The sequence below is a fragment of the Hakea prostrata genome, chromosome 3 (genome assembly GCF_041222555.1).
Source record: "Hakea prostrata isolate BN-2017 chromosome 3, UWA_Hpros_2, whole genome shotgun sequence".
Classification (NCBI taxonomy): domain Eukaryota; kingdom Viridiplantae; phylum Streptophyta; class Magnoliopsida; order Proteales; family Proteaceae; genus Hakea; species Hakea prostrata.
In genome coordinates, this window is record NC_142602.1 from 39,874,701 (window position 1) to 40,018,879 (window position 144,179).

At 39.5% G+C, this 144,179-nt stretch overlaps 1 protein-coding gene across 3 annotated transcripts; it reads right to left on the bottom strand.

The window, feature by feature from the left end:
• Window positions 1-32,491: 32,491 nt before the first annotated feature.
• On the bottom strand, window positions 32,492-105,979 carry LOC149022216 (vacuolar sorting protein 39-like). 3 transcript variants are annotated; one of them, XM_089150389.1, is made up of 15 exons: window positions 105,762-105,979; window positions 105,514-105,553; window positions 104,944-105,399; window positions 103,709-103,920; window positions 97,777-97,908; window positions 97,546-97,689; window positions 96,417-96,529; window positions 70,522-70,942; window positions 69,117-69,446; window positions 63,764-63,985; window positions 63,328-63,570; window positions 62,358-62,798; window positions 45,264-45,362; window positions 36,248-36,464; window positions 32,492-32,707 (listed from the first exon to the last, which is right to left on the bottom strand). In XM_089150389.1, exons 3-14 carry the CDS (start codon window positions 105,386-105,388, stop codon window positions 36,264-36,266), a joined length of 3,003 nt encoding a protein of 1,000 aa, XP_089006515.1. In that variant the 5' UTR covers window positions 105,389-105,399; window positions 105,514-105,553; window positions 105,762-105,979; the 3' UTR covers window positions 32,492-32,707; window positions 36,248-36,263. The 3 variants fall into 3 exon arrangements, with proteins under 3 accessions (XP_089006515.1, XP_089006516.1, XP_089006517.1); XM_089150390.1 differs by having other exon boundaries at window positions 105,739-105,979; XM_089150391.1 differs by lacking the exon at window positions 32,492-32,707 and adding an exon at window positions 32,737-35,788.
• Between the last annotated feature and the right edge of the window lie 38,200 nt (window positions 105,980-144,179).

Sequence of the window (144,179 nt, forward strand, 5' to 3'; positions counted from 1 at the left end):
CATTTAAAAATCTAGAGAAAAGTGTCTGCCATTTTTTAAGGCACTTAAAGATTTGAAGGGAAGCAAGGAAGTGAATTGGACTGAAGACTGCCAGAGAGCTTTCGAGGAATTAAAAGAAACATTGGGAAGGCTACCGCTTTTATCCCGACCCGAAAGGGGAGAAGTTTTACAGCTATACTTAGCAGCATTCCTTTCAGTGGTCAGTGCGGTACTCGTTCGGGAGAAAGATAAGAAGCAGTGGCCAATTTATTATGTCAGCCATGTTTTACTTGATGCGGAGACGCGGTATTCTCGGATCGAGAAGTAGGCTCTAGCTCTCATGACAGCAGCTAGGAAGCTACGGCCATATTTTCAGGCTCACTCAATAGAGGTATTTACAACTTTCCCTCTAAGTAAAGTTCTTCATAAACCTAATTTGTCTAGAAGGATGGTGGCCTGGTCGGTTGAACTCAGTGAGTTCCAAGTAAGCTTTAAGCCTAGAACGGCAATTAAAGCTCAGGCACTAGCCGATTTTGTAGTAGAAACTACTGCACCAATGGAGAACATTGTTGAAGAGCCCACTATACCAACCATTTGGGAAGTATATGTGGACGGTTCGAGTAATAAAGACGGAGCAGGAGCTGGAATTCTTTTGAAGAGTCCAGCAGGATTTGTCATTCGATATGCATTGAGATTTGCATTCAAAGCTAGCAATAATGAAGCCGAATATGAAGCGCTGATAGCTGGACTCAGATTGTCAAAAGCATTGACAAGAGTAGATGTAACTATTTATAGTGACTCTTAGCTTATTGTCAATCAAGTTCAGGGTGAGTATGGTATTAAAGAACCACGCTTGCAGAAATATCAAGAGATTGTGCAAGCATTGCAAACAGAATTCAGGAATTTGAAGGTATGTCAGATTCCAAGGACAGAAAACACAGTGGCAGATGAGCTATCCCGATTAGCCAATGCCAAAGAGAAAAATTTAGATCCTTCGGTCTACATTGAAGAGATAACATTTCCGAGTTATCACGAGAAAGAAATTTCTTACATTGAAGCAGTGTTGCTTTGGATGGATCCAATATTGGAATACTTGAGAGATGATAAACTACCAGAGGATCCAAAAGAGGCGAGATTAGTCAAAGTACGATCAACAAGGTTCATTATGCAAAATGGAAGGTTGTACAGGAGATCTTATTCTGGACCCCTTCTGAGATGTCTAGGACCCGAAGGAGCAGAGTCGGCTTTGGCTAAAGTACATGAAGGGATTTGTGGCGCTCACATGGGTGGACGAGCCTTGGCCCACAAAATCTTAAGACTTGGGTTATATTGGCCCAAGATCCAACAAGCTGCTATGGAATATGTTCGCTGGTGTAGCATTTGTCAAGTCCATGCTACAGTATCCAAATGCCCAGCAGAAACCATGACGTCAATTCTAGGTCCCATCCCTTTTGCAATGTGGGGAATCGATATCATGGGTAAATTCACCAAGGCTTCAGGCGGAAGAGAATATCTGATAGTATCAATTGACTATTTCACTTAATGGGTTGAGGCCAACGCCTTGGCAACAATCACTGAAAGAAAGGTGGAGAAGTTTATACTTGAGTCAATCATATATCGCTTTGGGATGCCGAAGATAATCGTTACTGATCATGGTACCAAATTTGACTGTCCACAATTCAAGCAATTATGTGGAACATACATGATCGAGCATCGTATGTCATCAGTGGCATACCCCCAGAGTAATGGACAAGTAGAGGTTCCTAACCGAACGCTACTTAAGGGAATAAAGAGAAGACTTGAGGCCGATAAAGCCTTATGGGTCGAAGAACTGCATAATGTCCTGTGGGCCTACCGAACTACGGTTCGAACACCCACAGGAGAAACTCCATTCAGGTTGGCTTATGGATCCGAAGCATTGGCACCTGTGGAAGTAATGGTGGGAACATTGCGGGACAGAGAGTTCGAAGAAAAAGCGAACGAGCAAGGACTGCTTGATAGTCTTGATTTGTTGGATGAAGTTCGGGCAAAGGCAATAGCATGAACTCAACATTATCAATGGAGGATAGCATCACATTATAAAACCCGAGTAAAGAATCGTCGGTACTTAGCAGGGGATTTGGTATTGAGAAATACGTTAGCTTTAGATCCACGCCATCAAAGAAAATTGGGCCCTTCTTAGGAAGGACCATATATGGTTATAAAACCAATTGGTTCGGGAGCTTACAAGCTGAAGAACATGACAACCCAGAAAGAGTTGGATCGTTCGTGGAATGCCAGGCATTTGAAAAATTTTTATCCCTGAAGATTATCAATTTTGTTCGTGATGTAAGAAATTTGTTCGTGATGTAAACAATTTCAACTCAATCAATGCAATTTTTGGTTCTCAACAACTATCTTTTGATTGGGGGGCATCATACACCACACTCAAGAATAGATCCTGACACAAGGCATTGGTTTAAAACCCGAGTGAGTTCCTTCTACAAGGCATCGGATGAAAATCCGAGTGAGTCCCTTCACGTACTTATGGTATTTTTTTCAGAATTTCTTAAGTCAAGGCATTGGATGAAAATCCGAGTGAGTTCCTTCCACAAGGCGTCGGTTTAAAACCCAAGTAAGTTCCTTATTAGACTTATTGAATCCGGAAATATCTCTTAAGTAAAGCCATCGGTTTAAAACCCGAGTGAGTTCCTTCTCAGACTTATTGAATTTCTTCGGAAATCTCTAAGTAAATGCATCGGTTTAAAACCCGAGTGAGTTCCTTCTCAGACTTATTGAATTTCTCCGGAAATCTCTAAGTAAAGGCATCGGTTTAAAACCCGAGTGAGTTCCTTCTCAGACTTATTGAATTTCTACGGAAATCTTTAAGTAAAGGCATTATAAGACCTACTGCAACAATGACTCAAGTAACTAGCAAAGATGAAGTCCAATTCTTTATTTCTTTAAACGACCAGAAGAGGCCAACCTTTACAACCAACATATATAAACAAGTGTTGGGGTACAATCTTCACTCGGTCAAAATGAGAAAGACTTCAACAAGAAGTTACAAGATTGAAAGAGCTTTGCCATAAGAAATACAGAGTCAGGAAGCAACACAAAATTCAAGAAGAAGGAGAACAGAGTTGGGAAAAAGCACGTTATCAAAATCCTCTGCAATTCCATACTCTTTATCCAACTTGGCCGGAAGAAGTCCGATCTTTGATGAAACCTGTACTCAGGCCAAGTTCTTCGTAACTGAATCCTTGGAGAGGAACATAAGGAGGGGAATCATCGAGATAATCCATGATATCCGGATCTGGGGGTGGAGAATCAATCTTATCCTTGGTCCAGTCAGACGCAGGAAGACCCAGCTGGGCAAACACTTTAGGATGACAATCAGCGTTGTATGGAGGCGTGTCGAAATGAGGATCTTTCCTTGATATCAATTCCCATACTTTTTTTTCGCCATCCCGGTATGCCTGCAAGTTATAAGCATTCAGCATATCAACAAAGGGCTTACTGTGCAAATACTTGAAGATGCAAGCTCTGCGAACATCAGTTGGAAGGGATTCGGGCAAAGGAATGTTAGCTTGCCTTTGGGGTAATGCTTTAGATCCTTTTGCCCCTGATTTTCCTGCTTCTCGTTCCAGTCGCCGGATCTTCTCCCTGGCACCATCCAAATCTGAACGGAGATGCTCAATCACGGAGTTCTTCTCTCCTGCAACCTCCCAAGCTAATTTCCTAAGGTGAGCAATTTCATGATCCTTGGCTTTGGAGTCTTCCCGAAGCTTGGAAACTTCATTACTCAGTTTAATGAGTCTAGAGGCTGCTTCCACTTGGTTGTGGAAGTTGCTAGTGAGACTCCTGCGAACAACTTCAAGTTAGTCAGGAGCAAAAGAATAATCTTCAACATCAAAAGATAATGAAGAAACACTTACATCACCAATGACTTCATAAAGCCATCGTCTGGAAGTTTGGAAAGAACTCTGCTCTAGCTAGGCATTTGAGCAGCAGTGCTCCACTCCATCGCTTTGTCAAACTCGTTTGACACTAATTCAAACTCCCTCAGGGGAGGAGAAGGATGAGCTACATCAAGAGAAGGATGAGCTACATCATCCGCCAACCGACGGCGCTTCCTGGTGGCAAAATCCTCCGACTCCAAAGAAAGAGAGGAAGAGGATGCCAAACAAGCACTAGAGGTGGAAATAGAAGTAGCACCTGCTGGGACCGCGCATTCCTCAGATGCCAACATAGTTGCCTCGAAACTGTGGTCTACCGAATCTAATTTGAAGATTCACAAGATCAAGATCTTCCCGGGATCCCTCTTCACGGGCTGGAGAAATCGATTCTATTGAAGATTCACAAATAGCAGTCTCCTTACACTCAGAAGATTCACCAGATGCAATCACCTCACTGGCGGCAACTTGCGTCGGCATTGAGACAATCTTCTTGCAGGACTTTGACCTAATAAAGCTCAGATCGATTATGGGAGGCACTGCAAGTACAGAAAAGGCAGTATTAGTACGAATATCCAACAACATTCAGAAAAAGGGAAAACCCTAATCCTCAAATACCCATTAAGTGAACCCCAAGTATTACTACTGTGAAGTTCACTCAGGGAGAAGGAGAAGAGGTTTGTGTCATGGGCAAAGTAAAAGCTTACTTGTTCAGATGCTGATCGAATATATTGCTGGAATACGAAAAGTACGAACACGGCAAAGAAAGACGGAATGTCGTTTTGTTTTGCAAATCTAACTTGCAGATAGTAGGATAAACAAGGAGTACCCTAGAGGGACTTAAATAGCCTCAGAGAATAAGGCGAAGGTTAAGAGCCAAAGACAACCGAAGGACCGGATCGAAGAAACGCTTTGAGTTCTTCCAAAAGAAAGATCGACGGTCAGAGGAAGGCCACGTGGGAATATGCACCTGGTACGAGAATACCTCCAACCGTCACGCCACCATTTAAAAGATATTTATATTTCCAACTCGTTGGGAGAAGTAAGTGGTGCACAAAGGCAGAGAAACATTTGGACTTCGTAATAAATGAAGGAGTAGTTGAGAATATGTAAAAGCTGGAAGTTGAAACATCTCTCCCGAATGCCTCTTCATGATATCCCAAAGGTCATCCCTCGTCAAGATACAAGGAGTTAAGTGATAAGTGATAAGTTATATCATTTATATTTTATTTCCAAGACAAGTTTTTGGAGATAGGAGGAGGAAATATTCAGGCAATCATTGGAAATGTTCTATTTTCATTGAGGGGTCAAGCTTTAAAAAAAAAAAAAAAAGGAACCCTGACTCTCTAAGACTTTTCTTCATTATCGACTGAGGCAGCTTTCTCAAGATCGTCTTCATTAGTCTCCTTTTCAGCAGCTGGATGTGAAGTTTCTTCTGGAAGGGGCGGGGAATCAGCAAGATATTCCTCATATTTCGGGTCAGCTGGAAAAGGATCATCCTCTCCCAAAGCCCAGTCTGGGAGGGCCAACTTAAGCTTCCCAAAGACTTCTCTGTGACACCCCTCACGAAATGGAGTTGTGTCAAAGGAAGGATCATATCCGAGGATCTTTTCCCAAACATCATTCTTCCCCACGCGGTAAGCTTGAAGGTTGAAGGCACCCAACAGTTTAGAGAAAGGAACGCTGTTCAGATACTTCCAAACACAATCCCTTCTAAGCTCTAGTTTGATGTGTTCGGGTTTACTAGGAACGGCCATCTTCAGTATACGTTCGTTCTCTATGGCCTTAAACTCAAGATTGTCACCGAACAACATGGTAGCTTTCTTCTATTTCTTAGCCTCGTGCTCGGCAGCAACAACGCGGGCCTTTGAAGAATCGAGGGCCTTTTTTAAGGAATTCATCTCCTCATCATGCTTCACATGCAGCTCTTTGGCTGCTGCCGTCAACCAGTCTATTTCAAAATTGGCCTTCACCAAATTCTCTTCACAGGTTTGCAGCAAGTAGCCATTACGACCAACTCGGCTCAATGCCTCCATGTGTTGGTAAAAGCTCAACACAACATTCCTGGGGACGAGGAGATTATCAGAAGAACTCATAAGAAATTATGAAAAGAAACTAATGAAAGATCATGAGGGACGGTACCTTGTGGACTGACTAACAAGGGCATCATCGTCCAGGGCTTCAAAGGCCTGACGATCAGCAGGCAGTGTTTTGATGTATAAATCGGACTAACTTAGAGATCTCCAATGCATAATCCCACCGTTGGATTTGAAGAACAAGACGTCGTGAAGCTCTCCTCCAAAAATCAGCTCGATCGGACACCATATGACCATCCGATGAATGTCTTGATCAAAACTGGACAGAGACACTCAAAATCGGGATTCTTCTATCCTTCTTATTTGAATTGGATTCTTCTTCCTCTTTTCCCTTCTTTGATCAAATCCTAAATAGGAAATAAAACGTAGAAGCATGCAAGGACTCATTCTCTTTATGTTTTTGACTTGAAGTAGGACTCTTGCAATAATACCCAAATTTGATTGATAATTTCCTACACGTAAAAGTAATAAATCTTGATTAGAATTTGTTAGAAAATATATAAAATCACCAAAATTATAGAAATTAAAGGAAAGAGTGCTACATATTCATTTTCATATTATATTAGGGTAAATTGATATAAACAATCGTAAATACATGGAAATATAATTAATTAATCATATAAAATAATATGTATGAAATCAACTTATCAATCAGCAGGCAGAAGACCGAGAGAACTCCATTCTGCAGCTTTCTTAGGGTCTTGTGTTGCCCTATCAGTCTGCTTCAGTGTCCACTGAGGCATGAAGATCTCATCACAATCTTCATTCTTTTTGGATTTTTTCTGGGAGGAAGCATCAACCGAATCATGCTTCCTTTTAGTTTGAGCGGTGGAGATACCAGACTCTTCCACCATTGGTTTTTTAGATTTTTTGGCCTAAGGAAGATGTGAGATGAAGGAGATGGAAGCTCTAGGAAATTCGGAGGTGCCTAGGGAATCGGTCTTCCTGCGTTTGAAGCCTCCAAAGGTGCTTACCAATGGGGACAAATCTTATGCGGGAGTAGTGGGGAGTTCGTTGTTGCCTGAGATCGATTCCCTCCCTTCTCCTATACAAGTGGTTAAGTTTCGCAGGATTGTAATCCCTCAACAGGAGTACGAGATGCAACGAAATCAATTCCGTTTTTCGTTGATTGGGCGAGCTAATTTTCGCATCACAACCATGGATGAATTGCGAGAGCTAGCTAGGGGTGCTTGGAAATTGTCTCAAGGGGTGATCTTACATTCATTGGGGAAAGGGTTTATCATCTTTCAATTTCATAGTGAGGCAGATATGTCTGAGGTGTGGCGCAAAGTTTTTTGGAATGTTGGAAAGCAATACATCCGTTTTCAGCGATGGAGGCCGGATTTTAATATCCACTCTCCTCAACCAGCGGGTAAGTTGGTGTGGGTTCATTTCCCTGATTTACCTCTTGAGTATTGGCATGAGAAAGTGCTTCTTTCTATAGCAAAATCTGTCGGGAGACCTGTTTCTCTTGATAGACGAACTCGTCTTGGTTCTATTGGTCATTATGCTCGAATTTTGGTTGAATTGGAGGTCGATGTTGTTCGAGTGAATGAGGTTCAGACTGAGCACCTTGAACCAGGAACTCTTCAAGTGTTTAGTTTTCTTCAGAAGGTAATTTTTGAGGATGATATTCTGCGGTGCTCACGGTGTAATCGAGAAGGCCACTTGGGTCTTCATTATAGGTTTGCTTCAAACGATTTTGTGGATGGTTTGCAAGTTCAGCCCTCTATGGTTCCTACAAAAAAACCTCCCACCGATAATCCTATTGTAGATGGGATTCCTACTGACGGTGTGAGAGTGCAGACTCCAAGTTCACTCCAACAACAGATTCGTGTGGCTCTAGAGGTGGCGGGTTTGGAGGACTCTATTTCATCCAATGAGGGTGCAGCAAATTCAATTTCGAATTTCAATTCAAATTTCAATTCAACAAGGTTGGTTCCCTCTGATGTGGTGGTGATCGCGTCTAGCGAGAACTCTTCTCTTGATCTTTCTCTCTCTGTAGAAAGTGATCCTTTTCAACTTCAAAAGATATTAGATAAGGGCAAGAGTTCGATGTTGGTTGGTAATCTTTCAAAGAACGTGGTTACCTCTGTTGGTCCCACGACTAACCAACTTCCACCTATTTCGGCCACTAAGGATATTGGCTCTTTTGAAAGGTTTGAAAAGCTTAATGAGAGGCCCTGTGGGGCCCTGCTGAATTCGGTTAGAGTGGAAGACTCTTCTACGGAACAGAATTTGGTTTATGTGGAAGACTTTTCTACACAACAAAATTCAGTTAGATTGGAAGAAGCTGCATTGGAAACTCTAGTTTGGAGCTTCAAGTGGGGTCATGCGGGGCCAACATAATTTGAATAATTTTGAAGCAGCTTCTTTGGCCGTGGACTCTAATTTTCAAATTCAAAATTCCTTAGATGCGGCAAAGTGTTTTAATTCAATTGGTAAACTTCCTTTGGAGAGTTCACTAGTGGGACCTACAGATAAGCTCAAAAGTGGTTCGGCCAGTTCATTTGAATTTCAAAAAGTGCTTGTTGCAGGTAAGAGTTCTAAGCAAATTGGAAACCCTTCTTTGGGGTGTTCCTTGGTGGGACCTGAAGTTGCAAATATTATTAGAAGTTTGGTCATTGAAGGAACTAGGGAGGATGATTTGGACTGTTGTGGGGCCCATCAAAATTCGGCCAGGCTGGAGAGTTCGGACAATGATGAAACTTTGCAATTGAAAGTAGTTCTTCCACCTTCGTCTATATCAGTGTGGAATAAAGGTTCTCCTCGTCGGAAACCTGGTCGTCCGAAAAAGGCTCACGCAGTGAAGTAGTAACAAGTAAAAAGAGTTCTATGGTAGAGAAATTCAAGAAGGTAGATGCAGCTTTAGAGAAAGTATCTACTGTGCATCAGAACCTCCCATTGGGAGAAGATAGTGCTGCTATGTAACTATTGCTATGAAGCTTTTCTTAAAGATCTTGATTTGGATGCATCTAGACGTCCTACATATCGTTTAGTCTATCAATAATAATAAATACAAATACCTGTAATCAAGAGCAAGAATAGTGCAATAATTAATAAAAAGGTTACAGGAGTCCAAATACTCCAATAAATATCCAAGAAATAATCAAACGAAAGAATCAAGAATTAAATGTAATATCGAGTTCAGCGAAGCAAAAGAATAACTAAATAATCTTCATCTTCATGAGGCTTCATGCTCTGCAAGTCCATGTACCCTGTCTGTCTCACATCGGCTTAAACGAGAAGGCTCTTTCATACGAATCATCTCCAACTTCCGACATTGTGCAACCATCTCGTACAGTTTATATAATACATACAATGAAAGGAATGAGTTCCAACGAACTCGGTAAGGAACAAGCAATTCTCATATATATGTCAATACAATCCACGAATGCCAGATGAAATGATATGGATGGTATGCGAAATATGAATGCTACTAAGATCTAACTATGCAAGTCTCTAATGGCTGACATGCTTTAAGATATACACCAGCCCTCCTTTGGGTAAGTCTCATCACTCCGATCCGGCAAGGACTGGTTACCTCTCGTAGGGATCCTGGGCAAAGGGGTAAGTCCACACCTGGCTCTCAAAACCGTGGCTGGGGGTTAAGTCAACACTCTCTCACCACGACCATTGGCAATGAGTACTGGCGCATGTCGGGGTTTCTAATCCAATGCAAGGTCATAATGGTAACATACTATATGAAGTCCAGATACTTCCCCTATGGCACCAACCAACTCGGTTCAGTATCCTTCGCAACCTAGGAGTGAGAATCCTCACGGACTGGCTACCTCTGTTGGACTCCACTCCTTAACCCTATGGTCATCCACATATTATTGGGGCGGATGCTCTCATGACTCCTCGCGACACCCGGTCCGCTCCTTGGACATCCATGAGCCCAACCCTAACATATGCAACCCTACCATTACATGACCAATAGTGGACCACTGAGTCTCCGCACGGACTGGTTACCGCTGTTGGATGAAACATAGTCACGTCACCATTGTCACGGGTCACCCGGCTTCAATTCCCCTGCCGAAAGGGTAATAGCATGTGGGGTACCTAGCCATGCAATTCAAGACTCCCTAAGTATGTCATCAAGTAATCATGATAGTGCTGGAGACATCAGCAGGCATGTGTCCCATTCCACAGCCTTCTGATATCCCAAGCCAAGATATCCCAAAGGAATACCCCTTCCATCACAACTACACTACAATCACTCTTTATCATACCATGAACAGTTGTGCAATATCATAAAAGATGAAGTACATCAAAGAACACCACTAACAGCAAGTATACAATAAGATTCACATGCTTTATACAATTACAGCAGTTACATGATCAAAGAATAGTAAATAGAACAACTGAATCATCATGTATATGTAATTGCATATAAATAAGAATGCATGTCCTTACCTGTAATTTAGTAGAAGTCCTCTAACTTGCAATCCAAAAACTATTATAAGACTTTTATTTGAAACAGAGAACACCTAGGCATAGGGTTACAAGAATGTATAAGAGTCAAGAGTCAAAACAATTCAAAAATCAAACCTACACGATTCTGGAACCCCGGTTGCTTGTGGCGGTTGCTTGTTAGCGACCTCCACAAGCGACCGCCCCTGCTTGCAGTTTCCAACTCCAAAATCAGACTTTTATCATCCGATTTCAATCCGTTTTGATGATCTTAGTCCAAATTCAAGCTTAATAAGTCTAGAACAAGGGGGGTAACAAGAAACCCTAGAATTAACAAAGATTTATTACCCAAATCATTCCCTTGATGGGATCCATCCATTAAACAAATGCGGGATTCGTTTCACGGATCTCATCAAGAACATTGAAAAGGGAGATACAACAAATCAATTGGGTAACCACTAACAAAATGGGGATGGGTTCATATCAATCGGTTAAAAGAGATAAGATGGAGTTCATTACCTTAATAAGAATCACCAAGAATAGAAGAGAAAAGGTTTCATATCATTAACGACTTCGCTAATCCCCCGTTTCCACCCGCCTAATCGCCCAAAATAGCAATCCCAACAAATAATGCTAATAGGCGGATGCTATTTTACCGCATAGGGCTTTTCCCCAGCCCCTCCTCTCCTTTTATCAACCCCACTAGTCCCCCCCAGTATATTGCTATACAGGTGCTTGCTCATGGTTGAAGACCAAGTACAACCAAACCCAATGAGCATGGGGAGATCATGTCCAAAAATCAATCATAATGGTTTGTAACAAAGTTGGGTTTCATCATAACTATGGCTCATGAAAAGGTTATGATCCGAAAGAGGGGAATGTTTTATCAGAAAATAACAGAAATCATAGAATCTAGTTTATGTTACAACATTACCCATGGGTTTCCCCATGGAAGGTTACAGGGTTTCTAAAGATCATTCGTTGGTTGTTTCAGAATCTATTACTTTGTCTGTGATATCTAGATCTCAGATGATAATCATAGATTTGCGCTCATCTTCTTCCGATCTCAAAAGAACAGACGAGAAGAATAATTAGAAATCCTAATTAGGTTAAACATGGATCATGAGAAATATAGTGATCAAGTTTAGGTTAACACAAATATCACCCAAGGAAAGAGAACAAAGTGCACAATCTAAAAAGTGTTAAGTTTCCAACAATAAGAACAATAGTTTCATATATGTTACCTCTCATGGGTTGGTTACCTCCCATGAGGTTACCCATAATTAATTCTCATAAAACAACCCAAGATAGATAAAGGAAAATCTCATTAGTATTTCAAAATAAAGTGGAATTAGAAAGGTCTACTATGAGAGAAATAAGTTCTCAATTAAAGTGAAGGAAACAAATTCAAATCATACAATTAGGTTTACTAACAAGAATCCTGTATCCCACGAAAAGCTAAGGGAATAAAGATTCACCCTTAGGCAGTTTACAATCAAGAAAGGTTTTGGGAGGGTCCAATGAATTAATAGAAAATAAAAGGGTTGCCAATTGTTCCAAAGAAAAACAAGGATCAACTCCTCAATCATGAGGACACAAGGGAAGGTCTGATATAATATGAGACCTTCCCCACAATAATAAAGATAGGTAGGAAATTGGGAAAGTATCATTAAGAGCTTTGGTGGATCAAAATCAAGGATCACGCCATTGCTTCAAGATCATGGTGTTGGGGTTCACTCTAGGGTTAAAAGAATTAAAGAAGAGGTCATTACAGTAGTGTAACACCCTTCTCATGATCAGAAAATCAGAGTAGAGAAGAAAGAATGAATTAAAGAAGAAGCGAATTGAATACCAACATTTTAGAAGAGACCGTGAGAAATCAAGAGATGCTTGAGGATCTTTCTTGCCAGGAGAGGATCTAGATCTTCCCACGTTCTCCAAAGACTTAGAAACAGATTGAGGTGAAACACATGGAGTTCCCCCTTTTAAATAGCACAAAGAGTTCAGGTTCTGGTTTCCCCGCCAACCCTCCCGTTTTGATTGTCCAAGTCAAAGGTCGACCCACACTATCTAGAGGTTTGAAACTGGTGTGTTTACCATGAAATTAAAAGAAATAAAGCTTTGAAAACCTTCAAAATAGATATTTACCAAAATGCCACTGCCTGACAACTGTTCAAAATAGGGATTTAATGGGCCTAACTTCAATATTTTTGGATGGGCTTCTTTCAACACATCATACTACTTACCTAGTATGGAGGGAAGTCTTCAAACTAGGTCCGCTAAGCTTTAGGTCCACCAATAAGTTCTTCTTAACAAATAAATAGTTCAACACCAAATCAAATAAGGTTTCCATAAGGAAACACCATCATCAATATCCATGGGTTTTGGGTCAAACACCATATCTTCTACTGAGATGGCCCACAAAGACATCTTCCTAAGATTTTCAAAGATAGTAAAACGAAATCACGGCAAACTTCAAAGTCGACATTAAACAAACCCGCTCACGCAAACGTTGGGTCTCCGCTGATTTGGCTGGGTGTCACATTGTCAATGATGAGTAGGAACTAGTGATGAAGGGTGTATTAGGGGCAACTGTTGTTGCAGGTGAGCAAGGTAGGTACTAATTGTTGTATTTCTTTTCTTTTTCTTCTTTTCGTTATAAAATGACCCTTTTAGCGGAAAAAAAAAAACTACGGGCTTCAAGTTCCTAATACCCTTGTAGGAAGGGTCGGGAGAGGGAACAGAAACCACTTGTTCAGCAGTCAAGGCTCAAGGCGACCGTTGCTCAGCTGTCACAACGGCTCTGGCAGCCTTTGCCCGAAGATTTTCGGGGTTCATTCTTGGTGGCACTGCAAAGAAGGACAAAAATCAGGATTACAAAAAGACATATCATTCTTAAAAATTTGAAGAATGATGGTTAAGAAGCTCACGATGAGACAGTCCCCAGTACTGGAGGATGGAGTTGTATTCCATCTCATATCCATGTATCTCTTGATACCATGGAATTGATATGATCTTCCTGACGGCCGTTTTGTCTTCTTCGGATAGGGGAAGGACCCGGTTACCCTCAGAGTATAAAGTATACTATTTCCAGATGGTCGGGAAGTTGAGATCTGATTGAGGCACTCGACAGAAAAAATATCGCCCGTGCCATCCTTTGTGATTGGAAGGGCAAGTCCCTTTGGCAAGAATGCTGCCTCTCCAGTTTAGCTCAGTCTTATTGCGCTTGGAAAACACAACCCAACCGGGAGGATGGGAGATAGAAAGAAGATGAAAATGCACAAAAAGAGCAAGAGAAGGCGTAATGCCAAGTTCAAAACATAAACCTAAGAAGCCGACGATGAGACGCCAGCTATTGGGAAGGAGCATTCCAGGGCAACTATCCCAGTGATTCAGGATGGCTGCAAATAAAGGATTAAAGAAAGGAAAGCGAACCCCGCTTTCCAGTGCATCTATATATAGGGAAAATTTGCCTGGAAGGGTCGAATCAACCCTCTCATCAGGGTTTGGAGCCCTAAGTTGATAAGAGGAAGGAAAATCAAAACCCTGAATGGCCGAAAGAAGAGTTTCCTCCTTATACAAGGAGGCAACAGAATCGGGTCTACCACTAGTTTTGGAAGTTTGTTTTGATTGCCCAGAAGACTCTGCTATCACCCTAGGAGTCATGGATGGTTCAGACTCAGGAAGGGTGGAGAAGTTTCAACTTTTCCTTCTAATCTCTTCTGGTTAACTTTTGCGAAGTCATGCCAGAGAGCAGTTAGGGTTTTATTATCACTATCCGACCTGCTCGAGGGAAGGGAAACAAAGGCCTCGTTACCATTATCACTGTTACTGGTGCTGAGCACCAGGGAAGCTTCAGAAGAAACCCTATTGTCCTCCATTACTAAAGCTTCAGTACGGTATAAAAAGAAAAAGAAAAACCTGGAGACAAGAAGTTAACTTTGCAAAGGGATCAGTAAACTTACTGATTCAGTGAGGCAAAAAGCTTGAGAACGAGAAGGCGCGAAGGAGACGACAAGGTTTCAAAATTCCAAGACAAGAAGAATGAAACCTACAAACACAACGAACCGCTTTTAAGCACCCGCACGAGTGCTCGAGGATGTGAACGATCGAGATTGATTCAGCATCGACGATCGAGATTTAAAGACGGTTTGAAAGTTTAAACTCACAAATCCAAAATAGGCGTTCGAAAACCGTCGTTTGGGTTACGTGAGCCATGATCATTCGACTGCAAAAAGACACGTGGCATTGCCCTCACAACTCTCAAGGAAAAAGTGACCACCGCATTAAATGTGATATGACATTTAGTGGGATATGCAAAGACAATTGCTTGATGAGGAACCCAGTTAAAAACCAAGCCCTTGGGATTGACCGAACGCTTGGTCTGGGGGGCTCGTGATGTGGAGAAAATATGATCAAACCTAGTTCATACTTGGTTTGATCTTTGACTCCGGTCGAGACGAAAGGAATCGACTCACTTCCGAGCGAGCCGGGTCCAGGAGGTAGCTTGCTGAAGAAGAAAGCTAAATCAGCAACAAGCACGCCCTAATCCAACTTATGGATTAGGTTAATGATGGCAGACACAACTTGGCGGCTGTCACTTATCGCTGTTGAAGGGATAATCATCAAATAACCGTGAGGTTATCTCAGGAGTCCTCTACTAGTTCAAACTAGTAGAAGTCTATCACTCAACGGATCTTACTGTTAGAATCCAACAACTATCCGAAGAAGGCTCAATTACATCCAACGAAGAAGATTCGAAGGTACACTCTATATAAACACCACTTACCTACAAGGTAAAGGGGAGGAGAGATCCAAATCCATACACCCACATTTGGACGTAAACACTCAGATTCTTATGATCTAAATCGTTTTCCAGTTATTCATTCCTTAGTTCTGTGCTTCTAGCAGAGCCGTTTGTGATTAAGTTCATCAACTGACTTAGCCTTCGGAGGTGGACTCCCGACCCCAGCGATCGAGCCACATCTGACGCTTTTGTTTTGCAGGTCATTCTAAGGAGATCTAAGGGCTGAGCAGATTTTGGACGCATCATTAGTTAACAAAAATTGAATCATTCCACTCTCGCATTACTATTAAGAAGTTGAATTCTAAGTGGTATATCTCCTTGAGATCAACCCGTTAGCTACACAATACCGTGCGCTTGCGGTTACTTTTAAAATTTTTAAATAGACATCCCATGACATTTTATGCCTATGGTTGTCCAGTTAATCGACAACTGTAACTTATGAGTCTGGTCATCAATATGCTTAAGATAAGTAGATGATCAACCTGAGGGAATACACACTTTGGATAGGGAAGTCCTGATGGATGGGGGTATTTGGGGAAACATGAAATAAACAAAAAAAATTGAAAATTTGGGAAAGCTACAAAAGTTAGAGGAAAAAATCCCAAGTTTCCACGAAAATTTCCAAGTTTCCCAAGAAATTTGGGAATTTTTTTCCCTCGTGAACTAGCTGGTCCAACTGGGTTGAACCAAGTTTCTAGGTTTCGACAAGTTTTGATCAAAACTGAGGACTTTTTTTCGGTCCTCATGAGTTTAGTTTCATATTTTCCAAAATGAGAAATTTCGGTAGAAATTTCACAAGTTTCAATGGAATTTTGTTCTATGCATGACAGAATAGTCTGATCCATTGGTATAATTAGTTGACGATAACTTTTTGTTTGCTGTCACATGGAGTAAATAAATGAATTTTTTTCTTTTTTCTAAAAGAAACAATTTATTCTGTCAATGAAACAATGATCAAGATTTCAAGATATTACTAGCGATTATCCATGAAACCTAACCTAAATATGATGTTTTACATAAAGTAATTCAGAGATCTAGGAATCTAGTTTTTCAACTCCTCTTCACTTTGCTCAATTGTCTCATATCATGGATTTTTATTTGCTGCAAGGCTATAGAGCTTGCAGCCAACGCGATAATTTTTGCTTTTTATATTTAAAGGTTTCAAGTGTATAAATTTACAAAAAAAAAGAAGTCCCAGGCTCATACCTGACTCTAAAACTGGTTCCCATGCCAATGTTGCAGATTTGGGCATTCTTAGTTGTAGTTTGATAATTTTTTCAACGCTGCAATCCATTAGAAAGTCGAATCTTGGAATGAAAAACACAGCTATAATGAGCGGTTTGAGTGCAACAAACGTGGACTCCTCACGCACGTATGCAGTGCTTTTATTTTCCATTTGCACCATTTCTTTAAAGGCAAATGCGTAGGGTTTTTTTTTTGGGCAAAGCAAATGCGTTAGGATTAACTGATAAAGGAAAAATTAAGGCTGCATTTTGTTTGCAAAGGTGGGAAAAAAAAATATGTGGGTCCCATGTGTAGTGGAGTGAAAAAGAAAGAAAAAAGTTTTATGGAAAAGTGACAGTGGTGGATCTTACTTTTTATTTTTTTCCAACTTTCCCACAAAGTCCCACTTTCCTACTCTAAGCAACCAAACAATCTACCATTTTGGAATTTAAGGAAAAAGTAAAAAATTTACATTTTTTTAAAGAATTTTCCCACCCCACCTTTATTCCAGCAAACAAACGCAGCTTAAAGAAATACCGCTCACAGTGACACAGGAAGATCTTTTATTTCATTACATTTGCCAATGTAGTGGATTCTTGTTTTTGTTGCTTCTCATTATCTTCTTGGTCCTCCCTCCTTTTTCTTTTCTTTTCTTTCCTTGTAGGGTTCGAATTTTGGAATTTTCTGACCTACTTGCGTGTGCTTATATGGTTTGACCATTCACTTAAAATTTTCTCTAAGGAGAATTGTTGTAATTTTCATAGTTTTATTTGAAAATTCAAACAATTTATTTTCCTAAAGATTGAGTCTTTTCCTAAAAGACACCTAAATGGCCAATAGGTGTCTTTACTAACAAACATGCCTTAAAGGTAGATGTTTGTTCTTTGGGAGACAACCTTTAGTGGTGTCTCTTAGTCTTTTATATAAAGGTGGGAGATGTTTTGTTTATGATCGCGCAAAAACGTTTTTGAGAAGCTTTGATTTTGTTTAAGTTGTGTCAAGGAAAGTGAATTGGTGAATATAGCTTTATGGATCTCTTAGTCCATCAACTACGGGGTGCACCGTCTATGATGGAGGGATTAACTGATCTTAGGGGTGAAAACGCACTTAGACCCGTGTGCACTATTCAGGGCGTTAATTACCTTAAAGAAAGTGCCGTTACCGGCACGTTTCAACTCCATCAATTTTCGTTTATCAAGATGGATGTACGTAACAAAGCTTTCGAAAAGGGTTTTGTTCATGTCTTTTGAATCAAGATAAGTTTTCTAATTCTGCTTTATTTGTCTTATATGTTTGCCTATGGTAATATATTAACAACAAGAATTGCTAAGAAAGATAAATTTCTTAAAGGTCAGAAAATTTTAAGCATCCATCTAAAATTTGTGTAAAGAACTGTGATTTAAATGGTTTCAGGCTTTTAGCTGGTGAGTCTTGGGTTTCTAATAAGATCTCACACGCAACACAATAGGATTCCCAATTGCAAAAAAGGATCTGCTACCTGTTACCTTGCTGAAACTGTGTTCTTCCTTGGTTTCAAATCAGAAAAACTAAGAAAAAGAGGGAGTAACTGGTGAACTGGGAATTTGGGCTTCAAATTTTAGATTTTTGCAAGTTCTATGCTCATATTTCTATTTTTCATTTTTTTTTCTCTATGAAGTTACAACTTACAATCAAACTTGGGTCAGGGGTTCTTTTCTGTAAGTTAAAAAAATTTAAATTCCTTAAATATATATATAAAAAAATTATATTTACTCACAAATCCCTAAACCTTTTATTTAAATCATTGTATGCAAATTGGTACATGTGGCAAGATTTCGACCGTTGGCTGCAGACTGCAACTGATGCAACAAATGAAAATCAATCATATCACTCCAGCAAAGGCTCTTGCTTTACAGCACTTTAGTAATGCATAATAGCATACTTAAAAAGATGATTTCTAGGCAACATGCCAACATCAAACAGAAGAATTAACATTTGCATGAATTGGGAAGAAAATGTCTAAACTATTTGAATAAGAAAAAAAATTTTGAGGGATTTGAATGGGGTTTAAATTGTTCATATAATGTTACCAAAATCTCAGGAATCTAGATCTTTCCTATCTAATTTTCTAATGAAACTCACAAGCCCCAACAAGAAGATGCAAATAGGTTTGGATGTTATAATTAGGTAAAAGCTGAATAATCAAGAGATGGAAAATTACCAAGTTTCATAAATGGAATGAATCATATGAAAGGTTTTCTAAGGGAAAAAAATAATTATGAACAAATTGCTCCAGCATTGCAAAATGGAGGCCTTGAAACATGGACGCGTTACTTTATCTTTCACAAATGCACATGTCAAAGATATCAATCAGCTACATCCTGATCCACTTGAAAGGGAAGACTGGAACTTGGTAAAAGCCTGCTTGAGAACGACTATTGCTACAGTAACACAATTTTAGACAATCCCTTGCTGTGATATGGGAGCTACTCTATGTAAAACCTAAAGAGGGAAATGCAGGAGAGAGGAGAGAGGGAGGAACCCTATGTCCTCTTCTTGGACTATGAAATATGCTAGACTGTATATTTGCATGGTGAAACTATTGAGTGAGAGTTGAAGGAACAAAAATTAACCAGTAAAAACAAATTATACAACTCGGATGAAAAACCTTTAGGGAGTGCTACAATGGTAAATTCGTCATTTTAATTTTTAGTATGAAAATATTAATAAAGATATATTTATCCTTTTCTCTTATTTAATTTAATTTAATTTATTATTCTAATGGAAAAGGGGGCGATTCTCAGTTTAAGAGACATTTTGTGGTGTCTCTACCAACTTAATATATTTTGGGATGTCTATGGTTCTTTTTATTTTTTATTTATTTATTTTATTATAAAAACAGAAATTGCATTACTAGTAAGTTGTCAAAAGGTTACAGTTACGCTCTGGTAGGAATTGTCTTAAACTGTTATAACAGTTAGACTCTAAGGCTTTAGTAGCCTTAGTATTAAAAGTTTGCATTAGGGTAGGGGATTTAAAGTTATAAAACATTGGATGATCTATCTGTAGTAGAATTTTCGCCAAAAGAGGAGTGTATTTTATCGGCCAAGCATGTTGTTTTGGTTTAGATAGTAATTGGATTACCCTTGGTTGATTGCACCAGATTTCTTTGGTACGAAGATGTGACTGTTTAGTGTTTTGTTATCCCTTCCAAATTGATAGTAATGTAGCCTATACTTCATCTCCCTCCTTTAGTGCTCCATCTGCAATTATTCTAACTTTATCATTCATGCCAATCCCCACCATCCATCCTATGCTTTCTAGTTGTTGAGCCCAAGCCCTTGCACATAATAAGATTGGTAAGTGAAATGAATAATGGTCAATGAGATTAGTACTTGTGCTGTATGGATGATTAATGAATTATCTAGTTCCACCTGTGTAGAATCTGGTTTCAGGTTAAGTCTACAATCCACATATTAATGTGGCTGAGTAAAGAGTAGGGGTTTGGCTTTTGGTTTGTGAAACAACATTTGTTTCTTTCTTCCCAAATAAAATAACAAGTTATAATAAAAATGGGGAAGAATCACCGCATTGTTTTGTTTCCCAGGTGTGCATAGTTAAGGAAACTATTGCACCAATGTAGTATTGATGAATGGATAATATTTTTCCTTTTCAAGCCCAACTGTCCTACGGCCCATATCCTTTTAGTCCAATCACACAAGATGAAAACATGCCATATCGTTTCTGTTTCCCTTCCACATAGAGCACATTTGTTTTCTATTCCCATCCATTTTCCTATTAATGATTTAACCGGTAATTATGCATTCATTAGATGCCAAAAGAATGATTTAAATTTCGGGTGGATTGGTAATTTCCAAAAGAAATTCCACCATCTTGAAATTCTAATTGATAATTGTGGTCCTCTTGTTTTTTGAGTGCTTTTCCGGCCAGTTTTGCTAAGAATTCACCAGATGTAGATATCGTGGAGACCCACCTATCATCATTAGAAGAGAAAGTGAGATTACTGAAAATGGCAGTATAATTGTTAAGTGAGTGTAGATACTCCTATTTAGCTATACTATTTGTGCCATTTCACCAATAGTGACATCAGTGTTCCAAATTACTTCATACGTGTTTTGTTCCACAATTGTTGGTGCCTTATGTGGCCAAGGGTCAAACCAAAATGAAGAGCTTCTTCCATTCCCGATTTCGCGTCTCACCATTTGTTGTAGAGGTGGGAGAATACTACATAGGCTTCTCCATGGCCAAGATCCTCCCTTCTTCATAACCTTCGGATGAAAAATACTTGTTGTGGGAAAATTATCTCGCTTTTAGAGTTGTTGCCCATAGAGAATGAGGTTCCAAAAGCACTCTCCACCCTTGCTTAAGCAGAAATGCACGGTTGACATCTTCCATTTTTTTTAAAACCAAGCCCTCCTTGTGCCTTTGGCTACAACATTTGTTCCATGCCACAAGTGTCATTTATTTACTTTTGTTGGGATTGCCCAGCCAGAATTTTTGACAGAGTGAATTAATTTGTTGGCATATGCTTTTGGGAAACCTGAAACACTGCATGTGGTATATAGATAGAGGTTGTAGGACATATTCTATAAGTACCTCTCGACCTCAAAACGACAGAGTGCATGCTTTCCAAGATGCAAATCTTTTCCTAACTTTTTGTAAGATGAAGCTCAAATTCTTAGTCTTTGCTTTTTCCTGCAAAAGATTAGTACCTAGGTATAGTGAATCTTTTTTAACTCACTAGTTCCTAGAGTAGTCAGCAATTTTGCTTGATCCTCCTGTCTCACATTCCTACTAAAGAAAGCACCACTTTTTTCAAAGTTGATCTTTTGTCCCGTGACATTGGAAAACAGTTCAAGCGGCGCTTTAATTGTTAAGATGTTCTCAATTTCTGCTTTGCAAAACAGAAAAGTGTCATCCGCAAAAATGAGGTGGGAGATTTATGGAGCATGCCTTGCCACTTTGATACCCCTAAAGAGGTCCAGATCTGTGTATTCCTTTAGAAGTTGGGATAGGATTTCCATAATTAATAGAAACAGTTAAGGGCTAAGCAGGCATCCTTGCTTGAGACCTCTTGCTCTAGAGAACCATAGATGGGGGCAACCATTGAGTTTGATGGAGAAAGAGGTTGTAGTTATCAGTTTAGTTACCAAGCGACACCAGTGTTGATCGAAGCCTAGAAAGGTAAACAAGTTATCATTAACCTGCCATTTGACATGGTCTTAGGCTTTGGACATGTCCAATTTTAACGCAATGTAACCCCTTTTACCTTTTGTATAAGATATTAAATGAAAATTTTCTTGTGCCAGAAAGATATTATCAAAAATCTACCTTCTTAGGACAAAAGCCCCTTGTAGTGGAGAGATGATGATTGGGAGCAAGGGTTTCAACTTTAATGCCAGAAGTTTGGCAAGGATTTTTGTAACTGACATTACAAAGACTAATTGGTCTAAAATCTAAAACTTCCTTAGCATTCTCTTTTTTAGGGATAAAACAGAGCAAAGTATGATTGATACCCTAAGGCATCAAAAGTTGGGTGAAGAAGGAATGTACTAAGTGAACCACATCATCTAAAATCAGCTCCCAGTGTCTTTGATAAAAACAAGCATTAAACCGGTCAATCCCAGGAGCTTTGAAGGGTCCAAGAGAAAACACTACCTACTTAATTTCCTCCCTAGAGGGTGCGTTCGCAATATGGGAAATCCCAGAGCCATCCTCTAAGGGTGGAAAGAGGCTTTCAACAAAATTGGATTCAAGTGGATTGGAGGATGTGTACAGTTCCTTCATAAAATCAGCGAATACCTTGGGTGATCTCTGTTGGTTTGGAGAAGGTGAGGCCATTCGAGTCAATTTGGTTTAATCGACTCTTAAACGTATGGATTTTGGTAGTCATGTTGTCACACCCCACCCGTTGGTCTCAGTTACCCGCCCGACAACCCGTGGGTGCGATCCGTCACAGGATCCACGATCTTACCATCAATAATAATAAATGTAAGTAATAGATAATCATGAGCAAGAATAAGTGCAATAATTAATAGAAAAATTACAGGAGTCCAAATACTCCAATAAAATGATAAGGAAAGAATCAATGATAAAAACAAATAATGAGTACAGCGGAAGCAATCAAAATAACTAAATAAGTTTCTTTCCAGTTTCTTTCTCTAAAGCTAAAAACTATAGGTCATGTTTAGCAAGGAAGGGGGTTCTCCAGTTCTTCTCTAGACGGTCAGCAAAATGTCTAGCAACCTGTCTCCTTCATCCATCAATGGGTGCTATAAGTGCACTCCATGCATCCGCAGGAGCTCCCGCACAAGCTATCTTCATCTCCCATTGACGGTGCCACATCTTCTTCATACGAGAGGGGTCTTTCATACAAATCCATTCCAACTTCCGATGTTGGGCCACCATCTGTGTAGTTTATATAATACATACAAGAAAAGGAATGAGTTTTAACGAACTCAATAAGGATAATATAATTCTCATCCATATGTCAACTCAATCAGCAATGCATATATGATATGTATGATATGCAAAAGTATGAATGCTACTAAGATCTAACTATGCAAGTCTCTAACAGTTGACATGCTTTAAGATATACACCAGCCCTCCTCTGGGTAGGTCTAGTATGTCACACCCCACTCGCCTATCTCGGTTACCCACCCGACAACCCGTGGGAGTGATCCGTCACAGGATCCACGATTTTAGTCTATCAATAATAATAAATGCAAATAAAGACAATCATGAGCAATAATAAGTTCAATAATCAAATAAAAAGGATTACAAGAGTCCAAATACTCCAATAAAATAATCAAGGAAAGAATAAATAATGAAAATGAGTTCAGCAGAAGCAAATCAAAAGAGTTATATGATTTTCTTTCCAATTTCTTTCTCTAAAGCTAGATAATATTTTTCATGAATTTCTAGAAATGGGGTCCTCCAGTTCTTCTCCATTTGGTGAGCAAACTGCCTGGCAACCTGTCTCCTCCACCCATCAATGGGTGCTATAAGCGCATTCCATGCACTCGCAGGAGCTCCCGCATAGGCTATCTCCATTTCCCATTGCCGGTGCCACATCTTCATACGGGAAGGTTCCTTTATGGGAAACCAATCCATCTTCCGGCGTATATCCTCCATTTGTACAAGCTAATAAAACATAGACAAATAAAGGAATGAGTTCTGCAAAACTTAGTAAGAACAAACAATGATTCCCATCCATATGTGAAACCAATCAGAAATGCATATATGATATGTATGAATGCAAAGTATGAATACCGCTAAGATCTAACCATGCAAGTCTCTAACAATTGACATGCTTTAAAATATACACCAGCCCTCCTCTGGGTAGGTCTAGTCACTCTAATCCGGCAAGGACTGGTTACCTCTATAGGGATCTTAGGTAAAATGGAAAGTCCACGCCTGACTCTCAAACCATGGCTGAGGTTAAGTCAACACTCTCTCACCACCACCATTGGCATGAGTATTGGCGCATGTCGGAGTTTCTAATCCAATGCAAGTCATAATGGTAACATACTACATGAAGTCCAGATACATCCCTTATGGCACCAACCAAATGGTTCAGTATCCTTCGCAACCTAGGAATGAGAACCCTCACGGACTAGCTACCGCTATTGGACTCCATTCCATAACCCTATGGTCATCCACATATTGTTGGGGGCGGAATGCTCTAATGACTCCTCACGACACCCGGTCCGTTCCTTGGACGTCCATGAGTCCAACCCTAACATATGCAACCCTACCATTTATATGACCAATAGTGGACCATCGTCACATCATTGTCTTCATGGGTCATCCGGCTTCAATTCCCCTACCGAAAGGGTAGTTGCATGTGGGGTACCTAGCCATGCAACTCTAGACTCTACCTAGGTATGTCATCCAGTAGTTATGATAGTGCTAGGGACATCAGCAGGCATGTGTCCCATACCACAGCCCTCTGATATCCCAAGCTAGGATATCCCAATGGAATACCCCTTCCATCAGAACCACAAACCAACCAACATCAGCATATCACATTCATGATTGACAAAGTATAAGTAAAGACAGTACAAACAACAAGCATATCATAAGATCAACATGCTAAACAAGGTTACAGCAGCATATGAAATGAAAGAAAAGTAATAACAGACACTTGACTAGCATGTTTAAGTCATTTCATAAAGATAGGATTGTATGTCCTTACCTGTAAGGGTTTATGGCCATGCAAAATGCAAACCGTGCTGCCTCAACAAACCTGAATGGAGCTGGCACCTCTGTTGTTGGAGCTAATGTGGGTGGTTATGCAGTTGGACCACATGCAAAGATGATGGAACACTTTCTGAAACTTCAAGTGTCGAATTTCATCGGTGTGACCAAGGATTCCCTTTTTCCTAACAAGTGGATCCGAGAAATGGAGAAAGCGTTCAGATAAATACTCTAAATAGATTTTGCCTATTTTGGGGAGTTTTAGGTTTTGAAGTCCTATATATATGTAACTTCAGGCTAAATCACACCACTTTGCCTCTTAGCCTCTGGAGAACATGAGAAGAACTCTAGAGCTTCCTCCTCAAGCCCAAGGTTGATTCCAAGCATTCAAGAATCCAAGCAAAGTTCCTCCATTGATCTTCTTCTATAAGGTTAGTATTTAATTCTATACTTCATTGATCTATTCTCTCTATTGTTTCTTGTTTTGATTGTGAGGAAGGTCTTACACTATTGTAATGACCTAATCTCAGATCCTCATAGTCTTAGAATGAATTCCCATTCACTCTACTCTTTCCGTAGACAATACGGTGTGATTTCAATGTTTTGATTTAGTATAAGACCATGATCCATTCTTATTGTAGTATTTGATTCTAATCTATGTTAGATCTACTCCTATGTTGATTTCTATGCATGATCTATTATTTTCTCTTATCTTTAGAATGAATCCCCATTCATTCTAGTCTTTCTGTGAAAATCCGCGGATCAAGCCTATTAGGTGATTTATTAGATTTCTATTCCAATGACCTTGTTTGATGTTTAGATCATCATAGATAGTCTTTATATGTTATTTTAAAAATTTCCTATTAAATTTGGAGTGTTCCAATGTCATTCGAAGAGTTTCCAACCAAATTGGAAGTTACTATCCGTAAACAGTAGCTTTGGTCAATTGACCAAAGGAGTTAGTGACAACAACTTTCTCCGTTTTAGCTCCATTTTGTCTCCGATCATTAGGGTTTGTTCCTTATACTATTTACATGTTTGTTTAGGGTTGTTTTGGTGATTTTGGACTTGCTCTTTGATCTCTTACTTGGAGATTTCGAAGTTGATTATAAGGTGAGTACGTTCACTCACAATTTGCACAAATACATGCTTTGATATGTTAGGACCTATATCCATGTGTTAGTTACTGTAGTTATACTTTTTCTATATTGTTATACTTCTGTAATTACAATAGGCTATTTATTATATGATTTGCATACTATTATTGAATATGAATGATGTGTTTGTGAGTTGAATTCTATTGTGATATTTATGGAATCATGATTTGTTGTGATTGCCTAAGTGTGGTTGTGGATTGAGGAATGCCCTTTTGGCGTTTCTGTCATTGGACATCAGTGGAGGTGGTATGGGACGCTCTCCTATGGTGCCCTTGGCGCTTTCTCCAACTACTGGATGACATACTTAGGATTGGTCTAGAAGAGTTTTGCTAGGGAAAACCCTATCATATCTGACCCTATCGAAAGGGGTATTGAAACCGAGTGACTAATGGCAGCAATGGTGATTTCTCAAAAGACATGCATCAAAGCCATGAGAGGATGTACATCATATTGTGGGGGCCATTCATTGGTAGGGTTGCACATAATAAACCTAGGCTCATGGGCGCTCAAGACTGGTAAGCAACCCGTGAGAGGACATGAGAGCTTCCTGTTTATTATATGTGGATGACCAATAGGGTTGAGAGTCTACATATTTGAGAGGGAGACGGTGACTTTAGGGAGGGAGATACTAGAATGGACTGCCTAGGCACGAAAGGGAGGCTATCATACCGGAACCGACTGTATAGGGCACGGAAGGGAGGTATCCCACTCCGAGTAGATGTGACTTAGTAGATGACTTGCATTGGGCTAGGTATAAACTTGACATGCGCCAGTACTTAAACCAATGGTGGTGAGTGATAGTGTTGATCTAAACCCTAGCCATGGAATGTCCGAGAAGGATGCAGAACCCAACTACCACCGGAGAACCCAAAAGACGTGCATTAGAGCTGCAGAGGGAGAGTGATTTGATACCTACCCAAAGGAGTATAATGTTTTATCTTAATGCATGTCTGCCACAAGAGACCAACATACTTAGAGTTAGAAGCATACTTGCATTGATTGTCTCATATCATTGCATCATGTTTGCTTTGAACTGCTTGTAGTTGTTTATTATGATTGAACTACTTGTTGAGTTCTATTGAGCTCACCCTTCAGGGGATATTTTTTTAGATTCTGTTTCAAGTACCAATGACTTCGAGAACCAAGACTATGAAGCCATGGCAAGGTGTTGGCTATTACAAAGATATTGGTGAATATTCCTTGTGTGATTATGAAGCATACCAGGAGTAGTCCTATCTTGGAGTGGGAGCGTCCGTTTTTGATTACGAGAGTCTACGAATATGATCATACTTTATATGAGTTGAAAGAATTGTATGATTAGACGTAGATTGGATTTGACTCCTTAGTTTTATTCTTTGTTCTTCAATACTTTTATTTTGGTTGTAATAACTTTAGAGCTATTTTAGAGTTTTGATCTACTCTTCCGCATTTGATTTATAGAGTTATTTTTCCGTTATACTCTATAGTTACATTCTTTGATTGGTATCATTTTATTCTGCACTCTGATTATACTTAAAAATTATTTATTTGATTTGTTTCTTAATAAAGTTGAACATTGATTATTTCTTGCTCATGATTGTTGTTGTGAAATGTTGGTATATGGTTTCCCTAAACTTGACCATGGGACTTGTGGATCACACCTCCAAGCATCGCAATTAGGGTACTGGCTGGGGGGATGTGACAACCCCCACTTTGCTCATTCAGTGGATGAAGGAATTCTTCAGTTCAATCATCATCTTCTTCTTTAGTTCTTCTGATCTTTTTTTTATTGGATTTAAAACCATTTTGCCAATTGAAAAGTACGAAATTGTAGAACTAAGAAGAAAGACTTACATTTACCAATGACCAAGACAAATTGTATCAATTGAAGTAGATTTTATAGAATAGACTACAGAGCAAGAGAGAGAAAGAGAGAGTGTGAAATCTAGCCCTAACCCTAACCCAGAAACCCTTTTGTTTGTAGGTCCGAAGACCCAAAGTGAAGGTAGAAGACAATTATGGGCCATCTTAATGGAAGACATGGTGTTTGACCTAGAACCCATGGAGATTGATGATGGAGTTCCATACTTGGAAACCTTGTCAGAGTTGGAGAAGAAACTGCACCTTGAAGAAGAAGAAGAGCTTGGTTGATGGACTTGAAGCCTAATTGGACATTGTTTGAAGGCATCTCTCAATGCTAGGTAAGTTGCATGTTGAGTTGGGAGAAGCCCCATTGAAAATTTTGAGGTTTGGAGCTTCAATTCCCTGATCTGGGCTTGCTATCAGCTTGGGTCGACTACTTGGGTCGACTGGGCCGATCAACCCACAGTGATAGGGGCTTAATTGTGAACTTCTGATTTTTAGGGTTTTGATGCTCTATTTAATGGGATTATGTGGTTTTCAGCCACACTTGTTTCTAAAGCCTCTGGAGAATGTGGGTAGCTTCTCTTAAGCCTATTCCTTCGAGTTGTAGAAGATCCTTTGTGAATTCTCAAGTCTTTCGGCGATCATTCTTCATTAAGGTTAGTAATCACTCATACTATTCATTGATCTACCCTCATATTGATTTCTTCTCATCTATGTGATTATGAATATGGTTTTGTAACCTTGCAAACACCTCTTCTTCAATCTCTGTAGTTGTGAGTGAATCTCCATTCACTCCAATTCTTTTATGATCTACACAACATGATTTTAAGAAGAGATCTTGAGAAATCTTCATGGATGTGTGATCATTTCATTGTTTTGATTTCTAAAGCATGTTAGATTCATTCTTATGTTAGTTTCTAACTATGATCTATTGTTGCTATTCTTCTAGAGTGAATTCTCATTCTCTCTAGCCTCCCATAGAATTCACGGACGGTTTCTCTCTGAAAACCTAGTTTTTGATTAATTTAGAATTCCATTCTTTTGATCAATGTTGATGTCTAATCTATGCTAGTTAGTCTTAGACTACTGTTCTTAAGTTTCCCTTAAATTTTCGGAGTGTTTTGAATCCCGGAAGTTGAGTTTCGGATCAAAATTCAGATTTCTGTTCCGTACTGTTCATTGGGTCGACTGGACCAATCGACCCAGCCAATCAGCCCAAGCTGACAGTAGTTGTTTTCTTGGTCTGTCTTGATCCGTTTGACTTCCGATCTTCGAGGGTTTGTTCCTAATGATTGAACTAATGCTTGTTTAGGGTTTATTTGCTAACCTTGGACCTATAATTCTTTATTTGCTAACTTTGTTCCTCCGGAATTCTTTGAAGCTATTTAAGGTAAGGATGATTGGTTCTCTAATAACCTAAAATGCGTGATCTATTGTTTATGATTTGGATTTGCATGATCTTACTACTGTTCTTATAATTCTTTATAATTTTATTACTACTGTAAGTACTATAATTACAGTAGGTCTTGTTCACGTAATTCTTTTATCAAATTGATCATGTATGAATGATTATTTCCCTATGTATTGTGTTATCAGTTGTGTATGTGAATAACTGATTTGGGAATGTGATTGTTTAAGTATAATTTTGGAATGGGGAATGTCCCATATATGGTGCCCCTTGACTCTTTCCCGGATTATTGGTTGACATACCTAGGTCTTGTCTAGCAATGTTTGGCAAGGATGTCTCTGTTATATCAGATATGATTCGGAAGGGTATTGAGACCGAGTAAAATTTGGCAGCAATGGGGTTTGTGGGAGTTCAAGACCGGTAACCAACCCGTGAGATGACATGAGAGTTTCCCATTTACTATTTTTGGATGACCAATACGGTTGATGAGTACATAGTCCGAGTTGGTTGTAGCCATAGGATACGTTGACTCTAGTGAGAAGGATACCGGAAAGGATCGTGAGAGGCGAGGAATGGAAGTATCTAACTTTGAGTTGATATAACTAAGTAGAAGACTTGCATTGGGCTAGGTTTAACCTTGACATGCGCCAATACTCAAATCAATGGTGATGTGAGAGAGCGGTGACCTAAACCCCAGCCATGGAATTGTCCGAGAGGGATGCAGGACCCAATTACCACCGGAGAACCCAAGATACCGAGATGGTTGAAGGAGAGTGATTTGAGACCTACCCAGAGGAGTATGGTGCTATGACTTAAAGCATGTCTGCTAATAGAGACCAGCATACATAGAGTTAGAATCATACATGCATGTCTATTTCATATCATGTTGCATCCTTTATGATTTGCTATCATGCTTTACGGTGTTATTATGGAATAAACTACCTTGTTGAGTTCTTTTGAACTCACTCCTTTTTGCAAATATCTTTGTTAGATCTATCTGTAGGTGTTGACGACTATAATGGAGTAGTATATGAGTTCGCCCCGGATGACTCATACTACACCCAGGGTGCTGGCTACGGTGACTACGACGATGAAGAATATCATGGTGACGGAGTATCGTATCAGGATTAGTAGTACTAATGTGCTAGTACAACATTATCTGGATATAGAGACCTTTACTTTTAGAAGTGTTCTCTACAGACTTGAAGAAACATTAGTTTAGTTCTTATTACTTCTTTTCTATTCCTTTTATTTTGGGAGTTGGTTGTAATCTTTCTTTTTAGTTTCGATCTAAATTTCCGTTGTTTCTATGGAGTGATTTTCCACTACACTCTACTTTTGACTATTCTATGGGTATCATTTTTCCGCACTCTGATTATATTGTATATATTTTTGAATCTTATCTTGATCTTTAGTTAATATAGTTAAACATTGATTATAGTCTTATTCTTGATTATATTATTGTAAATGTGGGAGGTTGATTTCCTCAATACTGATCTTTGGGGTTGTGGATCACACACTTAGGTATGCCAAATAGGGTGGATGTGACAAAGAGAGAGAGAGAGAGAGAGAGAGAGAGAGAGAGAGAGAGAGAGAGAGGGGGATTGGGGGTGGGGCGGGTTTTAGCCATGGGTTCTCACTAGAGATGGGACTCCTCAAGGCAATCCACTATCAAAGCCACCGGAGGATCCTCAACCATAAAACCACTTCTTTTAACCTTGATCTTAATCCTAAATCAAACCCTAGTCTTAATCTTGTTATTCGACTTGTTCGATCTTGCTATTTGAACATAGATCCTTCCAATACCGTAGTTTGTAGAATTTATAACTGCCTTACAAAGAGGATGATTTGTAGGGTTCCTTCTATGGTAAATAGGATTTTTATCAACATGTACTTTACAGAAGAACAAATATCAGTAGCCCCCATGGTGTACCTGTTGATTTGTTTGGTTGTTTGATTATTGTATGAACAAAAGCATATGGACATTCTAACATGATACAAGTTCACATTACACAAATTTTCATCTGTATACATGAAACTTATTTGTAGATTTGGAAGATGGGAAGAACCAAAGAAGAAGATGAGGATTGAACTGAAGATGATTGGTACCTACCGAATGAGTTAAATGAGAATAAGGACATTTAGGTCATTTAGGGAGTCAAAATTGGGGGCAATAATGCTATTTTACTACCCATTTGGATAATTTATTTGCATTTCAAATTTCGGAATGGTTAAAGAACGGTAAATGCATTTAAGGCATTTTACCATTAATTAATAGAAATTCTTCTTCTGTTCTTTAAGAACATAATAGTCGAAAAGTGTTTCTAAACCCGTAACACTTTCGCACCAACATAAAAAAGATGTTTTCACCTGAAAGAACATAAAACCTCCGACGCAGCCGTGATAAAATTGGGGGGGTTGCCAGAATTGAAGCTTTAAAATCTTGGGCAGAGATTTTATCAAACACCAACCTTTACGCCCTTTTTCAACCGCAAAATGTAAGTTGTTGCTAAAAAAATTAAGAAAAAAATATTGTTATTACACAAGCTTATTCCATTATTAGTGTTTTGAAAGTCGACTTCTCAGGACCCCCAACTTGGAGTTCTATGAAGCATTTAGCTTGAGAATAGAAACTGTACAATACAAAGCATAACATTTCACCACTCTTTTTTGGCCAAAAACATTTCACATTTAAACACAAGGCAGGGCATTTTTCTTTTCAGCCAGGGAAGAGGAAACATATTGGTTAGGTAGTTGAACAAGGGAGGGTTATGCACAACATTGCACGGTGGGTCAATGACTCACATTTGGATCCCATGATGCACGTGGGAGAGGGTGGGTCTTAATACTCACTTCACTAATGAAAATATGCAAAGTAGAAATTTTGTAAGTCATCGCGTATTTAACATTTATGCAACAATTCACTTAAACTACTATGTTGCATCAAGGATACATCATGAACTATTAAAGACTGCAGGGTGGGTAAGTGTGGATAATTTGGGAAGGGCATCCTTGTTACTTGGATAGTTGACGGATTTTTAATGGTGGTGGTATAGAAGCATTTCTTATGGCGATCTAGAAAGGACAGGAATATGCTGGAGAGACATCAAATTACTATGCAAGAAATTTGGTTAACCAAGAGGAAGTGCTACATCATCTGACAATACCAAATTCTGCTTGGCTGTTACATCTAACGCCCCTTTTGTTAATGTTTTGACGAACTCCCTTAGAACATCATTTTGTAAATTTAAATCCGCACCATTACAAGAACATTTCACTAAACTAGCTAATTTGGCTGCCACAAACAGTACTACTTAGTAACCGTAATGGTTTTCCATCTTAATGTTAAGCTTTTTACTTTTTATTTAAAAAAAAAATAATAATAATAAATAAAAATAAAATAAAGAAAGAAAGATAAGAAGATAGTTGCACAAAGTGGTAAACAATTTTCACACCACAATGACAAAGTAGAGGCTAAGGTGGTTCATCTTCATACAAACCTTCACAAAATAGAAGCTTCTACCAAGGTTCTATTTCCTTTCATCCCTTGTGTGTATGATCAAGGAGACAATTTCCAGGAGTAAATCCATGTACTGCTCTACTGAATATGGCCTTCACCCCCATTCAATTAGTTCAGCAACCTAGATACACATGCCACACAAGGAAAATCAGGATGTTGGCTGATAGAACAATGTGAACTTTCCTATCAAAACACCAAAACTGAAAAATCAATGATGAATTGATAACTAAAGAATGACCCGCTTCAACTACATTGTTTTAGAACTACCAAAAACGAGTGCTTTTGATGTGTGTATGATGAATGTGGCAGCAGTATCTAGAAAATCAAATCAGTTGATCAAGCAAAGCCATACATTTTTGTATTATGATAGTATGACATCCCAGCAACTCGATCCATACACAAGGAAGCAACAAAAAACTGAAAAGAAACTAAGTATAGCAAATACTTGGGATACCACATTCAACCAAATGATTGGATCATTTGATTTAAGCACAAAACAAAAGTTCCAAGTACATCCTCCATCCAAGTAAAATCTGTTTTTTACTGTTCACGTGAACAGTAACTTTGTTTGTACTGTTTACGTGAACAGTATATGCTAGTGATGCTACTCTACTCTCTATTTCTAATGTTAGAGTCTTGCTACATAAGTTTTGGGAATTTTTAGAAAGCATAGTTTCTATTTTCAGAATTTTCTATTTTAGGAGCTAGGAAGTTACTAAAGTTGTAATTTTTTGTTTCCTTTTTCTAGAGAACAATTACTTGTCTCTCAAGTTGTATTAGATTCATTAGAAGCTATAAATAAAAGGGCTCTGTGATTCTAGACTCTTAAGCAAGAATCACAGGCCTTTTCTACTGGTTCTTCATCTCTCTTCTCTTCTTCTTCTTCTTCTTCTCTCTTTTCTCTGTTCAAATTCAACTGTTGTTTTGATTATTTAAAGCTTGTTTTCTAACACTAATAATGAAGAATTTATGACACAAAGAAGGTGACATTGGAGATGGGCTTTAAGTGGAGGGGCATTTATGGTAACATAGCAAAATGGAAACCAAAAGCAAATAAAGAAGCAAGTATCAATGACAGTAACACAATCAGTGCAACAGCATGATTGTTTTCAACCCTTGACAATGTAATCAGGAAAACAACCAAACTTGCATAGGGGAAAGGAAAAAAGGAGAAAAACCGAGCAGAAAATTGTGGAGGAGATGGGATGCTTCTTCCTTCACAAGCTAGCAGAAGAAACTAGGCCAGTAGCAATCAGAAACAGTTGCAGGTTGAGAAACACCTCCAGAACATAGAAAATCTGCAGGAAGGAAAAAGACAGTAGGATAGAGGGGTCGAATAAGGTGATCGAACTGAGTCCTGTAGGGGGAAGGACACCCAAAATTGCAGGCTCGGAAAATATCAGATTAATAAATCAGGCAATCAATGCACAAATGGGAGCAAGATTTGAATTTAGTCTTTATAAAGGCCGGTACAAACATCCCTCAGAAAATAAGAAACATCAACTGCAGCAGTAGAAGAAAGCTAGATCCTCAAAATTCTGCAAAAATTCCCCAGGAAACAAAACCGCAGGCATTTTCTGTAGGAAGATAGACTTTCTGATATTTAATCATCCATAGCTTGAAAAGTAGAAGACCTCACTCAAAAGAGTTGCACATTCAATCAAAGTACCACCACTAGATAGGCAGCACAAACTGCAGCAAGCAATACAGGTTCCTCCTTGTGAAGGCCATCACAACAGCATAAACAGTAGAATTCCTCTCTGGTTTTCAGTGCTATGATACTGTGTGACAAAATAGCAACTAATAAACCATAGATAGAACTATTTGCAAAAATGCCTTTGGCGAATTTCAAAAATTAAAATTTGGTAAAAAATGCCAATAAAGCAGACAATCAAATTTGGATTCTGGTTCAAATTCGAGAATCACTTGATTATAAAAATCAGTGCAAAAATTTGGATGTTATTTTAACACTACTAGGAAATGTCTTAAAAATAATTAGTGCATACAACCAAAGTTTAAAGTGACATAAAAATTAAAATACCACTTGGCTATAAAATTATCCATTCCAATGACTGACGAATTGGATTAGACCCAGTTACCTCAATCTGTTGAACTAAATAGGGAACCATAATCACTTAGAATCCATAAAAAACGTTTTAAAAAAATATCAAGTATGTTTTTGTAGAATAGCTGTTTTAAATTAATACTTAGAGAATAAAGTTCATTTCTCTACAAGATGAAAACGGAAACAAAAATAATGATAATTGCTTCTCTACAATTCAAAAGCATGTGAGAAAATGATAGAATATTACTTTTTCAAAGATGCAACTGCTACCCAATAAAGCTTTTGTAGGTCTTGTGACATAAAGTTGTAATTGGAAGCTTGACAGATGGGACCATGATTTTGGAACTTGGGACTAAGAAGTGAAATTTTAGAGGATGAAGAAGACAAGGGAAGAACAGAATTACTACCATAAATCCACTAAAACGTGAAACTATAAAAAAGACTAAAGAGTATTTACCTTAATACCCTTCAATTACAAAAGAGCCAACTTATTTACTTAACATCCTTTAATTATATAAGACCGAACTACTCGGTTTACTTCAGGTTAAGCCGAATTTAACAGGAATTTGAAAATTGGTTTGATTAAGTTGTGCACTACTTCAAACTTTTGAATCCAACTCAGATTTGGAAGAATAATTCACAAAATTCTGTTTTGCCAAATAATTGAAGAATTCTTTCTGAGATACTGATTAGTGCAGCAGCACAGTGAGGGCCAAACTCTATCACGGTTTCAATATATTATATGGTGAGCACATTATACTATAAAGGAAGTATCCTAATCAAATTACATATGAAAAAGGAAATCAAATAAGAGCAGTATTAGAAACAATCAAACAACCTATGGTAAAATACTCCAAGAGCAAGGAAGTAAATACCCACAGTAGATATAATGTGCACATGATACATATGTACCCCCACAGTACATACGGATTATGTACCTCAAAAAACTTAAAAGTGGCAGACAATTTTTGCACTCAAAAAGAAAAGAAAAGAAAAAAATAAAATAAAAATTGGAAACATTTTAATAGGAACCACACACGGCCATAGTTGTTGGCAAAACTTGGGCACCTTTATTCAACCAATAAAGAAGGCTTCATAGCAAGGCTATCCAGAAAACAATTGTTCATTCAATATATCCTACAACCAATTAAAAATATCTGTTAAGACTTGAGACCTGCTGCATTTTAGAGTCATATTTCAAATAAATTCAACAGGAAGATTCAAAAGAACGTCAACTGTCCAGCATCCATGATTGATAAATGCCCTATATGATGCTTTGCTAATTGCATCAAACATAATACAATATGAAAATTTGGCTTGCTAATTTTCACATCTCCACATGTGAAATGACTAGGGGCTAAAGTAACAAAATATGACACAATCGTGTGCCACATGCAGATGAAATAGTATTTTTACGTTAGAATCTCACTGCGTCAGGCTAACAAGGGTTCTAGTTCTAAATCATTGTCTTTTAAATTGTAATGTTTTGACTGGCCACCTTTGGTGAATTTTACTTCAGAATCTCTTTTGCTTTGGACTGAATTTAAGTTTGAGTCAAACAAACTACAATGCAAACAGGATATGGGCTTAACTTACAGGCACACGAAAACAACTAGCCACGCTTCTGTAATGGTGATCGCTTCACTGCCTTTATGCTTTGTGAGTCTCTGAAGCAAACAAAGTGCACCAGTGTTTTCCCATTGGGATAAACTGCAAAAACACTTGTCCCTATTCGTTTATTGCAGAGGGAGCACATACTGTCACTAGTGATTTTCACCACATCTTTACGTTGCTTATAAAGCTCTTCTTTAACCTGTTTCATAAAGCATGAATTATACAGAAGAACAAACTATTACACAAATCACATTAAGTGCTCTGAAACATAAGAGATTGTAAGTTTGAAAACTTATGAAATCTATAAATAACTCAAATGCTTGCTCACAAAATAACTTTTCCTGGCAGAGCAGGAAAATTCCTAGTCAGAACTCAGAGACTTAGCAGCAGAGTTAATTAGGTCAATCAAAATATGAAAAATTCAAAGCATACCCAATGAACAATTTTACAACAGCAGTTTGGACTGTCAATTGGACCAATTATGCTTGTGGAACCTTATCTGTCGTGGAATGTTGCTTTAAGGAAATGATACAAGTGATGCTCCATCTATGGAGTGGATATCTCTGCAACCTTATGAACACGAACTTGGTTGCATGAGTGAAGATTGTGCTTGGTAAGCACATCGACTCTATTTAGCTGCCTTCTTTATCTAAACTAAGATTTTGAATTAAATACTAGTTGATGCCATTTAATGCGAGGATTGTAATAGTACTCTGACATGTTTTTCTTTTGTTGACTCAACGGAAGATCCACTTTTCTTCATTCCACTAGCACAGAGAAACACCAGAAATAAGAAAGAATAAATGTTACCAAACAAGAGCTTAACCACGAGGGGTCTAATTCAATCCATGCTTCATTCCTCCTGCCTCTATTGGTGTGGCATTTTCTCTATCCCAAAAGCACAATTAGAGCCATGAAATCCCTCATCTGTACTTTCCTCCACCCCATCAGTTGGGCCTCTGTTTTGCCTTTCCAAATTTGAAGGTGGCCTTGAGTTTTGCAGGATACATGATTAACTGATTACAACATCACTAGCCTTTTGAAACTCATTTAGAAAGTTTCCACCAACCATAACTATATCTAGGTCAAAAGTGGGTTCACTCCTACCTTCTGAGAAACCGATTTCATTTGAACTGTGTCTCCTCCTAACTCTTCCTGGGTTAGGAGGAAACTTTTCCTTCTAAGACTGCTTGCCACCTCTGCCATTACCGCTTAGGTTGTGGATGACACCTGCACCTTCTTTTGGCTTGAACCATGGCACCCTTCCAGCATATTCTTTAATCTCCTTGGTCCGCACCAAGTTTATGTGACCTACATCCCAAAATCCACTAGGCTCTCTGATTTCATCTCCAAGAATTCTTAGGCTTTCCTAATTTAAACCAATTCTAGGGGCAGCACAGGGCCTAGGGTTGTTCCCTGCAAACCCTATGGCCCCTAATTCCACCAAGGTTATTATTGTTTTTGTTGCAAATTTTCATGGAGTCCAAGTTAGGGTGTCATTGGGTCCATCAAATTAGTGGGACCTTAGATCTACTTCTATTTCTGCATTTGACTCCTTATTTTGCAAGTTATTGAAGAGTCCTGATTAGGGTGGGATTCCTAGTTTGTAGAGTCCATTAGGGCCATCCAACTCCTTGCAAGGAATCTTCATCTACTTTCATAACTCAAATTGGAACTCTCTAGAGTAAGTTATTAAGGTTCCTTGAGTGAGTTTAAAGTATTAGGAGTTTTAATTAAGAATTGAATAGCAAGTTAGGGTCCTAGGCTTTGTCTTATTTTTAAAGTTAAGTTATTGTGAATTCCTTCATGTAGGCTATAAATAAGCCTCTCTAGGTTGTAACGAATGATCTCATGATTGATAACATACAGCTGAGTATGAAGGAGAAAAAGAGACAAGTCCTGGTTCCCATGGAGGGGACGTGCAGTAGCCTTGAGTCAGAGTTTTCTGAAATTTCCTTAAATCCCAGCAAGTTTCTTCAAGTTCAGCATCCCTACTTCATCTTCAAATAAGTACAACTCATCACAACCCCATCCCCGCCCTTCCCTTCTTCTTCTCTACCAACTGCAACACTCCCCCATCCCTCTAAATCCTAGGTTTTTAAATCCCAGCCCTCCCATCCATCGTAGGTTAATTCCAGTCCCTCAAAAACCCTGCGGCAGCCTTAGGAAGCCTTCCCCTTCACTGTTAGTTAACCCCCAACCCTCCCCTAAACCCTAAACTGTAATTTAAGCCCTTCCCCCTTAAGTTTTCTTCTTGTTTTCCTTTCTACGAACGTGCAGAATTTAAAACCTAAATGCAGCAGCTTTGTGTTGCAATTAGAATTCTATCCCCAGGTTTAAACCCTTCCCTTTTTAGAATCAAGCTCTAAACCCTCCCGTGTACCTTCGATTAAAAACTCAACCCCCTTCCCACACCTGAAACCCTAGAAAATCCTGCAAATTTCATCTTCTTCCTTACAAACCGTCACCCAAGAATTTTCAAATTCCTAAATCTCTTCAACCAAACCTTAAACCCTCTCAGAATTAGATTCATTCAATCCCAAGTAACAATCAAACTTAACCCCAGCTTGATCCAAGCCCTACAAACCCTAGATTTCAAAACCCTAAACTATAAAATTCAGATCTCAAACTGCAATTACAGCAAGGTCTCAAGCCCTTAAACATAGAACCCTAGCAGCCTAAGCCTGGACAAACATATCCTAACCCTAGCCTAACCCTTACATACCTAGAATCTATTCAAAACCCATCCACTGAAGGCGTTTACAGCCTAGAAGACTGCTGATTCTCTGAAGAGGATCCTGGAGTGAGCTAGGATCTAGGGCATGATTTCCAATCAACAAAACCTAGATCCTGGTTTACATAATTTTCCCCCTCCCTTCCCTTCAGTCTCACTCAAGTATGGTCCAACCTCCCCCTTTCACCCCACTCTCATCAATGTTCAAAATCTCATCTTGTCTTGGAGTCTTAAGAAGGTTGAGACAACCGAGATACGAGTTGTTTTGGTCGGTTTTAGGTGGTTTTGTTGTCTAATTCTTTGTATAAAGCCTAATTTGAAGCCAATAAATACCACTCCAATGGTATTTTCGACTAAAACCTAACAAACTAGTCTTCTTGATTCACACATGCCCGGATGTATGTGGACGTAATTGGATGAAGTATTTTAACAAATCTAAAAATGGATATACAAGAAGACATTGAAACTTCCATTAAAATGCAAGAACAAATACTGAGAAGTAGTCAAATCTCAACCATAATTTAAGAAATATAAATTACAATTTATATTATACAACCTATGAAAATTTCAAAATTTGAAAGAAATTTCCAAAAATTTTGGTGACATAACAAAATTTCAATGAGATCTCAATAAAATCTCATTTTGGACCATGTTTTGTCTCACCAAGGTCAAGAACTCGAGATGACCGAGATTCCATGAGATTTTGAACCATGTTTCTCATGATAGAATTATTTGGCTCCCCACCCATTCTAGCTCCTTCTCCACATCCTCTGCTTGAAACGTTGCCCATTCTCTTGGACATCAAGTCCCTCCGGTATGGTTTAAGGGTCACATTCCCTGCCACTTCTTCATTGTTTGAAGAAACTTCAACCATTGCTTCTCAACCCAGCCTTTTCTTATCCACTGATACCTTCTAGACATCCCAACTTCATCCTTTATTGGAATGGCCTTGAAAAAGTCAACCATCTCTTCTTTTCTTGTCCCTTCTCCCGCACGATTTGGGAGAAAGAGTGCCTTTATCTGGCCCTACTCTAGAAGTTCCAACACAAGGACTGATCTTGGCTTCAAAGATCCTTTTCTAGCACATCTATTCGTGACTTGGTTGGCAAGATGGTGCTTGGCGCTACTATTTCTCTCTTATGGTGGGAATAGATACTTAAGAGATGGATGTCAAACTCCAAACTCTAGATTCCATTTGGAAAGCCATCTACTTTGAATCTTTGATGTTTCTGCTAGACTTCAAATGCTCCCCCAACCCCCAATAATGGATACCCTAAGGAGTAGATTGATTATTGTTACCTAGGGTCTTGGCTTAGCTTTATTGCCGGCAAGTCCGTTGTAGTTTCTCTCCCCCTCTTTTGTAGCCCAATTTTGGTTTCCCTAGGTTCTGGTTGTCTTCCTCCAAACCTAGACTCTCTTTGTACATCCTCTCTCCCCTCGGAGCTTTGTACTTATTCATCCAAAAAAAAACACCAAATGTCTTCTCCAAAATGGGAACAATAAGTCACTAGCGGCAACCAACTCTCAACTAATCTAATTGTTTCATCCTCATAGGGGCAGGCCTTGGCACAACGGTCGGTGGACCACAGTTGTAGCCCTAAAGTCAAGGCACTGAAACAACCTCTGAGAAAAAATTGCATTGCCAGGGTAAGACTATGTAGGAAAATTGCCTCCCCAACCCCTGGGACTCCATTAGTGCAGAAGCCTTTGGCTTCAAATTCACCCATTTTAGCCTAAGAATTACAAGATTCTAACTACAAACTAAGCTCAATCAATGGAGGCTTAAAACAATCCTATATTTATTGTAAAACCAATGTAATCACTAACTTGGACTTTTAAGACTCCCTAACAAACTAGGACTTTGAAACTAAGTCGAACTCAAAAAGGGGAATTGCAGTTACGCAGCCTCAAGTGAACAAGGGTCTTCCAAGATCTTTTTCAAGAGAACCCACTCATATGGGATGAAGAAAGGGTTTCTTGGAATTTCGATTATGGGATATGGGATGGATTATAGGAATGAATTCAGTTGAATTTAACTAGTAGCTATATTTCCCTAGTTGGATTAATTGGTAGGGAGAAATATCAAGGATAATGGGGTGATAGTTTTGGAGAAATTTAAAATAGTGGGATATCTAGTGGGATGGGGTAGGTTCTTAAAATATGGGATGAAAAGTCATTGGAATGGGGCAAAACTTAAAGGGAATGTAGGTAATGGTATATGGATATGATCCCCCAAGTTTGGTTGGGTTTGGATGGCAAAATTAGAAGATATAAGGGTTCTTATTTTGTGGGTTTCAAGGAGTACGAAAATTCAAGAAAAATTAATATCTTGAATAGGGTGCTCAGCATGGGGTCAAATTGGGATCTAAGGTCACAAGGGTTGGGGGGATGATGAACATAAAGGGACAGATCCAACAGTTAGATTGATGTAGATTTGACCTTGAACTTTGGGTCTCTTGACGAAAATTCAAGAAAATAAAAAGAAAGATGATATGAAAAAGAGAATGGAATTAAGTGCTGACTTGTTACTTATGTGTAATGCAAAGTTTGGTGGGCTGGGATGGAGATGAAATAGTGAAGGCGCGTTTTAAGCAATGCCGAAGGAGAATCCTTCAAATAAAAACTCCAGGTTGGTTACACGATCACATGGCGAACCCTTACCACTGATAAGAAGCTCCACTAACACCTCACCCTTGGGCAGCAGCATTAATTGTATTCTGAATTCTGTAATCTATTACATGTCGACGGCTTTATTTATAGCCTTACATAAGAAGTCCTAGTGAAATTAGGACTTAGAAACTGACTTAAACTAGGAAAGTAGAAACTAACTGATTTAGACTCTTTAAAACTAAAATAAAACATAAGAAAGAGACTATTTTGCCCTTATGTTGGGCAGAATTTACATAATTAGATCAATTATACATTTATACTTAATAAGCTAAGCTATTCGTACTTAGCCTAAATGCTAAACTTTTAGGTCCATAGAATAGGACCATGACTACAAAACACATTAAACAAAGGCCCAACCCTCACATCTATCAAGCCTAGGTTGATTTCAAAGAAAAATAGGCCAATTCGGAGCTCGACCTGCATCATTTAGTTAGAATGGAACTCTCCCTAACAAACAACTTATCATAAGAGTTGACTTCTAATTGGAAATCCAACATAGTAACCAACTAGGATTCCCAACTAATCAACTAACACACCAGCTAGGAAACCCAATTAGTATGGCAGTCTCTTAGAATACTAAGTCCACTAGAAATAGGACCATAGTTGTCTAGACACCAATTAAGCATCCAGCTTAATTTATAAGGGCCCAGGTGGCTCCTGCCTTATTGTAGAGCGCCTTGGACTAGTTTAATGGGTAACCAACCAAGTTCTAGCACTAATCCCAAATATTATATAAGTAAATATTTTTAGCAACTCCCAAACTAGGAAGGATATGATAAGGAACGATCATATTAGAGTTGGTTTGGGAGTTGCTCCCATAAGTGATAAGCTTCAAGAAAGTCATTTGAGGTGGCACGACCATGTTCAATGGAGACCGATAAATGCCCATGTACGGAGAAGTGATATAATCCAATTTGAAGGAACTAGAAGAGCTACGGGTAGACCTCAAATAACCTTAAGAGAAGTAGTGAGAAAGGATATGCATAGTTTAGGCCTTGTATCTAGCATGGCCTCAAATAGAACTGATTGGAAGGCAAGAATCCATGTAGCTAACCCCATTTAGTTGGGACAAGGCTTATTGTTGTTGTTGTTGTAAGTATTTTTATACTTGATATGTCACTTACTTAAGATATCCCCTCCTTGAATCTAATAAAAATAGTTAAAAAAATAAAATTCCAAGATAAAAGAAAAGGTTTGACTTCTATGTATGACTTATTTTTGTTATTAAAGAGCAGAGAGGGGACATACACTTAAATTGCCAATACCTATCTCAACATTGCCTCAGCTAGTGCGTTACCGCCTAAGCACTTCAACTGCCCTAAAAAGCCTTGTATTATGATAGACCCCTAATTACCAGGGTGTACAAACGAAAGAACAAGAAGATACACACAGCAGCACTACCTACAGCTGCTGCAGGGGATCCAACTGATGAGGGGACAGGTGGCAGCTTCCAAGTGGACAGCAACCACTAACCTGCTGAAAATCAGAGGAGCAGAAAGAATGTCCAGGTGGCAAAGGAAGATTGGCCGAATGTGCAAGAATTGGTTATTCGCAGAGTTTGTTAGAGGGGAATGTTTATAGAAGGAGGCAGAGGGGGAGAGAGAAAAAGGGAAGAGAAAGGAAGACACAAGCAAGAGATTGGGGAGAGGGAAACCTCTGGGGAAGATTAGCTAGACTATGGCTGTTCTAGTTCATCTGAGTTATCTTTAATTTTATTTTATAGTTTCAACTATTTTCAGTAGTATAACTTGTCTATTTTCATTAGCTGTATCCATTCAAGAATGCTTTAATGAATTCGACTACTATCTGAAGATCATTCTACTGAAGCTGTGTGTTGAGTTCATACCTACTGGTAACAAATCAATGGAGAATTATTGAGGTCTTATCATATTACCTTGGTGCGATGACAACTGAGACTAGGGCTTCTAAATTCTAACTAACATCCTAACTTAATGGGATTGATGGCTGCTAAAACACATCAATTTGAACAAATCCCAGATTAGATGGGTGCTACCACATTACAGGACCTTGGCACGGTTTGAGAACTTGAGAGATCTCAGATATCTTGGTTTTCTGAAAAGCCGATATGATCAGGTGCGAATTGAGATACTTGGTTGAGTTATCTCAGTTAAATCTCAATCCATCCCTTGTTATAAATATCCACCAATTTGATCTACAATGAAATCTTGGTCCTCTCGTTCTCTTCCTTGCTGCCTTGCTGGAAACCTGGTTTTGCCAGATTTTTTGCAGGACTACAAGCCAGAACTCCCACTAGACTTCATCAACAACACTTCCTAAACATTTATTTCAAAGATTGAAGAGATTTTCAACCAAAATTCAAAAAAAAAAAAGGAGATATTTTCTTCCTAAATTTGTCATCCCCCTCACCCCCCCCCCCCACCCAAAAAGAAGGGGAAATCTATGTTCTATGCCAGCATTTTTAGTCTTGTACTCTTGTGGTGTAACTTATGACTAAGCCAATCTTGTCATGTGAAATAGAACTTGCCAATTTAAAAATTGATGATGAAGATGAAAATGTGTGATGTACAATATAAATCATTGTTCTTTGAGACTGAACTTTTACATATTAAGTTTATCACGAATACTTTATGTTTGATAAGTATGCATCTTCGCTTTTTCAGCGCAGCGGTTTCAAACTTATGGTCACAATGGAACTTACATTTACAGTCATTTTTTTCATCAATTTGAGGCCACCAATGTGTTTAGAAGGCCTAAAATAGGCAGGACAGAAATTTCTAGCCCCAAGAGACCCATGAAACTCATTGAGATGGGCCACCAAGTTGGGTTGAGATGGGAGGAAGTTTTCCTCAAACTTGACGAGATCTCGGGTCTTTGGTCCACCGAGATTGAGCTCTCAAACCCCCTTGGACCTATTCTGACAGTCCAATGGCCTTTTGTTTCATGCCCAAACAACAGAGAAAGAATGCAGGGAAAGGTATCAATTGGCTAAATGAAAGCCATAAAGCCAATGAGTTTTGACAGAGTCACTCTTTACCCAGCTAGGAACTCTGGCCCTGCTCCTCATGCTGTCAACATCACATCCTCTGGATTCTCACCAATATTTGGCCTTTTGTTTTCCTTGCTTCTTGTTTCATGCTTCACTTTGCAACATAGCTATTCAATTCCCCGTTATTCCAAATCATAGCAGACTTCAACATAAGATAGTGTAGTGAAGTTTATAATAATTTTTTGTTGCTCTCTGCATTTTGCCTTCCTGTTAATTATGATGCTGTCATACCTCAGGTACCCCCATCAAATGCTGTTGACTGAGGTACAAGATTTTGCTAAGCAGCCTGATTCCACCAAAGTCACTGGAATGACGGGGGCAGTGAGGGACCACAGGTGGACTGTGCATAACACAAGATTCCGAGAGGTAGCAAGATGAGAGCAGGGACAGTGATTCTAGAAGAATTATCCCTCCACTCTCATTTAGGAAAAGGCTATATGGGTCATAAAAGTCTTAGTGAAGCCAACTACTTAACTGGGCAAAGTGGTTCCCCAAAGACAATGTTCTTGTTCAGGTTCCCAACCATTATCTTCAGTTTATAAACCAAGTCATACATGTTTACATACCTGCAAATTCTCACTTTCTCTCAGGCTCTTGATCACTGAGAAGTTACGGCAACCTTTGCTAGATTTCTTGAGCAGAGGTTCAAGAAAACTCTGCAAGTTCTGAGCACAAGAAAGAACAGTAAATATGACAACTTAAATTTGCAAAAATCACATGTAGAATGCAAAGCAGGATCATATGGAAGAAAATTTCCAATTCAAATAATATTTACTTCAAAGAATCTAGATTTCAACTACTTGCATATCAGCAAACCATATTTACAGCATCAGCCTTTTGTAGCACATAACAGGTTATGGCTCATGGGACTATTTGTAAGTATCAATATAGAGGTAAGGTTGTAGACACCACAGAGAAGACCATTGATGTACTCATCCATTAACCCAAACTATTAATTGATTTACAATTTACCATATCTTCAATGGGAGCACCCAAAGAAGAAAAAAAACTGGTCAACTTTTACCCAAATGCATGAACTACTTCACCATGGATCTCATGGCATGTTTTATCAAAATTTATCTCTAGAGTGAAAGCTAAGCCTTTCCAAGGTACTTCCATTTCAGGGTAAGCCCACCTTACGAATAGGGTAAGATAATGTTGCCTCCTAGTGAAGTTCAAATATTTCTTGAATGTCATTTAGATCTAGGAAAATCTGATAATAATCATGATTCATCAAATAAAAGGTTTCTTACAGGGAATTTTGCTACGATGTTTCAGGAACTGATATTGTTAAGCGCAATATACACCACTCAAAATGGTTGTAGTCTTTAAAACATAGTTTGAAAATTTATCACTGTTCTAGAAAATATCGAACAAATTGCTATATAAAGACAACAATTAAGTAATATTGGAATGAATGTAAAGAAAATTTACCACCACTTTGAGAGGGAAAAATCCCTCTCAATCTGATGCTAGCTAGTGCGCTAATGCTAGATTGAGAGGATTCCTAATTGAAGTAGGACTCCTTTTCAATTATGATTCTTTTTTAATGTTTTCTATTTTGGTATCCTATTCTGAGGTAGACTAGTTTCCTAATCAGTCCAGGATTAGTTTTACTATTCCTACCTGCTTTTCTATTTCTTTTCCTACTCAGAGCAGGACTTACTCAAAATACCCCATTGGTAAATTTTTAACTTGCAATTTAGTTTTAGTTCATTTTCACTCAATGTGTGTTTTATTTCTTTATTTATGTACTCTTTTTAGCTCAAGCACTAATGAGAGTAACTAAATTTATAGTAGTGAACCAAAATACGTTGGAAAACCTCAAAAGTCACTAGGTGTATTAGAAAGTTTTCTTACAAATAAGTTTCTAGTGACTTCTACTGTAGAAGGTTACTGTTTTATCCAAAGAGGGAAACAACTTTTAGTCAGGAATATAGTAAATCAAGGGACTACTACTTTTCCAAAACACTCCCGTATACGAGAGCAAGGAAATTATTATTGAACTGATGCAAGTTTACCTAGTTTTTTCACTTTTATACCTTTTTGCTTGGTTAACAGGTTTCAAGGCTCTTAAGCGTTATAGAATAGAAACCAAGAGAGATTCTAGGACTGCAGCAACAGAACAATTACGCAAAACTAGAGAAAACTAAATAATCAGTTGATCCGATCCGACCTGAGTCATCCGACTCCAGTTCTAATGAACGGTCTAGTCAGAAGACTCAGAACATGTACCATCTCAGGAACTTTAATCACAAAAATAGCAAGTCACCGAATAATAAGTAGACTTAACAATAGAATGAAAATAAGATGTAGGTATGAATGTTTGAAATTTTGGTACAGTTACAGGTTTCAGTTTTGTACCAACTACTAACAATATAGTACACTGGCTTTTTACAAAAGGCAGACTTTCTGTTAAGTAATAATGAAACAGACAAGATTAAAGGAAAATCAATGTGTTTGTGAAACTTGGGGAATTTTCTTGTTAGTATTAAGAGCTCCCACTCCATTCAACTATATATATTATGATTCAACTGACACAAGAAACAAATAAAATACAACCAAGAAAATACTCAGATTGCCATTTGACTAGAACCAAAACAAATAAGTGTCTCTACCCACAGTCGAAACTAGAATTCACAAACACACACACAGAAAGAAAAAAGAAAAAAAGCACTCCCTCTCATTTGATCAACCATTACCTTGGCTCCTGTACTCATCTCCATGTCTTCAAGTTCTCTTTTGGTAAGCAATGGAGAGTTATAGAACAAAATTCGGTCAAAACTTGCAAAACTTCGACCCCATTTTGGGGACCTCGAAAAACTAGGGGACCGAAAAAAATCCCAAGTTTCGATCGAAAGCGTAGGTTGTTGCCTACATAGAACAAAATTCCATCGAAACTTGCGAAATTTCCACCGAAATTTCCCATTTTAGAAAATGCGAAACGAAACTCATGAGGACCGAAAAAGTCCTCGCTCTATCGAACTGTCGAAATTTCGTCGAAACTTGTCGAAACCTCGAAACCTATCGAAACTTGTCGAAACTTGGTTCAACTCAGTTGGACCAGCTGGTTCATGAGGAAAAAAATTCCCAAATTTCGTGGGAAACTTGAGAAATTTAGGGGAAACTTGGGAAATTTCGTGGAAAACTAGGAAATTTCGTGGAAACCTGGGAAATTTCGTGGAAACTTGGAACTTTTTTCCTGTAAATTTTGTAGCTTCCCAAATTTTCAATTTTTTTGTTCATTTCATGTTTCCCAAATACCCCCTCCATCGGACTTCTCATCCAAAGTGCGTATTCCCTCGGTTGGTTATCTACTTCTTTTAAGCATATTGATGACCGGACTCATAAGTTCGGTTGTCGATTAACTTGACAACCATAGGCATAAAATGTCATGGGATGTCTATGTTCGTTGGTTGGAGGTGGGATGTTCGGGCATAGTACTACTCGGAGGTGATCCGCTCTTGGCACTCCTCTTAACACTAGTTGTATTTTCCTTTTATTGTCAACTATTTTGAAGTTAGAAATTATATATTGAATGTTATGTGCTTAAGTAGTTAAGTTTATAATGTACTTTTGGACAACTCTACATTGATGTTATGTACATTGAATGACATATCTACATTGATTTTTTTAGCAAAATACAACAAATGCATTCTTTATACTCTAATTAGCTTAAATACAGGATCCCACCCCAAAATACTCTCTAAAACCTGTCGAAACTTGATGTCGAAACTTGTACCGAAAAGTCCTCGGTTTCCTCGAAATTTCCCAAGTTTCCACCTAAGTTTCCCATTTTCACCCGATCGAAACTTGAGTTTCCCTCGAATTTTTTATCATGGTTGCCTAGTTGTCACAAAATAGTTTCATAGGTTCTTTCATTCTAAAACCAAGTTCCTACATAAGCCCCTTTAATCCAAAGTAATTCTAACACTGTATGAGCCATTGCTCTATATTCTCAACTTCTGCACTAGAAAGTGCCACTGGTTTGTTTTTGCTTTGCCAAGTAATGAGATTTCTACCAAGGAAGGTACAATAACATGTGGTAGATTTTCGATCATTTGCCGAACCTACTCAATCTGCATCTGTGTATGCTTGAACTTCAATACTTATATTTGGGTTTGTAAATTAATCCTTTTCTTGGAGCACCCTTTAAATAACTCAAGATCTTGTATACAGCCCCTCAATGTTTCTTCTTAGGTTTTTGCATATACTGACTCACCACCCCCACTGCATAAGAAATATCTAGTCGTGTACCCATTAAATAAATTAACTTTCCCACAAGCTGTTGGTATCTATGGGGATCTTCATAGTCCTTCTCATTATCATCATCAAGGTAAATTTTCCATCCATTGGGGTTTCAGCTGGTTTACATTCAAGTTTGTCTGCTTCAGCCAGTAAATCAAGAACATATTTTCTTTGGGAGAGGCTTATTCCTTTTTGGCTTCTCACCACTTCAATTCCCAAGAAATAGGATAGTTGGCCCAAATCGGTGATCTGAAATTGCTGCTATAAATAAGTTTTTACTTTATCAATGCCTTCTTTATCATTTTCGATTATATTGATGTTGTCTACATAGACAACTAAAACCACAATTTTGTCTCCTTCCTTCTTTACTATCACTGAATGATCTAAGTAGCATGTTCGGAAGCCAATTTTGAAAATCTGGAAACAAACTTATCGTACCATGCTCTTGGTGATTATTTTAATTTTTAAGCCACAGATGGAGCGATGGAGTTTACATACCTTGGTTGAATTTCCCCCTTGAGCAACATACCCAAAAGGTTGCTCCATATACACTTCTTCTATAAGATCACCGTACAGAAACATTGTTTTGACATCTAACTTCTACAGGACCCAAACCAAATTGGTAGAAAGTGAAAGAAGAATGCAAACTGAATTTAATCTTGCCACTAGTGAGAGAAGGTCTCAAAATAGTGTAGGCCATATGTCTGGGTATATCCTTTGGCCAAAAGATGTGCTCTCAAGTGCTCAACTGCCCACTAGCACAGTATTTAACTACATACACCCATCAACACTCTACAATTTCTTTTTCCAGGAGGTAGGTCCACTATTGTCTAAGTGCTACAAGAATGCATAGCATCCATCTCAATGTCCATCGCAGCCTTCCAGCTAGGATTATTTAGGGCTTCGGTCACGAAAGTGGGTATAAGGTTATCATTAAGGGATTTATCAAGGACTTGATAGGCGAAAGATAAATGAGAGGTAGCTACAAAGTTGGTTATGCGTAGGTGACATTGGCTGGATTTTTTTGAGTGCAAAATCTTTTAGGTTTCCAAAGAGAAATCGGTAGGTCTGCAGAACTATCAACAACAAGAGGTACATTCAGTGTAGGTACATGTGAGTGATCATTCTGCCCAGGACCATCTATCATTTTCTTCTTTCTTTGATAAGTCCGTATAGGAACCGAAGGTGTCTCAACCGGTGATTCATCAGGTATAGATATTATAGGAAGAGGAAGATCAAATCTTTCAAAATCAGGTTGGGAAGAATAATATGGAGTATTTTTGAAAAAGTTGACATTTGCAAAAACATATTGACGACGGGTAGTAGGGTCAACACACTTATAACCTTTTTGGGTTTTAGAGTAACCTAAAAATATACATTTGACAGCCAAAGGACTCAGATTATCTAATCAATGAAAAATATGAGCAAAACAAATGCACCAAAAAATTCAAGAGACTAAATAGGGAACGATCTGGATAAACCACTTGAAAGGGATTTTGTTTTAAACAACCGACAAGGGCATGCAATTAATCAATGTACACGCGATTGAAACAGCATCACACTAAAACCTTTTGGGAATGTTTATGTGCAGAAAAATTGACCATGTAACCTCTAGGAGGTGTCAGTTTTTCTACTCGGCAACTCCCTTTTGTTGTGGAGTGTCAAAGCAACTTGTCTGATGGATGGCCTCTTATGAAGCACAGAACACAAAAATCTCATTCTTGATTTACTCTAAAGCATTATCTGGCCGAAAATTTTTAAAAGTTTTGCCAAATTGCATTTCAATTTATGTTAAAAAAAATTGTTGAAAAATCATCATATATTCAAATGTGGATTTTAATAAATATAACCATGTCATTCGAGAATGATCATCAACAAAAGTCGCAAAATATTCCTAACTGAATCGATTTGAAATCTTACAAGGACCCCATATTTCCGAATGCACTAAATAAAAAATTGTTGTACTACTAGAAACAAACACAAGAAATGAAGTTCTACAATGTTTTCGTAACTCGCAAGCTTCACATTCAAGAGATGTAACATCTTTGCAAGAGGGAACTACAAGTATAAGTATTGATAAAAATAAGTGACCTAAATGTCTATGCAATTGCAGGGCACTCGGTTCTGACACAAAATTAGCAGCAATAGAATTTAAGGCAGATGATTCGAAGTAGTTAATCCATCTCATTCATGTCCTAAACCAATCGTTCTCCTTGTCTTGTTGTCCTAATACTCACCTAAAGCTCGATTAAAAACAATTGTGCAATTGAAGTCATGGGAAAGCTTACCAACAAATAAAAGGTTGACAGGAAAATTAGGTGTGAAAAGTACAAATTTTAGGGTGAAATTGGGATAAGGAGATACACCTACAATTCTTGTGGCAAATATGGCAGTGCCATTGGCCAATATAATGGGTGAAGAATTTTTTTAAAGTTAGAAAGTAGGGTGGAATTTCTTGTCATATGAGAGGAGTCTCCAAAGTCTATCAACCAAAGAATTAGGACTAGAAGAAAGGAAAACAAGGCTACCTAAGTGTGCCAATGTCATAGTTGAGGTAGGTTGAAGAGAGGTTTCAATCTTTTGAAGGCGTTGAAAAATCTGAGTTATCCCGTCTTTAGTAACCAAACTACCTGGTTTTGAACTTGAAGGTGCTTCAACGGTCTTTGTAGCTTCAGACCGATACTAATTGTTAGGATTGTCTGCCCAATCTGGTCTACCATGCTTTGCCCAACATGTTTCTTCAGTATGATTTTGTTTGCCACAATGAGTACATGTTCTTGATGCTTTTTCAAGGTAAGATAGATTTCTTCCCCTACCACGTCCATGGACTAAGGTTCCTCTACCTCTAGATGGGAACCCTTGCCCGCGACTAGCCACCATTGTTGAATCATCTCTAAGTGGGGCAACAATATTCCCTTATAGGAATCATGTGTTGTAATCTAAAGAAGCTTTCAGATAGAGATGGAACATTTTTGCTTGTTAGAATTTGGTCATAAAAGGGAGGATAATCTAGGTTAAGACTAGCTAAGAATTTTGCCAACTGTATTTCAACCCTTTGTTCTCGTAATTTTTCAGCATATGTAGTAAAAGGCTGTAAACAACCAATTCTTCCAGTATTCCTTTTTATGCACTGTAGTAGTCAACTAGGGATTGATCTCCTTGTGTAATACTGAACACGGGAAATACTTTTCTCATCAAAGTAGGTTTCCTTCAGATCATCCCAGATATTCTTGGCACTAGCATGAAACATGATGTTGTTAGCAATATGTGGCTTAGCACTGTTCCAGATCCAGATTTTAATGGTGGAATTGTCTTTACTCCATGTTTTGAATTCTGTCGTAGATTTCTCAATCGACTCTCCAATTTTGGAGGGTCTTGTATCAGATGTTTTTCTTTTCCTTTGGCACATGAAGGCAAACCAATTGGGACCATGGTAAATAGTTACCAACGCCATTCAATTTGTCGGTCATGATTTGAATTTGAAACGATTCAACTTTTGTAGCTTCCGCCAGGAGTAGAGATAAGTGGTAAGTTACAGAAGATTTAATGGTGCATAAAAAATACCTATCGGTATCTTGTGTATCTTAATAGCACTGAACCACCAAATAGGCATATTTGCAGTGCTGCGACCAAGAGAACAACAAGAACTTTGAAGTCAATTAGAAGAGAGAGAGAGAGACAGAGAGAAGAGTCCCTAGACAGAATTACAGCTCTGATTCCATGAAACAATCAAGAATAGAATTCAATCAAGAGATGGTGGGAGAGAAAGAGAAGATGGAGAGAGAGATATCATGTGTGTCCTCTCCTCTTGTAATTCTTTATTTACAATAAAGAGATACAATCCTATATTATTTAGTAAAGTAAATATCAGTCTAAATTACAACAAAAAATAACCAAAAACTAACATCCCAAAACTGCTCTAACTTGTGCTACAAGAAACTTGAGGCCCAAGAATTGGTCCGATAGAAACCTTTCTTTTAAACAATTGTTTCTTCATGTTCAAGTTAACTGACACTTTAGGCAAATGCCACGCTCTTCAAGCAGGACCCTGGAATGGAGGTGATGTAACCATGATTTTAGGGTTAATGGATGTGTAATTTTTTCCCCTAAAGTTAGGATTAGCCCAGAAACCTCTCCTTTGTGAACAGAAAATAAAGAACCAAACCTGGGAATAAGAGATTCTTAACAAAATCCAGATGTGATAGTTTTAGGGTTAAGTTTAAGGGTTTTAGGAAAATCTTAGGCACAAGTTAGGATTTAATAGTATCAATATGGGATGATTTTGGGATAATAGGGTGTTCACAATTTCTATCTGAGTTGGTTTTGAGGCACCTAGATTACCCTAGAGAAAAAAGGAAAGTCTGCGGGTTGGAGGGTCTAGGAGGGTTTAGTGATGGTTTGGAGAAGGTGTAGCTGTTATAGGGTAAAGAATTGATTCTTGGTAGGACTTTTGGGATCTTGGTTGAATCTTGGGTCTTGCCTCTCTTCTTGATTTTTGTTTCTTTCTTTATTTCTTTTCTCTTTTCTTCTTTCTTTCTATTCTTTCTACTTTTCTTTCTTTTCTTTTCTGTTCTGTTCTACTGCTGCAGAATGATTCAAAAGGGGAGAAGGGGGAGGAGTGTCGCAAAGTTGGGAAAGGGTGGGGGCGGGTTCTTAGTAGGCTGCAATAGGAGAAGGGTGGGGGTGGGGGAGAGGGGGAAGGGATGGAATGGGGAGGGGAGGGGCTCTACTTACTGGTTTACAGCTTTGATGCTGCTGTCGGAGATGGACTGACCTTGATTGAAGAAGACGAATCTCAAAACCCGCCGTGGCCCTCCCAAGAAGACCATGACTTATTCCCTCAAGACTCTGATTTCTTTATTTAATTCAATATGCCTTATAATTGGAGAGAAAGGACTTAAAACTCTATCTTGGAAACCTATTGTGACTCAACTAGGGAATCCTTTGTAGATTAGGATCCCCTTTACAACTCAATAAATAACAACCACAAATAAAAGAAACAGTAGCAACAACAACAAGCCTTGTTCCAACTAAAGGGGGTCAGCTACATGGATTCTTGCCTTCCAATCAGCTATGTTTAAGCGATACTAGATATAAGGCCTAAGCTATATACATCCTTTCTTAGCACTTCTCTTAAGGTCATCTTAGGTTTACCCCTAGCTCTTCTAATTCCTTCAATCTGGTTTAAATCACTTCTCCATATAGGAGCATTTATAGGCCTCCTTTGAACATGACTGTGCCACCTCAAACGACTTTCTCGCAGCTTATCACATATAAATGAAAAGCAACTTGTAAAATAACAACTAATTATCCAAAATAAATTTTAATTTTAAAAAAATTCCAATTGAGACCCCAACTCTAACCAAGACTCTCAATATTAACTCGATTAAAAAAATAAAATTAGATATGGACTCACGAAAATGAAACAAAAATTACTGGCCAAAATAATAATCAAAAGAAGTTGGAAAATGACCAAAATACCCCTAGTAGGGTTCGGCCAGCCCGCTAGGTGTGCCACTTTGGGTTGGATCTGGGCCCAAATGGCTGGTTCAGCTAGGGGGAGGGGATCTGCTTACATCAGAAGAGAAGAATCCTCCATTTCCTTAGGCAATGCAGCTGTACTTTCAACTGAGATGGTTTGACTTTCCTCCAATTCCTTCACTGCTTCATGATGAATAGCCCTTTCCATAAAATCCTGAGGCCGTAACATGGTAAAGACTTCTGCATATTGTGAATCCCACTATATTGACCAAAAAGAAAAAATCCCTGCTGTTGGGATAGATGACTAAAGGTTTGAATGAGAGCTACAGCACTCATTATAGATGGATTATTCCAAAAATGTCAATGTTCAAAAATTTGCTTGGGCTGGACACCGTCCAAAACAATAGATGATGATGTGGAAAACATTGTTTACAAAATATCAACACGAATAAAAAGCAGCCACATAGACAATCCTCTCCATAAAGGGCCATGAAATTAACATCACTATCGAATTGAAGGAAAGGCTTTAAAAGCAATCTTTGCTTTTCACTGCTACATTTTCCCACATGTCATTTTTTGCAATTATACATACATTTGTCCTCATATTTTTTGTGCAAATCCTTCTCTCCCTTCAGTCACGTTAGTTTTTATAACTATTAGCATGCTAGAACAAACACTTAAATGCCAGTGCCACATAAGAAAACCAAGATTATAGGCATTCAACCATCGGTAAATGCCAGACCCATTTGGGCAAGTAAAACCAGGAGCTGAATATGCCGAAAGAAATTAAATTAACCCAGATCCAGTAGCTGAGATGCCCCTTGAAGATGGCTCAGCCAGAAAAGAGAAACCATCAACAATTTTCGAGGATCGCTGGAAGACTCAATGAAAGAAGTGAGAGAGAGTCAGGTGGCTGTGATGGTCTGATGTCAGGCTCGCCAAGTGAGAAAAACAATACTGGCTGAAACACTTTCCTGGCAAGGCTAATGCAATAAAGAGAATTGTGACAGTCCCAGTACTTAAGATGCTATCTTACTTATGAATATCTTTTTGTAAAAGGGGTTTTCTTTTTGAATATCTTTTTGTAAAAGGGGTTTTCTTTTTTCTCTTTTTTTTTTTTTTGGGGGGGGGGGGGGGGGGGTTCGTGTTGGGGGTTGAAGAGACACTCCCAAGGAGACAACTTGGGAGATCTCGGCAAGATATCTTGTTTCTTCACAAATCTGAGATGAGATAGAGTGCCAAATGGGAAGAATTTAATATCTCAACTGAGATCTCGGTCAAGTCGAGATCATGGAATTCGGTCAAGCCTACTTATAAAAGATGGAGATCTTGATTAAGCCAAGTAATATCATGCTGAGATATCTACCATCTCTGTCACACTAGTTTGCTGCCTAGCTAGAAAAGTGATTTTTGCTGGAAGTCTAGTTTTGATTGGAACACCCGTGGTAGAGTCTTGGCTGGAGATAACTACCATGGTAGAGTCTTGGCAGGAGGTAAAACAAGGTTCATAGAACACCTGGTCGGACTTTATGCAGATATACCCATGTGCCACCAAGTCCCCACTGAGGTACATGAAGCTGTAGCTGAAAACTTGTATTATTTGTAGTGGAGCAGGAGTAGGAGTTGCTTAGTGCCTCTTTTATTTTAGTCTCGTTGCTCTTTTACCCCCATGGAGTATAACTACACTGAACTTGTCATGTGGACATGTTGGATGAAACTGTTTGAATTTGAACCTTAATGTATTCTTTTATATTAAGTCATGGTTATGCACTTTCAAGCTTTATAGGTCTGCAACTTCACTTCTTCAGCACATCGATTTCAAACTCAGTATTGAACTTGCAACTCACATTTACACTTGTTTTCTATAAATATAAGGCCACCAATATGTTCAGAAGGCCTAAAATAGGTAAGATATCAATTTCCAGCTAAAACAGAGCCCTAAAACCCACCAAGATGGGCCACTGGCTTGAGTTAGACTAGATTTTTTACACCATCTCAACAAGATCTTAGTTTTATGGGCATTGAGATCGAATTTTTGAGTCATGCATAGTAGGTAAGAGAAGGGATCTAAATCCCAGCCAACAACAATAAGCCTATACCATGGGGAGTTTACACAGGGCTTCAAAGAAACTAGCTGACCTCGAGAGATGGCCGCCAGATCTGGTCAAGAGAATGGAACTTGGTAAATTCATCTTCAAAGATACCACTCAAAACAAAATGATAGAAGCAACAAAAACCAATTCACAAATAACACTGCGAATAGTGGAGCCTGAGGAGGAGAGAATCAGCACCATTTGCGATCAAAAGGGAGGGGAGTCTCCTAGGAGGCCAAATGGAAGACAAGGGTTCATGCATAATAAAGCAAGCAAACGAGTAGGAGAAAAAGAGATGTTGGATGCCCTCTATGCAGTTCCAAAAACAGAATGAAGGGGAGACTTGGACATTGAGGAGAAGAATAAAGGATTGGGTGGGGAGGTCGAGGTTCAAGGTTGGCTAAGAATTGAATTGTGGTGGCAAGGAAAATGGCATTTTTACCAAATGAGAATTTCCTAGTGAGGGGTGGGGATAGTAAAATTTTAGCAGAGGAGGTAGAGAAGGTTCCAAGGCAGGAGGGAAGCCAGACAATTTTGTCCTCTTAGTGGGAGGACCGGATTTGGGCATGGAACAAAGATGACCAAGGGCTTGAGAACACAAAGGAGGAGAGAGAAGAAGTCTTGTGGATGCCAAAGGAGTAAACTGAATGGGCCCAAAATATTTCATAGAGAATGTCTAGCAGGTGCCAACACTGAAGGCAAAAGGAGATACCAATTCCATTACCAATCTTGAATGAATGGCAGAGAGGGCATGGGACAGAGCATTAAGAGTTCTCCCTAGATCCAATAAGGGTTGGAGTTGGGGGACCATCTAGAAGGAATGAGATTTAAGGAGGCAAGAGAATGTAGTTGAGCTACATGGTGTCCTGTTTGGAGGAGACTTTCCAAATAAGCCTGAGGAGACTTGCAATGTTGAAGTCCTCGTCCAACAAATACCTAGGCCTCCTTCAGATCTGGGCTTGCAAATTGAGGACTGACTGATGGAATTTTAAAAATCTAACGGTCCCTTGGCCTTCCTAGAGAAATTTGTAGAAGAGGGATTCTATTGTTCTGATAGTGGATTTTGGGATGGGAAATATACTGCTCTAATAGATGTAGAAAGATTGATTATGTAATTCTAGATTGATAGATGATCAAAATCAAAACCAACTCAAATAGGTTCAAGGAGTTTCTTTGGAATATTGATTTAGCATGGGTAGGTCTACAAGGTTGTGGGTTTTCCTAGAAGGAATTGGTTGTGATAGTGATGTGAACAGGGTTGAACCCCCTGGCAGCAACCCTAAAGTGGGCCGATCTAGGGCTGACCAAACCCTAAAGAGGTTATTTTGGTCAAAACCAGCCCTAAAATACTAGTGGTTTTTATTTTAAGAATTTTCTCATTTATTTTCTGCAAATTTCCAGTCAATTGGGAAGTCCAGTTTGAGTTAATTAGAGTTTTTAATTAAATAGAAATTAGAATGTGTCAATTAGAGTTTTAGTTAATCAGGATTTTTTTATTTCAGCATGTGTCAATAAGAGACCATCAGATCTTTTACTGTTTGGTCGGTTGAGAATAATGAGGGAATCCCACTTAAAAGTCAGGGTCTTTTAGTAGGCTATAAATAGTCTATTCTTTCCCTGTATTCCTTAAGTCCGATTATTTGAATAAGAGTTACTAAGTTGAGGACCACAGTTCCTGTTTGAGGGGGCCATAATGGATTTCCAGCAAGTTTCATCTTCAAAAATCAGCAACCATCTTCTGTCTAGCACTCTTCCTCTAATCTCCATCACATCTTCAAGAAACTACAGCAGCCTACAAGTACAGAAAACCCCCATCCCCTTCCCTCAAATCCAACACCCCTCACACCCCATCCCAGCCCCTCCCCTGCCGGCACACGACCTAAACCCTACCCCTTGCTGTCACATCCATGGCAGCAGCTCCCCCAACCCCTGACAGCCCTAAATTCCCTCCCAGCCCCTTGTGATCCTTCCTGGTCATTCCCCCAACCCTTCCCTACTGTGCTGCCCCTTCTTTCCCTCTCTTCTCTTTATTGTGCCCTCCCCTCCCCTCTTTTCTTCCATGCGGCAGAATCAGAAAAAGAAACAGAAAACCAGAAAGAGAAAAGAAAAGGAGGAAGAAAAGAAAGAAAAAAAGAGGAAAGAAAAGAAAAGAAGAACAAACAAAAAAAGATTGCCCAAGATCTTCAAACCCTTATCACATTCCATATTTCCATCCCATATAGCCTTGTTAAACCCATAACTTTCATATTTAAATTCCCATCTTTAATTAACAAATTATTCATCTCATATTATTTAGTTACATCCCATATTGCCTCATTGCTTCCCTATTATTAAATAAACCATCCTATCTAGGTTTTGAGCTTTCCATATAATTTAGATTGATCCTTTTTCATCCCATATCATTTACCTATCAACCCACATCATTGCTAAGATATTCCCACAACTTCTGTAGATACCCATACGCATCCCATTGTATTTTTAAATTTACTTGCGGAAATGGAATTCTTATATAAATCCTAACCCCCTAACATTGGGTTTTACATCAGATAGATTAGGGTTAAAAGGCATGATTAGTTACGTCGGAATCACAATGGATTGGTTAAGGATCACTAAAAATCATATACAAAAGGGTTCTTAATTAGGGTTTTGACGTACAACAACAACCATAACCTTGACCCAACTCAATGGCATAGGCTACATGGATACTTACAAGTTAAATAAAGAGATGAACGACATATCAATATTAAATTTAAGCATAAATAAGACAAATAGGAGACAAAGTCAAGGCAGCATTCTGGGAACATCTATTTATGTGGGATAAGTCACATGGGTCCTAGTCTTCCAGATAGCTCTATCAGTACTCATATAGGCCTCTAGGTCCTAGCACATACATATCTTTTCTTACTACATCTCCAACAGTCAATTCAGGCCTACACCTACCACTTTTAGCCCCATCCATTCAGATTTGATTGCTCTTCCTTACAGGTGCCTCTAATAGCCTTCTTTGGAAATGCCCATGACACCTCAAACGGCACTCTCTTAGCTGGTCTTGAATTGGTGCAATGGTCTCGAATTGGTGTGACACCCAAATCAGATCTAATATAATGACTCCTTATTCTATCTCTTCTAGTCTTGCCACACATCCTCTTCAACATCCACATCTCAGCTACATTTTTTTTTTTTTTTTTTTTGATAGGGCTCTCCTCTTGGTTACCCAACATTTCACCCCAATAGATCACAGCCGCTCTAACAACTGTCTTATAGAATTTTCCTTTGAGCTACGGGGTGAACATTCCTAAACATAGAGAATTGGGCTATACAAGAGTCAAAATGAGCTGAAACTTGGAGGGAATGTAGGTAATGATGACAATTGGAGATGATACTTCAAATTTTTGTTAGGTTTTTAATGGGTATATTGGTCTAAATCTAAGTTCTTGATTTTAGGGTTCGGGGAAGTATGAAAATCCAAGAACCTTGCTGGTTTCCAGGGTTAGGAATGTTAGAATGGGTTGAAACTTTGAGAGAATGTAGGTAATAATATAGGGATATGATCCTCCAAGTTTTGGTTGGATTTTGGATGGCTAAATTGGAAGTTATAAAGTTTCATGTTTTGGGGATTTTAGGAACCCCAAAAAGTTCAAGAGAAAAAAATTGAACTGGATGGAGGAGCCTTGTATGTGCTGTGAAGGAGCTGGAGTAGATCAACATGGGTCAAATCCTCAAGCAAGACAGGATCTCAGCTTGTCTTCATTAAGAACATAAATGCAAACCCACCTTGGAGGTTCCTTACCAAGGGTAACACTAATCAGTACCTAGATTAACAAGACGCACATAAAAGCAGTAGTACAGGCTGAGAAATTAACAAAGCAGACAAAAGAGCAGCAGTATTGGCTGAGAAATAATATCAAAGTACCAGTATGTCCTTGTGTTGCTCCCCCAAGGGGTTTATAAATAGATGGCTAATCAACCTTACAACTTGTAATAGAACTCAGAAAGAAACTCCTAGAAAATAGAACTTAATAACTATTAGACCTAGGACTCTCACTAGGCTTACAACTTGGACAAGTATAATTGAAATTGAACATGAGAAAAATACTAATTTATGCCATTGTAACTTAAGTTGGGCAGAAATTACATAACTAGACCAATTGAATGAATTAGTAACTTATTTTCGTACTTAACCTAGACACCCAACTTTTAGGCTCATAAAATAGGCCCTGATCATATAAAACTTCGAAAAGGCCCAACACCCATGTCTATCAACCCTAGGTTGATTTCAAAGGAGAGAGAAAAAAAAGTCCAATTAGGTGCTGGATCACATATTTGATCAGCTCAACTCTCCCAGCATAGGGTAGGAGCTTGTGTTTCCAAAGTTGAAGCCTTGTGCAGATAAGATACAGAAAAGGAGTTAGGAATTTACTCATAAATCTTACATGTAAATGTCTGGCTAGCTCTAGTCAACCGCTAGTATGATGCTGTCTTCACTATGCATGGCTAGTTAATGAAAATATAAAATTGGTTGCTGGTTAGTTTTTGAACAACACCGACAGCCTGACATGAAGCATATTGATGAATTTGATACATTCTGGTTAAGATCCATATTCAAGATATTGGTTCATCTCGAAGTTTTGGCAGCCTTGAGATGACTGAAATCTCGAGATTTTGACGAAATCTTGCAGAAACCTGGTACAATTTCTGCCAGATGTCCGTGCTATGTTTTGGTGAGTTCTATGCATTTTATGGGTCTGGTAATTTTTGCAGAACCTATTTTAGGGCTTGACAGCACATATCCATGGTTAGTTTGAAAAGCAACCATGATGGTACTTTGGATTTGCACTCTTGTGTGTGTCTATGTGGTCAATCTGAATGTATTTTCACACATCTAAACATTCTTTTAGTATATATTCTCATTCATGGAGACCCTATTTTAGGCTATATTGACACATTTAAATAATAATATTGAAAAAATAGTTGCCTAAATAGATGTTTTGTTTTCTGAAATTCCCGAGATTTCAACCGGAATTACTTAGATTTTGCCTGAAATTTCTAAGATTTCAACCAAATTTTCCGAAATTTCAAGATTTTGGACGAAAATACCGAAATTTTGGCAAAATTCTTGTCAACCAGTCAATTTTGTTTCACAGGTATGTTTTATTTCGATGACCTTGAAACATGGAAAGGATATTGTCCTATCACTATGGCTGCGTTTGTTTGCTGGAATAAAGGTGTGGTGGGAAAACAGGGGTGGGAAAATTCTTGAAAAAAACAAATTTTTTCTACTTTTCCTAAAAGTGTATATTGTTTGGTTGCTTGGGGTGGGAAAGTGAGAGACAAGCTTCCTTGAATCAAGGAAACTTGTCTGATGAGGCGGCAGCCCAACTTTTTCACCCCAAGGCTTTTTAAAACCCCACAAATTTGGTGGGATTTCGTGAAAAAGTTTGGAAAAGTAAAAAGTGGGACCCACCACTATCACTTTTCCACAAAACCCTTTCCTTTCCTTTCCTTCTCCCTCACCCCACTACATATGGGGCCCACATGTTTTTTTTCCCACCCCACCTTGGCAAACAAACGCAGCCTTTAGGTTCTTGATTCCCCATTTCTTGATGGGCTCAAAGTGGTCCGGATTCTCCTTTTGCATTTTTCAATAATGCTGAGTTACATAGTCATGTTTATCTGGTGTCATTTACATCTTCAAATAGTTCTACCTGATGAGTCAATTGAGAACTCTGGATTCCCTTTTCCAAAATTAGTTATCCACTGGGAAATTAATTTGCATGATGAAATTACTAGTAAAGATCACTAAGTAGAACTAGTAAGTTTTTTAAAAGTACCCAATACCTGCAACTTAGTTTCTTTAGGCAAGAGTTTAAGGGCCTGAGCTCCATTGATCCTATCCCACCTTCTATTCAACAGATCAAGTGCTTCATCAAGCATTATGGGACCTCCTTCTTGACTAGGTTCATCTCCATCAACATCACTCCGACTGCTATCAGTGCTGCTGAGATTGAACCGCAAGTCTTCTGCTCCTTCTATTTCAGCTATTTTTTTAGAAGCACGGCCAACTCTAGTTTTGGCAGCTCCAAGCTTCTGGCTTCCAGTTTGCTGAGGAGATGCAAGATTTTGTACTTGGCTTACAAAATCTTTTTTCAGCCTTGAAGGGTTAAGATATATTTGCAAAAGAGTCTGGTAAATATTACCATTCGATTTTGAAGAAGGATTGTGCTGACCAGCCTCATATACTCTGTCACAGTATGCAATTGCTAGTTCGGGAACGTGAAGCTATGAAATTCACCAAAGAAGGGTAATCAACAACAAAGGTTAGTGAAAACTTATGCAGAAAATGTGACTATTTGTAAACATAAAGATGTAAATACACATCAAACTGAAAACATAAAATCTAAGTAATATTAGTGAAAGAAACATGTGAAAAGGACCAAAAGGCATTCAAGAAATATAGAGAATAAGAGAGGCTCGAGTTACAACACGGTCATTAATTTACTCGTCAAGGATAAACAGTGATCTGGGTCACCGAATGGTTCCCCATCTTAGTGAAAATTTAAACCTAAGGCCTAATTTGATGTATCATCTTACAATTTTAACAGGATTTTCTGGAAGGAGGAAAATATGATTGAAATGACTTTGCTGATCTAAGAATCTCCTTTATGGTTTCAGGACTTAAGCAACCACCCATTTACTCAAAAGACAACCACAGAGTGACCAGATTATTATAAAGCTGCCATCAGAAAAATCTCATTGCTACATAAGCCGGCTACAGGATCAATAACCTCAGTGGTGAGTAGCAAAGTACCTTTTGAATATAGAGGGATAAAGCAAGCTGATGTTGGTTCATCTTCCCAAACAAAATTGCATGCTCCTCATAAAAAGCATCAGCTGGGAGGCGTTTCAACAGAGTCTCAGGGTTATATCCAGACATGCCCTCCAATGCAGATAATAACTTTTTCCTTGTTGGGGAAAAAGCTTTCTCATCCCAACTCTGTTGAGCTACTAGTTCCATATACCAGTCAATTACTTCTGAAAGATAGATTAGGACCTGTCAAAAGTTTGATATCATGCATCAGAACTGGATACTGAGATCTAGATGCTGAGTAGTTCAGCCATGGAACCTTTGACTCATCGTTCTGTGCAGAACATCAATCAGTTAAGCTACACGCTTTAGGTTTCATCTTAATTTTGGCTTTGCTTGTTGAACATTATCAAGAAGTTTGAGGAAGAATATATCTAACCAGGTCATTTTGCAAATTTGCAGATACAGCACTTTCATTCATTGACAGCATGACCTCTAAATATGTCGCTTGCATCTTTGGTGCATTCTGCTTTAAGTAAGAATTGACTAAATCAGCTCGGATGTCTCCATTCAAGAAGAGTTCAATTGTCTGGGTCGGACAACTTTCAAGAACATGCCTTGCATACTCCAAAACAAGCATGGGATCAATTGAGCAAAGTGGCTGCAAAAGAAAATCCATTAAAACCATATCAGATTTGTTGTTTCATTATATAAGTTGACCAAATGCACTTCACTCTATTCCTCAGCCTCTGACTGTCTTAGCACTTTTGAATGCATTTATTTTATAAAACTTCAGACCCTAACAAGAGCTTGAGTGCCAACATTAGGGTCTTAACAAAAACATATAGTAAATATTAGTAAGAAGATACATGAGGCTGATAATTGAAAATTCTAGGCTACATGAACCTGTCACACGATTTTCATCTTTGACTTCACCTAATATCAGTATCCCATGCAATTTCCATCAACACCTATCTCAATAATTAGACCCATTAGTTTTTGATCTTCCGAACTATTATTTTCACTTTAGTCGTCCAAAGTTCTTTTATACTTTTGGAATACCATTGGATACATAAATTAGATGCAAATGAGACTTTATGCCACTAGATTCTCTATGGCTGTATGTATGTTGGGAATTGAGAGAGTGCAAGTAGTACAGGTGTTGTATAAATGGGGTGGTCAACAAAGAAGGTAGTCAAAAGACACAAGTACAATTAGAAGAAGAGTCTATTTTATTATTTACAAGCATTCCCCTGTTATCTACACTACTTATGTAATACTCATGTTCCAGCCTGATCTATTTCACATCATCATCAGAGGATGAAATTGATCAAATTGTCTTTATCCATCTTCAATTCTACCAAAACAACTGGTAAGTTCTTACCCTTATTGGATTCAAATTCAAAACCAGTTAGCCGACTCCATTTTGTTGTTTTCCTTCCCTGTGAGCCCCCTTTCTCTTATTCATAGTTGTTAAGGCGTTGCCTAGGCGTCCGGGCGCCTCAAATCAGAGTCGCCTTATTTTCAAGCAATAAGGCGACCGCCTTGGGGTATGAAGCATCGCCTCGGGCTCGGACGCCTTATACCCCAAGGCGTCCGGGTTTTTTTTTCCTTTTTTAAATCACATGAAAGATGCCAAATCGATGACATATATTAAATTACTTATTAGATTCCAATTGTAAAGTATCTATTGTTTGAACCTATATGCATATTTATAATGACACTTGTGTCAAATGTTAAAATTATAAAAAAAAAAAACAAACAAAATCGAAAGAGAATAAGTTCTTGACTCGAGTCTCACACTCTCACTCTAATCCCTAATCTCCTTCTCTCTTCCTCTCTTCTTTTCTTCCATTCCTGCGACAACACTGTGGCAAGCAGTGGCCAGTGACACGCGACTTCTTCTCTTCCTTTCTTCCCGCAACTTTTTATTTAGGACCAACTATGTGTGGTTTGTAGTATGTTGAATAACTTGAGGTAGGCTAATATTAGTTTTTTTATTATATAAGATATGATAAATTTATAATGAATTAGAATGAATGAGATGTACACTAAAAATTTCACCTAAAACACCTCAATCTCCTCAAAAGCGCCTCGGAGGGTGCCTCGTCGACTCATCGCCTCAACTAGCTTAAACTGCCTCGCATCGCAGATTCCAAGGTGTTTAGATTTCATACCGATCTAGGCAGAATCCAAGTTCATTTTGGGCATCCTAGGATCACGGGTCCCTGTGAAAAAGTCAGCGAATCACCTGGTTTGATTATCCAACAAGATGAACTGAACAATCTAAGACAGACCATATTAAATCATCTAGTACCTTCATTCTAGTGCAATCTCTCAAAATATCTGAATGCCCCACTTCTACACAACATATTCTGACGCTATATTTTCATCTATAATACTCAAAGCATTAAACTACATCTCCACATCTCCAATAATGATTGCTACCATCTCCAGAATATCTAAATGCAACTTATCCGCAATCTGACTTTATATTTCACTCTTCTGCAATACCCAAAGCTTTACATCAAGCCTGCACATCTCTAGTAATGGCTTCTACCACTTGGTTCTTAGTTCTTGCTTTATTCCTAAATAGCCTATAATTTCTTTTTGTCCGTAGTTGAATGGTTGCACACAATGCCAACTTCACTATAGCCCCAATTTTGTCTTTTGTCTCATGGCAGCATTTTACCCATACTACTGCCTCAAGCACTCTTGTCATTATTTTTCTTTTCCTCGTTTGTTGGTCTAGCAAAGACACTTCCAAACTGCAGCACTAAACAAGTACTAGAATAAAAGATGGTCCCTGCTTTCAACTCAAGCCCAACAGAAAATGTAATTCACAATTTCAGCTGCGTTTCAATTGCTTCTTCTGGCAAGGACTTCCCTAAAAGGCAAAGCATTCCTAAGTCACCTCCATGCCGTACACGAGTGCCTAGGAATATATTCTAGAGACCATGCTGCTGACCCCCAGCCCACTCTGGATGATTTTTGTCTAATTATCTCCCAAGCTTATTTTGTTGTAAACAAGACTATAGACATTCCTCTCCATACCACCATAACTTGCTGATCAGCCCCAGTTCGGCTCACAATTGGAAGATCCCTCCAAGCCTCATGCAATGTTATGTGAACCAAGATTCATCCCCTAGCAGAAAGCCTGGAGTGGGCCCCCAGGCCGCTCCAAAGTGGCGCACCTAGGGCTGGCCGAACCCTCCTATAGGGGTATTTTGGTCAAATCCAGCGCTAGATAATTGCTGAATTTAATTTTCAGAATTTTCTTTTCAGTTTTTTACAAGAATCTTGACTAGTTAGAATTCTTGTTTAAGTTAAAGATGAGTTTCTGAGCCCTTAGGAGTCCTCTTCAAAGATGGACTCTTACAAGTCTTTATTTACAAGAGGAGTTCCTTTTATTATTGTTGGAAGTCATAGAGTCTGAAGTGGAATCTACTTTCAAGGAGATTCCAATAGATCTTTAAGTCTTTATTTGGATAGTTGAGATAAATTGTAAGGGGATCCTAACCTATAAAGGAAGCCTACTTAGGATGGAGTCTTTAGTAGGCTATAGATAAGCCTATTCTTTCTTGGTAATTTTCTTAAGCCTGATTATTGAATGAAAATTAAATCTGAGTTGAGGATTGTGGTTCCTTGTTGAGGGGGCCATAGTTGAATAAAGATTGAGTTCTTCTTCAAAGATCAGCACCTATCTTCTGTTAGCACTCTTCTTCCAGAAACTACATCAGCTCTACAAGTAAACATTCCCAGCCCCCTTCTCCTTCAATCCACCACCATCGCAGGACCTCCCCTCCCCTTCCCCTTCAATCGCAGCAACCCCAGCACCCTCCCCCACGTTCCCCACACATCGCAAGATCCCACCCTTACCCCTCCCCTGTTACGCAACCCTAGAATCCCCCCCCCCTTGCTGTCACACCACTGGCAGCACCTCCCCAGCCCCCTATGACACCCTAAAACCTTTTCCCTACCCCTGCGATCCCTCCCAGTCCCTTCCCCACCTCTCCCCTACCCCACAGTGCCCTCCCTCCCCCTTTCTATCCCTTTTGGCCTCCTTTCTCTTTCCCTACTGAGTAGCGGCAAGTCTGAAACAGGAAAAAGAAAAGAAAAAGAAAGAGAAGAGAACAAGAAAAAGAAAAGAAAGATTTGAAAAGATTGCCCAAGATCCAAAAATCCTCTGCCAAGATCTTCAAGAACCAACTCATATTGATCCGAATTATTTCATTTTTCTTTCCAATCAACCCTAGGATAAATTTTAGTCTCCCAGATCATCCCATGGGAATTTGTTAAAACCCTAGCTTTTCCCTATCATCCCATTTAGTATTGTTAAACCAAATCTTGCCCAAACCCTACCCACTTAGATCCCAATTTTATCTCCTTGTCCATCCCACCATAGTTAACAATATTATCCATCCCATCCAGATTTGATAGTTATTTTGCTGGCTCAAAAGAAGAGTATCCTGGGCAAACCCTTAATTTTAGAGAAGCCATCATAGGAACCCTAACCCTAAAATTGGGTTTCCATCACAATGACTGCGATACCATTGCACAATCCCGCCACTCACCACTGTGAATAATCTGTCTACCTTCTCCAAATGTTGTGATCCTGCATCTAATCTGAAGCTATTCCCATATCTGTTGTACAGGACTCCCTTTGTATGCTAATTGTCTAGCAACATGTACATCCCCTTTCCATCCTCTATTCAACACTTTCCCCAAACCCAGGAGTAAGTATGGGGGGGTTCTGATTATCCAGATAGAGTCTTTCTTCAGATACCTACTATATACCTAGTGGACCCATATAGTGTCCTCAAGAGGCTATCCACCAGAATTGTTTCATTATACAAGCCATTTTCATGTCCTTGATCCATCATAGCCCAAACTCTCCTTTCTTAGGTCTGCATTTTGCATCCCAGGACAACAAAAGCATCCTCTTTTATGGAAGGCCCAATCAACAGGAAGTTTGAAAAAAAAATGCATTCCAATTTAGAGATGACATTACCGAGCAAAGCGATGGATCCCTGGCCTAGATGTGGCAGCCTTGCAGGAACGAAGTAAGCAACTGGAGAGGACAATACATGATAGGTACTTGGCTTTCCATCCTTCAAGTGAAGGTTAGCAGTCCCCATAAAGAGCCTATGTGAAGTTCATTTATAATTAACTTCTAAAGTAGTTTTTTGATCATGGTTTCATTACTTTTGACCCATGACACTGATGGAGTATGTTTAGAAAACCACGCGATAAAAAACGTTGACTCTTGGATTACCCAATATTACTTTTATTGGATATTGAAACTAGTGGAGACAATGGGCACTATGGCATCAATATTTTAGAAAACTATGGTGTGGATGTCAGACGTGGCTTTTAACCTATTGATCTTGGATTGTGTGGTGTGGCAGTATAGCACACTAGTCATCACCTGAACCTAGACATCCAAATGGGGGGTGACATTTCTCTCTGATTATCAAGAATTAGATCAAGCTTAAAAAGATGAGTTTATGAGAAAAAGAACATATTAAAGATGTTGTGATACATCTACAAGGATCCCCGAAACTTTCCTACAACATCATAGTATCATACACCTTCATGTAGCTAAAGGAAGTTCCTGAAAATAAAAATAACAAACAAAGCAGGAACTAATAGTGTGAACATGTCAACAAGAAGAGAGATTTCAGCAACACAGCTGATGAAGACATGTCACACATAATATGATTTGGGCAAGAGATGAGTCGAGATATGTAAATATTACACAATTCAAGAATGCGAGAAGTAGGAAATCATACCTTCAGGTACTCAATTATCATTTCAGGTTTAAACCTTTGGGTAGGTTCAGAAGGCACTTGACCAGAATTTGATTCCTCAACAAGTTGATTAAGAAGCTGGAGAGCTTCACGGTGCATGTCATTGCACTTGTACAGTTCTAGCAGTGCAGTGTAGTAATTCCTGTCTTGTAGAAATTCTTCACATATTTTAATATCGCAATAGTTAATACCTTTCAGCAGATCCAATACAGCAGATGACTGACTGGTATGATAAAGAGCTTGGAGAAGGGCAGTATCCAGTATAGCTGCCATCTCCCTTGCACCTGAGCTTATATGGATGTGACCACGGCTCTGAGAAAATATAAGGTTTAATAAGAGAATGATAAATTCAAATTACCAGAAGTACATAACTAATAAACATTCATGCAACTACCAACAAAAGGAACATATAGGAAGGTGCTTTCTAGGGGCAAAATATCTGTCATTTGGCACCTTGGATAGGGCCAAAAGTTTGTGACAAGTAGACCACAGGTACCTTTACTAGAGTACCATTTTTTAGCCAAATGGAGTTTGCCAAGTGGCAAATAAAAAATCAAAAGAATAGGACCCAAGAAAGAGAGAATGGGCAAAGAGGGTGGATGCACATGTATGGGAGGATATGTAACAACAACAACAACAAGCCTTATCACAACTAAACAGGTTCCAGCAACATGGAAGGATATGTTAATACAGGGGAAGTATATCCAATTGAATTTGGGGTATGAAATTAAAAATGTGGCCAACAAACAGCATTGATGTTCAACAATTCAAACTGCTAGGTCATGTGCACAAACAAGACAGGCCATTTGGAAACTTCTCCCTTCCCTGTTGTGTTGTTTGTAAGAAGGTTGGGGGGGAGGAGTTTCGTCCATAAATACTATTGTTACTTGGTGAGTGAGTTGTTTGCAGGTTAATCCATAAGACATCTCTGTGAGTTGTTTGGAGGCTAATCCATATAGATATCTCACGAATCCGCATACAAAAACAGCCATTTTACAACAAATTGATACCAATCTTGGCTAGTGTTCAAGTATAGTGAGCCATTGTGAACATTTCAGGATACCTAGTATAAAAATGTGTGTATATATACATATATATGTATTTATATAAATAAAATCTCGAACAAACTAAAGCACAATTGATACATTGTATATTCAATAATTATCATATACAAACAATTGTAATTATTAAAATGTAGCAATTGAGAATGGAAAGTAGAGCAAACAGAAATTAAAGAACAAGATAAATGGGCACATGATAGATTTACACATTTTCTCATCAAAGAAAATTAAAAAATTTGGATTGCCTTGTTACACCATATGCAAATAAGTGCACTCCTCACAACAAAAGTGAGAAAATATAATACCCATCTAGGAAAATCATATACCTTGACTGAATTACTTGATCTACTGGACTTGATGCTTTCTTGAACAGCATCAGAGACAGCTTCCTCTGTTCCTTCAGCAGTGGCCCTCTCAATTATGCTATACCTATTCTTTTGCAAAAACTTGATAAGAGCCATAAGGGCATTGTGGCTCATTTTCTTGGATGCGATTGTTTCCCCACTTTCAAGTAGGTTTGATGGTGATGGTGGGTCCACCTCATCTGAAGCATCTGATGAAACTCGATGGAGGTCTAATGCATCTGATGAAATGTCAGGGATTTTCTCAGGCTCGGAAAATGAATGTGCCTTTGGAAGAACTATAGATGGATAGAGAGACAGCACATAGGTAATGTCCACTGATGATGCCAGAAACTGTTCCATGGCCTCTTCAAAGCTCCCATTATCAAATAAATAGTGTCCATACCTGATGATTCGCACATAAAATATTAGCGGAAACTTCCACAGCCAGAAACGCTAAAGAAGTCGTCGAAATGCATCAACATGTTTTAAGAAGTTACAAACAGTATGCAAATATATGCTACAATCAAGCTGTGTGATGCGATAATGGCATAGTTATCAGGTGACACTAGGTATCAAAGCTCCTTATGCGCCTTGCCGCATTGGTTTTTGGATCCTCCCCAATGTCATGGCCATCTTGCTGCCTTGATAACTATGGATAATGGGACTGAAAATCCAAATTACAGGTTGCTATGGACCACAAAAGCAAAGAAAATCAAATAAGATGGCTAGTAGCAGCTCCACAATTAACTGGAACTCTAAATCAATGGAACACCTTAAAAAGCATGAACAGATATGAAAATTCAAGTGGGGAAGGGTAATACAGGAACCAACAATCTAGGAAAACATTCATGGATATGTTGCAGAAGCTCTGAGGATCAGTGTCTGGGAATGCTTTGTAGGGTCAATAATGTAAAGGTTTCCTAGGAAGAATCTAGGAAAACAGCCTGTTATTGTGCCTTACAATCGTTCCGTTGTTCTTGCCAATCCAGCTCCAGATAAATGGACCCTCAAGAAAGTCGACAGGAAAAATCTCTTTGGAGTCAAAATTTGACAGACCAAGAAGCAACATTAGAGACCCTTGAAGCAAACACTAGATCAAAGCAAGGACATCTGCCTATGGGGACAAACTACCTAATTCTGGCTTACACTGCAAATTGGACTCTGCTATGACCAAATTTCCTCCAGATGCACATGCTCAGATTGGCAGTTGAATTGGCATGGTTGTGCAGCAAAAATGTGAAGACCAAGCTTCTCCTCTTACATCAACTTGAGGACAAGGTGAAATTCAAAGGGGATGGTAATGTTAGGACCTTGGAAAGACACCACCTGAAGGAGAGAGAGAAAAGGGTTGTCACAACCATGGTGGGAGATCTCGCTCGAGAGCGAGATCTCGCCACTCCAAAATAGCGAGATCTCGACCGAGATGGCGAGATCTCGGTTGAGATCTACCAAAATTTTGGCGTAATCTCGGTGGCCCATCTCTGTGGGTTTTAGGGCCCCGGTTGGGCTGAAATTTGGTATTTAGCCTATTCAAGGCCTTTTGAAGACATTGGTGGCCTTAGATTTGTGAGAAAATAACCCTAAATATGTCTTCCAAGTTGACCCTATGTGTAAAATCAAAGTGCCGTGAAATGCAAGGTTAGACAACATGTAATGTAAAGATATCAAGTAATTCATGTTATCAACTATAAAGTATCAAATACATTACACATCAAACTATCAAAGAACTTAAATGTCTTCAAAAATTTTACAACCATAAGAAGTTTTAGACTTCTAGTAAGTCATAAATCATAATCCATAAGTTCACAATCACAAGAGTATGTGAGTAATAGATTACAAGACTACAAGACAGCAAGAGTATCACTCAGCATTCTACATCAACTAATTCTAAACAGTGGCCACATATGACTCCCAAGTCAACTCATCACTGTAGTATGTCACATATCGGTTTAAATGTCACATTAAATTGGTTTCCATGAAAGTGTAGATTAAAGCTTGTGGATCAACATATATTTACATTAGACTTACACACCCATTGTAGAACATTCTATTTGAAAAAAAAATCAAATTTGGGGGAAAATCTTACCTTTGTTGAAAATCTAGTTGAAATAAGCTTGAATGATGATAATTTGATGTTGTAGATGTCTTAAAGATGTTTAGAAGTTGAATCCCCAACAAATTCCGGCCAAAAATCAAGTTTCTAGCAAGTTTTTATGGTTGCAGCGAGAGAGAGGCGAGATCTCGCCGAGATGTGGCAAGATCTCCCATCTTGCAGATCTCGCCTCTCCTCTCGTCTCGCTATCTCAAAATAGCGAGATATCTCGCGAGATCTCCCACCATGGTCACAACCAACTTATACGGTGGGTGACAAAAGAAAAAAGAGGTGGGGGGGGGAGGTGTGAGGAAAGGTGTTACGAACCTGCTAATCGACAATGAAAAATGATTAATTACGAAGATTGGATTAATCGAATAATGAAGAACAAACACCCTAACCATTACAAGACCAGTAAAATAATAAAGATAACCTAGTTACAATGGTGCCAACCACTCCCTACAGCAACAATGCTGCCCCACAGCCATACGCTGCCCAAAACCACTCAGATAAAAATGAGACCTTGGACAACTCAGTTCCCTCCTCCATTAATTCTTCTTCACCACCACTGTTTCTCTCTTCCTTCAGTTCTCTACTCTTATTAGTTATCATAGTTCTGTAACAGAGGTTACTACCCAACTCAAGGATAAAGAATGGGAACTTCTTAACAAAGGGCACTATCAGCAACTGGAGGGAAAATTAATCCACCCATCTCATATACAACCTAACATTGCTGCAGCAATTTGACCTGTTGATAAAGGTCATTATCAGCAAATGGTGCAAAAATTAATCTACGTATCTCACACACGACCTGACTATGCTGCAGTAATTAGTATCGTGAGTCAGTTTGACGTAAGCCGGATTCTAGGGTTTAGGAATTTTGTTATCAAATACAATAATTGGGCTCACTCCACAATACTCTCTGTGTGAACCAGCAATCAAGTAATCAATTCTTGGGAAGCCTGAATCAGTTATTATAACCAATAGTAGTAGTTTGAGAATTGTGGAACCATAATTGTTAAGGCATCGCCTAGGCGTCACCTAGGCATCAAGGTGCCCTTGAAGGCTTGAAGGGCGTGAGGTCAAGGCTCGACTCATGTTAAGTACATAAGACAGACGCCTTGCTGTCCAAGGCATTGCCTCATCCGATCGGCCGCCTCAGATGCCTCAGACCCCTAAGCAACCGACTTATGTTAGTTTTTTAAAACTCAAATAAAGTGATACCAAATCAAATGTGTAAAATTTATAGACAGATTCCCAATGGTGGACTGCTTCGGATTGAAGGCATAGAATGAAAAATCACTGAAACTTGGTAATATTTCAGTTTGTCGGTAAGTGGCTACATGAAACAGGTGAGCGAAAACAATATTCCCAAATGTCACCAATATATCAATGATATTTTAGCCATAATTTGTCCAATGATCGAAATATCGACCATTGGGCGAAATATCGCATTTAATCCATTTTATCAACGAAAATTACCAAAATATCACCTACTTAACCCTATTTTCGCCAAAAGTTAGACACAAGCATCCAGAGCTTCTCTCTCCTAGGATTCTGTGATTTTTCCTATTTCTCAATCGATCTTCGACATTTGAGGGTATTATTTGCTTGATTCTCATCAGCAATAGCGTGCATCGTGTCGATCAAGCGGCATTTCGCTCGATTCTTGAAGATTTTTATCTCAGAGATAACCACTGTTCTCCAAACTTATTTTTCACAAAATGAATGCTCTAATGTTTGTAGATGGGTATGAATTTAAAGTATGTTGAACACTGTGGGCTAATCTACGAACTCACGATGTCAGAATTTTTTTCGCAAAGTAATTCTTTTTATTTTCAGGCATCAAAATTTGTATTTTCCTACACTAAAAATGCAAAAGATTCAAAATGATATAGTCTTGTATGGCCATGGAATAAACATATGTGGAACTCCATGGACTGATCAACGGTTTCACAAAGTTGAAATATTTTTTCCCCCCAATAAATAAGTATTTTATTTTACAAGAATTAGTAAAATATTTATAGAAAATATAAATAATTATGAAAAAATAGGGAAAAGGGTTTTGAAAATTACAAAAAATTATGGAATAGCTATGTATGTGTTTTTCAAGTGCTGCCTATGTGGTTGCATTGCTGGTTTTTGGAATGGACATTAAAAATTCATTTCATAATTGAATATATATATATATATATATATATATATATATATATATATATATATATATATATATATATATATATATATATAAGATGGGCAAGGGAAAAATTGCTAGCTAAGTACATGACTGTTTCTTTGTCTCGAGAAAATTTATTTGGTGTTCTTCAGTGACTTATGCAACAATTATCATGTCTGCTAGTGGGAGTTAGAGGGGAGGTGTTTCATAGGGTAGATAGCAGGGCCAGGGACGGCCACAGCCACAAAGACCAGTAGTAGGAGGGAGGGTTGACGTGGCAGTATTGTGTGGCTATTGATGGAAACAAGAACAAAACAAAATGATATTTCTATGAGAAGTTAAACTCAGGTGGCATCAACAAGTTCAAGGCTCACATACTAAGAGTTTGAAGGATGTGACAGCATGCACGAAGGCCCATCCGGATGTAGTGAAGGCTAAAGAGAGTGAAGGGGAAGAAGAAAGAGGAGAAGAGGAGAGTGAACAGGGCACTAGATGATGTGGTGCGGGGACCGTTGTCATACAAGGTTAATTAGGATTCTGCTCAGGATGTTAATCCCATTGATGTGCACAGATCAGGAGGAGAGGGAGTTGTTGATGGTAGAGAGCAAGGCATCGCCCTCATAGAAGCAATAAAGGACCACAGATAGAACTACAGGAGTTGGTCCCTCTAGAGCTGCAGGGGCTGAAGCATCTAGATCTAGGGGAAGGGGTGGTATATATAGCATATTTAGCAAATCACAAAGTCAAAGAATCGCACCTCCAGCAGATCCAACATCATGTGATTATCCACGCTATCAGGACCCGCTCCTAGAATAGGATACTGCTATTTTCAAGAAGGGGGCCAAGCGAGCCTAAGATAACAGGTGCATTGAAGATTATAGGTAAAAAGGTTAAAAGTGTAGAGGCAAAGCGGATGCTCTACAATTTCATTCCAGAAAACACAACTTAAGGTCTATCTTACAAGTATATGATAGATATTATAGCAAAGGTAGGTCCTAGATATGAGCCACCCCTTAAGAGTTGATGACCACCCACTTTAGAGAGGAGGAGGAGCTGCAGCAATACATCAATAGTATGAGACCATTATGGGATACATATGGATGTACTATTATGTCTGATGGATGGATTGGTCCCACAAGAATGTCCATCATCAACTTCATGGTGTATTGTGATAGAAGGACAATATTCTTAAGATCTACAGATGCTACTAGTAATGCGAAAGACCACAGATATATCCTTGGTCTCTTACAAGATGTGGTGGATGATGTTGGAAAGAAGAATGTTGTGCAAATTGTCATAGACAATGACTCCAACTTTAAGAAGGTGGGAGACATGTTAATGAGTTCATCTGAGTATCATATATCTTTTGGACACCCTATGCAACCCATTCTATCGACCTCATGTTGAAAGGCATTGGGAAGATCAACAATCTCCAGAATGCAGTGGAGAGAGATAGACAGGTAACAAATTTCATTTACAATCACAACACCGCTCTAGACATGATGAGGCGGATATGTATAGGCGAGTTGGTGCGACTCGGTCCAACAAAATTCGTGATGAAATTCGTCACCCTGAGCAGTATGCAAGAGAAGTCGAACTTGAGATCCATATTTGCATCGGAGGAGTGGTTTCCAAAATCAAGGATGCCTTTACAAATTACAAAATTTAACAGAAAGCATCCAACCTATACTGTCCTGTATGGTTAGATTTGGGCGGAAAAGGACAATTTGTCCGAATTTGAAATCAGGTCAGGTCTATGTTTGAGAATTGATGGTTTGTGCAAATTTTGAGTATAAAGTTGTGAAAAAATAGAAGGTTGCTTAAGTTTAAGATTAAGCATCTATTTAGTTCGTCAGAGCTTTATTGTCTAATTCTTAGTTTTTATGATTACATCCTCAAAACGATGTGTCATGCAATAAAAATATTTCTTAAGTTATATTTAGTAACATCACCTTAGGTGATTATTAACACTTACGATGATGCATTCAAAAGATTAGGTCGGATATAGACACTAAGAGTAGGAAATGGGCTGATGGGCACCGTTCTCATCCGTCATCCGAAACCGGATTCGGATCGGTCTGTATAGCCCATAGATCGTTTCGACCCGGACCAGGATTTTTCATAAGTGTTTTTGCCACCCTATTAGAATTAAGAATTATCGAGTCGACAGGTATATATTATAAGTGAAAACCAAAAGATTCAAGTGTAAATGTGAAAATATGAGAGGGTGCATCCCCGACTTTAGAGAAAACCTATGTAGACCATAGTTTATCTCATAAAATTCCATACATGCTACAATAATAACTAACATCTGCTGTCACATTTTGATGACCCTGTCCATTGTGCCAACCCTACAAGGTCTCAATCTAAGCCCAGCCAAAGTTGCATTAGAGTAGAATTTGAAAAACTTGTCAGACACCCATGAAATATTATACTTGGATTTATCATTAATAATGTATTAATGGGAACAAATGGAGATGGTGACAAGATACAAATGCAATTCCACAAACACTAAGTAGAGCAACTCACAGCATCCTCCAGTGAAAGAACATGTTCGATGGGTGTTTCAGATTCACATTCAGTGGTTTGACTGGGTTGGGTCCAAGCTAGATAATTAAATTCTATACAATTATTTCATTTCACAAATTATGATACTATCTAGTATGTACTAACTTAATGTATTTGTCATAATTCAAGACCTTGAACGGGCGCGAGGAACATGCCACCGTCTCATCTGATGACTGGAAAAATGTGGGGATTGTACTACAGACCTTGGAGCCCATCATAAAGGCCTTGTGTATGGTGGACTGCTCCTTAAGGGGGGCCCACTATGCCCCATCAAATCTCAACCCTATCGCTCTCCTCACTTGTAGAAAAATGAGGTGGAAAGGTTAGTCGGGGAGATGCTAGCTGCTGGTTTAATAAGGCCAAGTGTAAGCCCCTATCCGAGCCCGGTGTTGTTGTTGTGAAAGAAGGATGGTGGATGGCGATTTTCTGTTGATTATTAGGCACTTAACAAGCTGACTGTACCTAATAAGTTCCCCATACCAGCAATAGATGAGCTACTCAATGAGTTGAGTGGCGCAAAAGTATTTAGCAAGCTCAATCTAAAATCAGGTTACCACTAGATCAGGATGGCCGAAGGGAATGAGGAGAAGACAATGTTCTGTACTCACAACGGACATTACAAGTTTCTCATAATGCCCTTTGGAGTTTTGAATGCACCAGCCACATTCCAGGCACTAATGAATGAGGTATTCCGAGAATACTAGAGGAAGTGTAAGTGTTTTTTGATGATATTTTGGTGTTTAGTAGGATCATGGAAGATCAATTGCACCATCTTCGGGTTGTTTTCATCTCATAGCACTGTATAATTTGGTGGTAAACAAGAAAAAATGCTCATTCATGGTGAGTCGGTGACCACATTGGATTATTTGGGGCATATAATCTCCGTAGAAGGTGTGGCAGAATATCCACAAAAATATGGTGAATGCTTGAGTGACCATTGCCAAGGAATATTCGTGCTCTAAGGAGATTTCTTGGTCTCACAGGGTACTAGCGGAAGCTTGTTCTGGATAATGGGAAGATAACAGCTCCTCTCGCAAACTTGTTGAAGGAGGATGCCTTTGATTGGGATGAAACGGCCACCAGAGCATTCGAAGCATTGAAGGCAGCAATGAACACAGTTCCGGTGCTCACCATGCGTAACTTTTCCAAGGAGTTTGTAGTAGAAACTAATGCATCATGGGTGGGCCTAGGTGCCATCGCATTGCCTATTGGAGCCAAGCTCTTTCTTCGTGTGCCCGTGCCTAATCAGTTTATGAAAAAGAATTGATGGCGGTGGTATTAGCAATCCATAAATGGCGACAGTACCTGTTGGGAGGCATTTTAAGGTCCGTAATGACAAAGGAGTCCGCAGTATTTGATGGACAGGAAGTTGGTGGATGAAGATCAACAGAAATGGATCATAAAGTTGTTGGGGTATAATTTTGAGATCATATAGACCAGGCTGTGAGAATAAGGCCGCAGATGCTTTATCCCGTCAAATGATAGGAGCAATATAACTCTCCAGTTTGTCGGCAGCAATATGTGTTGAAAGAAACGATTGTAGTAGAATGGCTTATTGATCCATGATCTCAAGCCCTTTATTTATAATTAAGTGGAAAGTAGAATATTACAAGGAATAGAATTCTATATGAATACAAACTCTAACTTAACTCCTATACAAACTCTTATTAGACTCCTAATAGAATCCAACACTCCCCCTCAAGTTGAGGCATAGATATTACTCATGCCTAACTTGCCTACAATAGGAAGGAAATCTCTTTCTTTCAATCCCTTAGTGAAAACATCTGCTAATTGGTCTTCAGATCTTACAAAAGGCATGCAGATAAGCCCTTGTTCCAACTTTCCTTTGACAAAAACCTCAATTTCAATGTGCTTAGTTCGATCATGTTGCACTGGATTATTAGCAATACTAATAGCAGCCTAGTTGTCACAATATAACATCATGGGGTTTGGAACTTGGACTCCAATATCTTGCAGCAAGCCTTTCAACCATAGTAGCTCACAAACTCCACGAACCATAGCCCTATATTCAGCTTCAGTACTAGATAAAGCTACCACATTCTTTTTACTTCTCCAAGTAACTAGATTACCTCCAATAAAGGTCGGGTACCTGAAATTGACTTCCTGTCTGGAAATCCAGCCCGTCTGCATCGGTGTATGCTTCTACTTTTAGATTATCGGTGGGTGACAAAAGTATTCCTTTTCCAGGAGTTCCCTTCAAATACTGTAGTATTCTGATAACAGCCTTCATATGAGCTAAATATGGGTCATGCATGAATTGACTCACTATACCTACAGCATAAGCAATGTCTGGCCTGGTGTGAGACAAGTAGATAAGCTTCCCTACCAGCCTTTGGTATCTTCCTTTGTCCACTGGTTCTCCCTCTTTTTCTTTAAGTTTAGCTCCACTTCAATAGGGGTATCAACTACTTTACACCCCAACATTCCCACTTCGATAATAGATCTAGGACATACTTTCTTTGGGATAGGAATATACCTTTATTTGATCGAGCCACCTCAATCCCTAAGAAATCTGTAACTTCCCTAGATCTTTAATTTCAAACTCTTCGCCAAGATAGTCCTTCAACTTTTGAATTTCTTCACCATCATTCCCCGTGATGACAATATCGTCTCATGACAATGAGAAGTGTGATGTTAGTACTTGACTTCTTGACAAATAGTGTATGATCAGCATTGCTTTGCTTGTACCCAATAGAAGTCATTGCCTTCCAAGGCGTCCAAACCAGCATCTAGAGGCTGTTTTAACCCATATATTGACCTCTTCAACCGACGGACTTTCCCTGCAGTATTGTCATCGGAAAAACCATGTGGGATTTCCATATGACCTCTTCTGCTAACTCCCCATGTAAGAAGGCATTCTTTACGTCTAGTTGGTGCAAGTTCCAGTGTTTGTTCACAGCCACAGACAACGAACTCGACGGTTTAGTTTCGCAACCGGGGCAAAGGTCTCCCGATAATCAATCCCATAGGTCCGGGTAAACCCCTTTGCAACTAGTCTAGCTTTCAACTTGTTGGCTGATCCATCCATATTTTGTTTAACCACAAATACCCATTTGCAGCCCCTTTTTTTTTCGAGGAAGTGTAACCAGCTCCCAAGTGTCATTTTTCTTCATTGCCTGCATTTCCTCTACCGTAGCTTCCTTCCATCTCTTATCAGATAGGCTTCCTGCCAACTTTTAGGAGCGGATCGGATGACGAGAGGATATAAAGCACGGTAGGAGTCGACAAAGAGTTATAAGAAACATATTTAGCTATGGGATGTTGAGTACAAGATCCGACCCCTTTTCTAACGATAGGAAGATCGAAGAAGATACCTCGGTAGAATCGATTCTGGCAGGAGGCCAGTGGTAACGTATCCCCTTTCTCCACCTGCTTTAGCCGATTGTATTTCTTCCTCCGATAAGTCTGCACCTCTTTATTTTGGTCAATCTGGTTTTGAAAGACCCCAACGGTGTGTCTCGAAGGAGTGGTCTCCCCTTGGCTGGGTTCTTCACGTGGTTCGGTTGAAGGGGAGGATTGGAGTCCTCGGGTATCTGGCGAAGTCTCCCCGGTCGGGAAACTCTTCTGGGACTCTTAAGTTGTGTTGGTGTGTGAAGGAAGATCTGGAGTCGGAAAGAACACCTCTCCTCTAGGACTCTCCCCCGGAGAGGTGTATAGTAGGGCAAAACTCATGAAAGTACATCCATGGATACAATGGTTTTCTTGGAGGGAGGATGATAACATTTGTACCCTTTCCGAGTAGCGAGTACCCCAAAATATGCGGCGTAGGTGCGGGGAGCAACTTACTCTCGGTGGGCTGTGATTCGCATAACACACGCATCCAAAACCTTTGGGGAAATAACAAAAGAAGAGGCTCCTTGAAGAATCTCATTAGGACATTTAAAACCAAGTATCCTAGGGCGGGCATCCTATTCATAAGGTAAGGCGTGAGAATAGCATCACTCCGTCTGTTCGGTACATTCATAGCAATCATAATGGAGCGGGCTATCTCTAGAGATGCCGATTCTTCCTTTCGGCCACCCCATTTTGGGCGCCGTATCAAAGCAACTAGTCCGATGTATTATGCCGAGTCGAGAGATATCTTTGAAATTCACCATCAATATACTCTGCCATTGTCACTGCAAGGATCTTCACGGTGGCATTGGGCTGAGTTTTAATCATATTATGAAAATCACAAAACATCGGAAAACTTCATTTTTTTGTTTTAAAAGATAAATCCATGTAGAGCGAGAGTGACAATCAATAAAAGTAACAAAGTACCTATGGCCAGTGATAGACACACGTCGGCAGGGACCCCACACATCAGTATGAATTAACATAAAAGGAATATTTTTTCTATTATGAAGAGAAGGTAAATAAGTAGAACGAGTCTGCTTCGCAAAAATGCAGGCTTCACAAAAAAAATCATCCTCATTACAAGAAGAAACTAAATCAGGAAATATTTTCTTAAGAGTTCCTAGAGGGGGTGACCTAGCCTACGGTGCCACTGATGAAGGTCTGATATTACCGAATGGACCTGATTAGAAGATGTAGTCAGAGCAGAAGTAGATCCTTCAATCGGCTCGAGCAAATAAAGTCCATTGTCTAGTTTACCACGTCCAATCTCCTTCCCCGTTACCAGATCCTGAAAGACACAATAAGATGGGAAAAATGTCACTTTACAATTTAAGTCATGTGTAAGACTGCTGATAGAGAGCAAGTTAGTAGAGAAAGAGGGAACATGTAAAACTTTAGACAAAGACAGGGATGGAGAATGTTGAATGGTCCCTTTTCCAGCAATGGAAGAATAGGAGCCATCAGCAATTCGAACTTTATCCTTTCCAGAAGTTGGAGAATATTGTAAGAAAAAAGAGGATAAACCTGTCATATGATCTGTGGCTCCGGTATCAATAATCCAAGGAGTAGAAACTGAAGAAACTTGGAAGCTTGTAAAAGTTTTACCTGAAGTAGCAAGGTAGGAGTTGGTTTGATTAGTAGAGGAAGCAGTGGTAGAGGCTGTACCGGCAGTAGAAGATTGCAGAATACGTCGCAAAGAAGTTAACTCCTCCTGTGAGAGACCAACATCTGCAGAGGGTGCTGTGGAAACTGTCTCAGAGATATGAGCTTTCGATTTTCCTTTTTTTTGTGCTCTTTTTTTCTCAAAATCAGCAGGCTTCCCATGGAGTTTCCAACAATTTTCCTTAGTATGATAGGGTTTGTGACAGTGCTCACACTTGACAATCTCCTTAGCCGGATCAGATTTAGTGCGAACAGACTGTAAAGCTGATTTCTCCAAAATAGGAGTATGAAGCATGGCTAATCGACGACTTTCCTCACACTGAACAAGAGCATAAGACTGTTCTAGTGTAGGAAAGGGAGAACGGCTTAAGACTTGTACTCTGATCTGATCGTACTCCACGTTCAAACCTGCCAAGAAGTCATATACTCGAATCTTATCAATGTGCTTCTTATAAGTCGCCACATCATCCGGATTAGTGGGGTGATAATCCCCATAATGATCCAACTCTTGCCAAAGAGATCGCAACTCAGCATAATAGTGGGCCACAGTCAGTTCCTTTTGGGTAGTCTCATGAAGCTTCTTTCGTAGCTCATAAACCTGTGCATCATTTCCCAACTGTCCATATGTTTCAGTAGTAGCCTTCCGGTTTGGGCAGCGATCAAGTAATAGATATCCACGGGCAATATTTGGAATCATGGAATTCAAGAGAAATGACATAATAAGAGAGTCATTCGAGATCCATTTTTCCTGGGAAACGCCTGTGGTAGAAGGTTTGATAGTGGTGCCCGTAATGTATCCAACAAGTCCTCTTCCAAGAATAGTTAGTAAGCGGATCGTGACCAAATCAAATAATTTGTCCCATCAAATCTTACCGAAAGAGGATGAAAATTTGGGTAATGTTCGGGTCCGGTGGGAGCGGAGTACCATCGATAGTTGCCATGTTGAAAAAATTGTCTGCAGTTCTTCATCACCTTGTGAAAAAAACTAAACGCGTCGCACATGCAATAGCCAAACAATGATATGATCAAATCTCCCTTTTCCCTCTTCTTCTTTTTTTTTTTTTTTTTTTTTTTTAACCAAAGAAAAATTCTGGTCCGGTCTAATAGAACCGAGACAAAAAAAACGAAAAATATGGTTCTGGTCTAGTCTATTTTGGACAATGAACCAAGAATTGAACCAAACAATGAACTAAAAAACCAAATCAGAAGTTGAACCCAAAAAACCAACCAAATAACAATCGATATCTTCTTCCACACACCTGAAAAATCAAAGATTTATGTTGCGCCGATTGGGAAGATGATGCAGCAGCAGCGATGAGGTGAAGGCGATGGCGATGGTGGCTTCTCTTCTTCTTTCCTTTTCTTCTTGGCCTAGCCCACTGTGATTCAGTTTACCTAATCGCAGAAGCAGCAGTTGTGGCCTGCGATTCTGTTTTTCTAATCGCGAGCGCAGGTTGTGGTTCTTCTTCTCTTCTTCTTTCCCTTTTTTCTTCTCGGTCTTCTAGGTGGAACTGAAAAATAGTGCAGCGGTGCGGTGCGATGGGTTTGAAAAGGGAAAAATTTCTGCCAAACGATGGTTGCGATTAGGTTGTTGAAGACCAAGAAAAAACTGCGAAGGATTTTGGAGAAAAAAATCTGCTGTGGGTTTATAGGTTTGAAGACACAGAAAAAAATAGAAGAACATACTAATCGAACTTAGGCTCTGATGCCATGTTGAAAGAAACGATTGTAGTAGAATGGCTTATTGATCCATGATCTCAAGCCCTTTATTTATAATTAAGTGGAAAGTAGAATATTACAAGGAATAGAATTCTGTATGAATACAAACTCTAACTTAACTCCTATACAAACTCTTATTAGACTCCTAATAGAATCCAACAATATGAGAAGAAGACGAAGAAGGCTTACGCCTTACAAGATGAAATTCGGGCTTCAGAACATTATAGAAATGTGATGCAGTCATTGCTCCGTGGTTCTACTGATTTCCCAATTTATCAGTTGAAGAATGGGACACTTTTTTATAAAGGCTGATCGGTCATCCCTGAGAACTCCTTATTAATTCCTAAGCTTCTCGCTGAATTCCACTCTACTCCATTTGGAGCTCATTCCGGGTATCTTTGCACCTATAAGAGGTTGGCTGCTGTAGTTTACTGGATGGTATGAAAGGCAGCTGTGATACATGTCAACAAAGCAAACACCAATCTATGAAACCAGCAGGGCTGCTTTAGCCTCTTCCTATTCTGGATTGTGTGTGGGAAGACATCAGCTTGGATTTCATCTAAAGGTTACCCAAAACTCACGGGGGAGACACCGTGCTAGTGGTGGTTGATCAGCTCTCCAAGTATGGCCACTTTCATCGCAATTACCCACCCGTACTCAGCAAAGGATGTCACTCTGATTTTCAGCAAGGAAAAGTTTGGATCCATGGGTTTCTAAGTTCAGTTGTCTCCAACAGAGACCAGGTTTACATGAGTAACCTTTGGAGAGAGCTCTTCAAGCTGGCTGGCACCAACTTTTGGAGACCAACTTACGAGTGACTCAAGACCGCATGAGCTCCTCTACAAATCAGCACCACCAAGATATCACTTACCAAGGAGATCTTCCTCAAATTTCAGCCATACCGGTTCAAAAAATTGGCCAAGCACCCTAATGAGAAGCTCAGCTACCGCTACTATGGACTGTATCCAATTGAAGCTCAAATCGGTCCCGTCACTTACAAACTTACTTTCCCACCCGACTCCAAGGTGCATCCGGTCTTCCACGTATCCCAGTTGAAGAAAGTTGTGGGAAATAACATAGTCACTAAACCCCCCCCCCCCCCCCCCCCCCCCCCCCCCCCCCACAAAACAAAACAAAAAAAAAAAATCTTGTTTGGAAGAGAATTGGGAGTTACAGCTCACTCCAGAGGAGCTGTTAAACACCCGTTACTCATCTTTTTCTCCACTCCTATGAAAACACTTTGGAGGATTTCATTGAGTTACAGTCAATTTCCAGATTTCCACCTTAAGGACATGGTGAAATTTAAGGGAGGGAGTGATGATAAGCCCTAGAAACTCAAGTGTACAAATGCAAGAGTAGGAGGAGAAGCATGGGATCATCATCAGACACCAGCAGCTGGAGGGACAGGCAGCCAAATCATATTGAACAGCAGCCACAACCCTGCTGAGAACAGAGGAGCAGAGGTGATGGTTCACTTGGCAAGAGGGGATTGGTGTGAGATGTAGGAGTTTGTTAGGAATGTCTACTATGTAAGGGGGGAGGAGTGAGGTGACGGTTATGAGTGGAATAATAGAGTGTTGAGCAAGCTGAGCTTTCTGGGGGAGAGGAGTTCTCTCACGGAGGGTTTTGGGGTTTAGGTGTTGCTCTGTTCTGGGTAGTGGTTATTGAATGAATCAGTAGAGTTGTTTGAAGTTTCTATTCAGTTCCATTTCTGAATTTTATGCAAGTAGCCTTCACTGTATTGCTGTTATTTCTATTGTCTGAGTTTGTATTTCCAGCAGCATTTCCTATACTTACTGCATTTGGGAGGTTTGGGGGTGAAATTGATAGGGATCCTAACAGTTGTCTTTTCTTCAGATTGTAAACTATAAATGCCCCATTAGGAGCAATTAATAAAGCACAGTTTTCTGAGGAACAATTCCTCAGCTTACAATATGATCAGTACCAAACTTATACCGAGTTCTGCTATAGAGCTTAGGAACAACTGTTCAGACTATAAAAGGAACTACTGGGTGGAATTCTACAATCAGAATCCATGCAAATAAAGGTCAGGTAACTGGATTTGAACAGTAACTTAGAACCAATGGAAGGGGAGAAGATGGCACACTAAATAAGATAGAAACAACCCGTGCTTCACACCACAAGGCGGTTGGTGGTTTGAAAACCAGAAAGGTAACATTAGTTATTTTAAAGCCATGGTGACCTAATGGGGCTTCCAATCATGCTCTTTATATAGATAAAGAAAAATAAGACTATGAGTTGGAGTGGGCTTGGTCGACCAACTCCACATCTTACAACCTAGTCACTTAAAATCCTAACAAGTTCTAGGGCTCCCAAGTATGACATCAGATGAATCAAGGCAGAAAATAAAGTCAACTTATATTGAAGTAAACCTGAACAATGACCTAAATAAGACCATGGTTCAATTGGACTGAAAAAGAAAAACAACTAAAATAAAGTTTAAAAACAGACAAAATTAAAAGAAACTAGCTGCATGGCCTTTTGAATCTCCTGTAATAGACCTCCAAGTCTGCATGCCAGCACTAAAAAATGTGGTTTCATGCGATGGAAGAGAATTGAATGGTACATAAAAGTATAAAACCAAACCAGCAAGAACATGGATAATTTACAGTATCAAAGCAATGCTTGTTTTCGAGCTCCGAAGTTCTGAAACCACATTTTTTTCATAGACATGAAACCAAATTTATGGTTCAGCAACAATTTTTTTCATAGACATGGAAACTCCAATCAAAGCAATGCTTGTTTTCGAGCTCCGAAGTTCTGGCTAAAAAGCAGATGTGGTGGAGGCAATTTTGGTGGCAATCCAAAAAGGGTTGTGCAAAGCAAAAACACTAGAACGCAACTGGTTTGAATGAGAAGTTGAAAGGAAGCACCTGGAACAATCTGGAAGCTCTCGCAGTTTCTTTAATCTACTGAACAACTGCTAGTTTTTCATTTTCTTTTCTGTTTTCATTTTCACTATCATCTGTTAGCTATGACGTGTTCCCTTTTGGTCCTCTTCTCTCCTTTCTCTGTCAGATTTTTATCTTCTGTTTGCAGCGCAGGGCCTTTGGCAGGCTGAGGGGCTTGACCTGGGGGTCATGAAGATGGAGCTTTTAATCTTTACCTGGTGAAGGAGGAGTGTCGGTGAACTTCTTAAGGACCTGAGATGAGATGACGAGCTATCCTTTCATTCTGGCTTGGCTACTCTACCATGGCTGGTTTTTTCAACCAACTGGATCTTGTCGGTTATGGAAACTCTGCCTCTAAACTCATAATTCAACCAAAATTTCAACTCTTACGGCTTGTTACACAGACTGACTCTGCACTTCCTGTTGTAACATTATTGCCATTTAAGGCAAATCTTATCCTGTACTCACCCCTCATTTCAACTACTTACCTTTAAACCACACCATTTCTTCACCACTCTTCTTACCTACCTGCACCGTTCCATTTTTGGACTGGTCTCAAAGGTGGTAACTCTCTAACAGCAAGGGCGACAACAGTTGCTTTCTCATCCGGTCCTCTTCTTTGCATCTCAAAAGGGTACACCCTCATCAATAGGAAGGACAGCTTGTCTCTTTCCTTTTCTGGTAAACAAACTCTTTTGGTTTTTCCTCAGCGAAAACTTGTATTTGTCTTTGGCCGTGATGAATCGACAAAGTGGACGTGTACATCAGAACTACCCTCCACTGCGTCCTTCTTCATCTATTGGTCCCCACAATACTGGTTCTTATCGCCATCATTCTAGAATTGTTGATGGGAAAAAGGGCATCGATGCTGACTCCTGGAAGGCAGTGGAACCTTCAGGAGGTCCAGCTCGACTGCCGAATGTCCAACCTGCTGAAGCTTACTGCTGCTGCTTGTTTTCCACGAGTATGCTCTTGGTTTTCCCAGGGAATTGATCACGGTTACAAGGAAAAAACTTACGGACCTCTGGTCTCCTTTGGGAGCCACCTGCGTCACTAGTACTGGAAGGGAAAATTTCAAAGTTTGCTTTGTCTCTGAGAATCATCGGAACCACGTTTTGTCAATGTCACCACGGTGGTGTGGAAACTACATTATGCATTTGGCCCTGGATCCCATTCCTGAATGTAAAAAGAATACCCCTCTCCCTCCAATAGTTATCTGGATTCAGCTTATTTGTGAAAGAACTGCATTTCTTTCGTATGAAGCTATTCTCATGGCAGCATCCAAAGTGGGGAAAGTTGTTGAGGTTCAGCTGAACCCAAGTGAAGTTGGGTTGCCTAGTAACACGGCTAGAGTAAGAATTGTCTTTGACATCAACAATAAGGTTCAAACAAAAAGAAAGACCAAGAACCCAACTTGTCGATTCTGTCTAAACTTGGATTGGGTTCTTGTTCTTTCTTTTTTATCTCTTCAATCTGCATCTACTGAGCTTCTACGTGACTAAACTTGGATTGGGTTCTTGTTCTTTCTTTTTTATCTCTTCAATCTGCATCTGCTGAGCTTCTACGTGACTTTTGAGCAGGGATTCAACTTCATTTTGTCTTGTAAGTAAGAGTTGCCAATCCAAGTTAGGGCCTTCATCGATTTCAACCACAATCTACTTTCCTTTTGTTGTAGCTTGCAAATTTTCCCTTTTTTCATTGTTTCCTGCTGTAGTACCTGCAGAAAAAACCCCTGCCGAAAGCCCTACTTCCATCGCTTGTGCACTTCCAGCATTCATCTTGTCTTTCGGTTTGAACTGCATAGTTGATTTCCTCCCTCTCCCAATTTGTAAGTCATCCTGCTTTACTTGACTACTACCCAAGTTGTCACCTTCCGATGGTGAGCCTTGATCAGCAGCTAAGTGAGCCTCTAATACAAGCTGAATACCCTCCAGATCTTCTTCTTCCTCAGTGCCAAAAGTTGCTGGATGTTCCTGAGATGGATTTAATAAAACGCAAAGACCTTCTGTAGAAAGTGTCTTCATGCATCCTCTAGCAAGGGGGTCAGTTGTCACTCCTTCATAGATTTTTGATTGTTTAGCTGCATCTAAAGAGGTATAGTCTTTGGTTTCATATCTTCTGCAGAAAGCAGTTTGATTTGGAAATTTTCCCACATCAAAGACATAACACCTTCACCTCATACTTGACTTCAAGATTGATACACTCATTTTTTAAGGTCCTGAAGGAAATTTTTGTTTGAACCTTATTGTTGATGTCAAAGACAATTCTTACTCTAGCCGTGTTACTAGGCAACCCAACTTCACTTGGATTCAACTGAACCTCAACAACTTTCCCCACTTTGGATGCTACCATGAGAATAGCTTCATACAAAAGAAATGCAGTTCTTTCACAAATAAGTTGAATCCAGATAACTATTGGAGGGAGAGGGGTATTCTTTTTACATTCAAGAATGGGATCCAGGGCCAAATGCATAATGTAGTTTCCACACCACCGTGGTGACATTGACAAAACGTGGTTCCGATGATTCTCAGAGACAAAGCAAACTTCGAAATTTTCCCTTCCAGTACTAGTGACGCAGGTGGCTCCCAAAGGAGACCAGAGGTCCGTAAGTTTTTTCCTTGTAACCGTGATCAATTCCCTGGGAAAACCAAGAGCATACTCGTGGAAAACAAAGCTAGCAGAGTAAGCTTCAGCAGGTTGGACACTCGGCAGTCGAGCTGGACCTCTTGAAGGTTCCAATGCCTTCCAGGAGTCAGCATCGACGCCCTTTTTCCCATCAGCAATTCTAGAGTGATGGCGATAAGAACCAGTATTGTGGGGACCAATAGATGAAGAAGGACGCAGTGGAGGGTAGTTTTGATGTACACGTCCACTTTGTCGATTCATCACGGCCAAAGACAAATACAAGTTTTCGCTGAGGAAAAACCAAAAGAGTTTGTTTACCAGAAAAGGAAAGAAACAAGCTGTCCTTCCTATCGATGAGGGTGTACCCTTTTGAGATGCAAAGAAGAGGACCAGATGAGAAAGCAAATGTTGTCGCCCTTGCTGTTAGAGGGTTACTACCTTTGAGCCCACAAGCTGTCCTTCCTATTGGTGAGGCTGCACCCTTTTGAGATGCAAAGAAGAGGACCGGACACGAGAAAGCAAAGTTGTCGCCCTTGCTATTAGAGAGTTACTACCTTTGAGCCCAATCCAAAAAAGGAACGGTGCAGGTAGGTAAGAAGAGTGGTGAAGAAATGGTGTGGTTTAAAGGTAAGTAGTTGAAATGAGGGGTGAGTACAGGATAAGATTTGCCTTAAATGGCAATAATGTTACAACAGGAAGTGCAGAGTCAGTCTGTGTAACAAGCCGTAAGAGTTGAAATTTTGGTTGAATTATGAGTTTAAAGGCAGAGTTTCCATAACCGACAAGATCCAGTTGGTTGAAAAAACCAGCCATGGTAGAGTAGCCAAGCCAGAATGAAAGGATAGCTCGTCATCTCATCTCAGGTCCTTCAGAAGTTCACCAACACTCCTCCTTCACCAAGTAAAGATTAAAATCTCCATCTCCATGACCCCTAGGTCAAGCCCCTCAGCCTGCCAAAGGCCCTGCGCTGCAACCAGAAGATAAAAATCTGACAGAGAAAGGAGAGAAGAGGACCAAAAGGGAACACGTCATAGCTAACAGATGATAGAGAAAATGAAAACAAAAAGAAAATGAAAAACTAGCAGTTGTTCAGTAGATTAAAGAAACTGCGAGAACTTCCAGATTGTTCCAGGTGCTTCCTTTCAACTTCTCATTCAAACCAGTTGCGTTCCAGTGTTTTTGCTTTGCACGACCCTTATTGGATTGCCACCAAAATTGCCTCCACCGCATTCTTTTTTTTTTTTTTTCTGATTTCTTCTACCTCTGTTGTTAGCGATTCCAGCGAAATATCGCCAGTTCGGCGACAAACTAGCGAGATATCGCCGACTTTTCGACAATATCTCGCATTTCTCATTTCAGAGAATGTTTCGTTTCGCCCCCTTCCAATATCACCGAAATTCGACGATATGTAGTTCCTTGCTACTGGTACCCATCTGTCTTATTATCAGAATGATACATAGCATGTATACAATATTACTCACAAGAAGTGACTCCAAAGCATAGAAGAATATTTGACCGAAAATGTCAAAACTTCGGTCAAAATGTTTGCAATTTTCAAAAACAAAACGAAATGCAAGGGTAGGAACACGAAATGTAGTGCATCGATCAATACAACACGATATTCCGTCAATACGACACGATATTTCGTAGTGTTTCGTATTGCACCGAAACAATACCTATGCAGTTATAAAAATCAATGTTTCCGATCGTTATTTTGACATACCGTCATTTCAACCCATATCGCCTCTCTGATTTCGACCCTATTTTGAAATAAAAAAAGTGTTTCTCTTGCTTTCATCTCTCTTTTCACCTAATTTCTACAGGTCCATTTCATTCAAACACTAGATTTGGTCCTCCATTTGTGAATTTTCTCGAATCTTGCAAGGCGAGTAACCAATTTCCTCATTTTTTTATCTTTTTTTTTTGTTTGTGCCTTAAATCTTCTGAGATTGCTTCCAAATTTAAGTATGTTTACTTTAAAATGTTGATCTATGAATTTTTAGTGTCAAAATTAAATTTTGGTTCTTCCTACTATTTTTTTATTTTTCTGTTATTAAAAATTATTTTTTTAAATTATGTATATTGCTAAAAATGTATATGTATAGTGGATGTATGAGCTTCAAATTAATGTATGTGAGAGTTGAAACACCATATTGCTGTGATGGTGTTGAATCAATTTTTTTTCTGTTAATTATCTATTTTTACTATATTAAAATTATTTTTAAATAATTTTAAAAATATTTAAAAAAAAATTAAAAAAATATAAAATAAAAAAAACTAATTAATTTCTGTTTTAAATTTAAAGATAGGAGAGTATTAGTGGAAGCATGTATGCCATTTTTGGAGCATGTTGTGGAGCTTTTTAAGATAATTAGTGTGTATTTTATATATTTTTAAAACTATTTATATATTAAAAAATACTTATATATTTTTTTATACTTAAAAATATGAGGTTATTATTAAAAGCATATATGTAATTCTTGGAGCATATTGTGGAGCCTTTCAAGATACTTAGTATGTATTTCTTGTATCAGGCACTCTCTTTCAAAGATGTCAGACATAGCTTGGCAACACGGGAGGCCACTGACAATTGCTAGGAGGAAAAGCAAGTGTAATTACTGCAAGAAATAAATAGGAGGAGTTGGGGCCACTAGACTGAAGGTGCATTTAACTAATGGAAACAGGGATGTAGTAGGGTGCCAAAAGGTGCCCTCAAAGGTCAAGAAAGCAATGGTCTCATATATTAGTGAGGGAAAGCAAAAGATGAAAGAGAAGAGAACACAAAGGGAGGAGTTCGAGGATGCATGCCTAGATGACCTTCGAGAGCCCGAGGATTATGATCTAAAGGAGCCAGGAGAGTATAGTGTTACCCTGACCAAGAGGCCGAACAAATCAGGAGGCCAATGATGATGAGTAGGGAGCAGCAAAGGGTTGATGACATGAGGCAACAAAGGTCTATAAGTTGTGGGTCCTCTAGAGAGCCAACATGTATAGGAGGCACAGGCAACTCCCAAGTCCCTATAAGGAGTCAGAGTGTGAGGCAGGAGGTTCCTATCCCACGGGCCCTAACAAGGGGTCAAGCTTCATCACCACATCCTACAAATCTGGATCTGGAGATTCTTCGCAATCCGGCCCTATTTAGGAGGCTTGAGCAAAAGCAGAGAAAGTTAAAGCACTTATGGGGAAGTGTGAAGGAAAAAGTGGGGATGACTTTCTCCAAATGGGCTTATTACCATAGTATTCCAACACATACAACCCAAAGGCCCTACTATAGGGATATGATTGACAAGATAGGCAGGGTTGGGAGTGGTGTACAGGGACCCACTCCATATGAGATATATAATGTATATATGCCTAAGCATAAGGAGGAGTTAAATGAGTATATTAATGGATTAAAACCCATGTCATTATGGAGCGACTGTGATGGCTGACGATTGGACTGGTCCCACTAGACAGTCCATCATCAATTTCATGTTGAATTGTGATGGGAGGCCAGTGTTTCTCAAGTCAGTCGATGCATCTGGTGAGAAGAAGGATGCAAAATACATTTATAAATTATTAAAGCAAGTGGTGAAGGAGGTTAGAGTGGAGAATGTGATCCAAATTGTGACTGATAATGGCTCCAACTACAAGAAAGTTGGGTTGAAGATGCAAGAGAACTCCAAGTATCAAAACATATATTACTAATTTTTATTTTTAAATACATATATTTACATAACATGTACACTTTATAACTTTGTATTGATGGATGGACAAATATAGGCTCTTTTGGACTCCATGTCTTGCTCATTGCATTAACTTAATGCTAAAGGACATCGAAAAGGTCAAGCTAATGAAGAAGATCGTGGAGCAAGCCCAACAAGTTAGCACCTTCATCCATAACCACACCTATGCATTAAAGAGTGTCAGGGTGACTTAGTGAGGCCAGGCATAACCAGATTACTACCAATTAGATAGCAATCCTGAGCTTTGAGAGTAGAAAGACTGGCCTTAGGAGCATGTTTGCATCAGAGCAAGTGGTTTACCTTGGAGGGTTCTTCATCCATAGGAGGAAGGAGAGCACAGGTTGACCATACTCGATGAGACTTTCTAGCATAATGTGAGGATAGTGGTGAACATGCTTGAGCAAGTGGTGTATGTGTTGAGGATGGTAGATCAATAGAGAAGACTTACTCTACCACACATATGGGCTGCAATAGATAGGATGAAGCAGCAAGTTGCTCAAGTCTACCCACACGGCAACAAAAAAGTCCTCGACATCATCCAAGTTATATGGGAGTCTATGTTGCAACATCCACTGCATAAGGTTAGTGAGTTGTTAAGTCTAGGATTCAATTTAATTTTTGTTATGTTATCACACTATTAAGTATTAAATATTCTCTTTTATGACATACTTTTTCTTACACAACATACTATTTAAATCCCAAATACCATTACAAGGACAATCTTAGGATGAGGCAAGATTTGATAGATGCTGTCCAAATTGTAGTAGGGAAGTTGGAACTAGACCCATCTAAACAAGCAATCATCCTTATGGAGATGAGATAGTGATTTGATATTTACAATTCATAGTTTTATAATAAGTTATTAACCTAGTTATTATTTTTTTCTGTATACACTAGATAAAGGAATTTAGGGATGCCACTGGGAGCTTAAGTTGTTCCATAGCCGTGTTGGGACAGGAATCCGCCCCTAGGGGTAAGTTCATTCATTATGTATTTAATTATTAAGTATTGAAATGACTTGGAGTCTATATTTGTTGTAGCTGAATGGTGGTTGTTATTTGGACATGACTCACGCCACTTGAGTACGAATTGCAAGCAAAGTGCTCTCCCAAACATGTTCTACCACTGGTTGTGAGCAAAAATGAAGCACCTTCAACCTCATCTACTCAAAGAGGTGCAACTGATTAGGCATGAAGCGTCTAGAGGACCTTGTCTACATTTCACTATAATATGAGACTGAGAGAGGATCACAGGGGATGGATAGAGAGAGTAACAATATCGAGTTGGCCGACATATTTGAGATGGATGATGATGATAACCCAATAGTTTACTGGATCAGGGGCAGTGGAGGGCCATTGCTGGATGAGGAGTGAAGTCATCCCAGTAGACAAATGGGGGCTAATGTGGAGATCTAGATGACCCAAGAGGGGAGTGCACATGCAGCGCCCGCCCGTCCCTTCGTGCCACACCCAAGTGCATCCACCTAGAGTGAGGATTTGATTGTCTGATCAGACACTGAGGATGACGTGACTCAAGCCTCTGACGGTGACAACAATGATGACGACGATGATGATGATGATGATGATGACGATGATGATGATGGAGGGGATGAGGAGGGTGTTGGACCTCGTGATCAGGATTCAACTGATCCTAGGGACAGACCACCACCACCAGTAGTACGTGAGATTCAGGGGGGAGGACAACCACCAAGATTTACAAGAGAGAGTCAATTCACCCACGCGACACAAGATTCAAACCATACAGGAGTTGCATCTCAAGGAAAAAATGTTTCCTCTACATATTCGAGGAAGGGGAAGGGGAGACAACACAACTATAGCACAAAGGGCATGCCATCATATGGATCCTACCGTCCGGCTGATGCCGAGAGCTTGGTGGGTTCTATGAGATCGATGAGCATAGATGGATCGATGAGCATAGATGATTCCAGAAACTCCACCTCGGAGGATCCGAATGGCATAGGCCTGCAAAGTCCTCATATGATAATGCTATGGAGAGTATTGGTTCTACTGGGTCGACTTATGGAGCTTATGGTTATGGACCATATAGTGTCCCTCCTGGCTATCAAACAAGGGTCAGCCACTAGTGGAGCCTTATGGTTATAAAGCTTATGGAGCTTATGGTGTCCCTCCCACTGTCACCTATCGGAGTCAAGCCATTGGACCCTTATTGTCAGTACGGACCTTATACTGACAACCAGGGTGTTCCTTCATTTGTTGAGAAGCTCTTCCACTCTATACCATAGCCACCACCAGCCTTTCCATTTGCAATTAAGCCAGTTCCTTATCCAGAGATTCAAAACTTCCCACCATCAGAAAATCTTAGGCATGTGGATGAGGCCACATACAGAGCTATAGTTTTCGACGTATATGAGGCAAACATCATGGGACTTATATTGTCATTTGTATGGGGTGCAAACGGCAAAGGGAGACATGGAATAGAGTAGACTTGTAATTGGTAACATTCTCGCTTCTTCTCATATGTAGTATATACTTGAATGTACCTTTTCAATGGCTTTTTTGGTAAACCAATAGTTCTATAGTGTAAATTATGCTTGAAATAGGTAGTATGGAAGAATCCAAATCATTTTGAGTCCATATGAGGCCCAAAATTGAAGTTCAAATTTCCAGAAGAAAAAAAATACTAATTTCGACCGAAACATTGAAATTTCGGCCTTTCTCAAGGTCAAAATTCCAGTTTCAACCGAAATATTTTCTTACTCCAGAGAATGTTGGAAGAAGTAGAAATTTACATGCAGATAGATGATGGCCTTCTTAGTCTTGGTTTCAATACAAAATATATCACACAAATATTAAAACAATTAGGGAGAGAGAGAAAAGGAGTATGAGACACAAGTCACGAAAAATTCATATCAATGAAAAGACAACCAGAAAATGAATATTTTTGCAATCTAATCTGGACATGCACAAGTACACACTCCTAGAACTGCACATTCTAGGTTGAATTGTTGGCTGAGAAGCATATACAAAGTTTGACATGAGAAAAGTGTAGAAAATAATCACCGTATGTGAATAGAAGCTTCCTTTGCTACTCGCAGAGTTGCGTCCTCTGGTGGAAGCATCTTACACAAAGCCAAAGCCTCCTCAAAATCACCAGACGCTGTTAATTGCACTATCTGCATCTCATGATGCAGAAAGGAAAAACAGAGGGCATTATCAGTACTATACTACTATTCAACCATCAAAAAAGGTAAACTACATAACTCACAGAGCAACATATAAATCTGACTAATAGGACATCCAAGAAAGGTTGGACACAAAACTGAACTTCAAATGCACTGATGACCAAGAATTTTCAGCTGAACAAGTAAAAATCTAGCTGAGATTATGATGTACCAAAAGCAAAAATGACAACATAGAAATCAACCTCAGAGCAGATTGATGATGGTTTCAGAGGCTATCAGGAGTCGTGAGACCAATTGAGCTGCCAGAAATAGTTCCATATCAAACTTATATTTATATTTTTTGGTCCAATTGATTATGTGGTTCATTGGTTCAAAAGTTAGGATTTCCTTTGTTTCATCCCTTTTTAACTATGACACAGAAAATGAATTGTAATGGCACAAAATGCAGTACTATTACTTTACGATTATAATGTTTCAATGAAACAACACAACCTTTCCATTTTGAGTGAAGCATTTCAGCCATTTTAACTGAATCCCTGAATTATTTCATTTACACCAGGTTTTCATTTCAACCTAGTCAAAAATAAAAGACTTCACATTTTTTTCACATGTTAGTCACAATTTCAAACATTGATGAGCACCCTGATGAAACAAACTGCTTCTTTGGGTTAATTCAGAACCATTTGATGCCCATGGAAACCCCTGTTCCATTACATGCACTCAAGTTATAGTTCCCTTTTTTTTGGGGCCCAAAAGTTATAGTATCATTAAGTTGGCAACTAAGGCATAATATTTTGCTAGAATAACCATCGAAGGCATGATTTTACTCTTCCCTGAAAAACTCTCACTACCAACCAATACTGACAATCCTATTCACCAAGCCAAAGAAGCCCCAGTACTAGACACACACCAGACATATGCATCAATATGTTGAAGTATATTCACAATTACCATAACATAGAGAACTTATCCATCTCACAAAACCTTTGTGCCGTCAAAAGAAATACCTGTACACCGACAGGAACAGGAAAAAGCCCATAAACTGAGTTCTCCAGTGCAATAATGATACTGTTGCTGTTTGGGGATAGATGACGAACATCACGGAGAACAACTGTTTGAACCAACTGATAAGGTGCTCGGAGAGATCGAACCTGAGCCATGTCCATATGTTAGACCAAAGAGGGGTAAATCATTGAAAATTCACAGGTCAAATCACAGAAGTAATATATTCCAAATACCTCAATATGTCTAGGCAAACGAGCAATGGCATATGGCATGAGGATAACAACAGATGCAGGGGCCTCCGACCAAACTATCCTATTTTCTTGAAGAAGCTTCCCATTTTGGTCGACAAGTACTCCAATGTTATCCTGGAAATAGATGGAACGATAATCTTGAGTAAACAAACTCTGAAGAAAGCACTCAGAACATACCCTCCACATTTTGAACCATGATTTATCTCAGATGACAGATCTACTATAGGAGAAAAGCACAACATAAGACATTACATGTGCATAATTAGAAATTGGTTCTTGTGGGTTTAACCATTATCTTTTTCCCTGTACGCATGCCAATTTGTACTGCTAGGAAGGACATTGACCATCCCAACCAGTTTGATGCCTAGTTAATGATCTGTGTCAAACATGAATTAAAAAAATGATGCCAAAGTACCCTCCATTGAAATGGCCTACCCAACAATGTACTTCCACCTGTACCTCATCAATCCATACACCCCATTGGTACTGCAGCAATTTTCAGTACTTCAGTTTGCCATGCTGCCAAGTCAGTTGAAACTTGACATAGGAACTGGTGACGTTTGCTTTACCTGACAAATTTTTGCCCATGACTTCCACATGGTAGAGGTAGGTCGGCCAACCAGAAAATCCCCTTTAAAAAGTACACTTTATTGGAAAATTGAACACAAACCATGGAGGATGAATAAAAATGCTTTCCATGAAAGTGATGACATCTTGAGGCTCCCTTGATGGGCAAAAGCCAACAAGTAAGCCAACCAACGACAACAAGAAGTATGATTATAAAGTGACAGGCTGACATTCAATTTGTGAGGCTCTGGCACTCTTCTCTTTGTATTACCCTCTAATGAAATCCAGGTTAAAAAACCCTGCTTGGAATCACTATGGACCTACCCAATTGCATAAAAGGTCAATGTATAAAGGTGGTGGTAATCTGGAAAAACCAAATTTCTAAAGGAGTTACTTGGGAGGTAAAAGAGAGGACATAAGGGGATTTAGGAATTATTGAGCAAGGGCAAATTGAAGCAAAATAAAGCAGATAATGCTTGATCAGAGAAGAAGGTGCAACAGGAAATCAAACTTAAGAAACACAATATCATGGAAGGAGTTGTCTACCATAAGATACAAACCAGAAAACCAGCAGCAAACTGGTTACATTTCAGGTGAAGGAACTTCTTTAGTTCACCCCTTTTCAAGGTAGGAATTCAGGGACTAATTCCCCTCCCTAAAAGCTCCAAGAGAAACCAACAACAGTCTCAAACAATCAATGAGAGAACAGAAAGAAATTCTTGAAGATGTTACTGAAGTTAAATCAAGGTTCAGATCTGATCATGGTTGTGGTTCTCAAGTTTGAGAGGTAGAAAAACTGAAATTTTTATGTATCAAAAAATAAAAAATAAAAACTGAATTTTAGGTAAAAATAAAAAATAAAAACTGAAATTTTAGGATTTGGGTCACTAAAAGAAAAGCAAGCTACAAATGGAAATAAGTCATCACAATAAAGAATGCTCCATCTCAAAAGGAGGGCAGGCATCACCATAGTAGGGTAAAAAAGCAATAGCAATAAGAAAGAGAAACATGGTTGTTAGGGCAGCAAGGTGACCAAAGCAATTGGGGCTCCGCCTAGGTGATTAGGCAACAAAGCGACACCTAAGTGGCAATAAGGCGACCAAAGCGATTGGGTCAAAAATTTTCAATACAACTATGTTTAAACTACTTTTCAATACAACTACTTTCTATAATAAAACAAATATTCAATAATCACATTCAACCCCAAAAAAAAAATTCAAGAATCATAATTATGAAAAATTATTCAAAAAAAGAACACTAACATAAGTTCATCTCATCAAACCATGGTTGTCAAAGCATCCGCCTAGGCATTTATTGATTCATTGACTCTCAATGCTAAGTATGGCTCAAGCTTCACATTCTGTTGCCGGTGGGACGGGGACAGCGCCCCCGGACAAAAAATAGGTCCTATGTCACTTTGGGCCTTGGAGTTCCTTTGCAGTTTGAGCGTCAATTAAGCGGTTCAAAACAAGGCGGTTGAAAAACCGCTTTGCCACCTAGGCGGACGCTTTGACAACCATGAAGAGAAATGTGGGAGTTCAATAAGCCATTGCAATAGAGATTGATGCATCTCAAAGGGCTTGAGGCATCATATAGAGCAAGGTAGAAAAAAACAATAGCAACAAGGAAGAGAAGTGTGAAAGATTGATGAGGGTGGTAAAGAAACTAAGGAAAAAGAAGAAAATATACCTATGATGAGGAAAGGATGGGTGTCAATCACTAAAATGAACCAACTGAACACAGAAGCACTCATCAGTGTATGCAAACTCAGCTAAACTTTATTCCATTCAATGACATTCTATCCATCAACATTACATGCATACATAAAGAAGCAAGACCCAGCTGATAAAGTAAGCTATCCTACTTTGGAAACTTAAGCAAAGATCTTGGTTTTACCCAATGGGGATTTTTACACGTCACGGCCAAGATCTTGTGAGATCTCAGTTTTGAGGGACGAGATCCCTGTTAAGACTGAGATCTCAAACCATGACATGGTTTAGGGGTTGCAGTCTTAAGGCATGTAAGAACCAGGTTTCAAGTTCACATTTGAATTTTATGATGAAAGGTATAACTGAATAAAGGCTTGCAGATTGGTGATACAATTGAGGTACAGGTGATTTGGGTTGCTGGAAAATTGAATTGAAGAGGAATTTCAGAAAGATTTAGAAGGAAAAATCTGATCTCAAAGGTGAGTTCATGTGAAACCTTGTTTAATTTGTTAAACTTTGATTAGCTCTCTCTAATATGGTTTGTACTTATGTTTACCCAACACATTAACATAAATATAGGTATTTGGTATGATTTCCAGTCATTGTCTGTACTTGAATTACACTTACATAAATTATAATCCAAAAAGAGGCAAGCAGATGCTTATGATTTATTGGTATGAAGTGTTTATTTCTTTTTATGTACTAAACCTTTATAAGCATGTATGTAATTGGTAATTTCATCACTCTTCTATAAAACCATCTTTCTACCCAAATCTTGCCATGCAAACCTAATGGGACATCATACCATGCCCACCCATCATTCGTTACTACCAAAGGCAGAGATGACGGAACCTTTCACTTTGGTTTGGCTACTACAAAGAGTCACCTAGACCCTTACAACCATGGTCCACACCACTTTTTTTTAAATATTAGTATTAGTATTTATTCGGTCATTTTTTGTAAGGGTAGTTTAGGGATTTCTTTTCATATCTTGGAGTTATAGGATTTTATTAGGTTTCTTTTATTTTATTGGAGTTATTTTAGGAATTTTTTTCCTTTTAATGTGTTAACCACCAACAGGGCATGATGATGAAATTAGAAAGAAAAAGAAAAATGGGTTCTACAATTGCAGCTTTCCTCTCTCTCACTGGCGGTACTTCCTCTTTCTTCCTCCCTTCAACAGGTCAGTTTTATCCTCCATTGCTGCTCCTTTCCATCTGAAAGTTTGTATTCTCACGCTCTCTTCTCAATCCGGCCCCTGCTTTTCTGGATTTCTCTTTCTTGCTTCTCTCTTGCTTTTTTTTTTTTTTTTTTTCTTTTTTTCTCCCAAGGACCTCATAGCAGTTGTGTTTCTGCAGAAAACTCTCTTGTTTCATTTTTTTCTTTTTTCTTTTTTCTTTTTTTCTCATTTTTCTTCTCCAACCCTTTGACAGCCTCTGCTTTTCTGTGGAACAATTTTCTTCCCTCTTCTTTCTTACCCCCTCTTCTTCTACATATCCTCATGGCAGCCTATTCTTTTCTGTCGTTAGTTCCTGTTCCCCACCTATGTTATTTCTCTCTTCTCCTTTAATGGCCCCTACTTTTTCTGTTGAGCATATCAGTAGCATAATTATTTTCTGTAGAACCTATATCCTCTTCTGCTCTTCTCTATTTTCCAGTGAGTATAACATCACCGGTATTCTGTTTCTAGCATTTTTATATAATTCCTGTTATAGCTACTGTTTCTGCTGGCATTGCTGCCTCCTTGTTCTAGCATTAAAAATAATTATTGGTGCCCTTGTTGGTAGGTTTGGGTTTAGGAGTTCTGTGTTTTTCTTTTGTCTTTCACATTGGATGTAAAACTTGCACCTACATTGAATAAAATTGATCATATTATGAATTTGCTGAAATTTTATTTCTTTGAATGTAATGACCCTAACCCCCTAGAGTATGGATTGATCATATAAGGATCCTAAATTGTTCTCAAGTCTTCAGATATTTGCACTTTACTTACATTCTTGCTTGCTGAATTTTAATTCCGTACTATTCTCTTAGTGTAAATTTTAGGGTAAATATCACTTACCTCCCCTCTTAGCTGGACAAATAGCACTTAGACCCCCTCTTAGTTGAATAATATCACTTACCTCCCCTCTCACCTAGCAAATATATCAAACACCTCCCCTCTTTAACTTTTTTAGTTAAATTTAACTTTTACCATTAAAGATTTTTCTAAAACCCCAAACTACCCTTGGCTAAAAATATTTTTTATTTTAAACCCTAAATTACCATAATCACCCTAACAGTTAAACTACTAAATTACCCTCAATTAAAATAATTATTAAAAAACAAAACACCATAGTTAAAACCTAAATTATCTTTAATTATTAAAAGCCCAACATACCCTTTTTATTTTTATTTTTAAATTATCAAACAATTAAAAAAAAACGTACTACAATCAAGTAAAATTAAAAATGCAATTAAAAAAAAGAGGGTATGTTGATAAAATTAAACCCATACTACTATTTTGGGTTTTTTTAATTGTTTGATAAATTTTTTTTAAAAAGGGTATGTTGGGCTTTTAATAATTAAAAATAATTTGGATTTTAAGTATGGTGTATTGGTTTTTAACAATTATTTTAATTGAGGATAATTTAATATTTTAATTCCTAGGGTGATACGGTAATTTAAAGTTTAAAATTAAAAAAATATATTTTTAGCTAGGGGTAGTTTGGGATTTTAGAAAAATATTTAACGGTAAAAGTTCAATTTAACCGAAAAAGTTAACAGAGGGGAGGTGTTTGATATATTTAATAGGTAAGAGGGGAGGTAAATGATATTATTCAACTAAGAGGGGGTGTAAGTGCTATTTGTCCAGCTAAGAGGGGAGATAAGTGATATTTACCCTAAATTTTATTATGTGAAGTGCAAACCCTCCCCAAATCCCTCATAGTGTTTTAGCTACCTAGGGATCCTACTTCTTTGTAGAATACCCTAGTTTCTAGGACTGCCCTACATCAAAACCCCTTCTATAATGGGGGGTGTGGAAACAAAAGACAACCTTCCGCTGCTGCATTCCTACTCACCTCCTCCCTTTCCAACACCTTCATCCATGACAACGGGTGGTTGCTGGAGGATTCCTGGCCTGTTTACCTTTACCTCTCTTTCTATTTTCTTATCTTCAACAACAGATTCCAATTCAGTTCTATTCCAAAGCTCTTTATACACCGGGCCTACTGGCTCCCTTGTTTTTCACCAAGTTCTGGTTGCATTCTACTTAAATAGCTCACCGAATACTGCTCAAATTTGTCACGAATTTTACGTAACAATTCTGATAGTTTGCCAGATTTGTTCTGTTAAGAATCATTAGATAGAATTCTCATTTCAGTTTCCGTTCTCCTAATAGAAGCTATCTGTGCCAGCAATACTGGATCCACTGTTTCCCAAGAAATTTTGCTGATTTTACTAAGAGCACACTTGACAACGTAGGCATATCTGATGCTTCTGCAGCAAGCTATTAATTCTCTCCCTAAATTGTTCAGTTGTCAGTTCCCCTGTTTTCAGTGAATCTGTTTTGCCAGTCAGTTCTGGTTATTCTATTTTGGAACTGTTTGCATTAAATAATCAAACAGAATTCGAAACAGAGGACAAATGGCTTTCACCTTTCCCAAGAGAAGCTCCCCAGAAGGAAGAGGGACAACTAAAGGTGGTGCAATCCTCCCCGAAGAGAACACATCAGAAAGTGCGCCATTTGTGCTGTTTAGTATCATGTATTCCTTTCGAATCCCTAAACATATGTTTTCACCACACCAAGCCATTGACTTCACCACATCTGGAACTGCAAAATCCTTCAACTCCGAAAATTCCCTCCCCCCTGAAAAACAAGCAAACATGCACATGTACAGTATGAAAAACAAACTAGTTCTCTTGGGTGAATTAATATCATTCATCAAATACAATGCAAAATTATTATACAGTGATAGCAGTATTGGAATATTGAGGCCCAAAACTGGAACAAAAAACACCAGGTAGTATTGGGTAGCCAGAAAAGGGCATTCTCAGTGAGTGCACAAGGCTCAGGCACTGCCTGGAGAGGGTAACATGATACACAGCCATACCCCCACTTTGCAAAGAGGCTTTTTCCTAATTCCCCAAGAGTCAATTTCAAAATCAAAATAGTACTTCCGACAGAACTATTTTGTCCATTACACAACCAAACAATTAAGAGAAACAAAATCAATAACTTCAACTAAAAGATGGTATGTCATAATGTTATGACTACAAATAATCAAATAATTAACTCAAAAGTTCTCAAGGCACTGCTAAGAGAAGTGACTGCTCTGGTGTCATCTTGTGGCCTTGAGCCAGCACACTTATATTGCATCAGTTTTTGCCAAAAGATAACTTTGGTTTTTTTTTAATGAATGAGCTTAATAGTTTATCAGTTTTTATCTTGAGTTTTTAAGTAGTATACAAAAACAATTTTATAAAATTATTATCATACCCATTTGCTACCCCTCCGATGCCTGGGTAGCCTCCAAGACAGCTACGATTAACTTGCCACTCCTTATCTTCTTATTTATCAACGATCAATTATTAATTAATCCCTGATATTTCACAACTTAACTGATTTTTCTTGAAAGAAAGAGGGAAAACATAAATAGTCTAACATGTTGGCATCTATAACAAGTATCTTCCTGCTCTTCCTCCTTCATTAAAATTGTGACAAATGTATTTTGGAATATTATACCTGCCATTTGGGCTTTCAGACACAGGAAGGGTGAGATTTAATCCTCCCATGTAATCAAACTAGCAAACCCAACTTCAAAGAAAAAGATGTAGAAGATACATAACGTTCCGCTGATCGCCAAAAATACAGATAAAATATAGAACTTACCATCATACCGAAAAATGCTAACGCGCTTCTGCCTTCCAAAGCACAAATATCCCCTTTGATCATCCCAAGCATAGACATTAGCCCATTTGGCCTTTCCTATAAAAGCGACCGCCTCCAGATTTGGGATTCGATGGATGGCTATAGATTCGGACAGTGAAATCAACAGCTTCCTTGATGCTGAGACCTCCATGGCAATCAATGGTTTCTTCCAAAACCCAACCATAGTGCTCTCAACGACATAAGGCTCTCGCTTGATAGATGTCATCCTTTCTTGATCAAATGGTGAAGACTTCTCCAATGACGAAGCAGAGGATTCTGGAGTGCAGATCCTCATGGAGCCATCGCTGCATCCAAGGAAGAGCTTTGGACCATAGGATGCGGCACATTCGATCCTTGCTGGGCAGCTTCTAAGCAACTGGAAAGAATCATAAGCGTTGTGTACCATCTTCTGTTTCTCTGGGAAAAGCAGGAAGCAAAAGATGTAATATAGAGAAGAGACAACAATTGCTAAGCTGTGCCAGATGCAGGATTTCTTATTATGCACAGATGAAATCAATTTTCTCTTCTTACATCAGCTAAGGTCAAATCCTCCTCACGAGTTAAATTATATCTGAAAATAATCAAAGCGGTCAAAAGTGAGTGAGAAGTACTAAAGAAAATTATTACACAAACGCAGAGAAACCATGCTCCTCTCCTAAGATCAAGCAGGCGTAAATAAAATATCCAGAAAAGAAACAATTATACTGCAACATTTTCGAGTTCATCAATTCTGAAATTGGCAGAGGAAATGATTACGAAGAACCGAAAGCCATTCATACAAATAGCGCCAGCCGGGGCGATGGTGGTTAGCGGAGGACTAGTCGACCTCCCACTCGAGCCTTGGACATCTCAGGTAATAGCTATTGCAGAATGTTTTGTTTATTTTGCTTCTTTTTCGTGTTCAAACTTTTGTGGAGTAGGATCAAAATAGTATAGGCTGTCTGGCCCTGCACCACGGAGCAGCGAATGAATCTTAGGATTTTTGTTCGGCGGCAGAGCGGATATCCTCCGTGTACTACCGTGAATGCGACACCTGGTTGGATTTATATCCGACAGCCAGAATTAAAAGGCAGGGGTATGAACGTAAATTTCAATTTTATCTTACATTTTAGGTTTGGGATAATTACTATTGCCCCTTAACTTTGGTTTTATTACTAATCAAACCCCCTTCTTTGTGAAATTGCTATTGCCCCCCTCACTTCTAAAGGTGTTAAGTCGCTATTAACATCAAATATGAAATGTCTATTTTGCCCTTAAAATTAAGAAGTAAAAAATATGGCATTACCCTCATTTATAAAAACTATATTGCATGTCAATTATATCCTTAAAATCTTATATTTTATAATTAGTTTTGAATTTGGTGGGACCATATGCATATGATTGTTGAAACTTTCATATTCCACTTAAATTTTTCATAATCACCATGATGGAAGTTTTACAAACATATTAGCATATAAGATCTAATTGATAAAAAATTTGGTAACATACATAATGGTCAGCATATGTTAGGTGATTTTCAATTTTCAGCTTTGAATTAAATTTGATATTTCTTAATATTTTAGTTTCTATTTAATTACATCTTTCCTTTATTTGGTGATTTATTTTTAGAGAAAAAAAAATCACATCTTTCTTTTATTTGGTAGTTTCTTTTTAAATAAGAAAAGTGAAATTAAAGTTAATTTTTTTCTTATTAAGGGTAGTATTATAACTTGAAAAAAGAGCAAATAAGTAAAAAGATAATTGCATGGTTATTTTTGGGATTTTGAAAAAATATATAGATGCCACATCATCAGTAAACTGACGGAGCTTAACGGTAGGGGGCATTAGTAATTGTTGACAAAGTTAAAGGTTGGAATAGTAATTTTAAAAAGTACAGGGGATAAAGTAGTAATAAAATCAAAATACAATGGGACAACAATAATTATCCCTTTAGGTTTTAAAGTTTTTGAATTTACAATCAAAACCCACTACTTCAATCAAATCATTCCGCGTGAAATCTCAGGCAATTCTTCAATTTACCCGCCTCATCTTCTGATTCTCTTCTGTTTCAATGGATCAAATCCACTATTTTATCTTCACTGCTGCCTCTTCTAGATAATGGCAAAATAGAGTTCCTCAAGAAACATCAATAATATCATCTAAGAAAATCGTTGAATGCCCTTACATATAAACTGTCTTTTTCTCAGGCGACGGCGAGCAAGCGTGTTAATCAAGACCTAGTTTCGATATCGATTTACAGATTGGAGGTTTTTGTTGGGTTTATGTAAGTAATCCATTTAGCGATTTGCAGATTTGCAATCAACTTTCACGCATTGGATTTTATTTGTTGAAAAAAATTTTAACCTATTTTGGTTGCCGCTACATATTTTATTTTCCTTTGATTTCCAGTGGTTACATTTCTTTGAAATTTAGTTAAGAATTTAATGACCACCACCTACCATTTTATTTCTCTGCATTCACATTCTTGAAGTTACAAACTTATAAATATTCTCAGCCTCTTGTTTATGTAGCATCTCTCCTTAGCCGCTTCTTGAACATCTTTGGATTCTTCTTCAGCATTTGTATATTGTTTCCTCATTAAGATGAATTAACATATGTAGAAGAATATTGTATCTTTTGATTCTGATGTACATGAGAAGCTAGGATGATGTAACATTTTCTGATCATGAATGGCAATCGGATTGGCTTGCATATGAAAAAATAGTATTTGGACATAGTTCTAAAGGTTTTTGTATTTATTTTTTTGAGTTATCTGACTTAATTGTCATACTTTAATATCTAGAACTAGATTGGATTGGCAAATTTAACATAATTGCATACATCTAATTTTCTATGGGTATCATTTTACAATCCTAATATAAGTATGTACTTCAATTCATTTAACTCAATATCCCTTGCTCTATCAGCAAGTATTTTCTTCCTTTAAGACATTGAGTTTTCAGCTCACTAGAGTAGAACTACATAGCATGTGTTGGATTTCAATTCCTGTGTTGGTACCCTAACAGCCGTACAACCTCTTAGTAACTAACCAATGCCTGTGTTGGATTCCACTCCTGTGTTAGATGCTTTGTTGTGTTGTGCCCATAATTTTTCTTTTTAAATCTAATTTGGTTTATTTTCTCCAGCAAGCAATAGAAGATGGCAAATACTGAGGACATTCAACCTCTCATTTGTGACAATGGGACAAGAATGGTCAAGGTAAGAAAAGAAAATGTCTTCAATTTTTGTATTCATACAGGCATAGTGTGTTATTCTTATAGTAGCTTCATTGGATAGCCTTTTAGCATTAGTTAGCGGCTGTTCGACTTAGTTTTTGGAGCTTACATCTTGCCTAATTTGAATGAATTTTGATAATTAGGTTGGATTTGGTGGATATGATGCTCCAAGGGTTGTGTTCCCTAGCATTGTGGGTCACCCATGCAACACTAGTGTAATGGTTGGTATGGGCCAGAAAGATGCTTATGTTGGGGATGAGGCTCAGTCCAATTGAGGTATTTTGACTCTCAAATATCCAATTGAGCATAGAATTGTCAACAAGTGGGATGACATGGAGAAGATCTGGCATCACACTTTCTACAATGAACTTCGTGTGGCCCCTGGAAAGCACCCTGTTCTACTCACCGAAGCACCTGATACGGGAGGTTTTATACCCAACCGACTTTGGACCCGGGCCGGGGCTGAACCAAACGCTCGGTCGGGACGGTTATCGACTAACTAAGGCAGAGCGTTACTTACGCTAGACCAACATGGCAAGAACGCTCTAGATAGAAGGTCAACTACAAAGATGATTGAGCGGGATGGACGACAAGGAAGCATGATCCAGGGAGAGATATCAGCTCTTGACGAGAAGCCTGCCCAGCACCAAAAAGGTAATACATGCAGTATAAAAGTAAGGACTCACCCCTTCGATAAGCATCCAATACATTCTGAACAAAACCTTGTGTAGCTCTTGCGTGGGATCTTAATTTGTTCACTGTATGACTTAGCCATCGGAGGTGGCTGCCCAGCATACGAGTCGGCCCACGTCTAACCTTTCTTGCAGGACTCATTGTCTCGAGAGTGAGAAGGGGCTTAGTCAGAACCAAAATTATAACTATGATGCATCAATTTGGCATCGTTTGTGGGAACGACAATCTTAAGTCATAGCAAGAAGAGGAGCTAATAACGGCGCGCTCAGCCAGGAGACTATCGGCGGTAACTCGAACTTAGAAGATCAAACACATCAAGACGATGGGGCCGGACACTCAACCCGAGTGGAGCAAGATCCTCCCAAGGATAATCTAATACCTAAAAATCCGAATGGGGAGGGCACGTCAAGAAGGCCCCAGGGGCATACCACTACGGCAGATGTGGAAAAAATCAGGAAAGGAATGCTCGAGATGCAGGGGGCGCTGAGAGGTTTGGTCCATTAGATTGGAGTCGAACAAGGACCAAGACGAAACACCCAGAAGGGAAGGTTATTGAGAGCCTTCCAAAAATGCAGAATAGCCCGACCGAGAGGAGGGATCCTGAGAGGAAGACAAGCCGAGGGCCAGAGATCAACTCATACTGGCACTGAGCGCGGTCAAAGACAACCAAATGGAGCAAGGGTTAGCGCCCTTGACCGCATTTTGGTACCCTCTCGAACTGGAACCCTGCCTCAAAGAAGTCGCCGGGAAGAAATCGAACACCAAGGAGAAAGCCAACCTCAAGCAACCCAATCGAGGGTATCTGTCTCCTGAATGCAATCCAAAAGAGAGAGCACTACTGAATCGGATGGAAATGGAGCAATGCAGAATCGCCTCCAAAGAAGAATGGCCGAGGTAAAGCGCATATTGGAGGATCGGGATCATGATGAAGATCTGAGAATTGTTGACCGGGACCCATTCTCGGACGAAATCATGAATATACCACTTCCTCAGAATTTTATCATGCCAACCTTCACCCCGTTCGAAGGAAAAACAACCTCGAAAGAGCATATTTGTTACTTCAAGTCAGTAATGACTGTACTCGGTCGGGAGGACGAACTGCTCAGCAGAAATTTCCCGGCCTCACTGAAGGGTCCAGCCATTAAATGGTTCAGCAGCTTACAATAGGGATCAATTCATAGTTTCAAAGAACTTGCCTAGAAGTTCATAGCCCGATTTAGAAGTGCAATCGGGAGCAAGAAAACGTCTGACAACCTATTTGCCTTAAGGCCGGGACAAAATGAATCCATTTGGGACTTCTTGAAGCGTTTCGATGAAGTAGCCATTGAGATCAAGGATCTTGATGATCAAGTTGCATACAACGCACTCTGGAGTGACATCACTCATTAGCGACTCTTGGAGGTCTTACTAACCGACAAGCCTAAGACATACGGGACACTATTGCATAAGTGCCCGAAGCAAGCCAGCGTATACGATGTAATAAATGCCTGAGTAAAGGCTGATTGGGAACAAAGACCCAAGAATGAAAAGAACACTTCCAATGATCGGGATCGAGGATCTAAAAACCGGTGAAGGCACAACCAAAGCCGAGAAAGCTTCACCCCACTCAATACAAAACCATCGGAGATTCTGATGCAAATCTGGGACAACAAGTCATTAAAATGGCTTGGAAAGTTACATTCCCGATCCAAAGATCGAGATATGCCAAAATATTGCCGCTTTCACAAAGATTATGGCCACCACATTGACAACTGTTGAATCCTCAAATTAGAGATCGAGAAATTGATCCAAGACGGGAAACTTGGTCAGTATGTCCGAGGGTCAGGTAAATCCCGAAAAAGGTCACCCGAGCCAAGGAAGAGGGCCGCCATTTTTAACGATCGGGAGGGGCATCCAAGGCGCGCGGGGGCGTCGCTGCGGCAACCACGCGGCGGCCGCCCGGGCCCCAGCCGGGGCTGGGAGGGGGATGGTCGCCCGGGTGAAGTCGATCAACTAATCCGGAGAAACCGCCAAAAAGGCCGACAAAGGAAAGGAGAAGGAAGGTCGAGAAGAATCACCCGTATACATAATCATGGGTGGCTTGGCTGTTGAGTCAATTAAAAAGGCAAAACAAAAGGCCCGGTTTGTGGGAGCTGTTCATTGGCCGAAAAAGAGAAAAAAATCCAGCGTGTCTTGAACCTATAACATTCACCGATGATGATATGAACGGGATAGTGGCGCCTTATGATGATGCAATCATCATTAAAGTAAAAATAGCCAATCAGGAAGTACACCGAATCTTTGTTGACACAGGTTCTTCAGTCGACCTACTATCGTATGTGGCATTCAAGAGATTAAAGTTGGCTGATGACCTGCTAACTCCTTCTGCAACACCTCTTTATGGTTTTGCAGGGTCTTCAGCAATAGCAGAAGGAACTATCTATTTGGATCTAAAGATCGAGACATCCCCCCAGGACACTCTTGTATGGGTCAATTTCATGGTTATAAAAGACCTATCCGCATACAATGTGATATTGGGTCGACCAACCTCTAAATGCACTAGAGGTGGTTGTATCACCCTGACACATGAAGCTCAAATTTCCAACAGATGCTGGGGTGGGCAAATGCAGTTCCTATCAATCTACCTCCTGGCAATGTTATGTGAATTATCTAAAATAAAAGCAGAGGTCAGAAAGCTCGGGAAGTGCCCTAACAATTGAAGTTCGAGACAACCAAGATGAAGAAAGCATGCAGAGAGCAGAACCGGTCGAGAAATTAGAAAGAATCCAACTAAATCAAGATCTTCCCGATCGTGGGATGTTTATTGGATCTGAACAACCCGAGGACTTCAAAAAGGAACTAACCAAGTTCTTATGTGACAACTCAAACATCTTAGCATGATCGGCAAGTGACATGCCTAGAATAGATAGGTGGGTAGTTGAGCATAAACTCTAGATCCAGAAGGATGCAATCCCTGTCATCCAAAGAAGAAGAAACTTCTCAATCGAGAAACATGAAGCCATTAGAGCAAAAATAGAGAAACTTGAGAAATCAGGTTTCATTGAACCAATCGAGTGCTCGACCTAGTTGGCAAATGTTGTAATGGTCAAAAAGGCAAACGGAAAATGGAGAATGTGTACTGACTACACGGATCTAAACAAGGCTTGTTCAAAGGACTGCTACCTAATAACTCTATTTCATAGAGTTAAGTTTGGTAATTTTTTACTTGAGATAGCTTGATTTAAGAGTATTTTATCTTTGTTTTAGTGTTAGTTGTCATTAGATGTTGTTTTAGTGAGTTTTAACATTTTAAATCTTGTAAAGGTCCTTTACGTCATTCTTGCATAAATTTCTCTTCAATTAATGGATGAATTTGATCAGCCCTCTTTCTCTTGGCATTGTAGGATGAAGACATAACATGGAACATAGAAGAAGAACATGTCTCCTCACTTTGCTGTAAAGATGCTGCGGCATCACGGAGCAGAATATTCCCAGATTGGACACATGTAGCATCATAAAGTAAAATGATTGAAAAGACTAACTAAATGGACTTTCTTCTTGTTATTCCATGAAGGATCTCAGCCGTTGATATCAAAAGAAAAGGTTCAAATCCTACAAGCCACTTTTAACCTATCACTTTGGGGAAAATTTGGGGAAAATAAAGAAGAGAACAATAAGAGAAGAACGTGGAGAACAGAGCTGAGCTCATGGAAGAAAGAGACCTGTTGGAGAGGAAGGCTGGAGCTTGTGTGGAAGCATCTCCTAGTTTTCTATTCAATTTTATAATTCTTTGCTTTTGAATTCTGATATAAGCTAAGTTCTTATTGTGTTGGGATGATAAGAGTACCTGAACCTGTATTTTGAGTTGTAATTATCTAGTGTTATTTAGCTTTACTACAGTACAATATATTATTAATGAATTCAGCATGTTAGTTTATGATTAATTTCATTTATTGACTAATCATCCATGAATGAATGCTGTGATTTAGTTAACTGGAAAATTAATTGAGTCTAGATAATTGCTGAATGGCGTGGGTTAGCTTAATCTTTATTTGGGTTTAGCTAATTAGTAGGTTGGGTAGGAATACTCACTTGCCTCATGTTGCCATGACTGAAATTGGGTATAATTTGCATTATCATTTCATTTCTCAATAGGAATATGAGGATTTTGAATTAGGATGTTAATGCATATGTGGATTGGAAAATGCCATTATGTCATTTCGTTCTAGGTTCTTTGATATATTTTGTGTTGTAGTGTTGCTATAGTATCTGCATTATAAATTCAGGGGAGGGGAAATTGATTCCCAACATTCATATCATTTATTAAAGTTCCTTCTATTGCATATTTCCCATTTAGTATCTCTAGTTTACTTCACCTATCTTTTGTCTATTTGGTTTGTTAATTACAAAGTCACTTTATCATTCTTGTTTAAATTAGTCTTCCTTTTACATTGATATTTGAAGATAAAATTCTCCGTGGGATTGATACTCTACTTACTATATATTACTTGATTGTGACACGTGCACTTGCGTAGTATTTTTAGACACAAGAACCACTACCCCCTACCAAGGATTGACTTACTGATTGACGCAACTGTGAAATCCAGCCCTTTCCTAACCCTGATCTGACCTGGATCCCTTGTTGTTTGTAGGTCCGAAGACCCGGAGTAGTGGAAGAAGAGACTTGTGGGCCCTCATAGTTGAAGATTCGGTGTATGACTCAAAGCCTATGGATATTGACAGTGATGCCCTTTACTTGGATGCACTGTCAGTGTTCAGTGAGAAACTTCACCTAGAAAGGGGGAAGCTTAGTTGAAGTGCGTGATGCATTTCTGATCTCGTTCCGAAGGTAATTCTATAATCTAGACTTGTTAATTGACTTGTAGGAGAAAACCCAACTCAATTTGGATCTGTCTGGCCTTCCAATTCCCTGTCTGAAGTTGCTGTTCAGGTTTGATCGACTACTTGGTCGACTGACCATCGATCAGCAGATTAATAAATATGAAAATCACAAAATTCTTTATTATTTTAAGCCTACTTATTTGGACCTCGTGAATAGAACCCTATTCTAATCATTGGGACTCCCAAGAACGAGGAGTGACCTTCCTAAAGCCCTTCCTTGAAGTCGATGAAGATTCTTGGTCTCAATCATTGCATTCCATCTCCATTGCTTACTCAAGGTATGATTTCTCTCTCTCATCCTCTATTCTACTCATTCCTCTACTTTTTCTTGCTATTGAGACCATGGCTAAAGTACTGCAACCTTGCAAACACTTGGTCATGTGTTTCCCCTTTCATTTCCATTGTTTTCCTCTCATTCTTGCTATGCTATGATTCCATTACAATGACTAGCATTGCATTTCCTTGATTCCCTTCATTTCAACTTATTTGTTGATCTAAACTGATGTGTAGATGTATGCTAGGTCTGATTTATTATTGGTTTATGATTCTAATCTAGTTCTTATCACTTCCTTAGCTAATTCCCCATCATCCCTTGCTATTGCAACAATTTCCAATTCAATTCTTGATGTTTAGCATATAGAGCATAGGGTTTCAATTTGGGTATTCCTAAATGGACCATTGGATCATGATAATACTTGTTGTATAGTGTCCTTATACTATTACCATCATTCCCTCCAAGTTTCGGATCGATCCGAGTTTTGAAAGATCGGTTTCAGGCCAAATTCACTATTCAGCCCATTACGATTTATCTTGGTTGACTACTTGGTCAACTGAGTTAGTCAACCAGCCAGTCAACCAGATGAGGACAGCAACTCTATACTTGCTCATTTTGCTCCGTTTGACCTCCGATTTGATTGTTTCCTTCTCTAATGTTTCATGTATGTTGTCTAGGGTTCAAGCACTAAGTTGGGGACTATTCTAAGTGGTACTTGCTATTATTTTCGATTCGATTAAGGTAAGGACGGTTATACCCATATCACATAGACTATGTGATTAATACACTGATGTTGACAACTTAGTAGGCTCAACATATTAGTTGTATTTAGACATCATATGACTACTGTAGTTACCTTGTAACAGTAGCAACATGTTTATTTACTCTTGTATATCATGTCTATTTAATTCTTGTTATTTACTTGTACACTTGATCATGCGATGTTATGATATGTCTTTCAATATAGCGATGTATTATGTATGTGTGATATGATGAATTGAGCATGTGATTGCTTAAGTATGATTTGGGATTGAGGAATGTCCTATTGACGTTTTTGTCCTTGGACATCGGAGGGAATAGTATGGGATGTTCTCCGAAGGTATTCATCGACGCTTTCCCAAATTATTGGATGACATACATAGGACTTGTCTAGATGTATGGCTAGGATGTCCCTGTCGTATCAGACTTGAATCGGAAGGGTATTGAAACTGAACGACCTGTGGTAGTGGTATGGTTTGATGGGCACTCAAGATCGGTAACCAACCCGTGAGAGGACATAAATCATATTACGGATACCTGAAAGGGGCCATTATTGGTAGGGTTGCAAATAGCTAGACTTGGGCTCACGGGCGTTCGAGACCGGTGAGTCATATCCGTGAGAGGACGTGAGAACTTCCTGTCTACTATTTGTGGATGACTAATGGGGTTGATGAGTCCAATGAGTAATATCCATGACTCTAGTGTGAAGGATACCGGAAAGGATTGCCTGGGGCGAGGAATGGATGTATCTGGATCTGACATGATATGACATGATATGATTGTGTAGATGAGTTGCATTGGGCTAGGCTTTACCGTGACATGCACCAATACTTAACCAATGGTGATGTGAGAAAGTGGTGACCTAAACCCCAGCCATGGATTGTCCCGAGGAATGCATGACCCAATTCCCACCGAAGAACCCAAGATACCGAGATGGTTGAGGGAAGAGTGATTTGAGACCTACCCAAGGAAGTATGGTGCTATGACTTAAAGCATGTATATGTAGAGTTAGAATCATATTTGCATCATCTGTTTTATATCATTTTGCATCATGTTATGACTTGTATCATATGTTTTATGCATTATGGATTAATTGCCTTGCTGAGTTCTTTTGAATTCATTCCTTTTTGTGCATTTACTTTGTTAGACTATTCCACAGGTTTTGGAGAGACTGATGGCACGTTCTTCAAGGTGCCCTACGATGAGTCATACTATCCTTAGGGTAGTGGCTACTACAAAGATCTCGGTGAGGGTACCGAAGAGGATTATGCTCCACATCAGGATTAGCTCGACATTGGTGTGGGAGCAGCTGTGCTGGACTTCTAATATTTATAGTTATGAGGACATACTTTATGTGACCAAGGAAACATTTGTTTAGTGTTATATTTTGAATTCTTCTTAAGACCGGATCTATAATTTAACTTTCTTGATATACTCTTTAGAAGTTGGTTTTGTAACTTAACTAGATTTGATTACTTTCCGCTGCCATTGAGGAAGTGACTTTTGATCACTCTCTCTCTCTCTCTCTCTCTCTCTCTCTCTCTCTCTCTCTCTCTCTCTCTCTCTTTTTGAATTATCTTTATACACTTGGTATCATCTTTATTCCGCACTCCGATTATCTATTTTATCTTACTTATGATTCTTTTATTATATGCTTTTACCTTGATTATTATTGTTCATGAGTGTGTTATCGCGTATGTGGGAGGCATGGTTGCTCGATACTTGATCCTTGGGGCTGTGGATCACATACTCGGGTATGCCCGGTGGGGTACCGGCTGGGTGGATGTGACAGAGTGGTATCAGAGCCCAAGTTCAAGTGAAACCCCAACCACAGAAACGATAACGGAACATTCTCGAGTCATAGATCCAGAAGTGACTCCTGTATTCTTAGAGTGAGTAATAGATAACTTGGACTAGAAACTTAATTAATGAAGCATAAGTGATTGTTGAATAACATACAATAATTATAATTTAACAAACACCACTTAATAAAATAAAAAGAAAAGTGAATAATGCACAATAATAAAGTGAAACAAAGGCAAATTTCATTAACTTAAGAAAGTTTTACATCGAATTACATATGAAAAGCATAACTGAAATCCTAGTATAATAAGTCTATCTGGGAGACCGCCTTTGATCTTGAAATGCCTGGACATCCTCGAAAATTTGGGTGAGCTGAGACTACATAAACCCCTGTTTGGACTCTATCTGTGCATGTCTCACCTCTAACCTCTCATACATCTATGTAAGCCTCACATCCATCCTCTCATACATCTATGTCTATCTTGATTCTATCCTCTTGTACATCCATCCTCTCATACATCTATGCCTGACCTCCATCCTCTCTAGCATGGAAGTCATGGAAAGCATCCGTGCATGTAAGTCGGGTGTCTTTGGAGCAGCATGTGATGGGCCCCCTACCTCAAAGTGTGGTGCAGGAATCCCCTGATCATCCTGACTAGCATCACACATCTCTGTATCCTCCTCATCATGATCATCAGAATCTGCAGCATCCTGTCCCTCATCTACTGGTGCCACCTCATCCTCAGACTCAGACTCATCCTCCGGACCTGGTGACCTCACAGCATCATCCAACTGCATGAGTCCAATGGTCCTCGTGCCGATCGGATATCCCATGTCCCGGTCTATCACCTCCTCACCATCAAACCCCACCCCAAAGTGCCTAAAGATGCGTGTCAAAAGGTGTCCAAAACAAAGATTCCTAGTACTCGGGCACTCTACAATATCGATCATGATATTTTGTACAATATATGCCAAATCGATCTCAAACCCCAAATAGATCCGATAGATGAGCAAAGCATCCATCATAGTGACCACGTGGTGATGTCCTGCTCTTGGTATAATGTTCCTCCCTATGATCCATCCGATGACTCTAGCTGATGGAATCATCTCACCACTGATCCTAGGACGATAGCACTGACGATCAGCCCATAGCGTAGTACAGATCTCATGCAACTCATATGGAAGTAAGTGTCTGCTGAACTCCTCACCTCCTGATATCCACACACATGCATGTAGGTAATGAGGTACCTCAAAGATCTCAGCCAATGTGCTTGTGGAAAATCTGATCTAAGTCCCTTGACCTGACTCACTATCACTAACTCCATCTGACCACCCTGACCCTCCTCGAATGAAGTCAGATTGCTGTAAAACAGCCGAACTAACTCCGGGTACACCGGTAGATCCTCCGTGAATAGGTGTGTCCATCACATGGTGTCGAATCTCCATCCGATCCAAAATGTCCTCAACTCTCGTGTCTGTAATAGCCATCCGTACTCGATGCAGCAATGCCCGAAGTATACCTCATAAAGAAACTTGGCCAATGGAGTGATGAAGCGGTATCGATCTATCACCTTCGCTCGTGGCTGCAAAGGTACCTAACCACCACCTCTCCTGGCTCCAACCAATCTACCTAGACCACGAACACCTCGTCCTCATCTCTCCATGATATTTATACCTATAGGAAAAGATCAACAAGTCAATGTTAAAAAATTACCAAAAGAATAGACAAGAAGGGCACTTTTCGTAATTTTTTGGAAATTTTCGATTTTGGGGAAATTCAAATTGAACATACTAGCATGTGTGTATTACCTTGAATTTCATGCTTATGAAGTTTAATTGAAGAAAACCCCTCGAAATCACGGCCTAAAGCGAAAAATTCAGCAAGCTAGAATTGGGATTTTGGCTTCTTAGGTCAAAATTGGGGATTTTTTAAAACGTTGAAATTGGTTGAAACGAATTGCTTGAGTACCTCTAGCATTTCATTCCTAGTATGTGACAACTGATTTCATGTTAAAATTCAAAGCGGTTTAGGAGTAATCGAAATTTTTCTAAATTTGGGAATTTCGGTTGCGTTAGCGAAAGCAAGTTGTGGTTTTGTGTTTGCTTGATATTTAAGGATTGTTTTTGCATGGAAACTATGGGATTATGTTACTAAGCATGCATGAACATGTTTCTAACCTAGAACAACAAGTTAAACATGGATTTTCATGAAATCTAAGCAAATAAACCAACTTGAGAAGATGATGAATAGTGTTTACCTTGTTTTGATGCACAATGTATGTTGTCTTGATGTTGTTGAAGCTTGAAATCACTTGAAATCTCTTTGGAAACACTTGCAAGAATGTTCTCTAGAGCCCTCCCACAAGAGAAATGAGTTAGAGTGAGGTTTGAAGTGAAAAATGAAGTTAAAAGCCAAATGTTCGCATGTTGTTGAGCTTGGTCGACTGACCAGTCGACCAGCCAGTCGACCAGCTGAGTGTTGAAGCTGAAATGCGGGATTTTGATGGTAATTTTTGTATTTTGACCAAAGTTTGATTGTTTGCTTACTTTATTAATGACTCCATGTATGATTTAAGCATTCTAATCACATGGTCAAGTGGTTATTAATGGATTTTTGAATTTTGGTGTTGTTATCTTTGATTTTTGTAGAATGGTCCTTTTGAGAAATCGTTTTGTCGGTTTTGTAAGTACCGGTAATGAAGAAGTGCCTGCTGGGGGTTCTGACCAGCAAACCCAAGAGGATAGCCATACCCCTAATGGCATTTCCAATGCCCTTGAGATTGAAGTTTCAAGGATATTGCTAGCGTCATGACTAATATGATGCAACAACAGGCTGCCCAGTTCAATCAGATGATGGCAGGGCTTTGTGGCTCTCCGTGAAGAGAATTGTGCTGGCGGGCAAGGGAACCCAGGTGTTGCAGCCCTGTATGTGGAGAGGTTCGCAGGGACCCCACATACCAGGTTGATGGAGAGTTTTATGAAACTGCAAGTGCCATCTTTCACCGATGTATTAAAGGATGCTCTATTCCCTAACAAATGGCTGAGGGAATTAGAGAAGGTCTTCCAGCACTTACAATGTACAGATGCCCAGAAAGTACTTTTCGCCGAGCATAAGCTTCAGCATGAAGCGGATGCATGGTGGACTTCATCTCGCCCTATTCTTGAAACCCTCCATGCTGGTGTTGTCTCGTGGGAAGTATTTAAGGAAGCCTTCTATAAGAATTACTTTCCTGAAACGGTAAAAGATGCCAAAGAAGCAGAGTTTATGGCATTGGCTCAAGGTTCCTTATCTGTGATGGACTACCAGCAGAAATTGAAGAACTTCACTTTTTGCCCCTGATTCGATCAAGCCTGACAATGCAAAGGCGAAGAAGTTTTTCAAAGGACTATGGCCATCTATAAAGGCATATCTCACCGTTCTCCCTCTCGAGAGCTATTCCCAGGTAGTTCAGAATGCTAAGAAGTTAGAAGAGACAAAAAGAGAAAATGTGCGTGTCCAGAGGCCTTGGCAGCCAAGGAGCCCTGATAATGTTGACCGTCTTGATAGTCGATTTGAGAGACCTACTCCGTATCCCACTCCTACTTTTCAGCCAAGGGGTGTTGGACAGAGTTATGGTGTTAGACTAGCAGGCCAGCATAGTCATCTTGGCGGAGTTAGACCTGTGGGAGCTATTTATCCTTCTCGGCCTGGGATTGCTAATCCTAGACCTGCATTCCAGAGATCTCCCACTGTAGCGCCTCCTGTTGGACAGAAAGATTCTACTTGTTTCTTTTGCAAGTAGACAGGCCATTTTGCTTGCTTTTGTCCAAAGAAACCTGCTCAACCTTATGCCCCAGTTGTGAAAAGTGCTCGTATTCCTGTTCCTGCCCCTCCTTCTGGCAGAGTGTTCAGCATGTCTAGTGTTGAACAGGACCCTTGTCATGATATTGTCACAGGTACATTGTTAGTTGCTTCATTCCCAACATTTGTTTTTTTTTTTTTGATACGGGTGCATCTCATTCATTCATCTCATCTACTTTTGCTTTGAAGACTAACCTAACACACATGTGTTTATCTAGTTGTTTGTTGATTAGTACCCTTGTCGGGTCTGTTGTAAAGATAGATAGAGTGTTAGAAGAATGCCCTGTGTTGGTTTGTGGAAAGAATTTGAAGGTGAACTTAGTGTTGTTTGATATGAAGGATTTTGATGTAATCTTGGGAATTGACTGGCTAGCATCTCACAATGCTATGATCTTGTGTTCTTCAAAGAGAATTCAGTTTCAAGTTAGTGAGAATTCAGTTTTTGAGTTCCAAGGTGAGAAGGGAAGGATTTGTAAGAAGACTTTGACCGCATTGATGCAAGTCCGTGCATTAGTGGAAAGTGCTTCGTCTAGAAGCAAGGTCAAGAAAGGAAAGAAGCTTGAAGATGTCAAGGTTGCTTGTGATTTTGCTGATGTATTTCCAGATGATCTGTCAAGACTGCCTCCGATAGAGAAGTTAAGTTTTCCATAGACTTAACTCCTGGAGCTGCTCCGGTATCTAAAGCTCCGTATAGAATGGCACCTACTGAGATAGAAGAGTTACAAACACAACTGAATGAGCTCTTAGAGAGAGGTTTTGTACAGCCAAGTGTATCACCTTGGGGAGCTCCAGTCTTGTTTGTGAAGAAGAAGGACGGTAGCATGCGTCTATGCATTGATTACCGGGAGTTGAACAAGTTGACCATCAAGAACAGATATCTGCTGCCCCGGATTGATGATCTTTCCGATCAGTTGAAAGGTGCAACCATGTTCTCGAAGATTGATTTGAGGTCTAGGTATCATCAGTTGAAAGTGAAGTCGAGTGATATCTTCAAGACAGCGTTTAGAACAAGATATGGACATTATGAGTTTAGAGTTATGCCTTTTGGTTTAACTAATGCTCCTTCCATGTTCATGGATCTCATGAACCTAGTATTTCATGATGTCCTCGATAAGTTTGTGATTGTCTTCATTGATGACATCTTGATCTATTTGAAGAGTGAAGAAGAGCATGTGAAACACCTAATTTCACATTGCAAAGGTTAAGAGAAAAGAAGCTCTATGCTAAGTTTAGCAAGTGTGACTTTTGGCTCTCAAGGGTAGTACTTATCGGCCATGTTGTTTCAGCCGAAGGTATTCGTGTTGATCCTGAGAAGGTGCAAACTGTTGCCGATTGGGAAAGACCAAAGATTGTGACTGAGATAAGAAGATTGGCGGGATATTATATAGAAGGTTTATTGAGAACTTTTCTAGGTTGGCTGCTCCTATGACTAAGCTAACTAAAAAGGAAGAGAAGTTTGTGTGGACCGAAGCTTGTGAGAAGAATTTCGAAGAGCGGAAAGTTAGATTGACAAGTGCTCCGGTTTTGACTATACATGATAGTTCCGGTGGTTTGACAGTCTACACTGATGCTTCCAAGATTGGTTTGGGTTGCATGTTGATGCAACATGGTAAGGTAGTGGCGTATGCCTCTCGACAATTGAAGCATTATGAGTGGAACTACCCCACTCATGATCTAGAGCTTGCTGCCGTTGTCTTTGCTTTGAAGATTTGGAGACATTACTTGTATGGTGAGAAAATCGCTATCTTCACAGATCATAAGAGTTTGAAGTACTTCTTCACCTAGAAGGAGTTGAATATGAGATAAAGGAGATGGTTAGGCTTTATGTGGATAATGTGGTTCGTCTACATGGAGTGCCCGTGAGTATTGTTTCTGATCGTGATCCTAGGTTCATCTCAAGGTTTTGGAATGGTTTGCAGAAAGCCTTGAGAACCCAATTGAATTTGAGTATAGCTCATCATCCACAATCTGATGGACAATCTGAGTGGACAATTCAAATCTTGGAAGATATGCTTAGATCTTGTGTAGTGGATATGGGTGGAAATTGGGATGAACACTTAGCTTTGGTTGAGTTTTCCTATAACAACAGTTATCAAGCAACAATAGGCATGGCTCCATTTAAAGCTTTGTATGGTAACACTTGTAGGACGCCCTTGTATTGGACTGAGACCGGTGAAATAAGAGTCTTGGATCCATAAATGATTGAAGCTACAAGTGCGATGGTTGACATGATTAGAGAAAGGATCAAGTCTTTGCCCAGTCAAGACAGAAATCTTATGCCAACAAGAGAAGAACCGATTTAGAATTTCCAATTGGAGAGAAAGTTTTCCTCAAAGTATCACCTATGAAAGGGGTGATGAGATTCAATGTGAAAAGAAAGCTTAACCCACATTTCATTGGACCTTATGAGATCTTGGAAAAGGTTGGACCTGTTGCATACCGTTTGGCCTTGCCCCCATCTCTTGTTGGAGTTCATAATGTGTTTCATGCTTCGAAAGTACATAGAGAACTCGGAACACATACTACAGCAAGCACCTGAAGGACTTAGTGCCGATCTTTCTTACGATGAAGGACCAGCCAAGATCCTAGACAAAAAGGACAAGCAGTTGCGGAATCGCACCATCCATTTGGTGAAGATTCGGTGGAAAAATCACACCCCGGAAGAAGCTTCATGGGAAAAAGAAGAAGACATGAAGGAGAATTTCCTCATCTTTTTGGAAGCATAGGACACTTTCAATTTCGAGGACGAAATTTCTTATAAGGGGGGGGGGAGAATGTGAAATCCAGCCCTTTCCTAACCCTGACCCGACCCGGATCCCTTGTTGTTTGTAGGTCCAAAGACCTGGAGTAGTGGAAGAAGAGACTTGTGGGCCCTCATAGTTGAAGATTCGGTGTATGACTCAAAGCCTATGGATATTGACAATGATGCCCCTTACTTGGATGAATTGTCAGTGTTTGGTGAGAAACTGCACCTAGAAAGGGGGAAGCTTTGTTGAAGTGCGTGATGCATTTCCGATCTCGTTCCGAAGGTAATTCTATATCTAGACTTGTAGATTGACTTGTAGGAGAAAACCCAACTCAATTTGGATCTGTCTGTCCTTCCAATTCCCTGTTTGAAGTTGCTATTTAGGCTTGGTTGACTGACCAGTCGACCAGCCAGTCGACCAGCAGATTAATAAATACGAAAATCACAAAATTCTTAATTATTTTAAGCCTACTTATTTGGACCTCGTGAATAGAACTCTATTCTAATCATTGGGACTCCCGAGAACGAGGAGTGACCATCCCAAAGCCCTTCCTTGAAGTTGGTGAAGATTCTTGGTCTCAATCATTGCATTCCATCTCCATTGCTGACTCAAGGTATGATTTCTCTCTCTCATCCTCTATTTTACTCATTCCTCTACTATTTCTTGCTATTGAGACCATGGCTAAAGTGCTGCAACCTTGCAAACACTTGGTCATGTGTTTCCCCTTTCATTTCCATTGTTTTCCTCTCATTCTTGCTATGCTATGATTCCATTACAATGACTAGCATTGCATTTCCTTGATTCCCTTCATTTCAACTTATTCTTTGATCCAAATTGATGTGTAGATGTATGCTAGGTCTGATTTATTATTGGTTTATGATTCTAATCTAGTTCTTATCACTTCCTTAGCTAATTCCCCATCATCCCTTGCCATTGCAACAATTTCCAATTCAATTCTTGATGTTTAGCATATAGAGCATAGGATTTCAATTTGGGTATTCCTAATGGGACCATTGGATCATGATAATACTTGTCGTATAGTGTCCTTATACTGTTACCATCATTCCCTCCAAGTTTTGGATCGATCCGAGCTCCGGAAGATCGGTTTCGGGCCAAATTCACTATTCAGCCCATTACGGTTTATCTTGGTCGACTGCTTGGTCAACTGAGTCAGTCAACCAGCCAGTCGATCAGATGAGGACAGCAACTCTATACTTGCTCATTTTGCTCCGTTTGACCTCCGATTTGATTGTTTCCTTCTCTAATGTTGCATGTATGTTGTCTAGGGTTCAAGCACTAAGTTGGGGACTATTCTAAGTGGTACTTGCTATTATTTTCGATTCGATTAAGGTAAGGACGGTTATTCCCATATCACATAGACTATGTGATTAATACACTGATGTTGACAAGTTAGTAGGCTCAGCATATTAGTTGTATTTAGACATCATATGACTACTGTAGTTACCTTGTAACAGTAGCAACATGTTTATTTACTCTTGTATATCATGTCTATTTAATTCTTGTTATTTACTTGTACACTTGATCATGCGATGTTATGATATGTCTTTCAATATAGCGATGTATTATGTATGTGTGATATGATGAATTGAGCATGTGAGTGCTTAAGTATGATTTGGGATTGAGGAATGTCCTATTGACGTTTTTTTCCTTGGACATCGGAGGGAATAGTATGGGATGTTCTCCGAAGGTATTCATCGACGCTTTCCCAAATTATTGGATGACATACATAGGACTTGTCTAGATGTATGGCTAGGATGTCCCTGTCGTATCAAACCCGAATCAGAAGGGTGTTGAGACCGAACGACCCGTGGTAGTGGTATTGTTTGATGGGCACTCAAGATCGGTAACCAACCCGTGAGAGGACATAAATCATATTACAGATACCTGAAAGGGGCCATTATTGGTAGGGTTTCAAATAGCTAGACTTGGGCTCACGGGCGCTGAAGACCGGTGAGTCATATCCGTGAGAGGACGTGAGAGCTTCCCATCTACTATTTGTGGATGACCAATGGGGTTGATGAGTCCGGTGAGTAATTTCCGTGACTCTAGTGTGAAGGATACCGGAAAGGATAGCCCGGGGTGAGGAATGGGCATATCTGGATCTGACATGATATGACTGAGTAGATGAGTTGCATTGGGCTAGGCTTTACCGTGACATGCGCCAATACTTATACCAATGGTGATGTGAGAGAGTGGTGACCTAAACCCCAGCCATGGATTGTCTCGAGGGATGCAGGACCCAATTCCCACCAGAGAACCCAAGATACCGAGATGGTTGAGGGAAGAGTGATTTGAGACCTACCCAAGGAAGTATGGTGCTATGACTTAAAGCATGTCTACCCTAGAGACTAGCATATGTAGAGTTAGAATCATATTTGCATCATCTGTTTTATATCATTTCGCATCATGTTATGACTTGTATCATATGGTTTATGTATTATGGATTAACTGCCTTGCTGAGTTCTTTTGAACTCATTCCTTTTTGTGCATTTACTTTGTTAGACTATTCCATAGGTTTTGAAGAGACTGATGGCACGTCCTTTGAGGCACCCTACGATGAGTCATACTATCCTCAGGGTAGTGGCTACTACGAAGATCTCGGTGAGGGTATCAAAGAGGATTATGCTCCACATTAGGATTAGCCCAACATTGGTGTGGGAGCAGCTGTGCTGGACTTCTGATATTTATAGTTATGAGGACATCTCTCTTTCTCTTTTTGAATTATCTTTATACACTTGGTATCATCTTTATTCCGCATTTTGATGATATGTTTTATCTTACTCATGATTCTTTTATTATATGCTTTTACCTTGATTATTATTGTTCATGATTGTGTTATCGCGTATGTGGGAGGCATGGTTGGTCGATACTTGATCCTTGGGGCTATGGATCACATACCTAGGTATGCCCGATGGGGTTCTGGTTGGGTGGATGTGACAGCAATGGCTGAGCATGAAGTTCTCAACTTCATGGACGCCTATTCAGGATACAACCAGATCTTGATGAGTCGAGAAGACGAGAAGCATACTTCCTTTATGACCAACCGGGAGAGTTACTACTACCGGGTGATGCCATTCGGCTTAAAAAATGCAGGCGTCACATACCAGAGAGTAGTCAACAAAATCTTCCAAGACTAGATCGGGAGGAACATGGAAGTATACGTTGATGATATGCTCGTGAAAAGTCTAGTTTGGGCTCAACACTTAGTAGACCTGGAAGAAACATTCGATGTCTTGAGAACTTATCAGATGCACCTGAATCTCGAGAAATGTGGGTTCGGGGTATCATCCGGGAAGTTTCTCGAATTGATGGTTTCTCAAAGGGGAATCGAGGCAAATCTTGAAAAGATCTAGGCCCTAATTGAAATGCAACCTCCCAAAACAATAAAGGAAATTCAATGCCTGACTGGAAGAGTGGCAGTGCTAAATCGGTTCATATCCCGAGCGGGGGAAAAATGTAATTCCTTTTTCAAAGCGCTGAAGGCCACACCAAGCCCGGTAGAAATCATGTGGACCGATGAATGCCAGAAGGCATTCGAAGAACTTAAGAAATCACTCGGGACCACCCCCGGTCTTAGCACGACCAACAACCGGGGAGAATCTGACGGTCTACCTTGTTGTTTCACCAACCACAGTAAGCGTCGTATTGGTAGGAGGAGAAACTACGCAGAACCCGGTCTACTATGTGAGTCATGTACTTATTGATGTAGAAACAAGGTATCCAAACATTGATAAACAAGCTTTGCCTCTCTTGGTAGCCTCGCGAAAGCTAAGGCCTTACTTTTAGGCTAATCCAATTACAGTCCCGACTACCCGCTGAAAAAGATCCTACAAAGGCTTGATGTAGCTAGGAGAATGGTCGGGTGGGCGGTGGAACTCACTGGAGTATCGATTGAGTTCAAACCAAGAACTGCAATTAAAGCCCAGGTCTTAGCCGACTTCATTGTGGAAAACAACCTACTGCGAAGCACAGACCCAAGTCTAATAACCAAGACAACAGACCTATGGATTTTGCACGTAGATGGCTCGAGTAGCTGCTCTGGTTCGGGAGTGGGTTTGACCCTTAGAAGCCCGGGAGATTTTACAATTAGCTACACGCTAAGGTTCAATTTCTCGGCCTCAAACAATGAAGCCGAATACAAGGCTATGCTCACAGTCTTGTGAGTAGCCCGAGCACTCAAGGCCCAGGAACTTGAAGTAAGAAGTGACTCCCAGCTAGTTATAAATCAAATCAAGGGAGAGTACAATGCAAAGGATGAGAGAATGGTGAAGTATTTGGCAAAGGTCGAACAACTTCAAACGTTTTTTGATCGGGTAATTTTCCAACAAATACCCAAAAAAGAAAATGAGAAGGCAAACGAACTCTCCCAGCTATCTTTGGCCAATTACAAAAATGTAGATTCAACGGTCTATATAGAAGAGCAAGATTGCCCGGGTACGCATGAAGCCCAAATTTTGGAGATCAAGGGTAATCTCAACTAGACGACTCCCCTGATATCCTACCTAAAGGACAATGTGCTCCCGACTGAATCAAAAGAAGCCCAGAAGCTTAAGAATCAAGCAGCCCAGTTCACCATCATAGATGACCAATTATACAAGAGATCTTTTACTGGGCCTCTCCTAAGATGCGTTGGACCTTCTCGAGCAAACTACGCCTTGGCGGAAGTCCACAAAGGGATATGTTGCGCTCACATGGGTGGGAAAGCATTGGCACAAAAGGTGCTACGTTCGGAAATATACTGGGCCAACCATGCGAAGGACGCCCTTGAATATGTCCGCAAATGTGAGTAATGTCAAAAACATGCAACTGTCCCGAAGGTACCGGTAGTACCACTCTCGCCCATTTCCTGCCCGACCCCTTTCGCAATGTGGGGAATGGACTTAATAGGGAAACTTCCAAAGGCTTCAAGAAATCGGGAATATCTCGTTGTCGCCATTGATTACTTTACGAAATGGGTCGAGGTGAAACCCTTGGCTTCCATCACGGAGAAACAAATGGAGAAATTCTTCAAAGAAAAAATTATCTTTAGGTTTTGAATACCTCGAGTTCTTGTAACTGACAATGGAAAGCAATTTGAAGGGTCTAGATTCAAGGCATTCTGCAAAAAATACCACATTGAACACCGTTGTTCCTCAGTAGCTTATCCACAAAGCAATGGACAAGTTGAAGTCACGAATAGAACACTGCTAGATGGAATGAAAAAAAGGCTAGAGGATAGTCGGGCTGTAAAATCCGGCCTTATCCTAACCCTGACCCCGGATTTTATACTGTTGCAGGTCCGAAGACCCGAAGTGGAGGTAGAAGAGACTTGTGGGCCCTCTTAGTTGAAGATTCGATGCTTGATCTAGAGCCTATGGACATTGACAATGATGCCCCTTACTTGAGCACATTGTCAGTGTTTAGTGAAAATCTGCGCATCGAAGATGATTAAATTAGTTGAAGCACCTATTGGACCCCCGTACTCAATCCGAAGGTATTTCTTGAAACTAGACTTGTTGATTGACTTGTAGGAGAAAACCCAACTCAATTTGGATCTGTCTGGCCTTCCAATTCCTTGTTCTAAGTTGTTGTTAAGCCTTGGTTGACTGCTTGGTCGACTGATAGTAATGGATTTCGAAAATTTACAAAATTACTTCCCATTTTGGAACTCGTGAATGAGGATCTAAACTAATCATTGGCACTCCAGAGCACGAGGTTTGACACTCTCTTGGGCTTTTCTTGGTGTTTGGGAAGATCTTTGACTCTAATCATTACTTGTACACCTCCATCATCAACTCAAGGTATGATTCCTCCTATTCTTCTTCTAATTTATTCATTTTTTTTTTATCAATTTATGATCTAAAGACCATGGTTGAAGTGCTGCAACCTTGCAAACACTTAACCATGAGTTTCCCCCTTTCAATTCCATGATTATCACCCCACTCTTGCTATGCTATGCTCCCATTAGGATTTCTTACATTTCATTGCTTTAATTCCCTTCATTTCAACCTATTCTTGATTCAAAACTGATATGTAGATGCATGTTAAGCTTAGATTATTATGAATTCATGATTCTAACTTGATTCTTAGCATTCATTTGATTGATTCCCATCATTCTTTACAATTTCAATCAATTTCAATTCGATTCTTGATATTTATCATATAGAACATAGGGCTTTGATTTGGATATTTATAATTGGACCATTGGATCATCATGAAATTTAGTGTGTAGTGTCCTCATATTGTTATAATCACGCCCTCCAAATTTCGTGTCGATCGGAGCACCGGAAGGTCAGTTTCAGACCAAGTCTTCAATTCTGCCCATGGTCAACAAGTCTTGGTCGATTGCCTTGGTCAACTGACAGTCGACAAAGCCAATCAACCAAGAGATGGTAACATCCCTGTACTTAGCCGAATTGTGTCGTTTGACCTCCGATTCGATTGTTTTCTTTTCTGATGTTACTTGTATGTTGTCTAGGGTACCAACACTGATTTTTGGGACTATTCTTGGTGATCATTGATTTTATTTACGACTCGATTAAGGAAAGGACGGTCGTTAACTCAAGTACATTGATTATGTAAACATGCTTATACTTTGAGAACTCAATAGATATATTTTCTATGTGTACTCCTTAACCATGCATGACTATTATATGCATTTTATTAGTAATTGCATGTTATATGTCATTCGGAATATCATGCTTAATTATTCTTTATGATTATGTATATGATTAATCATGTTATGACATGTCTTTAATTATATGATGAATTATTGAATTGATATGATATGATGAGATTGAACTTGTGAATGACTACGTATGACTTGGGATTGAGAAGTGTCTTTCCGACACTTCTGTCCTTGGACATCGGAGGGAATAGTATGGGATATTCTCCAAAGGAGTCCATCGACGCTTTCCCGGGTTATTGGATGACATACATAGGATTGTCTAGGTGTATGGTTAGGATTATCCTTGTTGCATCAGACCCGAATCAGAAGGGTATTGAGACCGAACGACTCGTGGTAGAGTATGGTTGATGGGCGCTCAAGACCGGTAACCACTCCGTGAGAGGACTTAAACCATACTGCGGATACCCGAAAGGGGCCATTTATTGGTAGGGTTGCAAATGGATAGACCTGGGCTCACGGGCGCTCAAGACCGGTAACCAACCCGTGAGAGGACGTGAGAGCTTCCCGTTTACCATTTGTGGATGACCAATAGGGTTGATGAGTCCGTAGTCCGAGTTGGTCGGTGCCATAGGATACGCTGACTCTAGTGTGAAGGATACAGAACCGAGTTGGTCGGTGCCATAGGGAAAGTATCCGTATCTGACATGATACGACCGAGTAGATGATTTGCATTGGGCTAGGCTTCACCGTGACATGCGCCAATACTTATACCAATGGTGATGTGAGAGAGTGGTGACTTAATCCCCAACCATGGTTTTGATGAGGACTTTACCCAATTACCTCGGCAGACCCAAGATATCTTGTATGATTGAAGGGGAGTGACAGACGACCTAAAGAAGTATGGTGCTATGGCTTAAAGCATGTCTACCTTAGAGACTAGCATACTTAGGGTTAGAATCATATATCATCATTGTCTCATATCATCTTGCATCATATTGTGACTTGTATCGAATGAATTGTGTATTATGAAACGACTTGCCTTGCTGAGTTCTTTTGAACTCATTCCTTTCGTGCAATTTGTTAGATTACCCTGCAGGTGTAGAAGACTCTGATGGTGCACTCTACGACCCGAGCTATGATACCGCATACTACCCTTCGGGTGATGGCTACGATGAGAGTCAGGATTAGGAGGATTATGGTTCATACCAGGGTTAGCCCCACCATGGTGAGGGAGTGGCCGCGCTGGGTTCACTTCATCCATACTTATGAAGAAACAATCATTAGGATAGAAGAAACCTTGGCGTAGTGCCCCATTTTCCTAAATGACTGTTAAACATTTGGATATATTGTCTTTAACTCTTATGGATTTACTCTTGAGACTGGTTGTAACTAAATTTGATTAACCACTTTTCCGCTATTATTGAAGGAGTGACTCCTGATCACTCTTTCCCTTTTAGGTTACTGTATGTGTAATTAATACTTGATAAATTCCGCACTCTGATTGATTATCTTTTCTTATTCATTTGATCTGTCACATCCTCCCAGCCGGTACCCTAACTGGCATACCCGAGAGTGTGATCCACAGCCCTAAAGATCAAGTTTAGGAACGATCATATCCATTTCGCACAATAACATAGTCAAAAGCAAAACAAATCATAATGTTCAAGTAATTTATAATAAAGTCAAGAAGGATCTCAATGATCTCTAGAATATCGGTGCAACAATACCAAATCAAACAACCGTGAGTATGATATCTCCCAACATATGCGGAGGTAGATCAAATCTAGTAACCTCTAGCTAATACAGTAGTAGATAGTCTAGAGAAACAAGAAATCTAATCCACATCTTCTGGCTCTTCTCCACCTTGCGCTTCCTTTTGGCCGCCATCGTATTCCAAACCTGCGAGTCTCACGATATGGTACAGGAGTGAGTTTCAGACCCGGGCGTTAATCCATAATAACATAATGCGGATTTCAAAACAAACATAAATGCGGTATGGTATGAGACAAATAATGAATGTATGATCTAACTCTATGTATGCTGGTCTCTTTGGCGGACATGCTTTAAGTCATGCACCATACTTCTTTAGGAAGGTCTCATCACACACGCCTTTTGGTAGTGGGTCCGGCATCCCTCGGGACATTCCATGGCTGGGGTTGGTCACCGCTCTCTCACATCACCATTTGGTATAGTCTGGCGCATGTCGTGGTTGCCTAGCCAAATGCAGTCTTCTACTTAGTTATATCAAGTCGATCCGGTCGTCCATTCCTCGCCCTGGCAATCCTTTCTGGTATCCTTCACACTAGAGTCCTCATAGTCCCTGACTACGGACTCATCAACCCTATTGGTTATCCACATATGGTAACCGGGAAGCTCTCACGTCCCCTCACGGGTTGGTTACCGGTCTTGGCGCTCGTGAGCCCAAGTCTATCCATATGCAACCCTACCAATAATGGCCCCCACAATGTGATTCCCGTCCTCTCACGGGTTGGTTACCGGTCTTGGCGCCCACAAATCCCCATTGCTACCACGGTCGTTCGGTCTCAATACCCCTCCGATTAGGGTCCGACATACGGGACATCCTAGCCAAACACTACTAGACAATCCTAAATATGTCATCCACGTTTAGGAAGGTGTCCGAGGGCATCTCCGGAAACATCCCATAATATTCCCGTAGTTGTCCAAGGACAAAAGTGTCAAAAGGACACCTCTCCTTCCCGAACCATACTTAATCAATCACAATCACAAATCAATCATATCATACACATTTACAGTATATAAAAATATACCATAATAAGATTCATCTCATATACAGTTGACAAATAAAGACATTCATAAACTAAAGAAAGCAAGTAAATAATGCTACTGTAATTGAAGTAAATACAGCAGTAATATATTCATAAAAGAATCTAATTATGGTAACAAATCCGAAAGATTCTAATATAGAAACTAAAATCACACAATCTATGCTATTATAGAAGTAACCATCCTTACCTTATATAACTTGAAGAGAATCTCCAAGGATCAAGGAGAATCTTCCCAAACTTGGCAAGAAGGTCCTAAACAAGTATATATATCATATTAGGAAAGAAACCTAGAAGGAAAGATATCAAAACATCCAAAACAAACCAAATCTGGAGTTGCTATACTCATTGGTCGATTGGATTGGTCTACTGTCTCAGCCGACCAATCAGTCGACCAACCGAGACGTGGCCTACAAAATCGAGTTTTAAGAATAAAGAACCAATTTGGTGGTTCAAAAGGGTACCAAACAAGGGGGAAACTACTATGAAAGTATCCTAGTATATAGAGGACTTCAAAACACTAATCAAATCAAGTCTTCAAGTTACAAATTAGGAAACAAAAGTTACCATAATTAGATCAATCATGGTTCTTGAAGAATTCATAGTAAAAATCATGGACAAGAACAATAGGATGATGGATCATTGATTGTGATAAAGAAATCATGAAAAGCATGCATAGATCTTCAAGAAAAATAGATCTAAGACTGAAGAACATGAATCTAAATAAGGAAACAAAACTTACCATAAATGTATTAGTCATGGTTCTTGGAGAAAGCATGGTATGATCAAGAAGAAAGAACTAGAGATTGATAGGTTACAACTCTTGTAAAGAAAACACAATGATTGACTACTAATATGATCAATAAAACAGATCTAAGAAGATTAGAATTTGAATCAAAAGATGAACAAAGACAAGATCATGATTTAGATCATGATTCCTTCAAAAGCTTGCAATGATCATGATTAAGATCATTGCATTAGCCATTAATCCTTAGGAAGATCATGAGGGATGAGTAGAGAGTGTTTGCAACAGAGAATGCAGCATCTTCTCTACTGTCTCAGCCCAAAAAGGAAAGAAAACAGAGATGGAGAAGAAGAAGAGAGTGTAGACATACCTTTGATGCAAGAGGAAGAAGATTACTTGAGTTCTTGCAGGGATCAACCAAGGATGCAAGGAAATTGATTAGAATGGAGTTCTAACTCGTTCCGAGGCTTAGGAGGCGAGGAGACGAACTAATCCCGAGATTGGACTTAAATAGAGCAAGAAAGACCTAAATCTGGAAAACATATCTCATTGGTCGATTGGATTGGTCTTGGCCCGACCAATCAGTCGACCAATGGAGACAGAAGGTCCTTGCCTGTTTTGTCATAACTTCTTCGTTTAAAGTCCGATTGATCCGAAATTCGAAAGGGAACTTCACACAAACATACTAAGACTATATAGCATGAATTGGGCATCATCCATGGTCCAAAAATCAGTACTTTATTACTTGGGAATATGAGTTTCTAAATTGGAAACAGCATGGTTCTCATAGCAAACTCACCATGGATTCAAGGGAAGAATTAGAGAGAACAAGGCTTCTCTCTAATGGAATATCAAGAACATATCAGAGGCAAGAATAACTAAATAGAAAATCAAAAGAATACTAATCCTAGAATGAGAGGAATCAAAAATAAAAACTTACTAGAATGCTTATATCAATGGTCAACATAGAAGGCTAAAATGGCTAGAAAGAAAGGGGAATTGATTCAAGGAGATGAAACACATTGGAAAAGCAGTAAAGGCTAAGATCAAATATGTTAAACATTAATGAGAAAAGAAGCTACAGTAGAATGATCATGCTGTCCAAAACTCAATCAAAATCAGTGAAGAATTGAGGAGATTCACCATGTGGTTTCAAGGAATGCATAGAGTGATTGGGGGTTCACTCTAAGACATAAGGAGATTAGAGAATAGGTAGTTATAGTAGTGTAACACCTTCTCCATAATCAAAATACCAAGATAGAACATAAGAAGAAGAAAAGAGAGAAGAAGGAGATAGAACACTGGAATCAAGGTCCAACTTCAAGATGTAACATTAAAATAACCTTTCTTCACCCAAAATAGATAGGGTGTCCTGGCTAGGTTTGGGCTGGATTTCACATTCTCCCCCCTTAAAATAATTTCGTCCTCGATTGGGAGAGTTCCGGATTCCGAAAGCAGGGTACTTTCCTATTATCTTGGCTTCCTTCTCCCAAAGTCCACGGAAACAAATAACAATAAGTCTTATGTAAGGAAACAAGGAATATATCGCATGCTTTGAAATCAAATCGGAGTATGATCATGGCTTCATGAAGATTTCACAAGGATCATGGCGAAGATGAATATGAGGATCATAAAACCTTAAGATTAAAGGAGATTGTGAAGAGTGGTTGCGGATCAATATGTTGCGGATGCGCATCCTCTTCATAATCTCAATCTCAAAGAATAATCATAGCAAGAGTAGATCAATTCAACACAAGAGATATTACAAATCTTTGATTGAAGAATAGGAGATGAAAAGCTTGAAGTCTTGAAACAATTAGAAGGAATAATAAATCATGAAGATCACACTTGATTTCTCTTCGAAATCATCTGTGAGATTTACAGGTTATAGAGTGTATGGAGATCCACTCTAGAACGGGGATAGAAGGATTAGTCTGGGATGATTTAAGATCATCCTCCTATCAAAGGGAATGTAAGGCACAAGAAGAAATCGTGGAGAGAATAGATCGCTTTGGGGTAAACTTCTACCACGAACTAGGCATTTGTCAATGAGAATAAATCGAACAATGCATAGGTATGCATATGGTATGTATGCATTTGGTACCACAGCAAGGTTAGGGTTAGGTGGGATCTCACATGATCTGTTTATTACTTATTTTAAACATTGATTATATTGTTCATGATTATGTTGTCGTGTATGTGGGAGGCATGGCCGCTCGATCTGGATCTTCGGGCTGTGAATCACATCCCGAGTATGCAAGATAGGATACCAGGCTGGGTGAATGTGACACGGGCTCTTTGGGTTTAGGAGCTCCCGAGCATCCTTTGGTCATACCATACCACTACCTAAACCCCAACAGAGAGACACCATTCTTGCCTTGCATATGGCATTGAAGCTTTGGCCCCTTGGAAGTTCTAGTTGGGTCTTTCCGCTACAACACTTTTGATGAAAAGCAAAATGACCAGGGCCTGAAGGAAATTTTGAATTTCATTCCAAAAACCTGAGAAAAAGCTCAACAAAGAAATCAGTTGTACCAGAAGAGGATAGCTCAATACTACAATTCACGGGTGAAAAATCGAAGATATAGATTGGGAGATCTGGTATTACGAAGGACCGGGGCTTCTGACCCTAGGAACCAAGGAAAATAAACTCCAACTTGGGAAGGACCGTATATCATTGATAAAGAAACAAAACCGGGAGCATACTAGTTGAAAGAGCCAATAATAGGAAGACCCATTGATCGGTCATGGAACTTCACCAACCTAAGAAGGTTCTATCAATAGTTTTGTATCTTTTTCAAAACAATAAGAGACTCGGGATCTAACCCGATCACATCTTTTGGCACCTTTCTTAAGGACTTAGCACTTTTTTAAGGCAATAAGGACTCGGGGTCCAACCTGACCACATCTTTTGGCACCTTTCTTAAGGACTTAGCACTTTTTTAAGACAAAAAGGACTCGGGGTCTAACCCGATCACATCTTTTGGCACCTTTCTTAAGGACTTAGCACTTTTTTAAGGCAAAAAGGACCCGGGGTCTAACCTGATCACAATTCTTGGCACCTTTCTTAAGGACTTAACACTTTTTTTTAAGGCAATAAAGGACTCGGGGTCTAACCCAACCACATCTTTTGGCACCTTTCTTAAGGACTTAGCACTTTTCTCAAGCAATAAAGGACTCGGGGTCTAACCCAATCACATCTATTGACACCTTTCTTTACTCTTGAATAAGTTGCCAAAACAAACAACAATTGTGAAATACATAGCCAAATTTCATTCAAAATGTACTTTTAAGTACAAGTAGTTACATTGCTCGGGATACAAAGAGTTACATGGCTTGGGATACAAGGAGTTACATGGTTCGAGATACAATGAGTTACATGGCTTGGGATACAAGGCATCACATGCTGCGGGATACAAATAACTTCAACAAGATCACACCGGCAGAGTTCGAAACTTAGTGATTGATACATTGAAGCATTTTCGAACTCTTCGCAGTCACCCAGAGCAAGATTCATGTGCCGATCGAAAGCCATGAACTTACCAATGAGCTAACGGCCATCTTGGATTCTCACTCGCATTCTATCCCGAATGGCTCAGTCGATCTTCACGGATGGACTTGGGGAAGATCTTGCCCCTGCAAACTGCTTGACCAAACCTTCGGTTGACACATTAGTGTCAACAACGATGTCGGTCGGGGATTCTCTGACTTCATCCCTAGCTTGGGATTTCTCGACCTCCCCACCCTCAGCTTCATTCTCAGTCTCATCCTCAGGCTCATCCTTCGGAGGAGGATTAATAAAATTAGCAGGATCGGGAATCACAAGATCAGGAGGCTCGGGGAGATCTTCTGGCCATGGGAGATGGAGTTCGTCATACAACTTTGGATCGAGAATTTTCTTCAACTTTGAAGGATCTAGGAGGGGCGTTTGCTCGAGGGTAAACTTCAAGACCTACCTCATTCCCTTTTTAAAAGTAGGAGTCAAAAGAGCCAACGCCAAATCCTTGAACTCTTTGGTCATGAAATACTCCTCCAACACCTCCCTCTTAGAACTTCGGGATGCACTGACCTTCAGTTCCTTGATCGTCCTCCTCAACTCAATATTTTTCTCCTCATCCTCACCCAAGAGAGCTTGGGAACTTGCCAGATCCTCAGTAGCCTTCCCGAGCTTCTTCTCAAGTGACTCGACCTTCCCTTTGTATTTCCCTTTGCTTTTGAAAGGTTTTTCTTCTCCTTCTTCAACTCGGCAATCTGCTCCCGAGCCGCCTCAAGCTCTTTCCTAGCCTGAGCGGAGCTATGGTTAGCCTTCTAATGAAGCTGCTCACCAAGCTTCAACTCCTCCGACTGTTGACTTGCTCGACTCTATGCCTCGGCAAAGCAATGAGCAGCCCCCCAGCCAGATACCTGAAGAAAAAAGCATTAGTCAAAAGTGATCAAAGTAAAAAGAAGTCGGAAGGGAAGAAAGATTACATGTACCCATCCAAAAAGAACCTGTCATTCAGGAGATCCTTAAAATGATCCCGATCAGACTAAAGGGTGGCGCCCTTGACCCAACGCTGAGCAACGCCCGAGTCACCAAAAATCGAATCCCACTCGGTCAACTCGAAAGAAGAAGAGGGACCAACGCAAGACTTGGGCTCAAAAATCCGAACCCTCTTGGCCGGGGGAGCCCGAGGGATTCCCACCATTGGCTCCCTTCCTCCTTCAGGTGCAGGAGGAACCTTCCTTTTGGGACTTTTTACAGTCCCAATTGCAGCAGCAGGAGGTTGATCCACAGCTACAGAAGGCTTGGCTACCACGATGCCCGAAATAGAAGGCTTCGCTTTGGAGGGAGGCTTCCTCCTCCAAGCATGAGCCATGGACTCGGTTGCCATGACCAAGAGGTCATCACTTGGGACATCTATAGACACTGCACAACAGAAAACATTAATTAGGTTAGAAGATGGAATACAAAGTCAAGACAATTGAAACCAAAGCTCACCCGGATAAAAGCCCCACATTTGAAGGACATGCTCATACTCCATGTTATAACCATGGACTGCACATTCATCCCCTTTCTCCTGGTTGATCATCCTGACTATTTCTTCCTCGTCAAGATCCAAGCCAAAAGGGGTGTTCAGGAGGTCAATCTCCTTCGTTGACCTCTCCTAAAAATCAGTAAGGAAAGGTTCAGGAGCAGGAGGATTGAAAAACAAGAAAAATTCCCTCCACTTTTTGGTCGTGGACGGGAGAGTATCTTTTTCAATAAAATTTCCCTGAAAATCAAGGGAAGTTGATGCCCTCTTCGCCAAGTAAAACCAGCCCCGCTGGGTATGAGGGTGTAAAGAATAGTAATGGTGGAATAATCTGAAGGTCGGGAGGACACCTAAGTTATGACAAAAACCAGCAAAACCGATAATGTTACACCAACTGTTCGAACTCATGTTGACCGGGCTGATGGCATAATGGTTCAGAATTTCAAGAAAATGACTATGCAAGGTAAGACGAAGCCCCCCGATGAAGACGTCAATAGTATAAAGGATAAAAACCACTCGGGGGACTATTCACCTTTTCAGAAGCCCTCGGGAGGACAACCACGCATCCCTCGGGAATATTAAAGCTAGAAAGAAACCGATCAAGATTGGAGGAAGAAAATGAACAAGGATAAACAGGCCTTGATGTACTCTAAACGAAATCTACGTGCCAAGGGGTTCGGGGCTGCGACTTGGCCAAGGCCAAGCACTATCATCTAATGTCTTTTTGTCCGATTTATGAGGAATGGCCCCTTGGAAACCACTCGGACGTTGAAAAGGCGGACGAGGAGGGCCTCCCGATCTAGGAAGTACGGCCTAGGAAGTTAAGGCGGGAGGATCACGCAAAGTAGCCGTTGACTCCGACATAAGAACACTTTGGGCAGAAGGAGTAGCGGAGTCAGATGCAACAACAAATTCAGAAGCTCCCCGAGACCCTTCACCCGGGACCTCTTCAACTCGGGCTTCCTCAGCTGGGTCAAGACCCTCGATAAGATTCATCTCTATTATTTCGTGATAAACCCTTAGGTCATCATCAGGGGAACTTTCACTCGAGTTGTGGGTACGCTCATCATCCGAGGATTGCTCATGCAAGTCCTTCAGATGATTCTCGGTTAGATTAACACCTCTCGTTTGATCACTGTCTCCCTCACTCATGTAACCCTCATCCCGACAATGTTTTCTCTCACAATGAGTCGGGATGCGAACATGAGGTTGGAACCTAAAACCCCTCAAACTCTTCTTTGGCATCATAGTCGGGAGAAAGAACATACTAGTGAAAGATCAAGAAGCTTGGCAAGCTAGTCGGGAGAAAGTCTTGATCAAGAGCTACGAAAACGATGGATCAAAATAAAGGAAAGGGGGTATTTATACTACAAGAAGAGGCGTTAATGGGTCTTGATCGAACGATCGCGACGTAACAAGATCAACGGCTTAAAGGAAGAGACGCTTGGCCTTCCCGAGGCAGTCATAATGACTATTAACTCTGCCATTTGACGTGGCAACATGGGTGGGTGCGATCTTTGAGGAAACCGTTATCGTAATGACTAATCACTTCATACAAGAGTAATAAATGAACTCGGTGAAGATTCTCCCAAATGCTATCCCACACTATGCACACATCATACGGGATAGGGGGCTAGTGATACGGGAGGTTTTATACCCGATCGACTTTGGACTCGGGCCGGGGCTGAACCAAATGCTCGGTCAGGATGGTTACCGACTAACTAAGGTAGAGCGTTACTTACACTGGACCAACATGGCAAGAATGCTCTAGATAGAAGGTCAACTACAAAGATGATTGAGCAGGACGGACGACAAGGAAGCATGATCCAAGGAGAGATATCAGTTCTCGACGAGAAGCCTGCCCAGCACCAAAAAGGTAATACATACAGTATAAAAGTAAGGACTCACCCCTTCGGTAAGCATCCAATACATTTTGAACAAAACCCTGTGTAGCTCTTGTGCGGGATCTTAATATGTTCATTGTCTGACTTAGCCATTGGAGGCGGTTGTCTGGCATACGAGCCGGCCCATGTCTAACCTTTCTTGCATGACTCATTGTCTCGAGAGCGAGAAGGGGCTTAGTCGGAACCAAAATTATAACTGTGACGCATCAGCACCTCTCAAGTCTCAACCCCAAAGCTAATCGTGAGAAGATGACCCAAATAATGTTTGAGACCTTCAATGCTCCAGCCATGTATGTTGCAATCCAGGCTATTCTTTCCCTTTATGCCAGTGGTTGTACAACTGGTAAGTGACATCCCCTTGTGTTATAGAGCTCTTTGCTTCAGTATTTATATTTTGTTGGGGTTGACATGATCCCATAATCAAACGCTTGTGATTTAAAAATGATGTGCTGGGTTCTAAGTTGTTGATCCCAACTGTTAGATGCTACTAGACCAATCTTAGTGCTAAGTAGTAGTTGTTTCTCTCAATTCCTACTTGATGATGGTTCATGTGGGTTGATGCAACATAGGGTTCATAAACCTTAATTTAGGTGGTCATTATCTGCTCTGAATGGTGAAATCTCAAATAAAGAGCCTAAGTAATTGGACCCGGGGAATTTGCAGGAATGGGCCTTCTCTTTGGAACCTGCAAGAATTTCATTAGTCCAACAAATGATAGTTCGTCAACTTTAGAATTCTTTACAACATTTTGCTTTATTTATTTATTTTGGATGGGGATGATGAGAGTATGGAATAAGAACAGGACAAAAGAAAGACAAGAAATCTTAGTCATACTATATGACAAACAGTATATATGTGCAAGTCAGCAATAGATGAAACATGCATTTGATAGTTAAGGGAGTTGCCTGATGGGTAGGTCATCACCATTGGCGTTGTGTGAATCCCACCTAACCCTAACCTTGCTACTATGCCAAATGCATACATACCATATGCATTGTTTGATTTATTCTTTGTCATATGAGTTTCCTAATTTCGTTTGGTAGAAGTTTACCCTGAAGCTGATCTATTCTCTCTACTATTTCTTCTAGTGCCTTCTATTCCCTTTGATAGGAGGGTGATCTTAAGTCATTCCCATGACTGATCCTTCTATCCCTGTTGTTCTAGAGTGGATCTCCATACACTCTATAACCTTGTGAATTCTCCCATGATGATTTTGAAGGGAAATCAAGTGTGATCTTCATGATTTGTTAACCCTTCTAATTGTTTCTGATTTCAAAGCATGTTAGATTTACTCCTCTGTTTTTTTTACAAAAGACTTATTGTTATTTGTCCCCCGAAGAAAATTTTTGGAGAAGGAAGTCAAGATAGAAGCAAAGTATCTCCATCTCTGTGGAAGCCAAGTACTCTCCCAATTTCGAGGATGAAATTATTTTAAGGGGGGGAGGGGGAGAATGTGAAATCCAGCCCAAACCTAACCTAGACACCCTATCTGTTTTGGGTGAAGTAGGGCTTGTTTAATGTTTGACCTTGAAGTTGGACCTTAAGTATAGTGTTGTTACCCTTGGAAAGTCCTAGGAAGTCAAGTCAGACCTCTTCCTTAGTGTAGATCTTAAGACCCAAAATGAAGAAAGAAGACTTTGTGGGTCATCTCAGTAGAAGACATGGTGTTTGACCCAAAACCCATGGATATGGATGATGGTGTTTCCTTATGGAAACCTTACTTGATTTGGAGTTGGACTACTCATTGATGAAGAAGAACTTGGTTGATGGGCCTAAAGCCTAGTTGGACTGGTTTGAAGACATCCCTCCATGCTAGGTAAGTGATTAGATATGTTATGCGAAGCCCATCCAAAGATATTTGAAGTTTATAGCTTTAAATCCCCATTCTTGGGCAAGCTACCCAGGCAGGGGCAATTTGGTAAAACTCTATTTTTTAGGGTTTTGAAGCTCTATTTATTGGAATTTTGTGGTAAACAACCCCATTATGTTTCTAAGCCTCTAGAGAACGTGGGAAGGACCTTAGAACCTCCTCTTCAACAACCAATCAACCAACAGGGGCAGTTTGGTCAGTTTGGTGAAATCCTTGTATTTTTGGACTCTTTATGCTATTTAAAGGGGGCGGGGATTCCATGTTTTTCACTCACAATCAGTTCTAAGCCTCTGGAGAACGTGGGAAGAGCCCTAGAACCTCTCCTCCAAAGCCAAGGAAGATCCTCAAGCTGTTCCTCTTCTAAAAGGTTAGTAATCAATTCATTTCTTCTTTGATTGTTCTTTCTTCTATACTTCTAATCCTCTGACTATGAGAAATGTATTACATTACTGTAATGGCCTCTTCTCTAATTCTTTTAGCCCTAAAGTGAATTCCCCAATTTACTCTATGTTCTTGAAGCCATATGGCGATGATTCTTGAATTTGACTTTACCTAAGATCTTGATTACACCTTATTTGTTTTCTACTGATCTTGGTGATTGTGGGAAAGGTCTCACATCAGTGCTACAAACTTTCCTTCTATTCCCATGATTGTTAGGTTGATTTCCTCTTTCCCCCATTCTCTGTGAACCAAAAAGAGGGTGATTTTGTGAGAGTCCAAATTGGGTACTCTCATGAGAGGTAACCAAATTAAGAAACCCTAATCTTTTATTAATTGTTAGACCCTACCCAACACTTTTCTTGATTATGTATTTCTACTCTTGTTTTCCCTAGGTTGAATCTTTGTTCTCTGTGAACCAAAAAGAGGGTGATTTTGTGAGAGTCCAAATTGGGTACTCTCTGAGATAACCAAATTAGGAAACCCTAATCTTTTATTAATTGTTAGACCCTACCAAACACTTTTCTTGATTATGTATTTATACTCTTGTTCTCCCTAGGATGAATCTTTGTTCTCTGTGAACCAAAAAGAGGGTGATTTTGTGAGAGTCCAAATTGGGTACTCTCATAAGAGGTAACCAAATTGGGGAATCCAAATCCACTTTTAATTCATTGGATCCTCCCCAAAACCTTTCTTGATTATGTATTTCTACTCTTGCATTCCCTAGGGTGAATCTTTATTTTCCCTAGTCTTTCTGTGGGATACACAAATTCTAGTTGGTAAAACCCTAATTGTAAGATAAGAATTTCTTTCCTTTGACTTTATTTGAGAACCTTGTTTTCTCATTGTTAGACCTTTCCATACCTTTCTTGATTTTAAAATACTATTCTTTCTTTCTTAAAGTTGTGGTGGTGGTGCATCTTTAACTACCAAAGTCTCTTAACTTTTTCAAAAGACTATCTATTTGTGCATCCTTATGAACTTAGCTATCAATAAAATGTCCCCTACTAGTCCTTTTGGATTCTTGGGTTGACTCCCATTCTCTAGTTCTATCTGCTAGGTCTAAAAGAAATTCCCAAGCTTCGGAATCATCAGTGAACGATGTAAATCCTGTGGGGCACATTGATTCCAAAAGTTGCTTTGTTTGATAATCAATACCCTCATAAATTATTTGGCATAAATGTCATAATTCTATACCATGGTGAGGGCATTCCTGGAGAAGGCTTTGGAACATCTCCATTACCTTAACAAAGGACTCATTGGGTTTCTAACGAAATTGAAGAATATCATTTCTTATTTTATTCGTCTTGGAAAAATGAAAGAATTTTTTCAAGAATAGGAAAGTGAATTGTTCCCATGTGGTAATGCTATCCCTAGGTAAGCTATAAAGCCACTTTTTGGCTTGGTCCTTTAATGCAAATGTAATAAACCATAGTCTTATGGCATCATCAGTGAATTGTTGCACTTTCATAAGGACACAAACCTCCTTAAACTCCCTAAGGAACAAATATGCATCTTGATTAGGTAACCCATGAAATTGGGGTAACATAGACAAATAATGAGATTTAAGTTCAAAATTA

Coding starts and splice junctions, on each gene's coding strand:
- LOC149022216 (XM_089150389.1), bottom strand. CDS start 105,388: ATGGTACACAACGCTTATGATTCTTTCCAGTTGCTTAGAAGCTGCCCA. Junction 103,921..104,943: donor TAGCATTTTTCGGTATGATG/GTAAGTTCTATA, acceptor CTTGTTTTTCAG/GGGGGAGGGAATTTTCGGAG. Junction 62,799..63,327: donor TATCCCTCTATATTCAAAAG/GTACTTTGCTAC, acceptor TGAATTTCATAG/CTTCACGTTCCCGAACTAGC.